The sequence below is a fragment of the Gouania willdenowi genome, chromosome 14 (assembly GCF_900634775.1).
Source record: "Gouania willdenowi chromosome 14, fGouWil2.1, whole genome shotgun sequence".
Classification (NCBI taxonomy): domain Eukaryota; kingdom Metazoa; phylum Chordata; class Actinopteri; order Blenniiformes; family Gobiesocidae; genus Gouania; species Gouania willdenowi.
Window position 1 is genome coordinate 11,418,389 of NC_041057.1, and position 126,157 is coordinate 11,544,545.

Below are 126,157 nucleotides of genomic sequence, written 5' to 3' on the forward strand. Positions count from 1 at the left end.
AATAAAAACATTTAGGTACAGTCCAGACCAGGATAAAGAGGCAAATAAAAAAGTAACAGCTCTATAAATACAGCCAACAAATAAAATATTTCTCATACTGAAAACGGAAAAACAACGATAACTGTTGATTCATGAAATGTGACGTTGGAACAGCTGCATCCTGCTACATCCACAAACTGGTGAGATTTAAAAAAGAAGCTTTATGCTGCGTTCACACCGGACGTGGCACAAGCTTTTGTGACGCGCGCTCCTCGCGAAAGCTTCCGCAGGATCAAAAAACGTTTTCCCCATATTCGCGTCTGAAGCTAATATAAAAGCGCCAGCAACTAGACTCCCTTTCTTTTCACCATCAACTATGAAGGACCCCAATGAAAGTGATGTTCTTTACCTTCTGTGGACGCTGAAGTGCCTTGAAACGCTTGATGCGTTCCTGGATTCACCAGGTTAACCAGCGACGCATCCAACTCGGTGAGTTTCACTGTCTTCTTCAGAAGCTGCGTCAAATCCTTCCTGGTCCGGTCCCGGTAATAAAAAAAAAACAGTCCGTGTCATAGAGCTCCGGGTGTTCACACACTGCCACGAATCTTTTCTCCTCCATGCTGAAATGGGTGAAAAGATCGGCGTCCGCATTGACGGCCTGACATCATCGTCAACAAGGACTCTGATTGGCATTCACACCAGACGCGGCATGAAATGTTTGCAAGACCAGATTACATGCAAAGTCAATGGGATTGATGCGACCCAGAGGCGAAATCTTTCCTGTTGGGTGGCGCGTCTGATCTGCGCGTCACACGAACCATTCGCTGGAGTTCATTATTTTAAACTCAGGCGAATGAATGTCATGGAAAATTGGGAGCGCGCATGCCACGGCCAACGCTTTTGCCGCGCGGATCAGACCGTGTCGCCAAACAGGAGAAGAATTTCCCTCTTAGCGCATCCATCCCATTTACTTTGTACGTAATCTGGTCACACAAACATTTTGTGATGCGTCCAGTGTGAACGCAGAATAGAAAAGGAGGCAGCTATGCCTGTGGTTACATCTACCAGATACAATGACCAACAATGGTTTAGGAAAAGGTTAAATTGGAGGGCTTGGATTGGAGCATCTGGTTTAACTCAATCTCAAAAAGCGTTCTCATGGGGAGCATGAAAGTGTCAAAAAGTGAACAAATCTCCACTGTGTATGTAGTGTGTAGCTATTGATTGTTTCTGCATCCATTAGAATAAACAGAAAAAAAAACACTAAACTGGAAAATGTCAAGTATTTGACATGTTTAAGCATGATGCTTTGATATTTTTGAGTGGATGCTCCCTCTCAACAAAGCCACGACAGGTTGAGAAAAACCGTCATAATTGATAAAGAAAAATTCAAATGTAAACCTGTCTAATCTCTTTATTGCCAAAATTAGATAATTATGCCCAGCTCTGTACATCTCTTATTGCTTTCTGGCTCATACTTCTATTTGTAGGTGTACTTTATAAACACTGTTGACAATTGTAGCATAGATGTTGAAAGCAAAAAAATTATATTAAAAAAAAAAAATTATAAAAAAAAACAACCGTCTCAAGTCCAACTTTGATCTAACAAGCTTTCAACCTCATTTCCTGTTGGAGCTGGTTTGATACGTGGACACGTGTGTTTGCATCAGAAGCCAAAGACCTTTGAAGAAATCCTCCTGTACGACTGTGAATCCACCTGCTGAGTCTGTCTTCACACAGGGAGGGACATCGTACATAACTCAGACATCAAAGTGTTTGAGACAATATCATAAAAAAACACATTCTTCGTATTCCTAGCTGGAACCCTTACATTTAAAAAGTACCATGGTCAGGGGAGTATTTCAAGAATCCCTGCAGTGAGCGGTCTGGTCTCACTCTGATTTAGCTACACACACACAGAGGAGTGAGACGGTAGCTGGTGGTGGAGGTTGATGGTTGGTTAATGCATTAAAGGGGCTGGTTGTTGTGTATAGTTACAAGTCTCCAGTTAGAACTGATCCAGTAGGACTGGTTTAATCCTCAGGTGAATTGGAACTCTTCTGAGAGCAGAGCGTCCTCGGGATCGCAATGATAACTTTCGGCTTGGTTCTCTGTGTCGTTGGCTCCGCCCTGCTGGTCGTCTGTGGGCGTGTACTGATAATCAGCCATCAGATGGTCTTCGCTAGCAACGAATTGTTCTGCTGAGTGCTGCTGCGTCTCCGTGGTCACGTTCAGGCCGGTTTTCTTCACTCTGAAAACACATTAGGCAGAGATGAAGTCAATTATAATCGTAATTAATCTTAATAAAGCCATAATTACAATTGAAATCGTAATTGAAATTTTTTTTTGTTTCAGTAATTGAATTGTATCTGTAGTTCAGATAATTTACTTTGTAATTGTTGTGAATATTTTATAAAAAACTGTCATTTACAATTTATTTAAATGCAAAACTGGGGAAGTGTGTTTTGGTTCTATGGCTTACACATAGGCCTACTTAGTAAACAATTATCAAAATGAAATCGTAATTGAAATTGTAATTGTACTTAGAAAAGATGCTGGTCAAAGTAATCATAATTAAGTTGTAATGGAACATGGATAATTGTATACATATTTGTAATTTCAAAATGTAATTGACCCCAACCCTGCCACATAATACCTTGTTAAACTACCTCACTCCTTAATGCATTTTACCTTAGAAGTTGATCACACTTTATTTTCATAAAATGTTTTGAAAAATGGAATTTGACAGTGTTATAAACATAACACTTATTTTTTTATATTGGTACTTGAATTAAAGTTAGTTACCGTAGTTACCATTTACTTGTTTTCCCAAGTTTAAAAAAAAATGAAATAAATTGTATTTTTTACCATTTTGTACTTGTAAAATTGAAATTTATAATATATTGTGATGTATATCGTATTGTTTAGTATCAGGATGTATTGTATCGTGTAAAAACTTTCAAAAAAAAGGAGATTATTTTGAAACAAATCTTGATTTTTATTAGATTTGACATAGCTGAACTAATATCTAATATCTCTGTAAGGTGAGTGCACTCACTGGTTCTTATGCTTGGCACCGCTGATATGCGACTGGTACTGTGCCACGGAGTTTAACTCAATATTACAGACGGTGCATGGATATCCACTTGTTGTAGAAGCTGCAAACACAGGAAATAAAATGAGCTAATCAGATATTTTATGTTAACACTGCAAACACACTCCGGGCTCGAGAGTCGGACCTGATGCTTTGGACGGCCCGTACGTCTCCATCAGTTTAAGCTTCGTCATCTGTTTTCGGTGCTTCTTGCCCACGTAGTGCTGCTGAGCCATTAGCGGGTTATTGAAAGAAGCTTGGCAGATGGAGCACAAACGATCAGGATCGTTGTTGTTGTTGTTGCCACTCGGCACTGCAGGAGAGCAAGAATCTTCTGCTGAATTCTTCTTTGGCTGGACCGTTGCTGCTCGTTGCATCACTGGTACAAAAGAGAGCGCAACGAGTTGTTAAAATGCAGCAATTGCCGGAATGAAAAGTTCACTTATTCAACCTGTTAAACATAAAAAGAAGGAAAAATATTGAGTAATACCTCGAGTTTCATTAGCGGCTAGTTTTAACCTCAGATTCTTGGCGTGACATTTGCCCTGATAGTGAGTCTCGGCCATGACTGGAGAGGTGAAAGTCATGTTACAAAGATGGCAAGCCTTTGTGGGATCTGTAGCTCCGTTGTTACAGTCCTGCCAACACAAGCACACAAACATAAATCATTCACTGTTAATTAAAGGCAATTTTGCCAAAATAAAATACGATCACACTCGTTAAAAAAATGTTTTTAAATTGTAAATCTTATTTTTTCTTAGTGGACAACCCGGTGGTTCCAGGTGACTTAAGAATGAACAAATTATTGCTAAAGAAAAAAAAAAGCTGAAAGGATTTAGGCTTATTGAGCTTACTCACACTGTCAGTAGCAAAAGGTTTGGCCTTTTTTAACTCTGGCTCTTGGTCGCTTTGCATGGAAAGATAGCGCCGTAGTTTGTTGGCATGTTTCTTGCTCTGAGGAAACGTAAACAAAACAATCAAACCCAATGGAAAAAACACTCTCCCTGCTTTACATACTGGAACACGGAAACACATTCTCACACCTGCTGCAGTAATTTAGCAAAATATAACATTTGTAATTCAAAACATAATAAATAATAATAATAATAATAATAATCGTTCTCAATTCCAAACAAAAGACAGCACGAGTAGCCTGACTGGTTATTACTGATTACAATTTTTATGTGCTTTCAATTTAATATGCCATAGTTTAAGTTGGTTGCTAATAATTCTGTGTGATACATGAAACTAATTGTGATAATTGTCTGCCTAGTTAATTATATTAGATAATATTTTTTCTTTATACTCCCTAAATCCTAAAAAATATTGATACAATACATGATAGAAATTATTATAATAATGATGATAAAGGATCCAAATCAGTGCAACTGACTCTTGAAATATTGAGCAGTTTTTAACACTCTAGCTCAGGGGTGTCAAACTCATTTTAGTTCAGGGGCCAAATACGAAGCAGTTTGATCTTAAGACGGCCACAAATTTAATGTGGGAAAACAAGTCATTTCAACCTTATTGTGCCCTAGTTTGTACTTCTATGTATACATAAAAGACAAAATAAGCAAGAAAATGATCATATCCCAGCAATAAGTGACAAATATCAGTCTCAATGTGGTCTTAACTCTAAATTTCCGTGATTTTGTGTCCAATTTCTATAAAATTAAGGAAAATGGTATGTAACAATTTGATGAAAATTGAAGGATATTTTTAGAACAGTTTAAATTCAAAAAATGACTGCCATCATGCTATATGAGCACTGGGAGAACTGTGAGCCTCTGCAAATTTTGTTGAGTTTCATTTGCACAATGATTTACATTTTTTTTCTGTCATTTTTGCTTTCTCATGCGGGCCGAATTGGATGATCCAAAGGGCCGGATTTGGCCCCTGGGCCTTGAGTTTGACACATGCTATAGATTGTTCATACGTATATAATAAATATTTCAGTCAGCTGCTTCTTTTTGAACTTGTTCACATTTCTGCCTCTTATTTGTCACAAAGAGAAATGCACAGACAATAAAACACAAGCTGATGTCAGTGTTATGTTACCGCTAGTAACCTGTAAGAAACCCAAGTCATTGTGTAAATCTAAAGAGAAACACATCCCTTCTTTAAATGAGAATTACACGGTGCAATAATGTCAATGCAATCCAACATACTAAGACCTACTACTACTACTACTACTACTAAGTGTCGCTGGTTTACTAAAAATGTAATGATATAGTCAAAATAATCACAAGATTTCTAATTCGACATCTCTGCCACATGATGCAGCTGTCAATTTACAATGTGGGACAATACAAGTAAATGTCATTGTGATTACAAATTATTTATAATGCTACATTGCATCTCGTCTATCAGCAAACTGTGTCCGAAGCTAAAGTGGCTGCGGAAGACTTACCAGATAATGAGTTAACTTCTGAGACTCAGAATTTAGGACAGCACTGCAGACTTTACATTGGGAGTCCGTAAACATGTCCCCATGCTCCTTGATCATCTTATTGACTGTAAAGGGAAGAAAAATAACAGAGAAAATGATGAGACTTCAAACCAGGTTACTTATTCTGAAAAAAATATATAACAGTAATAATAACTAACACAGCCACTTCCGCTCGAAATGCTTCATTTATTCGGGATGTGATTGCTCTGCAATAACTCAACACATGTCAAACAGAATGTGAATATTTAACACATAAACAGCATGTCTTGCTGTTCAATTGATTATAATAGTGGACACAGATTGAGCGATTTACACTAGTAATAATAAGTTATTGAGGTTTCATTTTAATACCAAAGCTGCCAAAACCAACAGAGTAATGATCACTTATCAAATGAATGGGATTCCAGTAATGCAGCACTGTAGTGGTGAAGCCTACATTACATACACGATGACATTAAAGGTCATCACAAATGAATTAAAACAGGCTTCGAACATTAAATAAGTCTGAATCTACATCTCTAAGAAGATCAACCACAATAACCCAAAACCAAGACGAGATGCAGACGTGCCTACATCGACCTTGGGATATTAGCAACGGCCAGGGCTAGGACAGGTTAGCTTAGCTTAGCATGCTACGCTAATAAGGCTAACAACGTGACTAGCGGTTCCAAAACAACACTTCGCATCGACTTTCACAGGACATCCTGACACAGTGGTATTAAACAAGTGTTTAATGAACGTAAATTGAGCCATACTTTCCGCTGGAGCAGTAGGAAAATAATTATCCTCCGACTGCATCGTGACGGTCAGTTTTAATAAAACACATTCACAGCAAGAGGCTTGTGCGCAGGCGCAACAGATGGCTGGCGAACACAAAAACCCCAGTGTATTTAGTTGAGCTATAAATACAAATAAAGTAAGAAAGTTTACCATTAAAACAAAGTCACAATGAATTAAACCTGAAGTGCTTTGAAATAACAGATTGTATACATACATAATCCTTCTTCTACAAGTGTTTTTCTCACTTTTTTTGCACCTTACAGGACTAGATAGAGAAAATACTTTGATTTAAATATAATATTTACTGCCCTCTAGTGTTAGAAGTGTGACATGGCGGAAATGTATAAAGCCTTGTGTTTGTCTACGCAGTGACCCCAATGAAAGACCACAATCCCTTTTTGGGTCACTGATGCAGGGCTAGAGCAGAGCTTTCGTGTAAAAAAAACCACATAGTATCTCAGAATGTATCAGATTTTAAAGTTTTAAATGATAACAGTACATTTTTACAGCGGATTTGTTGTGTTCGTTGTGGCCCACTACAAAAAAAAAAAAAAAAGATCATTGTTTACAATGAAACTAACCTTTGCTTTTGTAAAATACTCTATCACAATCTGCTGACCTTTTGCGTTCTATTCTTACACCAAAAAAACAAACAAACAAAAAAAAAAAAAAACACTATCTGACTCAACCCTCTCTAAATAAACAAAACTCATGAAATGAACCTTTCCCTGGATGATGTGCCCTAGAAAACGAATGGATAAAGAAAATACAACTGGTCCTAACATCGACCCCTGATGCACACCATACTTAAGATTAAACCTGTTTTTGTAAAAAATAAATAAATAAAAAAGTTGAATGTTACCATTAATCACATTATTTTCTGTGTTTGGTGGATGAATGACACTAATGCCAGTTCATAGGCTTGCCCTTGTTGGTTGCAAGCTTTATTGTATTATTGTGTTGCCATTTTTGTAACTCCCATCATATTGACATTGAGGGATTTCATAATTACTCTGCCAACATTTATTAGCGACATCGACAGACTTCTTTAGCAGAAATCAAAATTTTAAAAATATTGAGATAAAAAGAGTAAATCTGGACAGGTTTACACATTATGCCTCACAGCAAGTCTGAAGGGAGAAAACCACTACTCATGCACAGCAGCAAAACACCTTAAAAGCTAAGCGCACAAGTAAAACAATGAATTGAATTTAAGCACAATGTAAGAATTTAGAAATTAAATACTGTATTTTATTATTAATATTATTATTATTATTATTGTTATTATTATTATTATTATTATTATTATTATTATTATTATTATTATTATTATTATTATTATTATGTCACCTTGAGGAACATTAATTTGTGTGACACAATGGGTAAAATCCATTTAAAAATGTAAAAATAAAAAATTCCAACCTGCTAACCACTAAGAAAGCTTTGTGCACTAGGTTAAACATCACATCACATGACTTCCTGACACCTTCTGTGCAAACAGAGCATTTGTTTCATTGTTTGACGTGTGCACACGCATGTATTCATGTTGACAGCTTTTATCCCATCTTTTGTTTCCTCTGAAATGCTTTATCAGCTGCAGAAGGATGTCTTGCAAACATCCTTTGTGTATAACTGTGTGGGAGTCATTGCTTCCCCCAGTAATGCCTGGAAAGAATATTTGGTTTGATGAATTTTTAATACAGATTACATGATTATGTAAAAGCTCATTTGAATCAACGCAAATTAATTTTGAATTATAGCTTTATTCTTTTAATAGCTATATAATGAGGAATATGAATGGCCTTCCAGACATCATGTCTCATCTTTTTGTAGTATTATGTCATTAAGCAGGAATAATTAAACGAGAATAAAACTGATCTGAGTGTAATTATTAATTTCTCAAATATTAAATTGGTGTAATTAGGTGCAGTGATATTTTTTTTTTTCCTGTGATCAGAAATCATTCAGGATTGTAAACACTGAAATATTTCGTGTTATCATTTTATGTCCACTTGGTGGCAACAAACCTCCAAACTTAAGCCAACTTGTCTTTTAAACTACAATCTCCATAATATTCAAACTACAGCTGCAGTCTTCCTTAACGATGATTAGTCATAGCAAATATTTGTCCAGGTGGAGAGAGACAGTGTCATCACTCATTGTGTCCAAACTCCTAATGTTGCCAAGTGCCCATGAAGGGATTGGCTTGGCTGTGAATGATGATTTTCTCCTTTTTATGCTAAAGGGGATTTTTTTTTGTTTTTTTATTTTTTTATTTTTTATACCACATTAAAGTAAATGGCCCATGAGAATGTGTCTCGGCATGACGGGGATGTGCAGTCTGCTCTGTAAGCAAATCCATCATTAGTCACACCATGCAGACACACTCTGCCTTTAACCTTGGCCTATTCAATTAACAGGAGAGACGAGAAAGGCCTTATAATGAATGGAATCCATATTGTAATCTGTACAGTGTGTGTGTGTGTGTGTGTGTGTGTGTGTGTGTGTGTGTGTGTGTGTGTGTGTGTGTGTGTGTGTGTGGGGTTGTCTTTGTGTGTGAGGCCCACTGCACTGGGGACCAATTCTGGGTGTATCCAATATTTCAAACCAAGCCGGGATAGGCTCCAGAGTTTAGTGAGGTGAGTAACGTGTGTTCAAGTTAGTTGCTGTATTTAAAAAAACAACAAGGCAATAGTTGAATTTGAATTGCTTCTCTTTATTACAGAGGAAAGTGCACTTATAATAACGAAATGGCAGCCCCAGGAATAAGATGGATACGCAGTGAATTAGCTTACACCCTTGTCAGACGTTAGCCCTTATTGCTTTATCGGAATTAGCGCTATTGCTTCCTCAACCATAGACATTACTTGTCAGATAACATAAGAGACACTCAACAATGTCATTAAATTTACGTCATATAAATCTATGACAGAATGTCTGGATCTTGTAAAAATTTTCATTTTTTTAAACTTAAATACAAGATTTAAGTAGGTTGTAACTGCAAGCATCATGAATAAATATGACGTGTTTTACATAATGTAAATTTTGTACAACAATGATTCTACTGATGTTATATCATTTTCAGATTTGTCTTCAATAATATTGAAGACTAACAGAAAATCTGATATTTTATCGAGCAGCTTAAGCATTTTTCGGTAGCATTTCACTTGAAGTTTAATATAAGGCTGACATTACGATATCATGATCTTGTCATTAGCATGAATTAGTGTAGTACACACACACACACACACACACACACACACACACACACACACACACACACACACACACACACACACACACACACACACACACACACACACACTCCGCTCCAGTGGCCGTTGGGCATCCATGAAATAATTCATCAACAGTACTATTGCAGTCCAAACAAATCTGACGTTGCACACCTTTGAACCAAGCAGCAGCCATGTTGAAAGTCTCAGGTCAATCTGAGCCTGATCTGCAGAGATATTTGAGCCACACACACATACGCACAGACAGACAGAGATTCATTGCTTAATAGATATATGAGGTTTCATGAAGGCTGTCATTAAGTGTCGTTCGTTACCCGAACTCCTCGTTACCCTATAACCCTAACCTTAACCTCACCTAACCCTAACCTCACTAGATCCCCCACCTTACCCTAACCCTACCTAACCCTAACCCAAACCCTATCTAACCCCACTAGATCCCCCACCTTACCCTAACCCTAACCTCACCTAGATCCCCCACCTTACCCTAACCCTAACCCAAACCCTATCTAACCCCACTAGATCCCCCACGTAACCCTAACCCTAACGCAAACCCTAACTAACTCCACTAGATCCCTCCACCTAACCAAAAAAAATAATAAAAAAATGCCAACATAGCTCTAATGGTATCATAATTTAGCAAACGACTCTTAATGACAGCCTTCATGACATTGACCTTATTCATGCTAATGACATAATTATAGTGCAATGACAGCCTTTTAAAACTTTACGTAAAGTGTTACCAATTTTTTTGTAACAGGAATTCATTTTTTTAAGGATCTCCGTTTTTTTTTTCTTTATTTGTGTTGTTCTTTGTTTGCATGGTTGGAGACCATACAAATATGTTAGGGGGTATTGTATTGATCGCTGTGTTTTGTATATTTATGTAATTATTAATTCCAAACCCCTGTCTGGCAGCTGATGCCTCTCCACACTGTAGTACAGCAGCTCTAATTCACTCTGTGGAGGTCAGTGGAGCGCGCAGCAGAGCAGAGGTTCTCTCCTGTGCGGGGCTTTTTGTGCGTGTGCGTGTGTGTTTTGACGTTGTCCTCTTGAAATCCTGCGTGGGATATTTTTTGTTCATTGCACTTGTGTAAAAGTCACGCCTTGCTGCGTGTCAGTAGGTGGTGCGTACTGCGTCCTCCTCTGCTCCGGACAGTCACTGATGCTGAAGCTGTTGCTCCGACGTCTCCGCGCGTCTCTGCGTCGCGATGGTCCCATGTCCACCCAGGCTGCTCCGCTCAGGCTCAGAGGTAGGTAACCATGCAGTGTCTGGGGTGGATGCAGATCAGACACTTTCTATTCAGTGCATGTTCCTACATTTGGAGCAGATAAGGGTGCAGAGCACAACGTCCTCTGCGGGAAGCCCAGCTCTGGTCTGCACTGCACTGTCTGCTGTAGTTGCTGAATATTTCATTTAAGCCAAGAGGGATTCATATGGACTACTGTGACCTTTCCATGTTGTTTGGAAATGACATTCATTTTATCAGTTTGCCCTGTTGGCTTGAATTGTGCCAGTATAGCTTAAACACATCAGAGACTATAGAGCCTACTATGTAGAATAACCTTTAAATAAATAACCGTTGGTATGTTTTTCTATTGATTTTGACGCGAAATTAGCCTGATTTTAAATAGGATTGATGGTGTGACACCAGCATCTCACCAATCACCAAAATTCCTTTCTCATTTTTAGATACTTGACTGTTAGAGGTGGGACGATATACAAAGTTCAGAGAAGAGACAATACGATAAACGATACTGTGCTCATGATAATAGATGCAGTTTGACACATATTCATGCTTTTATTTGACTAACTCCATACATACTGTACATTATTATTATTTTATTATTATTATTGTATTTTTATTTTATTTTGTTATTATTATTATTATTATTATTATTATTATTATTATTACTACTATTATTATTATCTTGTTATTTTTATGTAGTTTGCACATATTAGTCTAACTACTCTTATATTTATGTTTATACTTCTTTTTTTATTTATTTTTCTTTATTCTAGTTGATTGTTATTATTTAATGTTACACTATCTGAGAGAGCACAGGTCACCAAAACAAATTCCTCGTGTGTATTCATACACTCTTGGTCAATAAAGTTGATTCTGATTCTGATTCTGATTCTGATTCTGATTCATACATACTAGGGGTGTCCCAATCCAATTAGCCAGAAAAAAATCTAAAAACTCCTATGTAAGCGTTCTGATATTTTATTTATTTGTAGAATGCTGTAGATGTTGAGGATTAAAATGTATGTAACCGATTAGTTAATAATAAATGGGTCAGTTTTTCTCATACCTACTGTTGCTGACTATCATTCTCTGTCTGAGTAACATCACTTGATCAAGCCTTTTCTAACATTCCACACTATAAAATAAGTAATAAAAGTATGTATGAGTCGTGCTGATATCGTACCGGAACGATATCGACCAATACCCAAGGCTGCAATATCGGCATCGTATCGGAAGTGAAAAAGTTGGATCGGGACATCCCTAATACATACTCTCATTATAACCTTTTCAGTTCAAGAGAATATAGAATATAAAGTAAACAACAACATCAATAAGACCATTTTCTCCCATTTAAAGGTAAAAAAGCATCACTCGCTAAAGAGAGTTCATGCAGGTCTGGAAATAAAAACCAACTCATGACATTCTTCTCTCTGTGCATGTATCGCGATACCACTTGTACCATCGACAATATATCACGTGACATTTTAATTTTGCGATATCTTGTCTCACGATATATCGTCCATCCTTCATTACCAAGTTCTCATTGTCAACTCAGCCTCTAGACATGAAATAACTTCCCTTTGTCTGTTATGAAATGTCTGAATGATTATTATTTTTTCTCCCAACCCCAAGATATTTTTCTGTAGAACAGTTTGTCTCGTTGTGGCTTTGTGAAGATAATTAAATCTCTGCTTTTTAAAGGACATCAGATCATAACAATATCCCATAGTGTTTCTAAATGGGCCAACAGATCACCACCATTTATTGGGTCAATGACGTATTAGCATTTAACCGCATGATGTTTCATAAAATAGGCATCATCATCGGGCAAGGTTTGCGTGAATATTATGATGGAAATTAAAATACAAATACTTTGAAATCTTATGCAGGACTAGAATTTGACTAAAATGGGGTCAGAAAATAAATTTGAATATATTTAGAGTAATTTTAAAGATTTTTTTCTAAAAACAGCAGTCATTCGCCAGACAGTCATATCACATGATATTTTTGACATTTTGAATAACAGAATAAAGTAAAGAAGTAATTTAGGAGGTAAAATAAAAAAATAAAAAATGAAAGTTAGCACATATATACACAGTTACTACATATTTGGTATATTTGTATGCATTTAAACCTTGTTTTAACTAAAAGAAATGCAGTTGGACAGAATATTTAGGTGTCACGTCATTGACACTATTACATTAGCGATCATGTCAATAAGGCTTATGTTGGGTTTATGAAGAGTGAATTATTGGCAACATAAGAATTAAAGGAAGGGAAAGAGGAGAGAAAGATAGCAATAGATCTAGATTTCTAGAACCAAACCTCTAGTACTAAGGTTTCTTTGGCTTAATCACACTGAGGTTTTCCACACTTTATTGAGGAGATCAAATTCACCCTATGTCCCCTCTAAGCTAATGGTGTCATATTTTCCTACGTCTCCCCACAGGTTAGACTCTCCCTCAGCAGAGAGTCACAGCCACAAGCGCATCACCCTCCCTCCTCCATGTCACAAAGTGTCGCCCATCTGCCCGCATTCGTCTAAGGAGATAAACGGGACACATATAGCTCTATAGTGTATTTATATGTGTCAGCGCTTCAGTGCCTTTCGTGTTCCCTGAGGCTGATTTTTGAGCGTGTGCACGACCATGCGTGGTGTCACAGTGGAGAGTTAAGAAGAAAAAGTCTGGATAAAGTAGAGTGTGTTTCGGAGCATCTTGTTGAGCGGGCTATGAGTACGTCTCAGAGGGAGAACTGCTGGATGCTGTTTTGACTTGAGCAGAAGATCAAAATCTGCACAGGGAGCAGGAATGGGGCTTGGACAGTCCAGCAAGGCTCCAGTCACCGACGACACTGATGAAGGTGAGTTTTATTTCAACATTTGCTTTCTTCTTTTTCTTCTTTTGCCCAGGATTCGGTGTTCTTTCATGTATTCCCTTGAAAGCCTAATAATAGTTAAATATGTTAAAAAAATGATGATACTGATACTGAGTAAATACTTGTTGTGTTGTTGTTTCTGTCTTTATAATTTATATATTATTATATATATGTTTGTAAATGTTTCGGGCAGGTAGAACAGTAATTACAGTTCTCTACATGTCTTGTACATATAGTGGAATCGACAATAAAGCTGGCTTTAACTTGATGAGGGTAATTACACTTAGTTTTCAGGCCAGTGTCTTTATGAATTTGCTTGTGATTTTTCTTTTTCTGATCATTAACATGCTTTAAAATCTTATAATCTTAGTACTCTCATCATATTTTGCATTAACTTAATAATATTTTCTCACTATACTGTTTTCATAATAAAGTACTTCTAACTGGTGGCATTCAAGGTTAGCATTAAAAAGATTTCGACTTTTGACAGATTTTTTTTTTTTAATAACATTGTGTATTTTGTTGCTAATCCAGGGTGAATTTATTGATCTGAGCTACGGTCTAAACATACTATCTGTTTAGCTGAAGGCTTACGCTACGTCAACAAGTCTTTCTTTGTAAAGAGAGACTTTATGACCCCAAGCATTTGTTTGTAATTGTGTATTTCTGTTTGACGCGTTAATGAAATCTCACAAAGTGGAATATACATTACTTTATCGCACTTAAGTTACTTGATAAATACAGGTTTATATTTTTCTTTTTTAATAAAGACAGTTCTCAGTGTTTATAGTTGAGGGTTAACCTTGGTGCTCAGTCATACGGTATATTGTGCTGTTGTGAAAATGTCAGTCATGGTAGTGCTTCCTTGAAGGAATTGTACTCTGCCTTCTGAGACCACAAACAGCGTGTGTGATTTCATCAAGGACACAGGATACATTGTATTAGATTATAAAGAAGAAAATTGAGGTTGGCTAACTGGAGACAAACTAATTCCCTCGCTGATGAAAGTCACGTCCGAGGCCGAAAGGGTTCTGTATTTGGGGCTATCGCCATTAATGGGTTTTCCTTAGACTTGTTGTTGTCATTTGATATCGTAGCATGGCTATTATATTCCGTTAATACTCCCAAAATGACTGGGAAACAGGGGACAAGCCTAGGAGAAAAGGATGGAATGAGAAGATATGTGGCAAATTGACAAAGCATGAGAAGATAGTCAGAAAAATATTACAAATGACAGAATAATGTCGTCTCAAGACGTACCGAATAATGGTGTGCTTGATAGTATCTCAAATACTAAAACAGTGAAAAAGACACAAATGTATGTGAGGTTTTATCTTCGCTTGTAGTTTGTGTTAGGCATTGCTTTTGATATTTCTTTTAGTCTCCAGTAAAAATAGCAGCTAATATGATGTGGTGCTGAGCTGAAAAGAAACTGTAGAGGCTCAATTTTTCCTTTAAAAATGTACCCAATTTTCAGAGTTTACCCTTTTCAGCATCAGTCTCTAATCAGAGGTCCTTTCAGGCTTTTTTTTGTTTTGTTTTTTTTTGAAAATAAAGAGAAAAAATATATATACAGTATATATAAATAATGGATTTTCCAAAATTGAGCCAAACATGCTTATTACGGTTAAATTAGTTAACTATTGTTAGTACTTTTTAAATTTCTTTTCTGTATTTGCACTGAAATCACGCAAGATTTTCTGCAAGGTTTGACGCCGCTCTGTTTGCTAAAGTTGCCCTACTTTAAATCACCTGTTTTATGGTGGAAAATTGTGTGTGACTGCATGATATTGTCCCACAGTATGTCGGTGGCATATCTATTTCCATCTCAGGAGATAAACTCCGTCAAATTACATCATATTTTGCATGAGGAATGACATATCCGTCTCTTTGCTCACATGTTTAGGTGAAAAATTGCATGTAAATGTCCCAAAACATGCATGTGATGAGACATTCTCTGTTATATTGAGATTTCCGCTTACTAAACTAAAAATAATAAAAAAAATATATATATTAAAATCAATATTTCCATTCCCTTTCCAGGAAAGAGAAATCAGTTTTTTTCCATTCGTTTTCCATGATCACGGAACATCTGAGCCCATACAATTGTGATGAGCTCACTGTTCATTTTATTGCGAACTAATTTTCAGAATAGTTTTTGTTCTCAACACTCGACAAAAACTAGACAAATACTAAATTCTAAAGATGGCAGGATTACTAAAACTGTGACAAAAACGATAAACATCATTAAATAACTTGCACTCCAAATGAATACTCCCTGGCACAGTGCTAGTTGGATATCAGCGCAAGTGGCAAAAAGGCATTTGTGGTTTAAACCTGCCAAAAGGTGGTTTCATAAAAGAATCAACATAATAAGCTGACATAGGAGGGCGTGAGGTCTATATGCATTCTCCAAAACATTAACTTTTTTTTCACAATCACATCATTTATCTGGTTCTAGTTTCAATGAACAAAATAATAAATCTAAAACCTTAAAGGGAAAACAGCTCCCAGTAACTTGCTGTCATACTCAGATACATTCATTCATCATTTATTGACCTAAAATGAATCCATGAAATAAAAATATACATCAATATTTAGTATACTACTAAAAATAAGTTTAGAAAACCGTTCCTTACTGTATTATAGTGCAGAAACAATCCCTTTCTGTTGGCTGAACTCCACCCACTGTATGTGATTTACACATCCAGAGTTGTGTGTATGAAGGTGAACCCTGTCAAGACATGTTTATTTCCCCGGAGAGTGACGTGTTCCTCTCGTGTGGCTGTATATGCTCACTACTTACTTAGTGTAACCAGGAGAGTCGGCTTAATGGACAGGTCCTGTTTACGGCTCGTCATGGTTTATTCACGTTACAGGGTCACAGGGACTCACGGGCGCGGTCACTGTTGTCAGAGCGACGGCAGATGTGTTTTTATTCTTCAAAGATTGCAGCCTTTGAGGCGATATCAAAGTAATACTTAGACAAGTTCATTTTTTTCTTTAAGTCGAGTGTTCTATGTTTATCATGTTCATTTATTATAAGATTTGGGTTTTTTTTGCAATTATAGATAAAGAAATATAAAATGCTTAAGGTCGTACACAAAGTGAAAAGGCCTTTGAAAGCATAATTAAATTGACTACGGGATAGGGTCCTTAGACAATTTTTTACACCATTTAAAGGCATAACAAGATTGTCAAAGTGTCACTTCTGCTCCAGTGAAGACCCAAATCATTACACGGTCTATCAGTCACACTTTTATTGATTATTAAATCATATTGAAGCGCGGAGCTCGGAGTTAAATGTGGGTCTCAACCTTCCACCCTCAGAGACAGTCACGTGTCTGTCTCTCACTTCCAACCAACACAATTTATCCATTAGGACAAACACTTCCTACAACAGTGTTTTAGAAGTGTTCTCTGCTTTTGTTCATGTGTGCGAGTCTTTTGTAAACAGAGCGTAATCAGGTCCTCTTTATGGATCCAATCAAAGTGGGTTGTGCAAACATGTCAACATGAAACATAAGAAGAGAGGAAGTGCCTAACTGAGCAGAACATTACCTGTCACATGCAATAGATCAAGTGACTACTGGTTGAAGGATGAGTTTTATTTGACTGTTTGTTTTTTTTTTTTTTGCAAAAATAATTTCATAAAGTTCAAGCAGTAAATTTGTGATTTCTTTTTTTTTTTGAATTACGATTTGGGGGTTGATGTACAAATGCAGCTTATATATGTGTGTGTGTAGGGCTGCTCTATTATAGAAAAAATAATAATCATGATTTTTTTTTTTTTAGTCATAATTGAAATCACGATTATTTGTCAACCAAAAAGTTATTTATTTTTGGTACAAAAAAAAAACATAAAATATATATATGCTTAGAGGGGCGGGGCGGAGGGGAGGAGCTTGCATTATTTATAGATCTCTGAAATAGTGGGTTTGTTTTATTTAGCGAATAAAACATGTAAAAAAAACCCCAAACGAAAATGTTTTTTTTTTTTTTTTTTTTTTTAAATAATAATTTTTTCTTGATTATGTTCTTTTTGTGATCGTTGGGTGTAATAATCAAAATCGTAACTGAATTTTGATTAACTGAGCAGCCCTATGTGTGTGTGTTTTGTTAGTTAAATGCAAAGGGTGGGCAGCAGCTGTTCCATCCTCAAGGAAGCAGCAGTGAAGGAAAAACCTTTTTTCCCAGTTGTCATGACAGCAACAAACCGCGCCATCAGGATTCAGTCGCCGATAAATGTTCCTGACTAAGATGGGGAGGGTCAGACTGTGGGTTAGCAGGTATGTCTGAGTGAGATACACAGATACCGTGCGATGGATGGCGATGGGAAGAAGATGATATTAGATACCCAAAGGAAAATGTTCCTGCCTGTTTAGAAACAAAATGCAGCACTTATTGAAGGCGTCTTTGTGGTTGAGGTTTTCATTTCCCATCATTCATTCTCAGTGGTTTGTTCTTTAAAAGACCACCGACTGCTTTTGAGCCGAGTTGTCTACATGAGCTGACTGTAAAACACAGTGAAGCTAACACTGACACTTGTTGCATATAAATGCACAAGTGACCCAATTGATTTTGTTGAACGTCCTCGCTTATACCTCATTTTTTTTAGAGCTAAATCTATTGAAAATCCATGATCTTGTGTTGACCCTAACACATTAGTAATGGTGTACAAGGCACATAATAATCTTACTTTTTGAACACAGGAAAAGTCAGTATAACGTCAGAGGAACTGGCATTTTTTAAAAAAAGTAAAAGCGAGAACAAATTAAAAAAAGTCGGTGTTAATCTGTGGAACGACTTGAAAGATCAATTAAAACAATCCGGAACAGTCAAAGCTGTATAAATATACTATAATTCAAAAATATTTAAGCTCAGGATGAATAAAGTAAGCAACTAATGAAAAGACATAATAGACATTAATAGATCCATAAAGACTGAAATGAATTAAATGATGAAATTATTCAGTTTAAAAATAAAATAGCATAAAACAAAATGTATATATATATATATATATATATATATATATATATATATTTATGGAATATTGAAATTTATGTTAAAATAATAATTCTAAATATTTGTCTATTTCTCTACTGTTGGACACTTGAAATTGTTTATTATAAATTTTTGTGTTTTTGTCTCGTGGAAGTCTGTAAAAAGGGTTCCTCATAATAAGTATTAACTTCAGCCTAAACCCTTTCGTGATGTACACAAAATAATGGAAATGTTTGTTTAATGGATTGAAATGACAGACTATACTACTACTACTACTACTTATACCTCAGCAAAGGAGGAAATACTTTTTAATTAGCAGGATTACGTCAAAAGTACGTAATGGGTTTTGACCACATTTTAACCAAAGATAGACCTTATGACTTGGAAGATTCCTTTAAATTTTGGCGGGGATCCAGATCAATATATAATCATTCCATGTCATTTCAACAAATGGCCCACGCACTTTGGTCTAAAAAATTCCAAAATTTTTACCAATTGTTCCGTGATTATTCAATAGGCACACTGTAAAATTTTCGTGGTTCCTTATTTTTCTTACATTTTCAGCCTCCAATAGGGGTGTGTATTGTCTGGCATCTGGCGATACGATTCGTATCGAATTTTTTGTCTTTTGTCTCCACAGTAAATTTCGACCATTTCCAAATCCTACGGGCCATTGGAAAAGGCAGCTTTGGAAAGGTGAGTTTTGTTTTTACCCTGTTTTGTTTTTTTAATGAAACCGTTTCAGAGACTGTTTAAAAAACAAACAAAAAAACCATCAATTAGGGATGTCCCGATACAACTTTTTCATTTCCGATATGATACAGATATTGCAGCCTTGCGTATTGGCCGATACCGATATCTCTTTTTTTAAAAAAAAAAAAAAAAATACTTATTTTGTAGTGTGGAATGTTAGAAAAGGTTTGATCAAGTGATGTTACTCAAACAGAGAACAATAGTCAGCAACAGTATGTATGAGAAAAACTGACTCATTTATTATTAACCAATTGATAACATAATTTTTAACCTTCAACATGATATCTACAGTATTCTACAATTGAATAAAATAAATAAAAAATGAATTAAAAAAAAAAAAAAAAGCCTTTTTTCAGACTAATATCGGACTGATATCCGATATCGATATCGGATCGGGACACCTCTAACATCAATAGTATTTTGTCTGAATCAATAGAAACACATGATGATCATAAACACAAACTTTTATATAAAAGGCAGTATCAGTAAATTTTAGTGTAATATGTGGTCTTTAATAAATAAATTGACAGCTCCTAAACCTCTATATGATGATTATTATTGCTCGATTATTTGCTTAAAGCACAACCTGTTGTTATATAAATCAATGGAATGCTGTAACGATGACTTCTTATGGATATGCGATGGCAACAATGTTCCTATTTGTTGCTAAAGAATATCAATCAAAACAGTTCTTCCATATGAACATGAGCACATATGGTCACAGTGGTGTAGGCGCGTGCAGCATCAATAAGCAGCCTAAACACTGTGGATGGCAAGCTGTTCAATGGGAGGAGTGATGTGATCAGGGTTTGGCTGATTAACTGAGCCAGCTGCTCCACAGATCACTTTATTAGATAGCAGTAATCACTGGCATATTGACTGGCTGCGAGATTACAGAAATATATGTGACCGTACACCTCTGCACACTTAGATAAACAACAAAAAAATCAACCAAAGACATTCCATCGAATTTGGTAAAATAGTCACACATACGATACAATTGTACTAGTTTGGCGCCTTAGATAATGACTAAAATCTTTATATTTTTAATTATATACTGTTTCCGCACAAATTACCTTCCGCACCACTTTGACGATGCACAACTGATGTCATAAAAGGTTTCTTATCTCTGAAATGAACTAATACTCTGGTATGAAACATTCAATATCTTAGGTTGTATCTTTACACTCACATCCCCTGCTTTTAAAATGTTCCTTCTCACCGCGTTAATAGACAACATTTGTGATTATTTTTTTATTATGTTTGTGAGATTTGATCATTAACGTGCATGAAAAATGCCACATTGTACATTGCAATAGAGACGCATTGGCTGTGTTCGAAATCGCATACGAAAGTTTGACGTCAATGAGTATCCAGTGCATTGACAATAGATAGTATGGAAAGACTGAGTACGTTTAAAATACCTAGATGTATACGACATTGGGACATTTTTGAAGTATGTACAGTGGGAACACTGGCGGGTCTCCGAAAATCTCTGAAATGTCGGCATGAAATGTATTTCCTCGAGTTTCCGATCAAATGACCACATGTAGATAATCTATTTGGTCACTTTCTCGCTTAAAAAGCTTTCAGAACTTTCAAAGGTGGCAAATCAACAGAGATATTTAACCTCAGTGTGCTTACGTAATGTAGGTTCTAAATGCATTTTCGGAAACTTAGAAGTATACTTCAGTGGGAACGGTCACCATCCTAACTAGGGATGGGAATTGAAAACCAGCTATTTCTGAGAACCGGTTGCCAGCAATCCAATTCCTAGGAATCGTTTGTTTGCTTGCCTGTCAATTCCGCTTATCGGTTCCTCTAACGTTGCAAATACGTAACGATAAACTCCTCCAGGTCCTTTATATTGAGTTTATGCTAGCGCCAAGTGAAACTCCTTCTACCATAGTTGTTTGCTGTCCACCTCCTCCACCCACAGCTGTGCTGCCCCCCGTGCAGTGTTTGTAGCTTCTCTGTTGCTACGCGACTCACTTCCGGGTTCCGTTCACTCGCGCTATAGTTGCTCCTTTCTTTCGAAAACAACAAACTTCTGCAAGAACACGCACTTGACACGGGAGACGGACTGGTACGGATTGTTGTATTTAGTTTGCTCTTTCACACTGGTTCACACACGGCTGATGACGTCACATGTAACAACCAGGGGACGGCGTCTCTGAAGGTCCATTTATAGAAATGTAAACAAAGGCTAAACTAAAGCTTTACCATTTAAATGCATAACAATAAGTGCAGCTGCACTTTTGGTTAATATGTTCTTTTTTACAGAAGATGCAAGGATTTTTAAATGTTGTCCGTGCTCATGTGAACATATATGTATCCAGGTCCCCCCATTATGGCCTTTTATAACTATGTAAATATAAAAACACATGTACAGTATGTACAGTATAAGCAAGCTCAGGAAGCCACCATTTTAACATTAATAAAGGAAAGCCAATAAATGAATAAATACAGGTAATAAAAAGAACACATTTAATAAATTCAAAAGCGTTTTAAAATTGGTTATCAATGTTTTAAGCAGAAACAAAAACAGTAGCAAAGATTACGTTGTGAATATCAAAAATCTGAATAATATTTCACTTGAATGCTAGGAGAAGTGTCTGTATCTTGCTTTTTGCCAACATTTACGCTCTTCTGTGACTTCCTTAGGTATGCATTGTGCAAAAGAAAGACACCAAAAAGATGTACGCCATGAAGTACATGAACAAGCTGAAATGCGTGGAGCGAAACGAAGTGAGGAATGTCCTGAAGGAGCTGCAGATCATGCAGAACCTCGAGCATCCTTTCCTCGTCAACTTCTGGTGAGTTATTCAACATGCGTCACACATGTATTAATTTCTTTTTTTTTTATCTTTAAAAATATAAGAACTCTGAGTGTTTTTTTTTTTTTTTTTTTGTTAAAGTTCAGGTTTTGTGATAACATGGGCTTTTTTTTTCCGGCTCTGAGTGGCTTTGACAGAACATAGTCTTTGATCTATTAAATATGTATGTAAAACCAAAAATACTCAACGAATGCTCTCTATTGTAGCTACTTTTAGCCTAAACTAAAGTCTAATGATTTATTCTCCCCATCCACCTTCTTTCCACACTTTAATTTTAAATGAGTTTCTCATTTTAAAACAAGGAAAGCAAACAGAGTCTTGGATTGTTTGCGCACATTCATGCAGAAAAAGCATTGACCACTGAATATCACTCTAAAGCCTCCATCCACACATCTTCTCACCCTTGTGAAGCTGCTAAAAGGAAAGTGGAGTCTACTTTCCACTGATCCTGGTTCGTCTGTCATAGCGTGGCTGCTTCTTTTCTTTGTGGGTTGTTGGTAAAAAACCTTCACCTCAAACTCTTTATGGGCTCCTTCAAACAGGGAAAGCTAATCTGTGATGACTCATCAGGTACTTTTAAGCATCTCATTCATCATAATTAGAAAAGCAGTGTATGGAGAGGACCAGGAGTCATACTTGTGAGATGCAGGGTGAGTCTGGCTTGTTAAGTTCCTGTTTCAAAGGCATCATTAATTCTTGAAAAGCGCTCCCACTCTGCGGCGTTTGAAAGGAAAGTCACCATGTAGTGAAGAAGACGAGAATGAGAACCGTGTTCCCGGAGTCAAAGGCAAAATAACTTTTTTTCATTCATTGAATTTGAATGTACATGTGTTTGAGTTTACATCTTTTTGATTAAAGCAAGGCAAGGCCAACTTATTTGCATAATGTTCTTTTACTTGATTAAAAGTGAAACGTTCAGACAAATGTTATAAAATAATAAAGAGCAAAATGAAAAATACGAAGACATTGTGGAAGGAATCGGGAACTACGTTTGAAAATAACATCAGTAGATTAAGCTCTATCTAAAGCAAACAGGACAAAGAATGTATTAGAAAATTCTGCATTAAACCATGGAGAACCATGTACAGACCTGTGTCAAACTCAAGGCCCGGGGGCCAAATCCCGCCCTTTAGAGTATCCAAATTGGCCCACAGCAAAAAGCAAAGCAAACAAGTCAGAGAAACCATGAATCATTGTGTAAATTATGAACGAATTCTCCAAAATAATGCACAAATTGATTTAAACGCCACAATATTAACACATCAACACATGATGGCGGCCATTTTTAATCTCAAATTGTGAAATGAACTCTCAATTTTCCGCAAATCCTGCAATTTTTTTCAAAAATTATTCCACAAAATTTGCCCAAATTACATAAAAATGGGTCACAAAATCAAACAAATGAATAGCAAAGATCCTGCAGAGACTGATATCTGCCATCTATTGCTTTGATATTATCAGTGCCGTACATAGTTTATAATTTTTCTATGCGTTAGCACAATTATGATTAAATTACTAATTTTCCCACCCAAAATCTGAGGGCCCACATAAAGCTGCAGTTTGTAGATTCCTCTCTCCGCTCCGTTTTGAAAACCAAAACTCAACCTCCCTTACCGGTATATTGTGTGAACACTCTTAGCAACTTTTTTCTCAATATAGACTAGTGACAAATGTATGGGCGTTATCTTGTGTTAGTGGAGATTTTTCTGATGTTTTAGAGACTCTGACATGAATGCACATATTACTCTGTAGTTACTGCCTCCAGAGAACACACAGAAGGGGGCTGGGATCTCAGCCGCTCTCAGACTGTAAAATGAATTTTGATGTGGTTGGTTTGCCATGTAACTGTCGTGCCTAACGCTGTTATGGAGACCTCTGCTGGGATGTCCACAAATGCACGTTTAGTACCAATGGTCTTTGAACATGCCTGACTTCAGTCGAGCAGCCAATAGAAATGCTCAAAACAGCTCATGGAGCATACGTGTTTGTAGAAAGATCTCTGATTGGCTGACATCCAGATTCCTGGATTTCTAAACTTAATTTACAGGGCCACTCTGTAAATTCACTGTCCACTCAGAACACTTTAGATTACAATATGACTATGGAATTTTGACCAAATGATGGCAAAAAAAGTTACAAACTGCAGCTTTAAGATATACTGCTATATTTGACCCATATTTCAACAAAAACTAGTTTGACAGCCCTGCTTTAGATGGTTAAGAAGTTTGTTCTACAAGTGTGGACAGAAGTACAAGAACTGAACAAATGCTTGGTTGTGTTTGGTTCTGATTCTGGGAGCAGCTCTTCAGTATTCAGTCATCTTTCATATTTATTTGTCAGTTAGTATTTGTCAGTCTGTCCACAACAGAAACGCACATTATTACTGTTTCTACTGACAACCTAAGAGTAAAAGCTTTGACCTGCACTTTCTAGTTCAAGGTTATATATTTGAGCGCTGTCTTTATAGATGCTGTGGTATTTCTAGCAAGTTCATTGTGTCTTCTTTTTTGCTCATAAGGACATACAGTATATAAAAGCCATCAGTAGATGCTTTGGCGTTTTCCTTATGAAAGAACTCGTAGGCATACATCAAAGCAATCACCTCTGAGGAAGAGCGTTGGCAGTCGAAACATGTCAGGAGGTCAAATTTCCTGACAGAAAGTCGCCTGAATAAATAAAACCTTAACATATTATGCTGTGGTATACCTGGAGTTTGTTTTTCCACCATCTATCTACCTTATGCCTGTCTACAAACTATTTTCTGATTTATTAATTTTTTTCATTTTGGCATTTCTCCAGGGCGACTTCTTCTTCCCTGATGAAGCTTTAATTTTCACTGGGTCGATAACATTCACAACTTTGGAACTGAACTTATTTACAAGGTCATCAGCATGACTTGAAGTCAGGGTTGGTGATGATACATAAGCCTGGGTGAATAATGTGCAAAGCATTGTTGGTAATTTAAGGCTTTCTGGTGAAGGGGGATTAAATGAGGGTTAAGGGTGTTGGGGAGGGGTTACTGGATCAGTGAAGCATCTCAGCAGATGAAAAACCTCCCTGCTTGCATTCTGGCTTGATCGCGTGCTGTGTTGGACAGAAAATAGTTGAAGGTGTTATCTGTGTGAACCCCCATGGGGGGGAGCGATTTCCTCCAGTGCGGTGCTTGGGTCAGCGCTGTGCCCACTCACCCCCCCACAGTGTTGAGCTGGCATAAGTTGTGCTTGTCCTGAGGTAAGCGCTCAAGGTTAAAGACAGGGAGCGATTACCTCTGAGCATATGAAGTGCACTGAGACAGCTTTGTATGCAGTAAACTGTCTGCCCACTCTGTCCCAGCTCTACTTCCCTCCCTATCCTTTTTCCCTTTACCTTCTGTTTGTCTGCGTTCACCTTCCTCCTATTATCGTCCCAACAGCACCTTCACTTGTCCTCCTGCTGTCACAGATTTTTACTGCAGGGCATGACCTCATTTGTCTGGTTTCAGTGGGTATCAAGGAACCCCCCCCACCCAAAACAAAAAAAAAAAGTGTCAGGATTGACAAACAGGATTAGTAAAGGGAACTTATTTTGTTGGTGATATTGACCAGATATATTTTAAGTTTTGTCACGGGAATCTTCAAAGAACTGCGCCGCTCGCCTCACTTCAAAAGGCATTTTAAATGCTTCAAATATACATTTTATATGGCAAAGAGAGCCCTTTCTGACAATGCACTGCTTTGATACGAACATGAAAGATGGGTTTTCACTGTTTAGTGTAGAAGACAGTCAGAGAACAATAACTTTTCTACCATTGAAGCTGATTTGGTAGATCCGTATAAAGCCTCAGGTTTTTCGTTATTGCGGAAAATGACAAAAACAAAAAATCAAAATTCATGTTCTAAAATGGAAAAATCCATCAGACACTGAAAAGCAATCTGACCTGTTTCCTGTGTTTTTTCCTCTCTTTCTTTATTTAAAATCAGGAATGCGTAACATTCCAATTTTGTAAATCACCAGAAGCATATATAGTAAAAGGTGAAATTAATAACAGTAGTTGACTCTGTTAACCTTATTTAACATGTCTGGTATAATTTCAGGAAGGTTAATATGACCTGCACCAGTCCCTCCGGGAACTTGACTGTGTGGACTCTTTTAAGATTTATTTGAAGACTGCGCTCTTCCGAAAAGCCTTTGGTTAAATTGATTTTAATTGGATTTTTAACTTTTATTATAATTGTATCCTTTTATGATGCTGTTGTTGTAAATTCACCTTTGTTTTACTTTCCTTTTGTGATGTTGCTCCTGTTGTTTTAATTTCTCCTCGGTTGTATACAGCACTTTGTGATTTTTATCTAAGAAAAGTGCTTTATAAATAAAAATGACTTACTTACTTACAGTAAGGTAATCTAAACGGGAAAAGAAGAGATGATGAAAGAGAAAAGTGTAACTTGACATGGAAATACGAACCCTGGAGTGGAGATTGGGACATTTTTGAACATAAAATTGGAGGCCTTACATATATGACAAATGCACACTTAAGAAAGTTCAGCACAGGAAGGAGATCAGGGACTCAAACCCTGGTTTGCCATTTGAATGCTACCATTGCACCACAGAGGAGACATAATACTATGTTATGACACACACCACATTTGGGCCACATTAAAATAAAATAAAAAAATATGGACACTGTGTGATTAAAGTTGTAGTATTTTGAGAAAAAAGCTGTAATTTCATGAGAATAAAGTTGTATCTTATTAAAGTCGTGATGTTAAGAGATTGATAAGTCATAATATTTCAAGATTAAAGTCGCAATATTTTGTTAATAAAGTTGTAATTTTAGGAAAACAAATGAAATACAAACAGGATCTTGTCTGTGTTGCAAGTCACTCGTGCGTTATGGAGAATGTGGAGCATTTAGTGAGAGTATACTTCTCTTTAGGTTTCACACATGGTGAAATACTGAGACTTTTGGCCCATCATCACCACACTGTTATCAGTTTAAGTAGGGTTGGCCAAAAAATTGATTTAATCGAATTTGTAGATAAAAATAATTTTTATTTTGCAAATTTGAGTTTAAAAAAGAAAAAAACTATACATATATATATATATATTTTTTTTTTCCACCATTGTTTTTTCGGACTTTTTTGCGTTCCGATGTGAGCCAGCCTCCTCTTTGTTTACATGTGTTTACCCTTTGAGTAGGCTATATGTGTGCCACAAGCATGTTTAATGTTTTATTCACACTATGCTGAGATGCTAAGGGAGGAGTTTATTATTTTTTTTAAATTGTGATGTTATATGTTATAAAATATGTAGTTATCTGATTTCTTAATCAAAAAATTGAAGCTACTGTGAAGTTGCTGTTGCACTTTTGCTTAAACTTGGGTTAAAGCTTGAAATTGTTGAATGACTTTTTATTTTGGGATTGTTCTATGAATTTTACCTCTTGAGGACAATCACAGCAATAACGTTGCACTTTTGACAATATATCTGATGTCTGCAGTCATCTTTTAAGTGCATTGAAAAAAAAATGGAAAATCAAATCGAAACTCGAATTTTTCTTTAAAAAAATCTGAGATTTTTTTTTTTTTTGGCAATATCGCCCAGCTCTACTTTGCAGACGTTGACGGAAGAACCAGACTCATCTGGACCAAATAGTCTCTTTTGTGGAGGAGGAACTGACTGGAAGTAGTCGTTTTAAGGGCTATCGGTGTTAGTTGTGTTCACTTCAACAGGGAATTCTGACTGAGCGCTATACCATTACGTGTTTTTTAACATACGGCTTTATTTTCAGAAAATTACAACTCTATTCTCAAAAAAATGACATAAGAGCTCGGACAGCTTCAGGACACATTAACAACATGGATTGTTAAAGGCACAATAAGTCCATTGAGTGCTTTTTCTATTCCTGATCTAAACTCTAAGATGTTTCTACTTTGATTCCCTTATAGAAACACAATTACGTAAAGAAGAAGAAGAAGAAGAAGAAGTAGTACATTAACAAAAGCCTCAATCATTTTGCTCTTAAAAGCTTTCCTTGCTGGAGGGGAGCCCCTTTCTTTCCCAGACCTTATATAATCCAGATATTGTAGAGCTTTTCAATGCAGACACATTTCAGTGGCAAGAATAAATCCTCAAGGTTTTTTCAAAGCTTTTCATGAAGATACTTAATATCAAAGGTCTGCTTGCTTTATTTCCAGTGGAAAGAGTAAACTTAAAAGCTTCATTGCTAGACTAGAGTCTCCCAATTAGCTCCAAGCAAAAAAAAATGCCCAAGTCACATAACTGCTTAAACTACTTCTCACTTTTTAACTTTTAACTTAACAAGCGTTTGAAAAAGCATCAAAGCTGATGTCAGCATGTCAAGTATTTAGCCTGAGGTCAATGTGACCTGGTGAAAAATGCATCCAGCAGAGTATATAAATAGAAAGTGTATAGATATATCATAAAATAAGAATACAACATTTCTAGAAGAATCTGAAGAGACACATATGTTGGATTTAAAGATCAATTGTGACAAATTCCCGAGATGATGCAACTGTGAGTCAGAGCACATTTGTTCTTCTAACAGACGTAGGTGCATAATTCATCCGAGAACACCCTTTTCCAGTGATGAATAGATGTGATGTTCAGCGCATATCAGACACAGACCGAAGGGAGCTGTCAATCTAAAGAAGGGATTGGAGGACAGGGCGGGAGGAAGGTTAGAAAGCTGTCGACATCGATCCAACATGTCACACAGCTTTTCTTATAGATGGGGAAGCATCATCTTTTTCTATCCCAGATTTTTATATCATCTCACAGAAATAAAGCTGTTACCCCCAATGATTTATTTACCAGATCAATGGATCAAACATCATTTGCTCCAAAAAGAAAGGAAAAAGGGTTGACATTGGCGCTCAGTAGTTTGTTTTCATCTCCACTGTAAACACTTTGTTTGTTGAAATTTTCATGCATTGCATTGTGGGATGTGGAGTCGCGGTGATGGGTGTTTCTACTTCATTCTGATATCAAGGGGAATACTGCACACAAACAAGAAGAAAAAACGTGAAGAAATACTGTTTTTAATGATGTAAAAACACTTCTATGCATCTGTTGACAGGACTCCATATCCCACAATGCAATGCGTGAAAAAGAAAACAAACTTTTGAGCAGCAATGTTGACCTTTTTCCTTTTTTTTTTGTGCAGCCAACAATGTACGATTTATTGATTTACAAAGTATAAACTATGGTTTTATCTAATAAAACTATTAGCTTTACCTCAAGCCAATAGTCACAATACACTGTAATTATATATATGTGCTGTTTTATTGTGAAATGTGCGCAATGTGTGTAAATATCATTTTATTTATTATACGGTTTTATTTTTTTATTTATCTGCTGGTGAAATTGTGTAAATTTCCCTTTTGTGGGAGTAATAAAGGATATCTTCATTTTTATCTTTAATTGCAAGAATTGACTAAAAATGTGAGGCTTATGCTGCACAATAATAAAAAGCACACCAGCATATGTACTGTAAGATTAGTTTAAAATCTGAAAGCCTGTATGAAAATCCTTGGTTTTGTGTTAATAATAATAATAATATGATATAATAATAATATCTTCAAAATCATGTCTCTGCAAAAACAAATCTATGACGAAACACCTGCTGCTATACAGAATATGATGCAATTATGCTATTATCTTCCTTCCCTGTGTGGCCTTTATTTATGATCATTTCTGACTAACTTTGACAGAGGGAGATTGAGTGGTTTTTTTTGTAAACACAGGTGGCCATTAGTTCCTGAGCCCATGTGGTTTCTGGAGACTTCCATTACTGGAAGTGACCTGGGGTGCCTCTGCCTCTAAAAGCTCTGTGCTCTGCTCTCCCATCAGGCCGACTGCCTGGAGGCCAACAAGAGGTCACATTGAAATGCCATCAGCCAGAGATAGACAGTTATAAGAAAAACGAGGCAAAAGAAACAAGAGACACGGGTAACAATGAAAAGAAAGGCTGAGAAAAATAATTACACTCTAGAAAAGTCAGGCTAGATGCCAGGAGGGCTAATGAAAATTGTACACCATTTCTACATAAGACTGGAGTGCTAATCTGCAGCTGGCTGCGTTCTTTTTTTTTTTTTTCTCTGCCTAAAATGTTAGTCGTGCATCAGGCAACAGCTGCAGGATGTTCCAGCCTGTGTTTTTGGCCCATTACTGCCTGCTGCAGAACATAAACACGGCACCACATGTTTGTGGAATGAGGGATTTATCCATTATTTTCCAACAGTTGCTAACCTCAGACTTGTAGTATGGCAGTTTCACTTCTAAATCGCATCTTTTATACAAACTGCAAAAATAATTCCAGTTTTGAACCCCCCTAGTTTATTGTATACACTATTATTAATAAAGTTACTACACACAAACATAGTACAGGCCACATAATTTGCGCGAAAAAAAAAAGATTTAAAAAGGTGTAAATTGCTGCTTGAACGTTTGTTGACATTTTTCGCATTGCATTGTGGGATGTGGAGATGCGGACGGGGAACAAACAAGAACAAAAATGGCGCCAAGTAAATACCTGTCCACCTTGTCGAGCAAAGAAACACAGCAAATCCTGGAAAGATTGAAGTGAAAATCCTTCTATTCATCTGTCGAGGAGAGGATTCCACATCCCACAATGCAATGCGGGAAAATGTCAACCAACTGATTGTTTATGGTCTGGATTAAAAAAGCAGCAATTTCAATCTTTTACATCTGTTTTTTATCTTTGATTAATTAATCCCAAACCTATACTATGGATTTATCTGATTAAAAAATGTTTGTGTCCAGCAGCTTTAAATAATAAAGTCAGGTGTGCAGCATCTTTTCCATCCATGAACATTAATTAATATGTGCAGAGTTTTACAATAATATTAAAAGTGAGACCTAAAGTGCTTTACTGTAAACAAGGAATTAGGCTCCTTGAGATGACATTAGACGAGTCTTGTGGAAAACAACTCTGGTAATTTTCACTACCTAACTCTCACCTGTGGCACAGTCTCATCAGGGCTATTTCTAATTCATTTCGACAGCCGTGGCATCAGGTCATTTCAGACCTTATTATTATTCAGCTGCCTTCCCAGCACCATCTCTCCATAGCAAGTGAGCAAGAGGTTTAGAATAAATCACGCTGTTACTGTCATTGAGGGCAAATACACAATGTTAAGTAGGCTGTTGCAATCGCTGACACAGCAGAAAAGGAAAAGCTTATTAATTAGCGCCTCGGTTAGCAAAGATAGCATGCTAACTGCTACTAAAAATGATAGCTGTTGACTTAACATGATTTAGAAATTTCTCTTGACGGTGGAACAGTAAATGGTATAGGTTAAAAAAACGTCATTAATTTGACCAAGTGGCCTTCTTTGATTGGTTTATGGTGTTTTAGTTGTAGTCGTTTGACTTAAATGTTACTTAGTTTTATTCAAAATTTAGTCACCAGGACTATTTTTCTCTAGTTTTAGTCACTTAAATGACATTAAGATTTTACTCGACTAAATCTGTTACAGATGTAGTCCACTAAATTATTCAGAATGAGGGTTTATGCATGTTTTTTGAAGATTTAATTGCCATTGATCAACCTGATATGAGATAGGATTAGTTTTGATTGGATACTTTCCAAAAAAGAAACTTAGCCTCAGATGTTTATATTCTACTTGGTCACTGTCTCGCTTGAAATGCTTTCAGAATTTTTAAAGGTGGCAAATAAACGGAGATATTTAGGTTTTTATCATTGTGGGTTCAAAATGCGTCTTGGGGAAATTTGGAAGTATACTTCAGTGGGAATGCTCATCATCCTTATCATTTAGTCAACAAAATTTAGTCTACTTCCAATTAGATTTGTTTTTATGATATATACCAATATGTTTATGATTGGGTCCCTTTGCAATGGACAAGCATTAGCTTTGGTTACAGTCACTGCTCTGCTTCTGTGCCCCTCCATCAACCTCCACAACACAATGTGATGCACCCTGAATTATGACATTTCACTTCTACAGTGAATGGACCACATGGCCCAGCCTTCAGTCTCTGCAACAATAAGCCTTGGTCGCACAGCACAGCACAGCACAGCACAGCACAGCACAGCACAGCACAGCACAGCACAGCACAGCACAGCACAGCACAGCACAGCTTTTGGTAGATCCTTAACACTGCAATCCAGCAAAGACCCGACACATATTCCAATGTTACTAAAGCTCTTGTCACACTTGCTCAAATTCACAAAAGTGCTCATTTTATTTATTGTGAAATGTCTTTTCTTGAAAATAACCCATCCTCCAACTGGGGCCATAAAAACAGAGGTAATGTCATTCACTCTCCCTGCCAGTGATCGTAATGTTATGGTAGATTAAAATATATGTGAGCGAACAGTGTCCTCCCGAGTATGCTGCATAAAGCTATCTAAGGAACAGATTGGTTTTATTCAGAATATCCTCTTGAACAGAGTGAGTCAATTCTAGTTACTTTTACAGATGTAGTTTCTAAGTGATAAAAACTCTTCCAAAATCCATTTTCATCATTTCCATTGCAAACATACATGTGGAAAACTGAAGAAGTTGCTGTCTTTTTTGGAAGAGGTGAAAGAAGAGTGAAAGAGTAATTACTGTTCAGCCTGTGTCCCCTAAATGCTTGTGACAGCAGCCTCTGGATTCTTTAAGAGCTTAAACAAGTCTGTTGGGTCAGAGGTACTTACACTGTGTGTGTGTGTGTGTGTGTGTGTGTGTGTGTGTGTGTGTGTGTGTGTGTGTGTGTGTGTGTGTGTGTGTGTGTGTGTGTGTGTGTGTGTGTGTGTGTGTGTGTGTGTGTGTGTGTGCGTGTGTGTGTGTGTGTGAGACAGAGAGAGAGAGAGAGAAACAGAGAGAGAAAGGGAGACAATGAGGAAAGACTGCTTCACATTCATTTATCCATCCGTCCATCCAACCATTCATCTATCCATCCAACCATCATCTGTTTATCCATCCATCCATTCATCTATCCATCTGTCCATCCATCAACCATCATCTATTTATACATCCATCTATCCGTCCGTCTACCCATCGTCTGTCTGTCAATCCATCCATCCATCCATCCATCCATCCATCATCCATCCAGCTATCTGTCTATCTTCCCATTGTCTATCTGTCAGTCAATCCATCCATCCATCCATCCATCCATCGTCTGTCTCTTTGTCTGTCAGTCAATCCATCCATCCATCCATCCATCCATCCATCGATCGTCTGTCTGTTTGTCTGTCAGTCAATCCATCCATCCATCCATCGTCTGTCTGTCTGTCTGTCTGTCTGTCTGTCTGTCTGTCTGTCTGTCTGTCAGTCAATCCATCTATCTATCCATCCATCATCGATTTATCTATCCATCAATCCGTCATTAAGCCATCATTGTTCACCCGTCCATCATCCATCCAATCCGTCATTAAGCCATCATTGTTCACCCGTCCATCATCCATCCAATCCGTCTGTCCATATATCCATTTTTTGGCTGTCCATACATTTGTCCAAAATCTATCAATCTATTCATCCATTGTCTATGCATCCATTCATTTGACAATCTGTCCAGTTTTACCTTAATTCATCGTCCATCCCATCCATCCATCTACCATTTGTCCATTTGTTTATCCATCAAGCATCATCCATCCATTCACCTGTCTGTCTTTTCCATTGTCTGTTTGTCCATTCGTCCATTGGGTGCATAAGATGCATAAGATAAGTCATTTGCAGTAATCCTTATGTGTATGCGTGAAATCTTATCAATTTGATTTTAACTGGATTCAGTGTCACAGAGTGCTGTAAAGCAAAGATCTCTCTGTGACATGAGAACGTTTCAGTGGTCAAGTTCACTTTTTATCACTTATTTTCAACATGTGCTCATGCCGACGTCCTTTCACAGCATAGGCTTGCAAAATGGATACCTTAAAGACAAATGAAAGCATATGCTATTTCACATTTCTCAACAGTCATTTAGCACATTAGTTAAGCTCTGCAGTGTTTTGTTTAAGAAAAAAGAAAAAGTTGATTTATTATGAAAACTGTTTTGTACACTATAGTTCCTAGCTGATCAGATTCCTAACTGTAATCTGTCTCAAGTATAAATTTGGTCACGCAGCTCAGTGAGACTTTGTCAACCATCTGTTTGTGGGGAAACTTATAGTCTTTCCTCACTCCAAGACATCAAGCAATCAGATGTTAAGTTGTCTCAGCATTATCTTAGCCTTAGCAGACAGTTCGGAGTCAGCTCGATCAATTCCAGTCCATCTCATGGGGAAAAATACTGCCTTCAGGTTATCGGCATGTGGATGTCAAGAAACAACTCTTCAACTGATAAGTCAGGCCATACATGCTTTTCCTTATCATGCAGTAAAAGTTAATTCATAATTAATGAATGAAGACAGTTTGGAACATCTTTGTTAAATCTGGCAAGACCGTTCTTTGTCTTGTCTTATATCTTCTGTATATTTTGATCTAATAATCTCTGATTTTCCCACCTTGTTATGCTCAAAGGACAATATACCTTTAGTTATAACACTTTACGTACCATTTCCTGTGATCTCTAAAAAATAAATATGTCTGATAGGCAATAACTTCGACCAATGGAAAAAACAAACCGTTTTTTTTTTTTTAACCAATCACGTCTCTCTGTCTCCCTGCTCGTTCTTGATCCCTCGCATGCACGAGCTCACACTGAAAGTGCGTCACCGCTGACAGAGTTAAAACAGAGTTTTTGGTCACGTATTTTAACATACGTATATAATGGTAAAATTTATTGTTTACTTACTGCTGAATGAGACATGAGACAACGTAGTTTCTACACAATACAAGCAGCTGTGCGCATGCGAGTGAGACAGAGCATCGAGGGGCGGGGCGAGAGGGGTAAAGGCGGAGCCATCAGGGAGGCTACATTAAAAATCATGCTAGCTTTTGAAAATTTCCTACCCTACATTTAATGAAAAAACACCAGACAAGAATGATATCTTTTTACATATTTTGACTACATTATCAATAGTTTTCTTCATTTATTTATGTATGTTGCGTATATTTGGCAATTCAATGATTTCCTTGCATTTTTAAATAAGGAGTAATTAAATTTATTTTTTAGTTTTCCTCATGCATCATGGTGCCCTCGAGAAAAGAACTGTAATAGAGAACCTTATCCTCTCAGAGTGTGCACAGTTTGCACATACTGTAAGACAAGAATACTATATTCACTGGAGTCTTAAAATGGATTATATGAGTGAATGTGAATGTGTGTCCAGTGTGTACTGTCTGAATATAATGAACACAAGAGGGTGGTTGATGGATGGTAGATTGGAGAAAATACCATTATTGTTGTTTCTTCAATAAAACTCCTTTTGTCTTTGTTTTATGCTATAAATCTAATGCAATGAATTTTCTCGTGTCTCTAAAAAGTGTGTCTTGGTTTCTTTCCTAGACTAATTTGTATACACTATCTTTTTTATTATTATTATTATCTTGTTATCAAAGATTTCCTTCTGATTAATGTTCAATAATGTCAGTAGTTCTCAAATCCCGTTTAAAGAAAATGAAAAATGTTCTGCTAACAAAAGCACTTAGAGAGCTCAAACATCCCAAAAATATCCTTTTTAGTATATATTGGCAGTTATCTGATGAGTGACTCAGATCATAGTACCATGATCGTTTACACTCTAAAGGCTTGTAAAAAATGTAATAATTACACAGTAGGTCCAAATATATCGAAACCTCAATTTTTTTGGATCATGATAAAACTTGGTGGGGTCATTGAGGAACCAACCCAACATAACTGAGTCATATTTGTCAATTATGAACCAAGATATGAATCAGCACTGCTGACAAATAGGGATATTATTGAAACTGATCCTGTTTACTGATCTGGACACTCTCCAAAATGTAATGGAACCCCCACCAACCATTATGACAGGGTGTGCCTCACAGTTTGAGAACCACTGATTTATGTGGAGACGTGGGACTGTCATTCATAGCCGTACTGTGACCGTATATGACAATCTTTCAGCGTTTTCTCAGCATCTCAGTCACCCGTGGGATTATGTCTCCTGCAGGTACTCCTTCCAAGATGAAGAGGACATGTTTATGGTGGTGGACCTGCTTCTGGGAGGAGACCTGAGGTACCACCTTCAGCAGAACGTCCACTACTCTGAGAGTACCGTCAAGCTCTACGTCTGTGAGTTAGCCCTCGCTCTGGGATACCTCCGCTCCAAGCGCATCATTCACAGGTAATTTAGTTACTATTTAGGACTATTTAGCACTAAAAGTGAAATGATCCACCTCTTCTTGTCCATCCAATTCCATATACAGTAAACGTGTGCTATGACTTTGCCATAGTTGGTCCTAAAGGTAAAGTTATCCTGGCATGAAGGTCACACCTGACACAACAGTTTACCCCATGCTGCATTAAGAAATGTATCCCTTCTGTCTATGTTGCTGAAGTAATGCCGTATCCAATTTAAAAAATGAAAGTTAAGTGTTTTTTATGCAGGAATATATTCACACAGTGCCAAGAGAGGGACGGGTATTGCCAAATGTTATATTTTAAGCGAGTGGAGAGCTTTAAGGTGCTTGATGGAAACAAAATTGCTGCCAAGATAAAGAGAGTAAATAGAGTGAGTGAAATGAAAACGACATTTTTACAAAACATGGTTTTCAAAGACAAAAGGATTGTTTTCACGTATCTCATTCTGATCAAACAAGAGACATTAAAACATATTGGTGCCTTTTGGTGACTTTAATGTTTTAAGAATTAGAGTTAAATCCTTTAAAGAGAGTTTTATGAGAGTCAAACATTTAGATGATAGATAAGCAGGAATAAATTCACTGTTACTAATTATTTTGGCCGGTCACAAAAAATTGGCCCTGTGCGTAATGGCCTTTGGAGATGGGCGTAAAAAAAAATAAAAATAAAAAAAAGACAAATAGGACACATCACAGCAGTAAAGTAGTCTAATTCATCAACATGCGCAGATAATAAATGATACCATTTAACAATGAACAGGCCACTTTCTCTTCCACGCACTTTTCAAACCTCCCCCGTAAATAGAAGAAGATGGATTTCCTTGACTTTATTATTTAAATGATGTTTTCTGTTTGCGCCCTTGGGGAAATTGTCTTACAGCTTGATGTGCAGGTGTCAGGGGAGCATTTGTTTAGATGGAATCAACAGTGTTTCAATCTGCATTCATTAACTTCAAACAGGAGAAGTGATTCTCAGCTCATCTGTATGGAAATTAAAAGAGAGATTCTTTTCTCAAATGTGGAAGTTCTGACTCTTTTACTTCCAAAGTCTTCCGACTACTTTAGCGAGAAATTGCACCCATGACATGGTTCATTCTGATGATGAATTCTGAGGACATTAAGGAAAGTAAGAGTAAACATTGTGACTCGCGGTTTCAATCATAAGTCCTGAAAATTCAAGCTAGCATATGCTAGTGATGCTTGATTAAGAATATGCTAATCAGTAAGTTATAACTAATCAGGGCAGGTTTTTAATGGGAGGACACATTCGTTTTTGTCACAGTTTATTTTAATCCTCATTATTGTTGATGAGTGATGATGAAAAGTGATCATGGTAATACCAAGGCAACAAATGAACTGTCACCTCTTGATTTTTGTGCTTAATATCCTTCCATCTCAGTTCAACTATTAAGTTTGCCAATTTGCCTAAGGCCAGAATAAAAACATTTTTAATTACAAAAAAAACTTTCTAATTATAAATACATATATATCTTTTTTTAAAGTTTTAATGAAAATGAGGAGTGCAATTTGTCATGGCCCATCCCGTTGCCTTTTATGTGAAGTTAAAATGAATAATTCCCACTTATCTAATATTAATGAAATAGCTCATTAGATGCAATTTGTTTCCAAACTAGTGCATGTTTTATTCTTAAAAGATTACTACTGCAACAACACATCATTGTTATGGGTAAATTGAATTCTGCTTCATAATGGTTGGAGGAGTCGTCATCGAAGGATCAATATTTATTTATTTTTTTGATTTTTTTTAATCTAATCTTTATTTAAACAGGATGTTCTGTTGACTTTAACAATCTCTTTTGCTCAGGAGATCTGGCCAAGAAAGGCAGCTGCAAGCACACAAACAATCTGTTAACACAGTTAAAAATGCATGGTTAAACACAACACATTAATACATAAATCAAAATGTGGGATGTTTTATAAAAAAACAAGTAAAAGACATGGAATTATCTTCAATTCATTTCAGTTTTAGTTTAATGAAATCAGCCCAGTCAGTTTCTATTTTACTTAAATCTGATGACTTTAAACAATCTGAGTACATTTTAGCATTTTTTCTTCTCAGGTTCATGTTAATTTCTTTTTATATTTCATGCCTAAAAATTCAAACATGTTTTTCAAAAAAAATGATTCACCCAAAAGATGTTCCGTTTCCTTCTTCATCACAGCGCAGCTGTATAATGTGTTTTAAAAGCAACCTCTGAGGGGACTTTGAATTATTAACAGTAGACTGCCTCATTTAAATAACATCCTCTGAGACTTGAGGAGTCGCTCCAAACAAATGGAAAGATAAATGTTCAGTAACTAAGGTGTTTGTGAGGTGTTTGTGAGCGTGCACGCACATTGGTGTCTGTGCAACGTGGTTTGCCAAGTTAACCTCACGCAACCTTTCTGAAATTAACAATTATCTTTGGGCTTACATCCTCAGGTGCATTTTCATGCTTTTTGAAAAGTTGGTAATGGAATAACATGTTGTTCATAAAAGCTTGTGATGAGTCAGTGCTCGGCTGCCTTTTATGAATGAACGGTTGCTAATAATTGGTTTAATGGCTCTGATTGCCTTATTTTTTTAGAATCAGAATCAGAAATGTTTTATTTGCCAGGTAAAGTTTTAAAACAGCACGAGGGACTTGACTTGGTAGTTGTTAGCAAATGAAAGTATGTCTTAAAATGCATTAGCTTTAAGTTATGCAAAATTTAATCCAGTGATTCACATCTGTTAAATCCTATAATGTTCTATCTATAAACTGCATTGTGTTGTACACATTTGCTCATTTTGCTACTGTATTTATTTGTAGATTTCTTTTAACTGTTTTCATTTTCATTTTTTTTTTTTCATTTTTCTACTATTTTAATTGCAGCACACTTGATGAAAAAGATCAATAAAGTTATTTTTTGGTTTTTTTTTTATCAGTGAGGTTTATGAGTTAAAGCAGCACTAAGTAACTTGCACTTAACACTCCCCCTATAAAGGTCCCTTTTGGTTATGTCACTGTCGTAAAAACTCTACCCCCCCCCGTCGGCTGCCCCACCCCACAGCTACATGTGCACCTTTGCTCTCCCAAGACGCACGCAACCAATCACTGAAAAACCCTAATACAACAGTGACACTAAGGGTGCTTTCACACATATAGTCCAATGTGATCATCAATAAAATAAATGAATGATGAGGGAGTAATACGGGAGGGAGTGTGGAAATGTGTGTGATGTGTTTGTGTGCTGAGAAAGCAGCTGTGAAAATGGATGGATGGATGGATGGATAGATAGATAGATGGATGGATATTTGTGTGTGTGCTGCCTGATGGAACGCTGGGTTGTGAGTGCGTGTGAGTGCCTGTTGCTGTGACGACAGTGTGTGGGGCTGTTTTGAGCAACTTGAACTAACACACAAACACTATGAATATAAATGTAATAGTCAGGTAACATTTTATTCTCTCTTTGTTTTTGTCAGAGTGGCTGCAGAAATCTTAAATAAAAACGTAAAAATAAAGTATAACAAGTAAAGATGGGCAATATTATCAGCCGCTATTTGAAATTGTAATAATGGTTGACAATGATATTGGTTTTTCCACTGATATTAATTTTTCAATTGCTAAAGTTGAATTGGTAGTCTTATTTTGCACAAATAATGTTTATTTGTGGAATATATCCAGTGGGGCATCACGTAAAAATAGGTTTAAGCTGTAATTACGATGGAGTTATATATAATGTGACCTAAAATTAGGTGGAGGGGGTCTATGTATGTATGAGTAGTGTTAGATAACAAGTCATTTCATCACAGTAATTTTAATGCGTGAAAGCAGAGGCTGAAAAACAAATGAAAACAACAACCATGTTGACTGGACACACATTTACAAAAGTGAATCATTTATCATCTTCTGTGTCAGCTAATGTCAGTTAATATCAGGCTATTGCATTTTTTGTATTGAAACATTTCTTTGATCCTAAAAACACAAGTTAGCTTGAATGTGATTGAATAAAAGCTTTATTACTATGAATTATGAAACACATTTACGTGACCCATGTCTCAAACTTTATCAAACATTATACAATTGTATTGCTGTGCAAGGCAATATAGTCCTGAGTTTATCAAAGAGAGGTTTAAGAAGTCTTAAACTCCAAAAGTATTGTTTTAAATTCATTTTTTAGGTTCTAATCTTTTATTAAAGTGACTGGAATGTGACATCCAGCTGTTGCAGCCTATTTCAGCCAACGCTGAGCTCTGATCTGCTCATCCTCTCTCTCTCTCTCTCTCTCTCTCTCTCTCTCTCTCTCTCTCTCTCTCCCACACACACACCCCACCATGCCCTCATAATCTCTCTCATTATCACCAACCCATTTCCCCCTTGTGCTATTTTTGTTACTTAACTCTACTTTTATTCAATCACCAGCCTCTACTCTCTTCCATCCACATTTCCGAGTCTTGTACAATGTCTGCCTCTCTCTTGGAGGGAGTGGTACAAGCATAGCTCTGCCTCAAATAATTTATTTGCTCTTTCATCATTCTTACTCTCCAGAGACCTTTTGTTCAGCAGCCTACGGGGGATATGGTCCCATTTCACCTTTTTTGTTCAAGTGAAGCTGAAAGGGAATGACTCTCATCGATGGGTTTTCAAAGACGAAGATGATGCACTCGACTTGAGGTTGAACGTATACAGTCGAAGTCGTTACTCATATTCTCCGTCAGCTTTTTATTTTAAACAGAGAGCATTTGTCATGACTTCAAGTGAAGTATGCTTTATTCATAGGACGTGTTAATGTTTTATTTCCCAGCAAAGTTAAGAAAAAAAGAAGAGCCGGAATGGGTGGGTTTGAGAAGGGAGGGATAAATTAGATGTTCATATTTCATAAATGCAGATTAAAGTGCCAGCTGGTGCAAGCTCTCTGATTTTTATTCAACACAAACTGAATGGAGAATTTTTATTGTGGGAAAACCTCCCTGAGCTCAGCCAGGAGCTCCCTGAATGAGACAATGGGAGGAGGTTGAAGAACAATAGGCTGTTTACCGATGAATGCACAAAAGATGATTGCAGATTGCCTGCTCGTGTGTTGCTGCGTATCTAATTCTCATTTCAGGTAATGGAAAAAAGGTCCAGATTTTGATGAAGATAGAGACGATAAGATTGTCGACTGAAGACAGTAATGAAGACGCCGGGCAGGGAGGGGAGCTGACTCTTTTTGTCACGCACTCTGTTTCTGACTTTCTAAATTATTCATACCCAATTATTGTGTTGTGAATTTAAACTCTGCTTTTAGGCTTTGCCACACTGTCTCCCAAAACTCACGTGCAAACCATCAAACAGAGTGTAAGGCTAGCTTATCTTTGAGGCTACTTTCACACCAAACTTGAGCTGAATGGGTGGAGATTTGGCTTGGTCTGCGTTTAAAGCACACATTTGGATCCACTTCAAACAGCCTCTGATGCAGTTGCAGAGACTAGAGACTTCTCAGGGCAGAGAAACACAAAGGAGAAAAAGAGGGTCTGATCTACTGGTCAAAGAGTGTGCAGGTGTTTTAATGGCTCAAGGATTCAAGTTTTTGATCCTGAGATGAGAGCGTCTTATTCGGGTTTCTGTTTTGATTTTCAGAGAAGTCTCTACTCCAGTAACGGTGCCCTCAAGCTGTTAGCTCATGCATCTGCAGAGGAAATGTTTGGAGCGGATCAGAAGTTGCGCTCTGAACGCAAACCGAGCCTGCTATTCTCCGCCCTTTTCGGAGGGCTTCGCTGGGCTAAATCACAGCTTACACTTAATTGCCTGGTAAGGCGTAAGCGCTTGGAAGTGGAATGCACTGTGCATTTGTGTGTGGTTTTGTGTGTTTCTTGACTGAGAGGAAAATACAGCAACGAACACGACAGGGCCGTGAAGGAGTTTGTTTAAAGTACTCACAGTCCAACAGTCCAAGAACACCATTTTCCTTGCAATAACAGAAAATAATTTAAGACATATTTATATATTAAAGCAAGAACAAAACCAAAACATGATGTGTGGCACAAGTAAAGGTTGTCCCAGATTGTAATACAAAGACTAATGATAAGAAATAAAAAATGAAACAACTAATGGATGGTTAATATGAAATATCCTTATGCTTAAATAAAGTAAACAGCTGTCTATGCTCTTCATTCAGTCCACCTAAGAGTAAAGTTTCTGCAATATTTACTTGAATACCTTCAAAATGTATTTGATTCATGCAGAAAAAGTAACTTGCCAAGGTTAGTTTGCATCAATAATTGATGTAAAATAATTAGGGATGTCCCAATACAAGTTTTTCATTTACAATATGATTGCAGCCTTGCGTATCGGCCGATACCGATATTGATCCGATATCAGCATGAATCATACATAATTTAATTACTTTTTTTTTAAATACATTTTTAAATTTTTTGTCTTTAATGAAAAAAATACAATTACTTATTTTGTAGTGTGGATTGTTAGAAAAGGTTTGATCAAGTGATGTTATTCAAACAGAGAACAACAGTAGGTATGAGAAAAACTGACCCATTCATTATTAAACAATTGGTTACATGAATTATAACCTTCAAGATAATATATACACTATTCTACAATTGAATTAAAAAAAAAAAAAAAATGAATAAATAAAAAATCGGAAATTCGGAAATTTGAATCCAATATCCAATATTTGTTTTCAGGCAGATATCGGACCGATATCTGATATCGGATTGGGACACCCCTAAAAATAATTTATTATTATGTTCAAATCTTGAACGTAGGTCAAAGCGTTAAAAACAGCTTAACAAAACAACATGGTTTTACAATGAGTTGTAGCATCCATTCTAGTGTTACCAAATATTTTGGATGGAAACACAAGATATTGGAGTTAGCGCACATACACATTTCCATACGATGTAACGATGAATGACCCATGTGTGAGCGAGTATAGGTCTCCGTTCTCAGGAGTGTTGGCCCGCTCCGGTAGCATAGCGGTATCAAATGACCAGGTAGGGCTCCGTTACCCCTCTGCCTCTGATAGCAAGCTGTAATGAGGCCATTAGATCCTGCTAATAGCTTGTAGAGTCACTCATCCTAGAGAAAAGCCAAGGGGATCGGATTGCAATGAGCCACCCAGGCTAATCTATGTACTCTCCTCACAGGAGAACTGGAATTTATTTTGGCTTCATTATTCAACTCAGCTAATGTTAAAATTATTTATTTGAATTCTACATCCTCTGTATATCCTCCCCTCCCCTACATCTCTTCACTTATCTCTTACTGCCTTGCCATTTCATTTCCTTAAGTCGTCCTGTGAGAATAGCTCCATGGCTTCCTCGGTGCTGTTTAACTCACTTTTGTTTTTACCTTTCCTCACTTAATGCATTAGCTATTTGTTTCTCAGTGAATGAATAGCTATCTGAATCAATAGCTCCTGCTTGGATTCCAAGGCTTTAACATTTATTTTATGCTACAAAGGCACAGTCGTCCAAACACACTTGTATTAAATATATTAAGCTTACAATTGTTGCTCAGGAAGATGCCAGAAGAAGAAAAAAATGAACAGAGAATAAACATCCTGAGAAGAACAGCTGGTGGAAATAATGTTCATACTGAAAGACATTATTATCATTAACCAGCAGATTCAAACATAACAAGCGCTGCTAAGAACCAGCACAGCAACAGCAGATTCTTTTTATTCTCATAATGGATTTGAGTTTATTTTGGTGTCCAACTTAGAAATGAACATGTGAAGTGAAAATTCACTATAATTACGGTGACCGAATGATTTTAAAAAAGAGGACTCCAGCATACTGAAGTTACTCTGTTTTTTTTTTTTTTTTTGAATTTATTGTGTAACGGCAAAATATAATTTAGCAGATAAATAAGCTGTTTTTTCCATAAGGCTTAAAAATTAATTCATCTTTGTAATAAAGACTGACGTCAATCACCTTTATTATGCATTATAACAATCAGTCCTTGAAAAATGTCATGTATAATTTCTTAAAGGTCCCATGTCATGCTATTTTTCATCCATCTCCATTTGTTCTAAGAACCCCAAAAACATAGTATTTGAGGTTTATTTTCCCAAACTCGCCTGTTTTCCAGAGTTTTAGCCTCTTAAAAGTCACTTTCTGAGCAACTCTACACAAACAGGCTGATTTGCGGCCTACTTATGCATATTCATGAATGGGCGTGTCTATAAACAGGACACTGACTTCCTCCTCCCTGCACGGTGACGTAGGGCCAGAGGACGGCCCGACCTCCTCCCACCCACTCCGTAGCCGAGCTCATGCTGCTTTATAAACAGGAGACAGAGCGTGGGGGCGGGGCGTTCACCTGAACATACATAGACTGTAGAAAATACATACATAGCACTGAGCGAAGGACACTGAAATGCTCACCTTCGTGGGTGTACCTGTTTACATGTCAATCACGGCAGAGAGCTTCCTGGAGGCGCGTCAAATTCATCATCAAAGTGGGAACGCGTCATCAAATTGGAGCGAGGTGTTTGGGCTCACCCTGCAGTAAGAAAGGAGCAAATCACCCTCTAACTAACGATTGAGGGAATCAATGAAAAAAACACTTTGGGCATGTGTATGAAGCCCATTTAGCACTTTTATCATGTTTAGTGTAACATCTCTCAATCCTTGAAACAATGAGAAACATCTCCCAGAAAGAAAAAAAAAAAAAAAAAGTTTCTCCTTTATTTTCAAATCCCTCTCTGATTCCTCTCTGCTGATATGTTTTAATTAAATCCACCAGTATTTGGTCTCTTTCAATCCATCTTGGACTTCAGTCTCTCTTCTCTATTCCTCGTGTGACGATTTTGTCAAAACAAAGCTGCATCTTTAAGGATTCCGTCACGTGTGAATAAAACTACCCGATGACATGATACTGGCTTTAAAGAGCAACTCATTAGCTTTCATAAAATGCTGGAATTTCTCGCATTTAAATTGATTTGTTCCCTAGATGTGTTCAGGGTCCCTAAGAAACCCGGACAATTTGTTGTGTTTGTAAAATCTGGACGGACGGTCCATACAAGACGTGAAATCTGGACGTATGGTCACCCTAACTATAATTGATGTACTACTCCATTGACAATGAACAACAACAATTAAGGGCAATCAGTTATGCTAAGACAGATAGCACGCATACGTCTCGCCTATGTCTGCCTCAGATTGTGCGTCGTCATTCTACTCCGTCCTAATGCGTCATTTTGTCTGTTTTTTCCCCCAAATCAGTGATACCACTTATAAACTTGTAAAACTGTAAAATGTCACTTCCATGAAGCTGTTTTTGTGCTGGGGCTCTTTTGGTGATGCTGCTGAAAACACATTTATGATCATGAACTGTGTCTGTCTTTATTTTGTCCACACATAATAAGCTATTTAGTGGTAGTATGTTGTTTTTTGTTGTTGTTGCCATGTTCCTATCAGATTTAAGTAAATACTCGACCGTGGATATGGAGATATTTATATTAATTGAATGATCCATTCTGACATCTGCCCAATGAGCAAACGCTCTGCATATTACGTCTCACCGATGCAACTTCATTCATCGTGAGATGTACGTGTGCTATCAGGGAGGCAATCCCCTTTACCCGAATAACACGCCTCCTAGTGGTCCATGATGGAATGACAGAGTGTACAGTGAATCGAATGATGGACGGATTGAAAAAAAAAAAGCAAAGTCAGGCTAAAGATGTGTTGTTTGTAACTCCTGATCTGAGGAACACATTTATCAGTAGGATGAACTTTAAGCTTCATTTGAGAAAAAAAAAAAAAGAGGACATACTGTACGTTATTGTATGTAATTATTTATTCATATAAACACAGTAATAGGCTTATACAAAGCCCAGTGGGTCCATCAGACATCACCTTCAGCACTCACTACCACCCACCACCTCCTCCTAATGACACACGCTGCCTTTCTTTATGCCCTCTCAGCCAGCTGTCAGAGCCCCAGCTGCTCCTGTGGCTTCACAATGACATCCATGGCCTTTAGCCTTCAAAACGTCCTCTTCGCTCCCTCTTGAAGCTCACTTTTAAAGCACTAAAATATGCCCCTCCTCTCATCCCAAGATTCAGTCTTTGAGGCAAATGTCAGCTAATTAAAGGGTTACATGGATGACCTTTAGCATTAGCACCCCCACCTGCACCACTCCACCTGCCAAAGCATCCGAGAGCAAAGCTTCATGCTAATGCTACGTGAAACACACATTCACAGAAATACACATTCACGCACGCACACACACGCGGAAGAGAACAGGTCAGTGTGGCCTTTGATATGCTAAATACTGCTGTGTTCCTAGTGATTCCTTAATATTATTTAATGAAAGTGTTTATTGGTACGGTTACCGAAGTACAAGTACGTAGTGTCTTAGGGTTACGGTTAGGTTTATTGTTTATGGTACTCGATGAAACCCCCCGAACAGTCCTCGGACCATTCAGTTTGGAATAGGGAATCAAAGGCAAGGAACGGGCCGGCGCATGTCATCTCGCACCCGACCAAACCGTGCACATTCATCAGAAGAGTTTGTGGAAGTGGATTAGTAGAGTGTGTGTTGAGTGCGGTTCATATGGGGCCAGTAGTTTTAGGGTTAGGTTATAACCCAATATTGCAAGAATTTTTAGGATTAGGACTAAGTTTAGTCTTACTAAACTGGCCAAATAGGGGCGCTGCGTACGTATAGAATGTCGGTATATTGATACGGCAATCGTCCGGATAGCCACTGCCTTATTTAAAGGGGACATATCATGCTAAATCCACATTTTTAGCCCTTAAATGCATTTTGATGTATATTTAGATTGTTTAGAAGCACAGAAAAGTTCAAATCAATCTCTTCAGGTGCTCCGTTGATATCTTTATATTCTGTTTTGGTCATATTTTTCAATCTGTTTCGATTTTTCGATTATCTATTAGGTTTTTTGAACTATAACGTCAGGGGAACTGCCAAATTAGGACATCGACTAATTCAGACCCAAGCAGTGCAGTTCCGCTTTATATAGACCACAACTGTATGATTTATATCTAAAAAGGAAGGATTTAAAACAATGATATGTCCCCTTTAATGCACTAACTCAAATTATTTATGCTAAATTTGGACACCTTCCTATTATCATAAACCTGTCAGTAAATTAAGCAAATACTATTCGCAATTTTCAAATGACAAATTATGTAAAACTAGTAAATTACTCTTTTTTAAATCATATTCTATATTTTTAAGGCGTTATTGTATAAATCAAAAGATGAATTCTTCATCATTAATATTTTAGTCGCCTCAATGTCGACATGATTGTGGCTTTTTTTGTTGTTTTGTTTCAATGGCAATCTTGTAGAAGAGCTCTGAGTGCTAAATAGTTTCTCTCCAGTTCAAAGCTTTTCTAATGCGTCAGGGGTCTGTTCCACAGACCACAGAAAAGAAAGAGAGTAGCTGAGGACAAACGACGCACTTTCATTTTCTTTCTAAAGTTTAATCTGCAGCTGCAAAAAATGGTCTGAACGAGACCAGTGTGCACAGTGTGCACTGCGCACACAGAAAAGAGTGATTATTGTTATTATTATTAATAAATGGTGGTCATAATCCTTTCTTTTACTATTACTAAGATGTGCCATAGTACTAATTACTTACACAATCAATACACTGTAAAAAAATATATATATATATTTTGAGGTGCGGTAAAAATTACTTTGGCTAATACATTGTTATCACTATGTAAAATGACTAAATTAGGTGAATTGTATACTTTCTACTTAAGTTTTGTAGTTGTTTTATCTATATTTTTTTTTTTGGACATTTGGAATACAATTTTCCCAGCATGCGTTGCAGTATTGTGGTTTGAAACTGAATTACAATCACTTTGTGTTTACATTTAGCATATATATATATATATATTTTGTATATATCCTACAGTTTTATGTTTTTCCATGAGTAACAATAGTGACATTTATCAAAGAAACTTTCTCGCACTCATCGCAGTGATACAACATTTTTCCACATGTTTCAACTGTTAACTATTGTATATTTTAACACTCTATTCCAAAATATAGCAGAGAAAATTTCAATTGACTGATCTTAACTTATTAAACCCAAAAGTGTGGCTTAAATTTGGGTTACATGTAATTAAAATACATTTGAACATACTTTCTGTAGTAAGGCATAGCTATGAATGTGAGTAGTTTGAACTACAGATCGAGTACAAACTATTACCAGATTCTATTTTCAATTAAAAAAAAAAATAAAAAATTTACAGTGGGGATCATTATTGTGCTTCCTACTGCCATCTGTTGACACAGAGATGTATTTAAATAACTGCATAATAATGTTTGCAAGTGTAAAAAATGTAAAAAAAAAAAATAAATAAATAAAAAAAAATCTATGTTAAATAATAAATAGACCATCTTTAAAGCTCACAAAGTTCCTCATAAAATCAAATGCTGTTTCTGTCGACATAAGTATTTTTCACTAAAAGACCAACAAAGGACAGGACTGACAAAGTTACAGTGTCTGAAAAGTAAACACGCTGTTAATCGTCACTGTCAACACACTGTTGGGAAATCATTACATTGAACGAAATGGAAAATGACTCCCTGGGCACTGGGTATATTTATCTGTTGCTGAAGCAGATTATTAATGACTTGAGCTGCTTCAGTAGAAGGAAGGTGATTTTCTGTGATAATTATCATCATTAACATCTGTTTCTCCTCCCTGTCTGGTTTGTTATCCTGCTGTTAATTCCTGTCCCTCTAACTTTACAGGTTTTTATTAAAATGCCCATGTTTTTTTTTTTTTTTTTTTTGTGACACACTCACATCAGAATTATGCTACATCTTTAGCTTCATCAATGAAAATAAATAAAAGTATTTTAAAATAAAAATAAAAAGTTAAATGCAAAAAAATTTCTATTTTTTTTTTTTTTAAATAATCCACAAAAAACTGTAACTGAAGCATCATTAACTTTTAGACATTAACCTGGATTTTATTTATTTAAAATGTCCATTTGAATCTGTTATCTCGAACCAACAGTACTCTTAGTTCAAAGTCAGCTTTCATTCCATGCGTTCTTGGTCAAAATGGTAAATCCGGTGTCACGGACTGAGTTTACCTCCGTACTGAGAGCGGTTATGGGCATGTGCACTATACCGGAAAATTAATTTTTGCTAGTTCTGCTGTGATTTTTTCTACTTCCGCCGTGCTGAGTGAGTGACAAACTCAGTCAATAACTTGAGTAAAGTAATAGTGTCTCATGCAGCAATCTCAATACGAATAGGAATAGTTTATTCTCCAAAAAAAACCCATGATTATAATATACATTGCAATCAATAGCATTTAACCTAATGTAACTTTACAATAATAAGCCGTTGTATTCATATACATTAGTAATCTGATCATGACAATCATATTTTTTCTTTTTATCATTGGTCGATTTTTTATTGACGGTCAACTGATTTTTAAATCAGTACAGCAAACTCTGTATGACATTGTGCATGGCAATTCCAGCGAGTACATCTCAGTACGGAGCACCAGTTTAAACTTTGTGATTAGTGGTTGTGGGTGTTAGAAAGTGATTAAAAAAAAAAAAAAAAAACACAAAAGAGTTAATTTTTTGATGTATAATACGTAGAAAGGTCATATGTCCAGTTGTATATTATTTCGGTGCTGAATTCAACAAAAGACTGGAAAAGAAAAAGAAAAAAATTAGATGCATTTCAAGCCACTTTAAACATTACTGACATTTGAATATAATTATTTATGAAATCAGTGAATAAATAATTTGAATTTCCAAGATCTGATGACAGAAGTTAGATTTTTAAACAACCTGTCAGATTAATATTTCACATATTTGTCTTTGATCAGAATTGAGTGTTTGAAGAACCATTTGTTTTCTGCACTGCTGTGCAGCTTAATAGAACTGTTGTTTTTATCCTTACAGGGACATCAAGCCTGACAACATTCTACTGGATGAACACGGTAAGATCCCTTTGATCTTAATCCATCATAAAAGAAAGAAAGGGTTCAAAGTGATTTAGCCTGCCTCACCAACCCAAAATACTGCCTCAAAGTAATCATTTCACTAAACGTCCCAACCTCTGGCATCACATGTCCATAGATCAAAGGCGCTGCAGTGCTCTCTGAAAGTTGAACACTCACTGCTTTGATAGGCCTCGCAGCACAAAGAAGACTTTCTGATTTTATTATTTATTTAGGAGAAATATCAACAAGAGATGTTCTGTAAGGCTTTTTGACACTTGGATGGACTTCAGTGAAATCAGCTGATGTAATAGATGTAAGATGTTCTTCATCATCTCTGCTCTTTGTAGAAAATATTATCTGGGACGAGAGTGTATTTATTAGCTCAGCATTGGCTTTATTGTCAGTTTCAGCTTTAGAGCTGCAAACAAACACTCCTGCACACCCTGATTCAAATACACACGCACACACACACACATATATATATACACCCATTCTCCCATATGTGTACGTGTACCCCTCAGAATACTTAAAGGCACTTTTAGCATTAAGGGAACTATATCTGTTGAATTTCAGATACATTTTTCGATAAATACTCCAAAAAAAAAAGTTAATAGTAATGGCAATAATTCACATTAATGATAATACTAAACCGATTTATAAGTTAGTACATGTTACACACTTAAAAATACCTTTTTTTTTTTTTTTTTAAATCACATGAAAACTGTAACTGCGTCTCAAATATTTACGGTTATGCCGACTTCGAACGTGTCGCTCAGTTTTCAATCATTTCTTTGTCGTTCAATTGTTGTGTTTTGACACATTTAAACACACCTCAGCACCACCAGCGTGAGGTAATCCAACACACGTACATAACTTAAAAATGTTTGCTTCCAACAAATAGCTCTGTCACACTTGCAGGCACACATCTACCCCCTCTGTTTACTCATATTTAAAGTGTCCGATGTTATTTTATCCACGAAAAACAAAACCAAAACATGCAAATATTTTGATAGCACTTTGAGATGACTATTGTTGTAATTTGCGCTATAGAAATAAAGTTGAATTGAACAGGAATCACAAAAAGATGGCACTACATGTAGTGTTAAATTATGGCAAGAGGAAAACGATGGTAGAATTGTTATAAAAATCAAAGCGATTAATGTTATTGTCATTAGTGGCATGGCTTTCTCTGACAATCTGCCAGCAAAGAGGAATTAAAAATAGAAAATAGGCAACAGCGACATAACCCAAGCCTCAGACCTCAGTGGTTGTGGAGATAATCTCCGTCAAACACATTAGATTAGATAAACTGCTGATCCATTATTTATTGGTGACATTATTAAGCAGGGCAAGTCGAAAAATAGAAAATGGTACTTTCAAACAAACTTTCAAAAGGTATTTGTGACAAAAAAAATCCAATCTGTCCCCTGGCAGCATTTCCAATAGTGGAAAATGTAACTAAAAATAGTTTAGTTTGATAAGTTTGTGACTGAATGTTTTATTTTTGTGGGATTATCATGGGTCTGCAAGTTATAAAATATATCTATAAATGATCTTTTACTTAAGTGCTTGGATTTTTGTGGTCCAGCCGGGGTCTGCAACCTGCGGCTCTGGAGCCTCATGTGGCTCCTTGACTCTTATGCAATGGCTCCCTATATTGTTTGACACACACACACACAAAAATCATGATAGAAAATAAATCCCATTGTGCAGTAACTCTGCCACCTTCCTATTTCACCTCCTATTAACTTTCCTTGCACCTGTGGCTAACCTTACGTTTCAAATCCCTTGTAGGAAAACTAAACAAAAACAACAGACTATTCTGGAAAAAAAAATAGAAATTTAAATTTTGTGGGGAAAGATTAATTTAAGTGCCAACGTGCCAGCTTATGTTTCATGCTTGATATTTGGCAAGAAATGAGCATTTAGCAGGGGTTGACAGAGATTATTATGCATTACCAAATTTATTTTTGTAGCCCTATGAGTACATTAACTAAAAAATATATATCTTATTTAGATATTATTCAAAATAACCTAACCTGAGATGAGTAAAGGTTGCAGATCGCTGCCCTATAGTGATCCAAATGATTCAAATTAACCCAAAAATGAGTTTGACATCCCTTTTCTGAAGGAATTACCTTTGGTTTAGTGTAGATATTTACTATAAAAATCAAGGTTGTTTATTACATTGTCTTGGTGTCTAAAATCAATGTATCGATGATTTTATACCGCAATACTTCACCATCAAATCTAGCAAAACGTTTACAGCATGTGTGTTTGCAAATTGGTACTTTTACATAATACTTATGTGTTTGGAGCCAAATGTTTTGATGACAGTCTTGGACACACTTGCTTGTTTTCTAAAACGTGTAACCTCAAACTGTAATCAGCAGGGTAAAGTAAATAAAAAAAACAACAACAACAACAACATATGAGCGTGAAAAACGGATGGAATGAGAGAAAAATCGAAAAATGAATAAATAAATAAAAATTGTCAGTCGAAGTTGTCACAGTTATCAGACATCCATGACAATATTTCAGGGAACCATGTCTCTGCTCTGTAGAGCTCTCAGCATTTACCACTACATTTTTATTTTACAGAGGCCACGAAGCAGAAAAAAACAGGGGAAAAAAAATAAAATCCAAATAATAAAATTTCATAAGACAATTTTAAAGCTAAAGAATATAATCAGAATTCCTTTATTAATCCCAGGGGGAAATTGCTTACATTACAGCCACTTAAAAAAAAAAATCACAAATAAAAGAATAAAACGTTTAACAAAGACAAAAGAAATAATAAACATGAAATAAATTTATAATTAAGTAAAAGACTGTTTAAAATATGGATCAGATACAAACACATTACAGTAGTAAAAAAGTAAGATTATTATTATTATAATAATAATAATAATAATAATAATAATAATAATAATAATAATAATATACAAATATGATAGATATTTACAAAAAATAATACAATAATAGAATAGGATGGAATGGACAATAATCCCTAGTGGAAATTATTTAAAAAAGTGGAAAATATGTTTTTTTTTATTATTATTATTTATTTTTATCATTATTTACATTATGCAAAAATCAACATATTCTCATATATTCTAATGAAGTGCATTTAAAAAACAATTTCATTATTTATTATTTTTTCTCATTCATTTTTTTCCTTTGTGCTACAAACTAATTGGAGCATCACAAATCAATGCTGGTGATTATGGCATTAAGGACAACTATAGAAATAATTATTACGTGCTGGCTTTTGTTCATAAACACAAACGTGTGAAAAATGGCATTTTATGACACTTTGATGCTAAAAGCTTGTTTTTGTTTTTCAGGACATGTTCATTTAACAGACTTCAACATTGCAGCAATTGTTAAAGAAGACCTCAAAGCAACATCCATCGCAGGGACAAAACCATACATGGGTAAGAAAAGAAAAGCACATTTTGGATAAAAAGGAACTCTAGAATTTAGGGCTGTATTTAAGATCAATCACTGCCTCTCGTCTTGGAAAAACCAGGGGGTTTGAATCCATGCGAGGCTAAGCCTTTGTGGGCAGACTTTGTGTTTGAAGGTTGGTTGTTTTTATTCAGTATTTTACCATTAATGGTCTCCAAACTGTCTGTGTCTTTGTGATTTGTTTCAATGTGGATGGACGAGAGGATGGATGAGTAAAACCTTTTAACGATATTTTACAGAAGAATAAAAGTTGGAGTTTAATTAATAAAAAATCTGTCTGTATCAGTATTTATTTTCACTAATCTTATCCAAGGCAAAGCCACTGTTTGCCCACAGCTGATAAAGTCCCACTACATAAACACTTAGAAGTAATAGTCCCTGGTTTATTATGGTTTATTATGGTTTAGAGCAGCGTTGTCGATCTCAAGTGGGTAGCGAGTTATTTCCACATTATTGTGCCCTAGTTTGCCTTTCTACATAGACATAAAATACAAAATATGTAAGAAATCGACCTTATTTAAGCAAAAAGTGATAGATATCAGTCCCAACAGGATCTTCACTTCAAATTTCCTAGATTTTGTGACCAATTTCTTTTGAATTAAGGAAAATATTCTGTGAAAAATTAGAGATTTTGTAAAAAATGTGAGTTTTTTTCAGCTGTTTAACATTAAAAATGACTGAAATCATGCGATAAAGGCAACAGAAGTTTTGAGTTTCATTTTCACAATGATTCATGTTTTCTCTGTCATTTTTACTTTCTCCTGCGGGCCAAATTGGATGCTCCAAAGGGCCGGATTTGGCCCCCGGGGCCGTGAGTTTAACACATGTGGGTTAGAGGTTTTTACTTTATAGTGGAATATTTATATTCTTATGCATGATTTCCCAAACTATTACTGAGTTTTTCTGTCCCTCTCTCTGAATTCACTGGTGACATGATGCACACTGCTGTGGAATAATGGAATAATGACGCAGCACATGTTTGAGTGTGTGTGTGTGAGTGTGTGTTGTGTAACCCTCAGTTTGTGTGTATGTGTGAGTGGATGACTGACTTTTAGCCTGGATGTATAATTCATGGGTAGTCTGATCTATAAAGGTGAGCTGAAAGGAATTGTATTGATTACCTTTGGTTAATAAATCATTTGAAATGCTGAATTATCATATACACATTATACACATATTCATAAAAATATGACCAATGTTAATGCCAAAATACCTCAAAGAAATATATTTTTTAACTTTAACTTTTTTAAAAATATAAACGTAAATAAATACATAAATACAAGTATTAAAAAAGATAATGTAAAAATATAAAATATACATATGTGTATATATATCAAAAAGTATTGAAAAACACAATATCAAAAATAATTTTAAAATTTTAATTCATAATTTTTTTAAATAATCCACAAAAAACTGTAACTGAAGGATCTTCATTATTTAGACATTGACCTGGATTTCATTTCTCTAAAATGGCAGTTTGAATCTTTACTTTGCTTGAAATTAATGCTTTATTTTATTTTATTTTATTTTATTTTAACCCTCCTATTATCCTCAAGAACAGCTTTGGGTCAAATTGACCCCACAGAAGAAGACAAATGCATGCAATATGTGTTCAGCACGTTGAAAAAATATCATGATAATTTTATTCTTAATCAATTGTACCCATTGAATTAGGAAAAGTCATGAATTATGTCAAAATAACGTCAACTATTAACTAATTCAAACATTGAATGGGGTGAAATTGACCCAGAGAACAATAGGATGGTTAAACAACATGTCTTCTTCTTAAACATCTCGGACTCAACAAGATTTAACTGTGAATAGATGCTGCACTTGATAGCTGGCAACATGACTTTACATTTTTAATGAATTTAAAGCAATTTACAAGTTTAATTCTCGATCATTTAGAATAGTTTGTTCCATCTTAGCCTATAATGGATTGTCGTGTTGGGAATTCTGAGACATTATCAGACTAAGGATCTCTAAATTGTTATTACTGCTGTGGTAGTAAATGATCTATGATATGCAAGATCCAAGTACTTGCATGAAATGATGGGATTCTGTGCAGAAATTTCCAAAAACGAAAAGGTTTTTTTTATTTATTTTTTGTCTGCTTAGCGTAATTATGTGGTGCATCCTGGGGCTTTATTTATCTTAGTATTCAAACGAAATCAGTACATTTATAAAATGACACTGTAAAAAGCTTCAAATAATGTTTTATGCAATTCTTTGTGCGATATCTTTCTTTCTTGCAGCTCCTGAGCTTTTTCAGAGCTTTGAGGGCTCTCATCCTGGCTACTCCTTCTCTGTGGACTGGTGGTCACTGGGAATTACAGCCTATGAGTTACTAAGAGGACAGGTAATAACGCAACCACCGCTTCAGACGATGAAGTCGTTAAAATAAGCCGTAGTGCGTTTGAAACTCTGTTATTAGAAATCCAGCTCCTCCTCAGTCCGTGCTGGGAATGTGCATCGTTATTGCTCTCCTGCTTTGAATTCATTATGATGATCATATCTGTAGTCATTCCCTTACATCTGCTAATGCACAAACAACGATGTGTCAGCGCTGGTTCAACAGAAGTTAAACAGATAGAAAAGAAAAAGCCACAGTTGACCTTTAGGGTGGAAATGTTCAACATGAATTTCAGACAAATGGCTTCAGTAGAGACTATAAGGTGTGCAATACAAAGTTGTTTTATTGATTATCTATATTATATATGTATACTACATTGCAGTCCACTCTATACGACTATATTATAGGTTCATTATGATCTATTTATTGCATATGTTAGTGCAATAATCCCATAAAATGTAATTTAACTTTAAAACACCTTAAATTGTTTAAAAAAAAACACAGAACTACCAAAAACACATACAAATACAGACAATAATATTAAAAATATACAATATGAACTAGAAAAAAAATAGCAGCCAAGCATCTCTTTTACTTAAATGTTGAAAAAAAGGGTTTTTATTGCACAACTCGTTCCTGGAATAGGTGGTAAAAGTAAGAAAGTGTTAAACATACAATAATGACAACCAGCACAAACACTTACCAACTATGACAACCTATCAGCGTTTTTATTTAGAGCTTTTTATTACACTTAAAACTTCATTTTCTTGTCTGTTCTCCCCTATATAAATCAATGTTCAGCAGGTGTAAGGATCAATGACTTTCCTATGGCTATTGGGAGGTACAGTGGGTACGGAAAGTATTCAGACCCCTTTACATTTTTCACTCTGTTTCATTGCAGCCATTTGCTAAAATAAAAAAAAGCTCATTTTATTTCTCATTAATGCACAAAAAAAACAGAAATGTAGAACTTTTTGCAAATTTAATAGAAAAGAAAAACTGAAATATCACATGGTCACTTCTTTGATTTTTAAAGGGGTCCGAATACTTTCCGTACCCACTGTATATTTATTACATGGTGGAAAGTTTGATTACAAACTCACTCTACACTATGTTTTCCATTATTCAAATAAGCTCCAAGTAAATTAGTTTTTTTTTGTTCTGCTTAAGGCATACCACTGCTTGCTTTATTCACATACTAATTATTTCTAAATTGTAACGTGTGGAAATTTCCATATCCCCTTACACTTCACGTTTGAAAAATGTATCAATTTTGTTCTTTTGCATCTGCTACTGACAAAGTATCCTCCAGTGTCAAAATAGAGGGTTTTATTTTGGTCAAACAAATGATCTTCTTTCTGAGAAATGCTACATTTGGGTCCAACAGAATGTTGGCACTTGGATGGAAACCCAATCTGTAAAAAATGAATTCCTCAAGCCAGTTCTCTTGCGTTTTCTCCTCCTTTTCCTCCTGTCAGAGGCCGTATGTGATGAGATCCAGCACAGCAGCTAATGAGATCCTTCAGATCTTCCACAAAGTCCATCCCAGCTACCCAGCAGCCTGGTCTTTGGAGATGAAGTCCCTTCTCAGAAAGGTAAATAAATTGTGCTTTTAAATAATATATGGCAATATGGCGTGTTTTAAAATGTGGATCTCAATGTTTCCTACTTTTTACATGAACCTTTAATTCTTCTGCTAAGAATAAATCCTGTGTTTGAGTAAAAAGTAGCTAAATTAAATAGTACTCAAAGTAAAAGTTATTGGTCATTTTCACCTCCCACGTTTAATTTTTATAATAAATCTTGCCACGGTTTCCTTGCGTATACAGTAAACGTCTCATGTATAAACTTAAAAAGGAACAGACCAAATCTTGCACATTTGCAACTTCATTTATGTCATCTGTATAAAATAAAAGGTTTGTCAAAATGTACAATAACACCAATTAATTAAACTCAAAATAAAAAAAAAATGTGTTAAGTAGTGCTATATTTATGATTTATTTACACTATAATTTACATTTAATCTGATTGGTCGGCTATGATGTAATGCATTTGATTGTTGTCTGGTCATTTCATTTATTATAGTTTTACACAGTTTGTCGATCATTTTAAAACAACAAGTAATAATTTAGTCAGTAACGGCGGGGTGTAGAAATGTAAGGAATTACTTTACTTCTTTTAAAGCATTATTTTAAAAGTAATTTAGAAATTAACTCAGAAAAGTACAAGTACCCATCAAAGCAACTCATTTACAGTAATGTGATCTGTTACTTTCACCTCTGGCTAAAAACATGGAAGAAATTCCTTCCTCGCAATAATAGCGCACACAGCTTGGCTATGGACAAAAAATAATAAAAAAACACATATATATATATATATATATATATATATATATTTATTTTAAATCCAAAATAATGAAAAGATGAAATATAATAGTGTTTGATGGCATTGTGTTATTTTTAATCTCCCATCACTGTGATAAAGCTGAAACTGTTGTTGCAATGCGTGGCTTTTATTCCTAACGTGGATCCACTGCAGTCAAACTGTTGCATTGGTTCGTGCTCAGACTCCTCCAGCCTCATTGGCACTCAAACCACATGTGTGTGCGTGTGTGTGTGTGCGTGAGGAGGGCAAAATGGTAACGTGTGTGTGTGTGAGAGAGAGATTTACTGAGGAAGAGAAAGAGAGATAAAAGAAAGGAAAAAAAAGACAACGCCATGCTCAATATATTTGTCCTTCATCTTTCATGCTTCACAAACTGTAGAATTTTCCTCACTGCTGTCAGCAATCTCTTCCACCCATTCTGTCTCCACCCTCTATCAGTCGTCATCTCTCGCTCACTCCATCCTCATCCTCAGACACATCCTAGTGCCTCACTTGGGACTCCAGCCCTTTGCTTTTCAGCCATTGTTTTCTATTCCTCTAAACCTTTTGTCTCCTTCAGCTGCTGTGCATAGATGTCCAGAAGCGCGTTTCCTGTCTAGCAGATCTACAAGATCTGAGCTACATGTCAGACGTCAACTGGGACGCCGTGCTCAGCAAACAGCTTCCTCCAGGCTTTATTCCCAATGTAAGCTTCAGAAATACAATGAATGTTGCTTTTGCTTTACAGGATCAAATGTTCATCCACATGGATGGGAATACTTTGCTCATTTTTGCGTGCAAAACAGCTGTTCAGGGCTTTGATGTATGGCAGGGATGGGCATCTCTATCACAGTGAGGGCCACTAAGGGCCACATTATCAACATTCATGTCAGCATTCAGAATAATGACCAATCTGAGCATTAATACAGGGGTAAAAATGGTTTTGTCTTTGCCTGTGGTTTTGTTGTTTTGTCAGTTTTTACTGATGTTTACTATGTGTGTTTTTTGTTATTTTTTTGTGCTCTTGTTGTAATTTTGCACATTTTTCTGTTATTTTCTGCATTTTTGTTGTCAATTTGTGTGTTTGTGGGGTCACCTTCTGTGCTTTTGTTGTTGTTTTCTGTATTTTCCTGTCGTTTTTGTGTTTCTTTGGAGCTATTCTGTAATGTGTTGCTATTTTCTGGGTGTTTTTGTAGTAATTTTGTTTGTTTAAGGGGTTGCTGTCAATTTGTGGGTTTTGGGAGTTATTTTGTGTGTTATATTGGGCTTTATATTCCTTCCAACTTCTTGAATTACAATTTTTGGAGATTTGCTTTGGGGACGGCAAAAAATTACACTGGGCCACATGTGGCCCTCGGGCCGCCACTTGCTCAAGTCTGATTTATATAGCAAGCTAATAAGTCGTCTTTGGACAGCCTAATTCAAATTACCTCTCCGCTTTGTCAGAGTGAAGTAAGATAATCATATTCTCTGACACTTTGGAATAAAATCCTCATCCATCGCTGAAATCCATTTTTATATTTTTGCTGCTGGCGTCTATTTATTTCATTCCTGTGTTTTCCCCCAAAGACGTGGGGAGAGAAAGATGTGGCCACAGCTTCCCATTCTTCATCCAATATTTTCCAGTCTGCCTGTAAACACCTCCCCCTGCTGGGTCAAGTCGAATCACCCGTTGAAAAAAAAAAAAAAAAAAAAAAATCCTCACAGTAACACAAATACAATACATAAGCCTCTTAATACACAAGGCCACACACAGGTCATCAGGTGAGCTATAGGTCTCTGCCACATGCTGGAATTGGACAGTCATGCCATGTTGTTGTAATGTCATAAAACTCAATATCACAATGATGGGCTATTGCAGTGCAGTTATCAAACCAGAACAAATTCAATTCAATTAGAAACAAAGTAACGCGTAATGTCAATACGCTCATCCAAAGCAGGTTAGACGCTGAGTGCAGAGCAGCGGGTAGAACCTCCATGGTCACACTGGAGCTGCAGGAAAGCACAGACGATCGATGGGGAATTGACAATGTCTCTTCGTCTAATTATAGACCTCCTCTCTGTCCACAGCCCCTGCCAGTGTATTATGGTTTGGACGTAGATAATGAGCTCAGATGTTGTATTTTGTGCAGGCTGTGATTTTGTAACAACCATTTCAAATCTCAAAAAAGAAAGGTGTTATATTGCACATAAACGTTGAAACCATGCTTTTAATATTAAAGTAAAACAAAAATACATATACATACAAATACATGATATAACTATTCAAAATAAATAAATACATTTTTACAATAATAATAATAACAATATCTGGACAAAGGCATTTCCAACAGAAAATTCAAGTGGGGATGGATAAGCTGCAAACCTTAGAGTCAGTATAACCCCTCGGAATCAGTATAACCTCTTGAGTCAGAATTGCCCTTGGGCAAGGCACTTCACCCACATTGCCTTATATGAATGTAGTGTGTGAGTGAGTGTTGGTGGTGGTCGGAGGGACAGATGGTGCACTATGTCAGTCTGCCTCAGGCCAGCTGTGGCTACAATAGTAGCTTACCACCACTGTGTGTGAAGTGAAAGAATAATGCACATCAGTGTAGAACACTGAGTATCTATGAAAAAGAGCGAAATAAAACCAATGCTTTATTATTATTATTATTATAACTCCTTGGACTGTATAACCCTGGAGTCAGAATTCCCCCTCTGAATCAGTATAACCCCTTCCAGTTAGTATAACCATCAGTATGTCCCTCGGAATCAGTATACTTCACTGTTCCTATTTTTTTTTTTAAATTGTTTTACCAATTAATCAATAATTGTTAATTTTATGAAAACTCAAGACCATCTGTACACTGGGTACCCTGGTTGGTACAATTTGACTTAGTGTTAAAAAATCTACAGAATAATAATGATAAAGTCCACAGAAAAACACTAATAATGTGACATGATTTGTTATTCAATGCAAAAAGATGTATCATTCCATACCAGGATTGCAGCAAACTGAAGTAACATGTGCCTTTCAATTCAATGCAATCTTCTACAAGGATTTCTTTAATTTCTTCAGAAGCGAAGACTCAACTGTGACCCCACGTTTGAGCTGGAAGAAATGATCCTGGAGTCTAAACCACTTCACAAGAAAAAGAAGAGACTTGCTCGAAAGACCAAGGACCAGGCGTCCGAAGAATCACCTCAGGTAAGATCCCACACGTTTCCCTCTGGAAATAGTATCTAAAAAAAAGACAGAAATGTCCTTCTAGGGATTTAAAGTCTTAGTTTGAATGAAAACCATAAAAACAGTCTTTACTGTTCTTATCAAGCCTGTGAGATCCACTAAGGACCAACTGCAGCAGCTGTTTTAAGCCTTTCCTGCTCTCAGTGCTCATCATTGATCTATTAAATTAAGATGCCTATTTGTTATAGTTGGCCCAGTTACAGGTGATAAAGTGCTCTTTAGTTTGTCTTTGAACAGCGTCTGGGCTCAGAATGGAGCGCCCTTAGGAAGGTTAAGAATACATTTTTAGAGGCCTGTTCTGCTGCTGCTGTTAGAATAGAAAGTAATTGACTTTATTGTGTAAGGACAAATTGGGGTTACTCAAAAAGAGTAAAGTAATGGTTTTACAGTCACGACTATTAAGTTTTAATTACACCATAATAAACTCATAATAATACCAGTAATAAAATGTATCAAAAAAATGTAAACATTGTTTTATGACGCAGAATAAGTTCCCCGTTCCTTGCTTTACACACTAAATCAGAGAAAAATTTACTAAATGACACCAAAACAAGCACAAAACAACAAAAACACACAAACTGGGAAATATCTACAAAACGACACCAAAAGGGCACAAAACAACAAAAACACACAAAATGAGAAAAATCTACAAAACGACACCAAAAGGGCACAAAACAACAAAAACACACAAAATGAGAAAAATCTACAAAACGACACCAAAAGGGCACAAAACAACAAAAAAACACAAAATGACAGAAAGAACCAAGAACACAAATGACAAAAGAACAAACGAAATGACTTCAAAAACAGACAAAATATCAGAAAAAAAAAACACACACAAGAGGCCCTAAAACAATATCCAAAAATAACAAAACATTTCACAAAATAACAACAAAAACAAGCTAATGGCAAGAAGAACACAGGAATTACACTAAATGACACCAAAAAGCACAAGACATCAAAAACACAATGAGACATACAGTATACTTAATGATACCAAGAACACACAAACAACAAAAGAACAAACAAAATGACAAAAACACTCAAAATGAAAAAAAAAAAAAAAAAAAAAAACATTAAATGACAGTAAAAACTCACAAAATGAGACAAATTTACTAAATGACACCACTAAAGGTTAGAGCTGAGCACCTGATATTTTGCAGTGTGTGCGCGGCCGTATCTCTTGCGGTCATGGTGAATCGTGTGTAATAGCAGTTTGTGCTTGTGCAGTGTTTTACCATATCCATTTACTCGTGGCCTCTGGGGCTACTTGTGATGGATGCTTTACAGGAGAGACAAAAAAAAATAAGAGTGCAAGATATGTGTGTGACAGAGAGGAATGTCTGTATAGCGTTGTTGGAGAATGGCAGATCAATATTGAATGAAAAAGGCTGCCCTCAGGCCTGTCCCAGCCCGTTCTATCGTCATTGCCCTTGGGTTGCTCTGTATTCTTGTTGCATATTCTCACTCTCCTCTTTAACCTTCCAATACTTATTGTTCTTCTCCTTCTCACTCTGTCCTTAAATGCATCAAGCTTGTCGCTTTTTTTCTTCTTTTCTAAGCTACTTTTTCACCTTTAAAACTTCTCTCATTGTAGCAACTTTGATAAATCACTGATTGTGGCAGAAATTAGACATGTTATATTATATTAGGGGTGGGACTGATGCGAGACAATATTTTTGGAAAAATAACAAAGCTTTAATGTAATTGGGTATGACTTATCCAACTCAATGGGAATATAAAAACAATAAAACTCTCGACGATACATATTGTGATATTTTAAAATCGTGATATCTTGTTGCACGATATATTGTCCCATCTTTATTAGCTATTCATTGACTGATAAACATCAGGTTAACTATAATGCTAAGCTATTGGTCTCAGGTCATTTTTTTGAAAGAAAATGTTGACTTTTTTCCACTATTTAAACAAATAATATTATAGTTCTCTATTTATTTTTACACTAATATATTGCATAAATACCCCCCCCCCCCCCCCCCCCCTTCACTCATATGCAACCAATCACATAACTGCACTTCAGATGTTAGTTTGAATAATACATTTTGTCACTAATTTGTGTCCAATGACTTTGCAGACATTTATTTCAACTTTTAACCTCAAACACACTTAATATTAATTTTTTTTTATAGTTGCATTGCCATTTTGGACAGTTCAGCCAATCAGCATTATGATGATCATTATTAGCAAATTGAACTAATTCATAATTTACTCTAACTGGCTGTTTTTTTAATGACCAGAGGCTAAAGCTGGTATTTCAAATTTGTAAATATTTAAAGGTACACCGTGGACTTTTTGACCTAAAGAGAAAGAGTTGACCCATATGAGTTACTTTAAATGATTCATCAGCCCAATATGCAGCGCTTGACACTACCAATGCTCCGAAATACCACCCATGTAAGTTTGGAGAGACGGACCGTCTTTGGCCAGGTCATGTGACCTGGAGAACGTATCGCTTTACGACAGTCGCGTGACCACAGGCTCTCATATACTCATAGGGCTAAAGGCTTTTCCTACTATTTTTCCACCTGTTCGACTCCTGGTCATGGCCGAGGCCAGCAAAAAGAGGCGAAAAAGACGCCGACTCGCCTTCCCGCCTTCCCGCCCGGTGCCTGACACCGCCCCGCGCACGCCAGGTTGCCCGTCCTTCCTGTCCAACCCGACCACCGCGCCAACCCCTGGCGAAGGGGGCCGACGACAGCGGCGAGGCCATTGAGTGGGAGGGGAGCGCCGCAGACGCGGCGAGGAGGGCGGCGGCTGCTCCTCCAGCTGCGGCGCGAGCCCAGCCCCGCTTCGCACCCTGGCCCGACGGACCCAGCCCTTAGAGCCAATCCTTATCCCGAAGTTACAGGTCAATTACTGTCTGCATACACAATCAAAAGACAAGGGAGGCTGGCCCGACTGACTGTTTGTTGTTTTTTGCGACAGTGCTGCGGTGCTTATGGCCACTAGTGGCGCTTGACGTGAACGTTATAGGTCTAGCGCCCCTAGTGGCTAAAAATTACACAGTGTGCCTTTAATAAGATGCACAAACTACTTATTAAAATCTAGATTTAAAGTGAAGGGTCATCATCATGTGACCAGATGTGGAGGACATAGAGAGTGCTAATTATATCTAATGTTGAGATATATTTTTATTGTTGAAATTGTTCCCATGTTATTGGCTATTATGTGTATTATGACAACTTTCGCTGCTGCGTAATTGGACAGTAGCTGCCAAAACAGTGCAGTTTAAATGGTAATATTTAAACTTTCAAACTCAGAATGAGAAAAATGTAAAATAAACTATTTTTTAATCACCTGATGTTTACAGGTTGATTATACAGTTAAACTAGACCGTATTCACAGTGAACTTTAGAAACAGCGACGTCGAATGTCTCTGTTGGGCTCTCGTCCAACACAAAACTCCCAGCTGGTTTGTCTCAATAAATGGAAAGTCTATGTGTCATTCAGAGTAATTAGCTCCTGAACTGTCCTTTTAAAAGCATTAAAGAAAGACAGTGAGGATGTGACAAAGTGGGAAATAAATATCAATCTGTCAACAGTTGAAATAGGGTTTTTATGGCTTTTTTTTGGCAGCCTTCTGTCAGATTTTAGGTTCCATTTGTTTAGATAATGCAAATATCCATCCATTTATCATACTAGTACAGTGGTATGTATTCATATAGTGTGACCTTAAGTAGAGCTGTCAATTATGGCCAAATGAGTATGTGTTTGAAGGTTGAATGTACAAAGAGGTGAATATACTCTGTAGCCTTAAAGGAGTATATTTGCGGGTGCAAAGTAAAATAGCGTATGCAATTTCCCTGGTTTCATTCTACAGGACATGCGCATGATGATGTTGATGACATCATCAATTGGAACATTCTCATTGGCACTCTGATGACATCACTGATGATGACATCATTAGTGTTCCACAGCATGGATTGGTCATTCCAAATACCAAACGACACCAAAATAACGAGTGCACACGCACTGTGTATTTGGAAGCCGTTGACAAAGTTTCAGGTCGAACAGATAACGCGTCAGGAAGATATTCGCTCCACAAACACCTTCCTTGACCTGTTCTCTAGCGCCACCATCAGGCCAAACTTTTCAATTAGAATTGATTTATCTTGAATATCTTTTATCCAAATCATCTCAAATTTACTGACATTAATGACCAACAGAGTTTGAACCCTATTGGTTGTGGTGATGATATGAGCTTTCCTGCAGCGCCACCATCAGGTCAAACTTTCAGTTTTGGAGTTTTTAGTGTATCTTAAAAATCTTTCAACCAAATGTTTTCTAATTTTGGGGGTGCACACATGGGTCACACACTGACAGACAAGTTTTACACAGCTAAGAAAGCTTTGGGTCAAGTTGACACCAGAGGGACACCAACGCGTGCAATATGTGTGTTCAGCACATTGAGAACATGTCATCATGATCAAATTATGAAAAGTCAATATGAAGCAAAAAAAAAAATACAAAGGTAACTATTATTTTATGATTGATTAACATTGAATGGGGTCAAATTGACCCCAATGATAATGGGAGGGGCAGGGACTGAGCAACAGCATGTGCTGTGCATGCAGCTGATGTTCATGATGTCAAAGTTCTTTTTTAACAAAACCTTCAAATCTAAGCACTTCATCAATGTGACAGCATCAAAATTCCACACATCATTCTCTCGGCCTCATCTGTCGTCTCTCACGCTTCACAGCCACAACTCCTACATGACAAATGATGTACAGAGCATAACTCCATGTTAGTGGGTTAGTTTCTGTCCTTTCTAGCGCTCAAAGACGAGCTCAGTTTACCCTCAGAGCTGTCCGTCTTTGGGGGTTTTTTTACCCCAGGCGATCACATCATTCTATTGAAGGGAAAAACTGTAGTAATGGTGTCCTAATGACAAACTCACAATGGTCATCTTTATCTCAACCCAATGAGTATCTTAGGTCTCCTGCTGTTCTAACACCTGTTCGCTGTGTGAGAAGCTGCTGTTCAGTCACTTTTATAGTGTGACCATCCTACCGTGGAAGCCGCTCCTCTGGGTCTATTTTCATTTCCTTCACCTGCAGGTAATCAGGGCGTGGCCTGATTGCTGATTGGCAGCACCTGTGTCATTGCTGTTGACGTTTTAGGCTACGTTCAGTCAGCAATTTTTATTGTGTGCTCGTTCAAATTATACATTAAGAGCACAGAGCATAAACTAAAACACATGTAAATCTGTATTATTTTTTTTTCAAAATCACCCGTGATTTGTCCTCTCCTCCACTAAATATTATATATGTATATTTAAAATAAGTATTCAACTATTTATTGAAACTGAATCATACATTTTTAGTAAGGTGACTATAAAGTCATATGAATGTTTAATGCTGTTTTAGAATGTGACATGTTTTATTGTACAAATGTGGATACATTTTGTTTTCAGGGTGACTTTTAAATAGCCATTAGGCTAACTCTGGTACATTTATTGTAATGTTGATGAACGTATAATGTCCCTGTCAAGTAAACAAAAATAAAAAATAAAATAAATAAAGTATAAACATGGAATGCAGATTAGTGACGTTTATCGCATTTCAATGATGTAAAGGTCAGATAAATGCGACCTGGACGTTCAGACGACAGTTGCATTGCAAAATATCAGATACATATCACATTTAGGAGCACATTTAGTTGAAATTTATGTTTACACCACACACCATTTACCAAACATCCCTTTTTACACTGCTGATAATAATGACCAACACAAATAATACTTGCATACTTTGATTTGGTGATTTGATTGTTTAATCTGGATTTATAACTTGGATATGATGAACAAATACTTTCTTTTTACTCACAAAGCCTAATGTCTGTTCCTTCTCTTGTCATGGCCTGAGAGCTCGGATGTGACAGTTGGGGGCTTGTCCACCGCAGATCTTGTTTGGTTTGCATTGCAGCACACAGGTTTGATTTAATAGCTTTGTCACGTTTGGTAACTTTCCCAAAATGTGTGTCTGCAGTCAGTCAATTGTCAGTTGGAATGTCCATTTTCTGTTTTGTGGGCGTTTTGAGAGCTGCGGTTTATTTGTTTATTTGATGGAACAAAGTTTTGGGCTATGTTTGAGGTTTGGTTGTGTTTTGTTTTCTGTCTTTTGAAGAGAATATTTTGGTTTGTCCACATTTAGTTTGCGTTGGCATCAACTGTGCCAATGGCTGCTGAGCCACCTTGTGTTTGTTGCGATTCTTCTAAGCCAGTGGTTCTCAAACTTTTCAGGCCACAACTCCTAAAATAAAGGACTTTTCCACAGTAGCTGAAGGTGGTTGAACACAGACATGAACATTTAAGAACAGTCATGTGGAGACAGGGCCATCTATAAGGGGGAATAATGGGGAGAGCTTTTTGGGGCACATCCATAAAGTCAGCAAAATGAAGGTCCGTTGTTCTATGAATCTCTGATAACCACATTTATTTATTTAATTTAATAGGATCCACTGTTATCCAGGAAGTTTATTATTATTTGTGTCATAATATATAGTCATCTTAAAGATGTAAATGCTTGTTTTAATTTAAAAAAAAAAAAAAAAAAAAATGGGTTAAAAGTGACAAAAAAAAAATGGTGGAAAATGTGGTTAAATGGGATTTTAAAAACCACAGAAATTGGTTAAAAGTTGCAAATTAGAGTGACCAAAAACAGTCAGAAAAAGTGGTAAAATGGGTTCAACGTGTCAATATTGGTTTAAAAGTGGCAACAATGAGGAGAGGGGAGTATAGGGTAATGATATTTAAAAAGTAGGAACAATTAGTTTAACTCTAAACTGGCAAATAATGGGGATGACAAATCTTTAATGTAGTTAAATAAGCATGAAATATGTTGAAAAAAGGTTAAAAGTAATCGTAATGGGTCAACATATGCGACATTAGGTGGGAAAAGTGGTGGAAAAGTGCTTAAAATGTCTTGAAAGCGGAACAAATGTGCAGAAAGGGCTTTGAAATGTGATGGCTAAGTGGTAAAAATGGGAGTAAAGTAGCCAAAATACATTAAAGGTCCAGTCCGCGACTCTCAGATCCCTCTCTCATCGTCCCTCCCTGCTGCTCTCTTGCCCTGCCTCCAAACTTTCCAAAGTCCCTCCCTCAGAGGAGCTAACAAGCTAACGTTAGCCCGACAGCAACATCACAGTATATAACATGCAACGCTTCTCTCTCTTTATGTACACCTCAGCAGCAGCAACAACACAGTGTCATTTACAGCAGCTCACATGGAGGCTGCTGCGTGCACATGAACAACATATGCACTACAGAGTTCTAGTGTAACAATTACAAATCAAATATAATGTAAATCAAGCAGCAGTAATTACCTCTCAATCAGAAAAGTTGCTAATTCCACGTTCTACTCCTCCAGACCATACACTGTAAGAAAGACGGCGCTACAGCCCTGGGTAAGGGGCGGGGCCTGTGAGCAACAGCTGTCAGACAGTCCATCAAACACAATCCTGGCTCTGATTGGTTGTTTTGGCTCAGTCGCGGTGCATTCTGGCAATCTGCCAAAGGCTGCAGGAGCAGCAGGGGAGCCTGTTTTTTTCACACAAACTACTAGTTTGATGTAAAGCTGTCCTTACATAGTGACAGCTTTAGTAAATATGACAAAAAATCACTTTTATGAGAGTTGCAGACTGCACCTTTAAAAGAAGCCAAAATATGGCAAGAAAAAGTGATGAAAATAGGTTAAATAATGGCAAGGTTTGTATAGTTGCAGAAAAAGGGTAAAAATAACCAAAAATGGCCTCAAGTTGTTTAAACAATATTCTTGGTGTCTTGAAGGCATCTGGAGACCCCCTGTCAGTGTCTCACAACCCCAAATGGAGTCCCGACCCCAAAGTTCAGAACTTTGACCTTTGAGTTCCTTGAGCATGCTATGTGTATTTGAGCAGTGCTATCTAGAGATGTCTCTAGCCTGCTCGTTGCTCTCCTAATGCAGTGGTATTAAGTGCATAGACCCTACCACCAGTTAAGAAGAAAGGCTCCAACAACATAAACACCGACACATGCACAAAGACACACATTTTTAAAAGCATATTTATAATGGGAAATCCAATTCTGTTTACGCATCTAGAACAACGCTACAAGGCAGTATTGGCACCCTTTCAGGAGTTATATTGCATTTTGAAATACGTCCAGGCCATAGTTTAAAAAAAATGCTTCCTCATTCTCCTCTGTTATGTTTGCTGGGCTGGTTCCGTCCCACCCACTCTCTCTCTCTCTCTCTGACACACAGCACACAGTGTCAGGATGATGAATCTCTATGGGCCCTCGCTCTCATCCACTGCTGAGAGAGAGAAAGCTCCAGGCTTACTTGGCTTGGCACAAAGGAGTTTGACGTCCTCATGATTAACACGACCAAATATTCACTGTACGTCCACTTGTCGTAGTCAGTTAGTTCGGTGATCGGGATGCATGCTGGTGGTGCTGAAAACCCTGGGGCAAGCTCTTAGATCATATCGTGCATATTTTTAACCTCTCTCTTCAAACGCGTGCTTGGAACTTACCCAGACTTTTTGTTATTTCTGGGAAAATGACCAATGATTGGATAGTTTTAAGTGAAACCAAAGTTGATGCGTGTTACTAGTTTGCACAACCAAGCATATTGTGGACATGAAGGTTTCAACAATTTAGCATACACCAACTATTAAGGCATTGAGAAGTTAGACTCTTCTTTCAATTTGCTTTTGCATCCTGTAATAACATATCATAGTTTACAAGACAATTAAACAATCATGTTTTTTTGTATATATACACACTTTACTCTCTCTCTAGAGATGTTTGATAGTTTTTTTTATTTATTTTTTTATCATTATCTGATATGCCGATATTTCCAATATTACGCATACTGTTATATACAGACCTAATTTTCTGTCACATTATATATACGGTATATCCATGGAAATAACAGAAACACTACTATTTTAATGTGATGCCTCACTGGCTTTAAATAAACATCATCTGTGCAAAAAAAACCTCAACTTCAGTCATGGAAAAAGTGCCATATTAGTTTTTAACATGTCTCGGCCTCAGTAGTCACCCAGACTATTTATCCAAGCAGTTAAACAGATGTAAGAACCCCATAACAAACAATGATATCTTTGATGTTGTGAGACTGTAATAATACAGAATAAGATAATCTTTCAACATTGTGTGTCAAACATTACACCTAGAAATTTGTACATGAGGTGCAGGTTGAATAGGGTAGCGGGCGAGTTAGCATTAGCTTAGCGGTTAACTCGTGATTTAGGTAATTATGTATGAAACAGGGAAAAATGACCTATATTACCGTTCAAAATGACTGAAACACATCATGAACACTGTCTACAAACTGAAAACAATTACAGACATTGCTTTAGCACACAGAGTGGAGGTATGTTACGGTATTTAGGGCTTTGAGAGGTAAGGTTGGAAAACCCAAACAATGATCATTCTGTATTGGAAATGTCAATTCAGGCGCACAAAGCTTGAGACACCATACCATACCATGGAAAAACCGATTCCGATGTCAATGGTGTTATGTTTTATGGCAAATATCGGACGATAATATCGCCCATCTCTAATCTCTGTCTCTCTGTGTCTCTCAGAATGGTCAGTTACAGCAGCGATTGGACAACGTCCAAAGAGACTTCATTGTCTTCAACAGAGAAAAGTAAGAAACGTTCACGTCACCCTAGCTGCCCTACTTGATTCTCACAATAACTGTTTTTTTTTTAAAAGGGGACATATCATGGCTTTAAATCCTTTCTTTTTACATATAAATCATACAGTTGTGGTCTATATAAAGCAGAACTGCACTGCTTGGGTCTGAATTCCTCATTATTATAGCTCCACAGGCCCCTTTTCAACCCCTTTTCTGATGTGCTTCTGAGAGCAACTCGTTTTGGTGCGGTCTCTTTAAATGCAAATGAGACACTTCATACCCCGCCCCCTCTTCAGGTGACACTCGGTTCAACTCCTCCCTGCTCGGCCATTTTTGTAGTTTGATAGAAGAGATACGGCTATGTAGCGGCGCAGAAACTTTTTATTCAGAGGTTATTTACAAAATGTCAACAACAGAAGACTTGTCCATCCAGCCTTACATGTTTGAGCCAGAGTCGGACCCGGCGGAGCGAGATGAAAATGAAGATGATGAACCTGCAGAACCCTAACAAGTGAGCTAACACAAGCACCGAGCTAACGCTAGCGCCAAGCTAACGTCACGAAATGCATTTTAATACAGTCTTTTCAAAGACAAAAACGGCAAAATGAAATGACTAATGAAAACTTTAGACTTAAATTAAATCACGTAGGCCATATCATCAAGGATCTAAAACGAGCACACAGCGCTAACATATGAAGTCTGAAGACGGTGCAACTGCTAATGCTAACAAAACAATGACAGGGACGTCTTATCATCACACTTTTTAGCGTTATTTACAGCTTACCGAAGTGCTCTGTTCATCGTCTCCAAAGATAGAAGGAATTGAACCCTCAATCAGACAAAGTCTTTTGGCAAATCCTTCTTTATACTGGCGGAGGTTGCAGAAGCAGTCATCCTTGAAGTGCTTCGCGCACACAAAAATGACCTTACCCACAGATGTGGGTACATTTCCGTGAAAAATAAAAGTCAACCAGGCACTTCGAAAAGGTTCTGATGCTGGGAGACGGTGTAATGAAGCGTGTGGGTTTCTACATCCAACAACCAAACATTTTGACTTATCCTCTCGTAACTTCGGCATCCTTGAGCTTGGACTACAAAATAAAAGCGAGAAATAAAAATGGCGGATTGCTCGAAGTGTTGGGCCTGGAGTTGATGTACTAATTTGGCAGTTCCGCTGCAAATACTGTGATGTAATAGTTCAAAAAACGTAATAGAGAATAGAAAAATCGAAACAGATTGAAAAATATGAGCAAAACAGAATATAAAGATATCTACGGAGCACCTGAAGAGACTAATTAGATTTTTTCTGTACTTCTAAGCACTCTAAATATACAACAAAATGCATTTAAGGGCTAAAAAAGTGGATTTAGCATGATATGTCCCCTTTAAAGCTGCTATAGTAAGGCTATAACTTTATCAGCAGAGTACGTCTACACTTAACAATACACTCATGGATTCCAAACCAAATCCTAATGAGCCCTACTTGTTTAATATGTCTAACATCATCCAGCACTGTAGAGGGACTTGTAACCACTCTGTTGTATTGATATGCAAGACTGCAGATCTCCAGAAAGTGAAGCTGGAGAACTAAATTATACCAAGAACACAACGGGGTTATTCCAGGCCAAAAAATAGAACATTTCTGCCATTTTCTGGTATTCTTGACATATTTGCAGGGTTGAGAACTGGTCGCTTGCTTTGCATATGTCTGAGTTTTACTGTTCTTCTTCTCCACACACATAAATGATCAGCCTAAGTAAAAGATGTTTTTCGTCTGTATGGTTTGGGCTATACATTGACGGGCAGAGACGGAGCTTTGTCCTCGGGCTCAGCTTCCTCTTCATCACAGCAGTCCACTGCATTACTGCAGCAGCAGACTGCCAGTCTCCAGCTCCCTTTGTTAATTATTAAAAGTTTATTCTACTTTTAAATTATTCGTCCGGCCTCGGTGTGCCTTGACTTTTGCTCATTGTTGGCTTGGATTGTTTTTTGTTTTTTGTTTTTTTTTAACGAAGTTGATTAAGTGCAAAGACCAAGGAGTTTAGAAGGATAATGTAAATATTAAGATTTAAAGTAACAACTTGTTTTTTATGTGTTGTATCTGCACATAAGCAACAGCATTCACATGTATTCCATATAATGTTTAATACTGTTCAATGTCATAGTTCATTTTAATCGCATAATTGATAATAATTACAATTATGGCTTAATTAGAATTGTAATTTTTTAAAAAATCTGTTACTGTCGTGGTTGTAATTTAGTTTAGATAATTGACTTTATAATTGTAATTGCCATGAAAATTGTATTATTTTTTATTTTTTTTAAATTTGTATTTTATTTATTTATTTTTTCTATGGAAATTCTATAAAAATTGTCAATTATAATTTAACGGAAAACTGGGGCACCATGTTACAGTTCTATGTACAGTTCTACACATATGTAGTTAACAATTATATGTTTCATATCAAGCTTTCCCACATTTTGCCATTAAAAAAAATTGAAATTGAGGGGTACACTGACACAGAAAAGGCTCAAATATTAAAACCTATATTTTTATTGATTAGGAAGCCTAACAAGGTAACCAATAGATGGGAAATAAATTAGATCATAGATATAGTAGATACAAGAGATGCTGACACAAGCTTTTATTGGGTCATTTATTTCAGGCTCAGTAATTGTAATTAAAATTTTGTAATTTCGAACATAATTGTAATTGACTTTCTGAGGATGAAAATAATTCTAATTCAATTCTAATAGGAAAAAAGGTGGTTACTGTAATCCTAATTGAATTGTAATTGAACATGCAATTGTAACTGATAAATGTAATTGACCCCAACCCTGGATCAAACGCCCACCCTGCACTTAGAGCAATACTTTGTTAAAGACTGATGTTGTTGTACTGGTGTTTTTTTAACTCACTACTAATGAGAAATTTTCCCCTAACAGGTCAAAAAAAGCAGTGACAGACTCTGAGGCTTCCGAGCTTTCCGCGAGTGAAAAGAATAAGGCAATAGAAGACGGACAAAACAACAACGTGGAGCATGCGGCGTATTTATCTGGATAGATCCCGGTATCCAAGTTCTCTTAGTCCACTCTCATTTATCGCAACTGCGCTTTTTTCTATCTGCAAAAATTTCCCCCGGGACACTTATGGTTCTGACAGCATCATCAGAACGGCACTACATGGTAACGCAGCACAACATCAGGTGAACCTCCAAACGCAGCAGCTGTTGAGAAAACATGGAAGAAATGTAAACATTGGACTGAGGGGAAGCGCGTGGACTCTGGTTCCTGTAGCTGTAGAAGAAAGAGGCTCAGCAGTGTCACTTGTTCACATCACTCTGGTGCTTTTGTGTCTGCTCAGCATTCATTTTTCGTCACTGTGATTAGGTGATTAAGTCACTTTCCTGCCAAAACAACAAATGGTGAAACGACTGTGAAGGATACTTTTGGAGAAACAAAAATAATCTTAGAAAGCCATATTTACATTGACTTAAACAGTAACTAAACCCCTGCTTTCTCCTGATCTCCCACTAGGAGGGAAATTCAAAAAATGCTTTGATTATGGGCGGGGCTCCTGGAGCAGTTAAGACACACCCAGTCTATACTATAAAATGTCCATTAAACAATCTATGTTATGTTAACTAATTACTCAGTATACCTCTCTATTCACTCTTCTCTCAATCCAACCTACTCACCACAGATTATTGAGCCCACAGGTGCTAGTTTTTATGAAAGGGGCGGGGCTAACAGTGCTCGTTTGTGACGCAAGATGGTCCCAAAACGTCACATGATCTTGTTCTCAACCCATAGAGGACAGTCACTCTAGCTGCGTTTCCATTACCCTTGAAAATGCGCAAAATCTAAATAGCGCAATAAAAACTGATAATGGAAACACCTGCATTTCGATAAAACATTCAAAAATCGCTCAAAATTGTTTACGCTTTCACAAGGAGGTATTTCAGGCATCCGAGATATGGAAACACTTTTTCCGCTAATACACGTCACAGAACGTAACTTACCTGGTCACTAGGGGTGGGAACCTCTGGGCACCTCATGTTACGATACGCAATACAAAGCTCACGGTAACGATCTGACAATACTGCGATTATCGATATATTGGTCAGAAATCAATAATCTATGACATAACAAGAAAAAAAAAAAGATTAAGTGAAAAAAAATTATTTTAAATCTCTGAAAGACAATACATTGGAAAAAAGTGTCCTATGAACAGTGACACTATTTTAGTGCAACATTTCTGTAAATAAGTCTCAACATACCAATGTAAACAAATAAATATCTCCAATAGTGTTTTCTGTAAACAACAAAATAGGGTCTTTCTTACCAGTGACACCATTATAGTGCAATATTCCAGTAAACAATATATTGGTTCCTTCAACAAACAGTGACAGCATTTCTGTGATGACGTACCTGCACATTTTAGTGAAAAAGCAGAAAAGGTTTAAAAAAAAAAAAATCGATAGCGCGAGCATATTGATAATCGATTGTGCAAAAAAATATTGCGATATATCGCCATAATTGAAATATCTTCACACTCCTACTGGTCACATGACCACTCCTATCCGAGAAAACGTGGCGCGGTACATGTGGACAGAAGAGGAAATATTTCTTAGCATTATACTTTAAAATTATTACTGCTGCATTAGACGTGAAACAACAAAACAATACAGAGTGTTATAAGGAGGTTTGGAGCGTCCGTCTTTCTGCAGCAAAGTCTCGCGGGATGAGATTTCACGGGAGTTATGAAGCATTCAATGGAAACACGTTCAAAGCGCAATTATACATTGTCGACATTTAGAAATATCGCTTTTATTTTGGAAACCCTGCTTTTGACATTTTACAACAAAATATGCCAAATTTAAATACTTGGACTAAAATGTTGAGATCAAGATCAATCAGTGGCACTACTTTATACCCAAATACATTTGTATTCAGCAGGTAAAAAGTGGTTTTGGGGTTTAGTTACTCTTTAAAGTCGGAGCAAAGGAATACAAAAGTTCCATCGACCGAAAACAACATGGTGGATTTTTCTACTCCCCACACTATTTATGTGAGGAACGAGCATTACACAAAACTTCTCAAACTGTCAGCGTCACACAAGATAACAATGATGGAATCCTCTCCGATACGATCTCAGAGCTAAACTGTAGTCTTCAGCATGACTGGCTCTCATTATCTTAGCAGCAAATCCCATTGTAGTAGTCACGCTTAGCTTTGATAGTGAAGCTAATAACGATAGCGAGTAGCATTCGGTGCAACTTCTGTGTTCAGTCTGTAGCAAATGTAGGCAAATAAATAATATGGCTCGAGAGTCATGATGATAATGAAGTTTAGGTGGAATTTAAGTCAAATGATGTTCATAAGTGATTTTTTTCTTTAAAAAAAAACAACAACAAAAACACATGCTTTAAAAAATATTTGAATTTCAGACAAACTTTAGTGTGAAAATCACCCACTAAAAGTCATCAAGAAAAGGTTTAAAGCAGCACAGAGAAATGTACTTGGTAGATGTTACTATATGTTCTGCACTATTACCTTTCTTTGCACATGCTTAGTCATAAGGTGTAGAATTTACACACACACACACACGAAGAAGAATTTAAAGCTGTTTCTAGATGAGATTTTTGGTTTTATCTTCGATCTCCTCTCCGTTTTCTTCCTTCAGGAAAACCAATTTAGCTCATGCCACCAGACAGTTCGTCAATTTGTCTTTGCAAATAATTGCTCAGTTGAAATCTCTGTCTGCGACAAAATTCTTGTGCGTTTACACTAGTTTAAAAAAAAACAAAAAAAAAAAACACTGTGAAGCTAATTCATGACATGAGATTATTAACCATAGCTTGCAAAACGCTCACCTCTGAGGTTTAAAGAGGAAATGCCTTACACAGACATGGCACATTGTCACTTCCCTCTTATACAACTATATAATTCAATAGCTTTCAAAAAGTTAGTTCGTGACTTTTCGTCTAATTCCAAACCTGTGAACTCTTAGTTTGAAAAGCCGTTCACTCGGAATTCTCTCCTGTTTGCACTTTTCTAAAAGAGATTAATACAATATTAAGTTTGTTGTTATTGGTGTTGTTGTCTTAATTATTGTACATTTTACAGATCATTTGTTTTCTTGTATAAGCTTTAAATGATTATTGTGGGTCAAGGTAGTGAAATGGATGGACTCTCATCGAGGTACGTTTGCATAAATGTTAATATTTGTCAATGGTTTTGTTTACATTGAGTAAACGTCACTTGGACACAGTTTAAATAATACCATAAAACAAATAGTATTTGACTCAGATTTTTTGCCATCTTTCAATGAATTAGTAGCATTAAAATGAAAATGTAGTGGATGTGTTCTATGATTCCCATTCTTCTTCACATTGAGTTTTCTTCGAGTTGTCACTGTGTTCGTTGTAACCACCTGTGATGGAGTTGCAAATGATTAAGGTGTGCCTTAAATAATAAATTTCTTTCTTCAACCAATGCAGTTTCACCTTCAGTCTTTTTGTTGTGCTTATTATGCTTAGAAAAATTGCACTGTTGCCATCTAGTGGGTATAATAAGCATTGCAGTTTGACAGCCAGTGTTTTACAGGCGATCAACTGTGATTATTTTATGAAAACAAGCACATTATGTATGGAAAGGTATTGTATGAAGTGTATTGCATTCACGAGAGAAAAAAAAATGAATACATTCTGAATATTTTTTATTTTTTAAGTTTGTTTCTGAGGCTTTTTTTTCATGTTTTTTGGAAAATTTGGATTTTTTTTTTCTTCTGTTTTTCAGACTAATTTTTTGTTTTGTTTTTCGAACAATTTTTTCCCCTGTTCTTTGGACTATTTTTTGCATCTGTTTTTTTTTATTAAGAGCCAAACATTGTTAAATTTGATTTTTTTAAAAAATGTACTTGGTTCAAGACAGTGGGAGATAGTTCTATCTACTGTATATGTTGATGGCATTACTATTAGTCTATTGACTTCACGCAGCAGGCACCTGAGGACTTTGCGGGATGGAAAAATAATTTAAAAAAATGTTTGAAAAAAAGAGAAAAATTCCTCTGAAATACGGAAGAAAAAAAAGTCAGAAAAAAAAACAGTCCAAAAAATGATAAAATAATAGTTATTCAGAAAAAACAGATTTTTTTTCTTCTCCAAGTGAATGCAATAAGCTTCCATATAATATCAACACCACCACAATTATTTTCTCAGTCTTTACCTTCACATATATTCCATAATTGTTGGATTTTTCATGTCTAATTTAGCAGTTTTACGATGTAACCTCATTTAGCTTTATTGTTTCCTCATCCTGAACCACTATCACCGCCATCACCAGGTCATTTGGAGGTCAAAGTGCTTTCTCTCTCCTCGGTGCTGAGCCGAGTCAGCACTTTCCCACTTTAACGACTCATCTGGGAGGAGATTTAAGGCTGATGGATGCAGGGCAGAACATCTCAGCCAGTGAGTAGAAGAAATAGTAAGTTTTGTTTTGTCTTCTCGCCAAAACAAATTCAAGTTTGAGGGAAAGAAGTCAAGAAATTATACAAATACAGACTCATCCTTTTTTTTGTTCTTGGCAAGTGTGTAAACAACCTCGTCCTTGTCAGAATAGACATTGGGTCAGTGGAACAGATGAAACTGATCATTCGCTCGATGATCAATTTAGAGACGATACATTAAACATTCATGATTAGAGGGAAGAGCACACTATTAAAAGCCTGTGCACGCTCGAGAAGACAAAGCAAATTGCTGAAGATGGCCTACACAATAGGAACAAAACCCACTACTAGCATGACTAATCTGATGTCAGTATACTGTCAAAAAAGAAATAAATAAAAAATCTGGAGTGCCAAACATGTAACATTAATTATTAAAGTAAAATTAGGGGTGTTTATTATTAGCTTTTTGCTGAAATATATTTTATTAACAGACACCGATACATACACAGATTCCCCTCCACCTCATTTTAGGTCACATAATGTACATCACCATGGAAACAACAGGCTAAGCCGGCTACTTTTAATGTGATTCCCACCAGATGTATTCCACAAATAAACATCATCCATGCAAGCTTTAGTCATGGAAAAAGTGACATATTTGTTTTTAATGTTTTCTTAAAAAAAATATTACAATTTTTCAATGTGTATAAAAAAAAAAACCGAATACCAATTTAGACCAATATTACATTTCATGGCTAATAATGGCAGATAGCATCAAATAGAAACACCTAACATTGAATAAGCTCTAAATTAGTTTTATTATTAGTTTATATGTGATTTTGTGTTTATTTGTATTATTTCCATGGATCCCGAGTCTAAAACAAAGCTATCTATCTATGTATCAATCTATTAGCATATCAATCTGTCTATTAAGATCTCCATTATGTGCAGCAGAGCTAATTAACAGAATGTGCAAATTCAGAAACGTACATAACCTATATTTTGACTTTTATTCTGTGATGTGTGAATTAGGACAAGCAAGTCAATCAGTTGCAGCACATGTTTATTCAGGAAACAAATCATACCTCACACCTCAATTTAGACCTGCCACGTCAATGGTTTGATACAACAGTAAAAAAACTCAAAATGACACAAAGAGAGAAACAAAAGGTTGTCAAACTAAGATAAATAACAAACCAACATGTTTGCCACATAATAATGTCTTTCTCTCGCTCCCACCCACTGAATGGGACAAAAGCAAAACCACACAGCGACTCTCACTCCAAGAGCAGATTTTTTGCATTTAAATTATTTCAATTCATTGTTTTTACTATTTCAGTTGCAGAAGCTTTTAAGTCAGCCATTAGAAAATACAATGGATGTTGCGTTTTTTTTTTTTTTTTTTTCAGTATTATTACATTTTTTGTGATTTGCAAAAAACAAACAAACAAAAGAACATGTACATGTGGTAGTATTTTTAAAAGTGCGGTAAATGATGAATTAATGCAATCCTTTGGGATATTTTTCTATTTTTATCTTGTCTTCACAACATGTTTGGATGATGTGCTCGTCTTTCTTTTGCAACATCAAAAACTACAACTGTTTATCACCGGGATGATATTTAGAGGTAAGGCAGAGGGATCCTCTTCTTTACATGTGTTATTGACCTTCTGTCCAAAACAAGCTGCATAAACATCTATTCTAGCATATGTACACCACCCCCTACTGCTAACAAACAGCACTGCACACACATGGACTAAAGGCGTTTCTAGTGGTGGATTTGCAGTCTACTAAAAAAAAAAAAAGCTGAGGTTAAAAGGATTCTTTAGTCGGTGTTAATCTACGCAGGATAATCTGATCACTGATCTAAAAGCATTCTTGCAACCGAAACCAAACTGAAAAACAAAGCGACGTATCAAATACATCTTTCTGAAACAAGCAGTATCCATTTTCTTTGAGATAACAGTTGGTTTGAGTTCTTGGTGTGATTGTGACCAGGTGACATTTTACCAGCACATTTTTTTTTGATTTTTATTTTTTTAAGTTTAAAGCACCAAGTAGAAACAGATTCATCCCTGTACAGTAGCTTGTCTTTCTGATTATTATTAGACACCTTCTCAGGAAAATAGATACTTCCATCATCTCAGCATAGTTGAATTGTGACAGGTAAGGCATGAGGATTTAGTGTTTTGCTTCTTTTACCATTAATCTAATCAACCCCCCCCCCCCCCCCCCCCCCCCCCGTGCCCCCCCACCTGGCCCGTGTCCCAGCTTCCCACCCGACAGTAAAGGCTCCACTGATCTCTACTGGGGTTTAACTCAGAGATGTGATGTTGGAGCGACCGCCGGGGGGCACGACGATGCGACGTCCAGGAGGCCTGGCGGGAAGGTCGTCTGGGGTGGGGGGACCTGGATGGAGACGGATGAAAGGAGTGTATGTAAGACACATTACCATACCAGCATACACTTACCAAGACATATTCATTATGGAAAAAACACATTATTCATTCATATGCATTGTTTTTGCTATTGTTGTTTTAATGTGCAATTGTATTATTATTGTCATTATTCTCATTATTATTATGAATAACTAATTTTAGTTCTGGGGCCAAATACGGAGAAGTTTGAGCTTAAGTGGGCCACAAAATCTTCCCTTAAATTTCCCTGTTTTAAGGAAATTTCATGGAATCATTTAAAGAAAATGTGCTTTCAAGAATTTGATGTAAAAAATGACTGCTGACGTGCAATATAACAACAGGAAAACTGAGCTCTGCAAATATTGTGGATTTTTTTTTTGTATTTAGAGGCGCTGAGATATATATACCTGAAATAGTTGGTAATTTACAAAAGGTTTTGAGTTTTTTTTTATTAACTCGAGCAGGCCTAATTTGATGCTCGAATGGGCAGGGTTTGGCCCCCGGGCCTTGAGTTTGACACATGTTCTAAATAAATGAATTCATAAGGCAAATTTTTATACACGAGTCAATTCAATGTGCTTTACGTGATTAAACAGTGCAACTGAAAACATAAAAAAAAAAAACAGGGTTCATAAACATTTCACTCTTATCCAGTTAAAGTCAAAATATATTGAAAAATAAAAAAGTAATAAACACATTATTACTTCTTTTTTTTTTTGCATGATTTGTCGCAAATTGATCGACATGAGGTGTCTGTGGACATTATACAGACAATACTGGGACTTGAATCCCTGTCTGTTGCTTTTCCAATCACTCTTAGTTAATACTGATTAGTTTGTGTTAAATAAATAAATAGAGGTCATTAACAAACCCCTAAAACTATCATTTATCACACTCATTTTAACATGAATTGTTGACGCTAATACAACGTTTTTGAAGGACATTTCAGTTCATCTGCTGCAACTAATTACCAGTGTGTAGATAGTGGGTGATGTCAGTCAGTCTCTAAACAAACAATCCAAAATAAAAAAAATAAAATAAAAAAGTGAATAGCCTCGTGTGGAGAGTATGCCGTCACACACCTACAAGCTTGGACTGAGACGTGTAACTATTCCAGAGCCTGAGGAGACACGGTTAGACTGACTGACTTCACCGTAGCTTCATGTTCTCTGATGTAGAAATTCCTTCCAGGGGAGATCACTAAATGAGCAATGCTTGTAAAGACATATCTACCACTGGAATTATGCTTTTAAAATGACTCTTTTGCTCTGAAATAAACCATTTATAAGTTTAGTTTTGTGAGGCTGAGATAACTCATCTCTGACTTACAGTACATTTCTGCACAGTCAGCACATCTCCACAGAGACGCAGATGTCCAACAGGGCTGCTCTGATCTATTACATGACAAATACGTATTTTATTTTTTTATTACAGACTGTATCTAAATGCCAAACAGTATAACAGAAAGCTACAACTCTCATCCAACAAGACTCATGTTATGTTTACTTTGCTTTACTGCTTTATTGTTAAATCCATAAAAACACTCTCTGGCTTGAAAATAGATTTATTTCAGGGATCATATTTTGAATGTGTTTTAAAGCAGGACAATTTCACGCCGTTTAACATTTCATCTTAGCAGTTTATTTTTATATTGAACTATCAGCAAATAATATGTACAAATATAAAAGCATTATAGGAGCAGAATATTAGTTAAAAAAATAAATAAATAAATACACCAGCAAAATCATATACTGTATGCTCATATACTATCTTTTTATTCTGAGGGCGAGTAAGGTCTTACCTCATATAATATAAAATTACTTTTAATATATTAATTTACTGTAAATGGTTAATTAAAATAGCTTTAAAGAAAAAGAGAAAGAAAAGTTCTAAGATAAAAATACTGATTGTACATCCTAATTTAAAGCTGTTGGAAACTGTAATTTCTTTTAAACAGATAAAGACATAGTGTAGTGTCAAACTCAAGGCCCCGGGGCCAAATCCGGCCCTTTAGATCATCCAATTTGGCCCGCAGGAGAAAGTAACAATGATAGTGAAAACATGAATTATTGTGTAAATTATCAAATAATCCAGTTGTAGTTATCTCAAATTCACCAATGTAATGAAACTTGACAACAATCTTTGGCGCTTGCATTTTTCCTTTGTTTGGATCACATGAATGCAGTCATTTTTAATTGTAAATCGTGGAAAGAACTTTCAATATTTCCACAAATCTTGCAATTTCTCACAAACAATTGCACAATTTCCTCTAAATTACACAAAAATTGGTTACACAATTAATATTTTTTGGAGTGATATGAACTGATATTGACAAATAGGGCGCAAAGATGTAAACATGTTCTTTTTTCTTCAGATCAAACTGGTCCGTATTTGGCCCCTGAACTAAAATGCATTTGACACCCCTGTCATAGATCATTAAATTGACAATCACTTGCTTGCAAAAAGATGCAAAAGGTTAAACATTTGCACCTGAAAGTTTGTTTAAGTAAACACTGTAAACACTCTCTTACTGACATTGTTGCAAATGTTTTGCACATTGCATTGTGGGATGTGGAGTCCGCCAAACAGATGCTCGGAAGTGTTTTTATACTTCATTCTGACTGTGATTTCTTGTATTTGCCACTAAAATCTCTGCTAAAGTGACTTTCCAACACGGACTGAATGTTGCACAAAACAATAGCGGAAATGTACTTTGGGGCTTACACAGAAAGACCAGAATCTGGTTGTAATTAATTGTGATATCCCGGGAAATACCAGGAACAAACTAGAACAAAAATGGTGTCAACAAATCACTGTCCTTGTCTGTCGCAGAAAGTTAACACAAGAAATCGCATTAAAAAAAATGATGGAAAAACACAAAAGCACTTCACATCCCTTAATGCAAAGCTCAAAACTTTTCCCGACAACGTCAATAAGAAAGTGTTTACAGTGGAGATTGAAAAAAAAACTTTATTTCGAGTAAATGATCTTAGATACATTGATCTTCTGAGGCCTACACTGTCTTTATCTGATAGAAAGTGACCATCCCAAGCAGCTTTAAGAATGGGTACATTTGTTCTGAAAAAATCCAAACTTAACAACCCTTGAAAATATAGTAAAAAAAAAAAAAAATTAAATTAAATAAACAGAGATAATGCTCTAAAAACATTACAATAATCACTCTTTAAACAAGCCCAGAAAAACAAAATGAGCTGCCTCTTAGCTTACTGTGCAGACTTGTGGAAACTAACCACTGGGGAAAAGAAAACAAAAGCCTAAATCAAAAGTTTGTGACGTGATTCACAGAAAGAAGAAGAAGAAGGAGTTCAGTGAAGACGAAAAACATGACGGAGAACGCAACGAATGTACATTTGTTCATATGGTATAAATTACTGCACTATGGGGATGTGTGGAAAACGTGCTTATCGGAGGGCAACAGGATTACCTGACAGAGTGAATCCAGACTGGTGGAGGTTTCTGACAGGCTGTTTGGTTGGAGAGGAGCGCGCTGAGGCTGACGGGGTTCCACCACGGGACATGGAGAACTCAGACACTGGACCGTCATACATTCCCCTGGGCACTGCCCGGAGAACTGCCAGCTGAGGGGGCACAACAGAAGACAGGAGAATAAACCCTGTAGTACTGAACAGACACAGTGTAAGAATAGATGAATAACCTCTAACCCTAACCTGGAATAAAAACTGATTTTAAAGGGAAAGAAAAACCTTTCTAAAGTCTTCCAGTAACATTATGTTGTTAGGGGACAGGCAGTTGTCTGAAGCAAGATGTGAGAGAATGTTGGAAGCTTTGGCTGAAGTTAAAAAGAGACATCTGTGAATGGAGAGAGCATAGCTACCAAGATAAACAGTTACACTCTGTTACACTCTTACAGCTTCTCTACAGCAACATGAGAGGAAAGATGTGGTCATTTAGGGTTTAGGGAACAAAAGAATACCGTGAATACAGTTTTATGTATAAGGCTGACACTCAGCTGTTTAAAAGATAAAAAGAAAAACAAACTGCTTGAGAAAAGTGACGGGAATAACATTAAAATCACACTTGATCTTTTTATTTTTCACCTATTTATGAAAGATCACGCCGTAAGGCAGTGGTTGAAAACGTGTGGACACCTATTATACCAACTGATATGTAATTACAGAACTGTCTCCTGGGCAGAAACCATCGTACACTGATAGCATTCACCAAGGCCTCTGCCTGAGGAGGCGCCCGCTATGTTGTTAATTAAAATTAATTCATTAAAAATTATTGGCAAGGATGTTGCAGTATCACGATACTTGGGTCACAATACCATAACATCACGACGTCACAATATTCTACCCAGTTAATATCAAAATTAAACGTAGAGATGAAAAATCAAGTTGCTGTATATGTTCATCAGAAGATATTGATCACTCAGAGGACAAACTGAGTCAAAACTGTTTACTTCAAAACATCCTATTTATTATTTATTATTAGTGTTTCTGCACATTTTCACTGAAAAAAAATAATGCATTGTTACACTGAAACTACTGTGTAGACGTCTCAAAGTAACCATGACAACACAATGACGGCATTGTAACAACTGTAAGTGAGAACATTAAGGATAAATCACCCTGAGTTACTGATAATGCACAAAAAGAAGAAAAAATAATTTCTCTGATTGTGTCAGTTTAAACACTGATCTGAACAGATCATATGAAAATAAAATGCCTGTGCAGCAGAAAATATGTCCACGAAAATGTGAAAAATACAATAAGAAAAATAATGATTAACTATCAAAAAAAAAAAAGTTATTATTCTAAATCGAAAAATCAATTTAAAATTGTCACCCAAAAAATCTATATATATTGTGAAATCGATTTTTTTTCACACCCCTGGTTATGACTCGAGGTGTCCCGATCTGATATTGATATCGGACATCAGGCCGATATTAGCCTGAAAACGAATACCGGATTAAAATTTCCGGATTTACCAATATATCTTTTTTTATTTATTTTATTCAATTGTAGAATACTGTAAATATTATGTTGAAGGTTAAAATGTATGTAACCAAATGGTTATTAATAAATGGGTCAGTTTTTCTCATACCTACTGTTGCTGACTATTGTTCTCTGTTTGAATAACATCACTTGATCACTTTTCTAACATTCCACACTACAAAATAAGTAAATATTATTTTTTCATGAAAAAAACAATTTTTTTAAAATGTAAACGTATGATTCATGCTGATATCGGATTAATATCGGTCTCGGACGATACGCAAGGATGCAATATTGGTATCATATCGGATATAAAAAGTTGTATCGGGACATCCCGAGTTATGACTACCGCTATCAGCAACATGCATAAACCTGAGAGCACTAAACAACAGCAGATTAACTGAGGCACACACACTGACCGGTCTGTTCCCCAAAACCCTTTGACAAAATACATTCTGTCCGCATCTGACCAGCAACCCTAAAGCTTGACTCCGTCTCATTCATCCAAAACCGCCACATCAGTTGGCGGCTCGTCTGAAGATCTAAATACGTCAGATAATGAGGTAAGGGCAGAAGTTTCCTTCTTCACATTTCAGATGGAAATCAGTGCCTTGCTTATTAAATAATTGACTCGATAAAGAACTCATTAAAAATCTTAGTTGATTGGTGGTAAAATTGTGCATCAATCTTATTTTAAACAAAAAAACCCCAACAAAACCCACTAAAGCTTGTTCTTGAGCCAATTTTGCATCACAACAACCCACATGTTTAGAGCAGCGTCCATTAAAGGTAAAGTCAGACAAGTTGGCCATAATAAAAAAGACTTTTCTTTTTGGCTTAATTCCTCCTCAGCAATGATACTTGTTTATCTGTTCATCCTTTTATTCAGTTAATATGATTTTTTTTTGTTTTTGTAACATTTGGATTTGTTTGGTTTCTTCTTCTCCCATTAAAACCAATTATCATGTTTTGATTTTTTTTCTTGCTCCAACTTGTTAGACTTGTATAACTAAATGGTTGTTTTACTTCTCATTTTAGGTATAATGTGTCTAATTAGGTTGTGGAATGAAGCCTGTGGCTGTTAAATTCTTCTTCCTGTAAAAAAATAAGAACCCTTAAGTACTTTTCAATGCTATGCTGTGATGGGAATTAATTATAGTTTACAAAAAAAAAACATTTACAGCTACAGTCAGCACTCACCTGCTTCCTGGCTTTGATGCGCTTGTAGGCGAAGTCGGGGAAGGAGGAACAGGGAATGAAGCGTCCGACTCCAGAGGTGACGTGCAGCTTTCCATCCTCCAGAACAATCTTACCCTGGCATATCACCACCGTAGGAGCTCCTCGCAGCTCCATGCCCTCAAACACATTGTATTCAGCAGCCTGAAACACAAAATCAGACTTCAAGCAGATCTACAAGGGTGAATGTGAAGAGATTCCATTATACAGTTACACATGAATCATCATTTTTAAAAGATAAGATCAGTAAAAACTTTTTTTCTGTTGAAAACTACTGAAGTATTAGAGCTTCTTTCTAATATCTGTCTTGCTTTGATCAACGTAGATAAGTTCAACCTAATGGTATTAGTTCAATCTCTTGCCATCGTTGTTTTTAGAAAGTGTCTATTTGTACGGTTGGCGTACGGTATTGGTACGGTAACCGAAGTACACGTACGTGGGTAACTTAGGGGTAGGGTTAGGCTATAACCCAATATCGCAACAATTTTTAGGGTTACGGTTAGGTTTAGAGTAAGGTTTAGTCTTAGTCACATGACCTAAACTGGCCAAATAGGGGCGCCGCGTACAGATAGAATATCGGTATATTGATACAGTAACCATACGGATAGCCACTGCCTTCTTTTTTACATGAATACAAGAGTGTCAAACTCATTTTCACTCAGGGTTCAAATACAGACCAGTTTGATCTCAAATGGCTGCAGATTTTAGGTTTAGAAAATTAAGAATTTCAACATTATTGTGCCCTAGTTTGCCCTTTACATGTGAAGTATGTAAGACACTGACAATATCCAAGCGTTTAGTGAGATACAGTATCAGTCCCTGCATGATCTTTACTTTAAATTTCCTTGATTTGGTGATCAAAATTTGAGTTCTTTTAACAATTTGAAATAAAAAAATGAATTCCATCACGTAATATAAGCATGATGAAAACTGTAAGCCATGCAAATATTGTGGAGTTTCATTGAATTTGTGCATTTGGAGGGACTTTTTTTTCTCTGTTCCTAGCGGGCCAAATTGGAAGGTCTAAAGCTGGGATGTCAAACTAATTTTAGTTCAGGGGCCAAATATGGACCAGTTTGATCTCAATTGGGCCGCAGATTTTAGGTGGGGAAAAAAGAACATTTTTAACATCATTGTCCCGTAGTTTTTAATATCAGTCCCTGCTGGATCTTTACTTAGAAAATTCTAAATTTAGAACCAATTTTTGTGTAATTTATAGAGGAAATGTGTGGAATTGTTTGTGAGAAATTGCAAGTTTTATGGAAAAATTGAGAGTTCTTTCCACTATTTTCAATTAAAAATGACTGCATTCATGTGATATAAACAAAGAAAAACTGCAAGCCCCTAAAAATATTGTAGAGTTTCATTACATTGGTGAATTTGAGATATCTACAACTGGGTTATTTGGTAATTAAAACAATAATTCATGTTTTCTCTGTCATTTTAATGTTCTCCTGCGGGCCGAATTGGTTGATCTAAAGGGCCGTATTTGACACAAATACATTAACTCACTCAGTGCCATTGACGAGAAAACTCGTGAATTGCGTTTTTTCACGGAAGTTGCTAGGATACACTACAGATACAAAATACAGTAGCAAAACATTCAATTGTGAGCCAGATAGCAAAATAATAATAATTTTGTCATCAAAAGCCTTGTCTGTGTCTTTTTTTTTTTTTTTTTTTGAAGGAAACCAATGTTCAATACATTTTTAGAAAAAGTTTGCTTTTTGCTCTGAAACTGGCATTTGTGTAAAACTTGCTCTACTCAACTGCTGATTACAGAAGAACGAAACAAGCTACAAAATAATTTTTGTTTTCTGATGCAAATGAGACTTTAATCTTTCAGAATCTGGTGTTAGGTTTCAGATTGTCATAGTAGAAAATGTTCTGTGGGTCTTCAAACATCAGTCAAAATTCTCCAAATTGGCTGGTACTGAGGGGGGTAGAAAGTCTGAAAATGGCTGGCACTAAATGAGTTAATAAAACTTGCACAGAGAAGCAAATATAAAGTTGTTCTCCCTGTATGGCTAAGAGTCTTTTTGTGTGTGTGTGTGTGTGTGTGTGTGCGTGTGTGTGTGTGTGTGTGTGTGTGCGTGTCTTCCTTCTGATTTGAATCTCATCCGTCCACTTTATTTACACTGCTTTTTCCAGTTGTTTACTTTCGGTGTTGTCCCCTCAGTCATTACTGCATTCCTGCTTGATTTGTGTATTCTGTTGCACTCTTTAAACTTTACATCCTATTCACTCGTTCACTTTCCATCACGCCAATCGATTTGTGCCACGTTGTGATCTGTGCTGGTCTCCTCCCCTCATTCCATTGTTCCTAATTTCCTCTGCACACGGAGCCTGTTCTCAGCTGCCGTCCAAACCCAGGCCAGAACAGGACATAACTGAGGCCGAACTGTATGCCAAACATGATTTCATGGCTGAGCTCAATGTTTCTCAGTGTAACTCAAAAGCCTTGTCTGCATCGATGCATTTGGATGTTAATAAAACAAAAAAAAGCCAGACCAGATGTGGGTTTACTAATAAAACAGACAAAGTTGAAGAATGTGAAAAAAAGGTGGTAAACACGATCCCTCAGGATGTGAATAAAGCTGATTTATTGGATTAAAAAGGGCCAAGTTTCATCACCATCAAGTGATCCTAGTTTAGAAATTAGACAATCTTTTCCTTCATCTCTGTCTGCTGTAATGTCATTCCGTTCTTGGAATTTCAACCCGTCTTGTGTGTTGGGGTCGACTTCAAACTAATGCAGCAGTGGCATTTTGGTATGTAATAATGATATTAGCACGTAATCTGGTAATGGCTTGGAAAAATGGAGAGAAATGACCTTTTTTCACATAAAAAGTGAGGTCATGTAGGCAAAAATGTGCAATTTCTAATTTTTATTACAATTCTCTCTCACTTCTAGGATCATAAGTTGCTTTCTTTCTGACACTTTTACACCCTGAGCAGGATTTCAAACCAACATTTCCTGGAGCTGTTTGATTAAGATAACGATGCCGATGTATAAACATTAAAACACAAAATACGTGAATTAAAAAAATGTGTGGGAGACTTCAAGAATCACATCCACAGCTGGGCACAGCTGCACCGTGGGAACATGTATAATCCTATAACTCTGTTTTAAAGTTATTGGGGTTTTTTTAATAATATTACTAAATTTAGGGTAAAAACCTGTGTTTTTGTAATGTTTACCTTCAACTGTCCCAAATTTGCATCTATGATTGTTTAAATCTCCTCCTGGGCTCAAGCTCTGTGTGTGTGTTTGCCCAGTGATGCATGAACAGGGTGTTCATTGTGTTGCTATGTCAACAGATGTGTTGAAGTGCATGATTATTAGAATCAGGTGGAGACGATTGTTGAAAGGTGAGGCAGAAAAAGCTTTTTCCCATTAATAATAATGCATGTGCAATAAACAGTATGTTAACCCTAAACGAGCAGATTCCACAGCCTTACTTTCTTAATATAATATAATGCTCTACAGCAGAGGTTCCCAACCTTTTTTTGGTCATGACCCCATTTCGACATCACAAATGTCCGACGACCCCAGAAACATTTTGACTTATTTTTTTCTAGAATTAGTTTGTGATCATGTTTATTATTTATTTATTAGTGCACAAAGTGACAAGTGCGCCACCTCAGATATTCTTATACTGCATTTTATCTAAACTAAGTATAGGATGCACTTATTTGATATTGTGATGTGTATTTGAAAAATAATAATTCAAAAAATTTCAAAATACAATTTTTATTTAAATCTGGAAGCAGTGGTGTAAGTGCCTTTTAAAATTTGACTGTTTTTTACGTGTTTGTTCGTTTATTGTCTATCTATCTATCTATCTATCTATCTATCTATCTATCTATCTATCTATTTTTACACAAGTCTTTTTAATTCCAGGTGTCCCCAAATGGGGTCCCGACCCCAAGGTTGAAAAAAACTGCACTACAGCTAAGGTATATACGAGCTTTTCTCTGACATTCAAATTAATCAAATCAGTGAATTAATTTGAAAGCCTCTTAACGTTTCCCAATCGCATTTCAATTAAACCATCAGCGATTTATTACGATCCCTTTTTAATTCTAAGTGGAAGCACATTGAGTACAGCACTGCAGGATCACATTTAGAAACTTCATTAATTAGAAAAATACCCATTAAACGTAATGTGCTCTAGCCAAAGATACCTTCTACTTTTGTGTTCTTTTTGATACCCCAGACCAAAACCAATGTAGGTTTTTCATGTGAATGCATGTAACTATGAGTTCTTTACCCTCACTTTTACAGCTCTGAGACTCTTCCGATGTAATGAGGTATAACCTTACAACGTGAGCTGAGTTAAATGATTGTTGAACATCCACAGAGGATTCATTTCCGCTCGGAGGAGCTGAGAGCTATCTGGAAACCGCACAAAAATGCACTGACCTTCCCTCGCCCTGCGCTTTAAGTGCTTCCTCTGCTTTTCTTACACACTCACACATCCACAGGAACGCTTTTCACACAACTTCAAACACGTTTCTTGTATTTGTTATCTTTTCTGCCTATAAATCAAAGTTGACGTATCAAAAAATGTAAATGTCAATGAAAATCTGTTCCAGATGTTTTTCATTCCAAAGTGAGATGTGAAACGTGGAGTGAATCTGTTCTGACCCAATAATATCACCGCGATAGGCCTACACACGTTTGTGCACGTCATCATAAATAACCCTATTTGTCAACACATTATTCTGACCCCCATGAGTTGATTAAAACAGATTACCTATAAGCAGCAAGGGAACATGATTTATTTAAAGTCGTTTCTATGAGGCCTGAATATGTTTTAATAAGCAGAGACTTGGGTAAGTTTGCACCTCTGTGTCCCATTAACTAACGTGTTGAAGTCAGTTTGTAACAAAAGTAGTTGAATCTTGGGAAAGCATTGGGAGACAGAGAAGGTGGACCCTTCTGGTTTTTGTAAAAAGACGGGAGTGTCGCTAACCTAGGAGTGCTACCTAAACCTAGGGGTGAAAAAGAAAACACACAAACCGAGTTGTGTGTCTTGGCAGTGATGGTAGAAACGGAGTCTGTGTCCCAGATGACCAGATCAGCATCGGAGCCCACGGCGATCCGCCCCTTCCGTGGATACAGGTTCAGGATCTTGGCTGCATTTGTGCTGGTGACGGCCACAAACATGTTCTCATCCATCTTACCCGTAGTCTACAAGTAAATACACAAACACATAATGACTTGTTATCGCACCTTAAAGGCTAGGAAGACATTTCCATCCCCATTAATAACAATACAGATTTTTAGAAAAATCGCGATAAAATGAGCAATCCAGATTCGATCCAGATGAAACTCTGTGGGATAATTAAAAATCCAACCTGACATAACTGAGCAAAATCTCAGAATGATCGGTCAACTACAAACCGAGATATTATTTTTTTAAATTTCGCAAATTATGAAAGATAGGTATTATTTGATCCAGAATCAGTACATTGATCTGGATCGCCTCCAAAATGTAATGGAATGTTCTTTGTCATAAGGTCTATCTTTAGTTAAAATCTTGTCAAAATCTGTTTAGTGCTTTTGAAATAATCCTGCAAAGAGACAAACAAATACATAAATTCTGGTGAAAAATATTATCTCCTTGACAAAGGTGAACATTGGTCACTTAAAGCATGACAATGCTACAGTTTCTAATGATTAATAATTAAAATAATTGTGTTGGCAGAAGGAGAGGAGACTAAAGCTGGAAACTTTTTTTTTTTTTAGTTTGAGATAAAAAAAAAAAAAGAAAAGAAAAAAAGCAAGAAAAGGATTATTTTTCTCCTCTTTTTGAATAATATGCTAAGGTTTCATTTATAAAGACAACTTTGACCAAAGTGGATTTCCTAAGGAGCAGTTGTCTGTATAAATTAAACTTTAACGTATTAAATATTATTCATTTTTTAAAAATAGCTGGTCTAAACCAGTCCTCACCACAGCTTTATCCCAAATGAGGGTCATTCTTTCCTCCACCCCGTTGACGCCCTCTGGGATCTGAGTGAAGTCATCTTTACCGATGGCTTTCTGGGCCACGCTGAAGGTGCAGTGAGCGCTGCCAGTTACACTCAGGTCTCCACTGGAATGGGAAGACACAAGGAAATTGGCACGATACTATAACTCATCAGTAGATCAGTATACAATGGAAAAGCTGTGCAAACACAAGGAAACATGTCCATTGACTCGGGCTGGAGAGAGAAAGCAGAAACAATGCAGTCACTGAAAGGAACAGAGATTTAGAAGCATTGCAGAATGATTTCCCTCCAGCACAAGCCATTACCGATGCTTCCTGTTTCCACATGGCATATACTGTAATAACTAACTCACTAACCACAAGGAGTCCAGGGTTTGTGTACCAACTAGTGACATACACATTTTATTGTTTTTATCATTCTCCTTTTCTAAAGCAGACATGAGAATCTGGTGGGCGGGGGGCAACATACGGCCTTCTGTCTCATTTTGTGTGTGTTCCCCCCCACAAAGTAGTGACATCAAACATACACAAGTGACACTAAAAAAAGACAACAAAATGCACAAAATAGCAGCAAAATTACAAAAAAATGACTCCAAAAAAACACAGAATATGAGAGAGAAATATAGAAAATAAAAATAGAAGAAGAAAAAGAAAAAAGAAATAACTTGCAAGATCATCACTACACAGATTCTCAAAGTAACATACAAAATGATGTCAAAAATACAAAAAAATTACTGCAAAATTACAAAAAAAGACATAAAATTACAGAAAAATGCATAAAAATTACTCTAAAACAACAACAAAATGATAGAAATAACTCCAAAAACACAAAATAAAACAAAAACACATAAAATCACTGCAAAAATATGTAGATTTACAGAAAATAACTCACAAAAATACGAGAAACAACAACATACAAAATAAGACATTAACACACCATTGATGATTTTCTTTTTTCCTGCATAAATACTCAGATTGGTCATTATAATAAATGCTGACATAAATTCTGATCATGTGGCCCTCGGATCAGAAACTTATCACTGTTCTAAAGGAAAACATAAGCATGCCTCGTTGCTCAGATCTAACAGACAGTGGTGCTCCGTACCTGGACAGGAGAGTGTTCAGGTAGTCTGGGGTGGTGGGATCAGGGCTGAGAGGAGGGGAAGTGACAAAAGAAGCTGCTTTGGCCCAGTTCTTGCTCCAGTAATGTGTTCCATCAGTGCCCAGGCTTGCTGTGATTGGCTCTCCAAACACAACATTTCCTGAGGGAGGATTTCACAGAAAACAACAAGTTTCACATGTGAAAAGATCAAAAGTGCGAGACGCTAAGTCTATGAATGTGTTAGAAGTTTAATCCTCCTAAAAGCTTTAAATGTCACCCTGCACCAAATGTCGCTTCAGACTATTTTCCCATGAATGAAAATACACAATCTTTCATTAAAACAAATCAATATTTCATTTAATTTCTAGTTTATGGATTAAAATGTAGAATATTTAACGACATTTTAGCGTTCACTTTTCAGAAACTAAGCTGCATTGTATATAAAGCTTATTTAGTGGGTCTCGACTGTGAAATCCGGCAAGTATTTATACAAAATTCACAGGAAACACACACAAAAATTTTTTATTTAATTTCTAATTTCAACTTTAATAATATTTAAAATAAAAACACCTGACTTCAAATGATAATCTCAAATTTAAAGCACTTCCTGTTTATTTCTTGGCGTCCACGTGTTTGCATTTAAACTCATATCTATTTGCCCAGTGCTCAGATACAATAGTGTAAATGTGAAACTGTGTTTACCTTTTTTCCGGGCCTGTGAGATGATGTCAGCAGCACTCTTGCTCATGACCCGAGTTACATAGAGAGGACAGTTGGTTTGGCTGGCGATGGTGACGGCACGAAACACAGCTTCTGCTTCCACCTACAAAGACAGCAGGAGCAATACATGAACCTATGAATCCACCATGATAAGGAGAAAAGGAAATACACTCAAACATCATGTACATACAGTATGTGATCCTATGGGAAATTGTCTATATACAGCATCTAACTGCTGAAACATTTGCCACACCGTGACAAAGTTTAACGCATGCAAATAGTCTAAGATACAGAATTTATTTTCATCTTCTTTCCTCCTACTTAAGTAAATTGCGGCTGCAAAGTATTGACACCAAACAAAGTGAAATAAAAAAAAATACACAAAATGGCAAAATAGCACAAAAACAAAGGCATAAAATAATGGAAAAAATACACTAAAAGACTGTAAAAATATAGAACAGTATACAAAATGACATGAAGATACATTAAATGACTCATGCATCAAATGTCTCCCAAAAACACAAAATATCACAAAAATACACCAAATGACAAAAAAATAAATACACATTAAGTGTTCAATGCATGCAGTCTAAGTTTGTATTAGATTGTGATGTGTATCTATTTCTAACAAGATACAGAATTGATTTTCATCTTCTTTCTCCTTCTAAAGCACAATACAGCCCCAAAGTATTGACACCAAACAAAGTCAAAGAAAAAATACACATAATGGCAACAAAATAGTACAAAAAGGCATAAAATAATGGAAAAAATACACAAAGACTGCAAAAATACACACAAATACAGAACGTAGTATACAAAATGACGTGAAAAATACATAAAATGACTCATGACATGACCAAACAGGAACAAAAATACACAAAATGATTAAAAAACACACAGATCGTAATGATCGTAATGTATAACTATTTCTAACAAGATACAGAATTAATTTTTGTCTTTTTTTTTCCTTCTAAAGCACATTGCAAACATCAAACAAAGTGAAAGAAAAAATACACAAAATGGCAACAAAACAGTCAAAAAATGCACAAAATAATAAAAGAAAATACATAAAAAAGACTGCTTAAACAAAAACAATTACAAAAAATTATACAAAATGACAAGAAAAATACATAAAATGACTCATGATAGACCGAACAACAACAAAATTACATACAATGATTTGAAGAAAAACCCTACATATTCCCAATAAAATGTACAAAATAAAGACAAAGATACAAGAAATGTCAACCAAAAACACAAAATGCTACAGAAATACACCAAAAGACAAAAAAAAAAAAAAAAAAGTTTTTCTTTCCTGTATTAATTGGTTATTACTTTCTGATAATATGTTTCTAGTGTTAGACAAAATCACACATTCATGGGGTAAGCAAATAACACAAGAAGCTTAAAAAGGTCAAATGATGATCTCATAGCTGTCCGTTTTCCAAACAGGAGGAAACATTTCCTTAATACGTTGCGGCTGGTTTTTTAGCTTTTCATTAGGAGCATTGAATGAGTAAATATTTCCACAGGTCCAATGATTCCTAAAGGTTTTCCTCCTTTCCAATGTGACGCTACGTCTGCAGCTGATGACTGCGTCGCCTCCGAACTCAGCCTCAGGGCATTAAAATAAATGACAAACAGGACACAAGGACTTTGAAAAACATCGGATACTTCTCGGACTCGGGTAAAGTGAATCATTGCATTAACTGTTGCATTTTTACGGCTTCCCTTGATTGCATGACCATTTGATAGTGGTGAGACAGCATTGCTGCGGAGCCTTGTGAAAGGAAAATCAACGCTCCAGACAAATGCAGGGAACTTTGCTCAGTTGAAAACACAATTTTGATTTTTCATGTTAACGAAACAAACAAAACACCAGAACCAGAGAAATGTCACTCAATGCCAATAATGCATCTGACACCACAAATAAAAAAATGTTTTTATGTGCAGTGAAAACTTTTTTTTTATAGCCAATAAAGCACTTTTATTTTACTTCTGTTTAGTCTGACATTATTATACATTAACAGTAAAATACATACCTCCTCTGGTCGACTCAGCACATGTCCCTCTGGTCCAGTGATTCCCATCTGCAACATTCGTGCCTGCTCCTGTGAAACAATTTAATAAAACAGCTGCAGTTAGCTATTATTAGCTGCCACATTTGACTATTAAACAAATTACAGCAAATAAATGACTCAATTACTGTATTTTTATAAAGCTGCACTGAAAAACTGCTACTTCATTTTCCTTTTTCTTTTCCTGCTCAAAACTCACTTTCAACACGTTTCAGGAAATTGGTTCCAACAGCTCAAGGAGCTAACTTTGGTTAGCGACAAAAATGACACAAGCTTACTCGACGATAATAATAAATAATTCACTCACTTTTTAGTCTGTAAAACTTTCTAAACACCACTTCAGTGCAAAGGATACACTTTAGTTTAAAGTTCTAAAGTTAACATCGCAAGAATAATAAACGTAGACATAAATTTAGCTACTGCTAGCTTAATTGCTAACTACTAGCTAGCTACTGAATCCGGGAGTTGATACGTTTTAATATGTTGTTACAGTTTAATTTAGGCAGAGCTAAAGACAATAAATAAATACATAATTAAAAAAAAAAAAATGAAAAATAACGCTGTAATTGTGGGATAACAGTGGAGCCCATCAAGGCTAATACTTAAATACTTTAACTTTGCAAAACTCAGCTGAAACAAACCAGTTTTTAAAGACACAGCTGTATAACATTCTACAAATAAACTTCTTTTTTCCTTGAATACAAGTCGTCTACAGGCTAAAGGTCTGATAAACAATGTATACATCTTTACATTCATAAAATATGCCTTCCAGCACCGAAAAACTAGATGATGCTATTTAGAGCTTCTGCGTAGGAAACTGATATTTATATTAACTTATCTTGAATAAACATCATCAGAGAGAGACAGCATACTTATGTTCTGTTTACCAAGTCTCAACATTTATCCATGGTGGTTATGATTAAATAGTAGCAATAGCTTCTACAACAGCACTATTAGTGTTATCTACAGCAGTCTAAACAAAGCGATCCAAACCAACTTAATCTGAAGAGTTTTTTTTTTAATTCTTGGTCTCACACATGAACATAAATCAGGTTTCTATAAAGTTTTGCTTCAGTCTGAAATCTAAAACTGAGCTGTATCAGATTTGACTCAGACAAAATCCAGGCCACAGTCTGGAGGTCTCACGGAAGTCGCGTTATTATGCATAACATTGTTGATTCATGTATTCATAGTCCTGTACAGCCCTGTTTAAAATACCCATGTCACTGTTTCCCAGGACTCTATCACCAGGGAAAGCGTGTTTAGTATGTAGGCAGCAGAGATGACAAAGGTCAAATAAAGTACACCATTAAAAAAAAAAAAAAAAATGCCACGGTGAATAAAAGCAGATGGCAGTGTTGGACATAGAGTGAAATATAGATAGATTAAGATAAAAGAAGCCCCAGCACAGACAGGAACGTGAAACTAGTTTAATGCATGTTTGTTACCTCAGCAATTATCTCTCCGTTCTCAGCATGAACTTGAGCAATGCCTCCCCTCTCTGCCAAGAACGTGAAGATCTCATAAAGCTGGAGAACACAAAGGAAAACAACACAATTATGTTGATGTAGTTATTACAATAAACCCAATTCCCATTGCCCTAAATTCTTTTATTCTCAGAGCTTTAATTATTGTGTGAAAAAACTAACTCTTTGTACGATGTGCAAAGGTGGTTGTTGTTTTTTTTTTTTTTTCTTCCAAAGCTGCATGACATCAGATCTTTCAAGCTGAAGTTTTTCCAAATGTCTCATGTGGTCCTCTGACCAAACAAGTTAGCTACGGCAGCATGCAAACATTATGGGTTCAGACTCACACTGTCTGGAAGTAAATAGAATACAGCCTCAAAAACCAAAGAACTTAGGGGAAAAAAAGTTTTAAAAAAAAAGTATATAAATTGTTTTAGACTGAACTAATATAGTGTATGAACCTTTCTAGTAGAGTTGAGACGATATGCTTTTGTCTAAATATGATACATTGGTGCCGATTCTATTTCATGTCTGATTTATTAAGTATTGCGAATCTCACCCCTTCCTCTCCTTTTAATAAAGTGTTTCTTACCCTTCCTTAGGGAGGGTGGGAGATGGTCACAATTATATAATAAATGTATTTATTTAATTGCAATAATAAAACATGCATAGCGTAATTTTAAATCATCTATTTTCTTCATCTAAAAACAAAAGTTGAATCAAACATTTTATACAAGTTAGTCTGACATTTATTTCAACTGCGGAAACATGTGCAGCACACTACAGCTAGTGTTAATCTATAAAGATATGCACACATGGTAAAAAAATATATAATTTTTTAATCAATTCTGGGGAGCAATATAGACTTTTTTGATATCATAACAAAAATATTGCTATATATCGTGAATCAATATTTTTTCTAAAGCGTGTGCTGGAAAATAAGGCGTCATCATGAACCCTTCTCTATTCAAATTGCAAATGCGATCAGGTGGAACAAGTTAAGCATTAAACAAAACATTTTTGTACAACTCAGTAATAGATTTGATCAGTAAAATATATTAAATAAAGCAGTTTGTGCTTTGTATCCATACAGTTCAGCTGTGTTAGCTTAGTACAGTTTTTGTACCTCACTGTTGTTCATCTGGTAGTAGTCCTTGTAGGCCATGTACACATGGAATGAGTTCACACCTAAAAAAAAAAACATTCAAAATTAATTCATCCAAACTGCACCATTCACTCTTATTAAAACTTTTAATAAAGTGTTCATTCATTTCTGAGATTTTTTTTAATCCATTCTCTTAAATGGTTTCACATACTTGGTTAAATGTATGTAAATGTGTGTAGAAGGTTCACACGTAGCCTACTGTATTGCATTAGGGCAGGCTCTAAGGAGGATATTGTGGCTTGCCTTTCTCTTTAATGAGATTGTCGACCTCCTGCTTAACGCTGTCGTTCCAGTGGGTGATGTCCACGTGAAGGGAGTAGTCGCAGCACGATTTCTCATCAGCCCACTGCCTCCACTGATCAAAGGCCTCCATCAGGCTAGTACCAGGCTCTGGGATCACGTGATCCACTGATGAAGAAGGAAGGTGGAGTAGAAAAGGAACCATGACAGTTAGTGAGGCGGTTTGTAGATAAAATGGAAAAACAAATACAATACAATGAATCAGACAGGGCCGGCCTTCCTGACAGGCAACACAGGCGGCCGCCCAAATTACACCCCCCCCCCTACAATTTTTTTAATTTTTTCATTTATTTTTTAAAATAATAATTTTAAACGTGAAACCCACCCTTTACAATCACTGTACATGTTTTCTCTTACTTGAATATTAATATTAAAAATCTGTAACTATACCTGCTAATCTCCTGGCCATATTTATATTTATTTTATTTGAATTCTTGTTCTATTCTATATAATTCTATTGTGTTGTTTGCACATTGTGTTCTTTGGTTTTAAGATTTGAGAGTTAGTGACTAGTAAAACCAAACAGAAGCAGAACTACTCTATATAAGTAGGGGTGTCCTGATCCGATACGATATCAGCTCTAATCATATACTTTTAGTATTCCATACTACTTTTTGTAGTATGGAATGTTAGAAAAGGATTGATCAAGTGATATTACTCAGAGAACAACAGTAGGGGCATCAAATGAAAACTAGCCTCTTTAGGCTAACTCTGAGTCATTAACAGCATGTCTGTTAATTAATGTGCATTGTCCCTTTTAAATAATCAATACATTTAAATTTAAGTCCCTGAAAAATACCCCACTCCCCAAAAAATAAAATAATAATAATAATTATTATTATTATTATTATTACTATTATTATTATTATTATTATTATTAATAAAAAATAAAGATTACTAATAATAATATTAATAATAAATAAGCTATTTTCTATAGACCATACAGTATACTGTGGATTTAGAACATTGCGTGCTTTATACGGTTTTTATTCACAAATATAAACCATATTGTCAGCATTAGATTTCGTTTCTGGGTGCATGTGAGCTGTATTGCTGAAATAACCTTTAAGCCTCAAACATCCGTCCTCGAGGTAACTGCAGGGTGATTTTAAAGAGAAAAGTCTCTCAACCTTCTGGCTCGGTGAATAATAAACAAGGCCGTCTGCTGGCAAACTATCTAACAGGCTTCTTTAGCTCATTAAAGAAAGCTTGATCTGCTTATGCTAATAGGATAGAGCTGGATAAGGCAGTCACAAAGATCCAATAGAAAACACTGCTTACAAATGGCACTGTGGCTGCCGTCATAGGAAACGTGCTTATTTACAGGCACTCGATTATAACGTCAAACTTATATCATGACGGGAAAAAAATAAATCGGAAAAATCACAGTATGAATTTACTCCTTTTAACCTCCTCCACCCCTTGGAAAATAATCCCTTATGAATGGAGCTCATGAATAGAGTCTGTTACAGTGTGTCAGTGACTGTGGGCTCTTTGAACACAGAGCAGTACTGACAAACACATACAGACACTTAGAAGTTAACAATTTCATTATGTAGCAGATGCTGGCTGGAATTTTGTACCATCTCTACTTTTTGTAAAGAACAAACAAATGATGTAAAAACTGATTTATGCAATGATTAAAATTCCAACCCCCAAAAGTCCCGCCCCTTTGCTTTCAGTCTTTTGTGCAATCTTTATTTGGAGAGTTGCCCAAACATTCTGTTTGTCTCTGTTGTACAACCCAGACAGAGTTTTATGTAAATTACCTTAAATATGTCAAGGTTTCATTTTTTCAGACACATTTTTCAGGAAATTTACTTTGATCTCCTGACACGTTTCGACTGTCAACTGCCAGTCTTCATCAGAGGCGTCTGGTGATTGCTTTGATGCGTCCTTGACTTCCAGCGAGTTCGTTTTTGTTTTATTTTTGAATAATATGTTAAGGTTTTGTATTTTCAGACATATTTTTCAGGAAATTTATTTTGATCTTCTGACATGTTTCGACTGTTTCGACTGCCAGTCTTCTTCAGAGGCGTCTGCTGATTGCTTTGATGTGTCCTAAACTTCCAGCGAGGTAATTTTGTCTTATTTTTGAATAATATGTTAAGGTTTCATTTATTCAGACACATTTTTCAGGAAATGTTCTTTAATCTCTCGGCATGTTTCGACTGTCAACTGCCAGTCTTCTTCAGAGGCATCTGGAGAACGCTTTGATATGTCTTCCAGCGAATTAATTTTGTCGTATTTTTGAATAATATGTTATGGTTTGGTTTATTCAGACACATTTTTCAGGGAAATGTAAATGATCTTTTCCTTTAGCTCTTACCAATCATTGTCGTGCCACCAGCGAGAGCAGCTTTGGACCCCTGAGCAAAGTCGTCCACGGTTGTGGTTCCACGGTAGGGCATCTGGAAGTGGGTGTGGATGTCAATGCCACCGGGAATCACCATCTTCCCATTGGCTTCGATGGTCTTCACACCCCCGGGTACGATCAGGTTGTCACCAATCTGTCTGTCAGTGAAGGAGGATGCTGTCACACCTCAAGGACGACACATAGTTTAAGCTTCATTTCCCTTTGCTGTCAGTTTTTGTCAACCAATTACAGACACTTTTTGAGAATATGTAGAAATGAAACTTCTCTGCACCATGTTCTTTAATGAAAAAAAACCAATAAATGTACTTCTGCAAGTGATTTATTTATTTTTTTACAAAAAGGCACAAACTTGATGCACAGTTTGTCTGCCAGTTACTACTCTGTGGTAGTGGAGGAATCTGGGTGTTTATTATGCAACCAGACATTCTGCCTGGGCCTCTTTCTGGGCTGCTTTACGAAGGGGTAACAGGGACAAAGACCGTAATTGGAAAATCAAGCGAGTAAAGAGCAGGATGGAGAAGGTGGCTCGGGTAGGAAGGGAGGAAGTAACCACCCAAACATCCCAGTTCTGTCTCTGGAAAGAGACAATGCCATTCATAACTGGTCAGAATTATTTCATTAAGCAGTGATAGGGTCACCTGTAACACCGTATATAAATGTCTACAACCAGTATTTGTCCAGCAATTTTGTTTCTATTGTCTTAAGTGAATGTTTGATTTGAAATAATTAGGTTTTGACAATTAATACTTTTGATATGTTGCCCGTCCTCTCTTTCCACCTTCCACATCAACAGCCATGGTGTCAACAAGTTATGGGTTATAGGCTCCAATTTTCCTCAATTCCATTTTAGATTTGACCCATTTCCGTTTGGTTTCCATTTCATCTTCTTTCTCTAATCAAATGTCACTACTGGCTTTTGAACTACCTGAAATAGTTTATTGTATTAAGCATGTTTGGCAACGAGTTAACTATTGTTATTCATTTTTGCACCGAATGCATTCACTGAAATCACGCAAGATTTTGCGTGAGAATTGATCCGTTGGCTAAAGTTGCTACGTATAAGGCCACCAGTTTTACTGTAGAAAATTGTGTGTAAATCCATGACATTGTCTCAAAACATGCAATTGAGGGCATATTCTTGCAATTTCAGCTTGAGTTTGTTACAAAAAATATTTTTTTTTCATAAAATACATGTTTTGCCATTTCCATTTCAGGAAGTGAGTTTCCTTTTTTCTGTCCAATTTCAGCGCTTATGGAAAATCAGAGCCCCTAAATTGGTGATGTGCGCGCTAAAAAAAACCTGTTACTGCAGGGTGAGCCTAATGCAGACATCACCAATGTCAACATCTCACAATATTCCCCATTCTTACCACTTTTTTACACTCTGACCAGAGTCTGATCTCAATCAGATTGATATTAAGTTTTACAAAAGTCCTCCAAAACATTCACGGTATAAGCAGTTGTCTGTTAAGCCAGTCACATGATGCTACACCTGAAACGGATACAAAAACTCATCAACTTTCAATTATTTTATATACAAAATAAATATCTCAGAGATGCTTCTGACAAAGAGGAAACAAAATCAAGGCAGTGGTTAACTTACTTAATGACACCATCCTCCATGTAGATGTCGGCTTGAAAGGACTGGTCATCATTTACGATCCTCCCGCCTTTGATCAGAAGCCGGTCGCTCTGTGCAGACGGAGAAACAGTTGGAAAGACGTTTTTTCTTATCAAGACGGAACAATCGGTTATCATCTTTAATATTTACATTTTTTTTAACATTATTTTTTTCTTTCAGTTTGACCAATTTTACCCCCAAAGTATATGAGTACTTTGACCAGTTCATTTATTTCTTAGTGAGAGGAAACAACCTTGTTTGTCACTGTTGAGCCATGCAAACAGTGATTGGCAATGGGTCACTTGTTCTGACATTTTATTGAAGGGATTGATAGAATTATTTTTGTTTTGTCGCTGGCAACAGAGCGGCAGCTGCTTTTAGAGGCCGATGGAGGGATGACCTTCCCACCCACTCAGAATAAATTACACAATATTTGGAAACTGTGAATCCTGGATTCTAAACCTAATGTTTTTCAATGCACTCGTCGGCAGAAACTAAACTAAAAGTGTCTTTGAGTCAAACTAAACTAAAAACTGTGTTACATCCCATGTGTCCTGCTGTTACATCCCATAATGTGCACCAAATAAGGTGTTGCCATAACAACACCCAACAATGCTGTTGCCTTTGTAACGCTGATAGTCAGGCTAGAAAATCGTCATGGCAACTGGTTGACCGCTGGAAAGAACGCCGAAAGAGAGAAGAAACTAAGCACTCATCCAATTGATAAGTTAGCATACAGTAACTCAGGTGAAACAGTAAACAGAGAAATGTAAATTTTACTAGGGAATAGAATATAAAGGATGTTTTAGCCTCGTTTTGCTTGATTCATGAGCAGGAAATCCAAAACTCCCACATGTTGTATAATGATGGTTGGGTTAGAATGGATCATAGTAACAGTATAGTGTTCAAACAATTGCTAAGTCGTGTTCAAATCCACACACAAATCAATAATGGCAGGACTTAGTAGCCTATCCTGTAAAGAGCGAGGGAAACTTTTTTTTTTATTATTGCAATGATATGAAGAAAATCCCAGCACTTTAAATTGGAGAGTTTTTATGCAGCTCAGATTACTGTAAAATATAAGTTTTCTCATGTCAGAGTGTGTGTGTGTGTGTGTGTTAGTCATGATGAAGTAGTGTGAAACAGAGAACTGCGTGACCCCACCCTAACACATGCATATGACAACACAGTTATTGGCAGCTGGAGTGCTGCCATGGAATGAAACGGCTGCTCAGATCGTTTGGGGGGGGACGCATGCACGTTATTGTTACTATACCCAAGGATACAGTTAAAAACAAGTAAATATTGATACTTTTGGCTAAGCAATGGTTGTAAAAATTCATTTGTGTGCAGGAAATAGCAATCAGTTCCAATGAACTTTAACAATAAAGGAATTCAAATGAATCCTCGGGACTAAAATGAAAGAACATGGTAACAAACATTTGCTGCCAGTGACTGTCTACACATGGTTACTTGCATCCCCTCCCCCAGCTTTTTCACCCTCAGCGGGATTTAAACCATAATTGTTATTGATCAGTGTCTTTTAACGCCCTCAAATGTCAAACCCTGGTTGGTTTTAACAAAGAACAAGATGCAAGACTAATCAAATATCATGTCAAATACACACATCCAAAACCCCTTTATGTCCATTATTTGGATTTTAGATTCATGTCTTTTTCATGGAAATGATGGCCTAAAATCCTCGAGTCAAAAAGTCTAATGTCTGACCACACTGTCATGCCCTGCTAAAGACACATAATCTGAGTTGATCCCTCCTTTGACCAATTTAGCCTCAAACCGTCACATCCAGAGCCCAAGTCATCTGGCCACAGTGAGCTATGGCCTCTTATCCTTGGACATCGTGTTGTTTCCAGCTGTTGCCATGATTACGTAATGGTCCGGAAACTTGTCCAAGATTCTGTTATTCTATTAGTAAATTACAAAGACAAATCCTTTTTATCTCTCCGACTGTATACAGTATCAGAGTCAAGCCAGCTGTGTTAGGTGAAAAGAAGCCATTGCCTGTTATAAAATCTTTTCTTTACCCAATAGCTGCTTAAACATGACACTGGTAACCAACTTTTTTTTAAGTATTACATCAACATAACTGTATCATTCATGTATTGATGTAGTCATAATACTAGGGTGTGCCTTTTTGCTCAAGTCTTGGTTTAAGTTGCTTATGATTAAGTATTCAGATGTCGAAGAATGACTAAAAGATACTATTTTCTCTTAAATTGGAACTCTAGTTTCCTCTCAGAATCCGGAGACATACATTTTAGGTCAATTTGGATCTTGTAACCGATGATTAGAGCTAATATTTGTGGTATAGACTGGCCCCGTGTTCAGTGTGTAGTAAGAAAAAGACTGCACTACCCTACAGTCCTAATCAGGATGGAGTAGATGTAGAAGATGGATGGATGACTTGATTTATATGCTGCTTCTTGGACCAATGGGATGCCCTAAAGTAGGCTGCAATGTGATCCAAGGAAAACAGATGAATCAGCATTTTGTAGAACACTGAGAGGGTATGTAGATCGAATGTTGATCATGATCTACTCTGGCGTTCCAGGGTCGCTGACCATGTCGTCATTTTTAATCAAGCACGGGTGCCAAACTCAAGTCCCGCGGGCCAAATCCGGCCTGCAAGAGAATCCAATCTGGTCCGCAGTATGATTTTGCTCAAAGTGAAATATTAGTTTTAAAAAATATTATTCATGAAATGTCAAACTCATTTTACCTCAGGGGCAACATTCAACCCAGTTTGATATCAAATGGTCCAAACCAAATTCATGCAAGCATTTTTCAAAAGAAAATAGGAATTTTACAACAATTGCGCCCATACGTTGACCTTCATTGATGTAAATGAATACTTATAAATCAAAACGGTGTTGCACAACCATCTGAAAAATTACTATATAAGGTTTTTCCATCAAAATTCCAGTTTATCCAGTCATTTTTTCTTTCAAATTATCAGATTTAAATGCTTTGGTGGGTCAAAAATGCACACATAGCTCAGTTTCAAATCCATAACGGAAATGTATATACAGTTCACATGTAGAAGTGTTAAAGATAGGGCTCAATAATAGAGTATTTTTCTGGTTTGGCCCACTTTGACACCCCTGTTCTATAGTATTAATGTAAAACATGAAAAGTTAGTTAAGCTCTTTTCACAAAACAAGTTATTTTATCTGTTTTTTTTTTCACTTTATGATAAAGCTACAGGACATTGGCTTCAATCCTGTTGTTACTAACAGAGGGTAAATAATTGTTTTAGTCTTAGTTAAACCTAAATCAACGATGAGCTCAAATCTGCAACATTGATAAACAGTTACGTTCGTTATTTTTTGCTGGTGCTGAAAAGCTTCTCTGTTCCATTCCTGCAAACACAGTGGAATTAAAGTTCATATGATTAAAAATATATATATAATCACATAAAGCTCTAAAAATAAACCTCTCTGCACAGGAAACTGTCGTTTTCTGTTACACATGCCTGAAATAACTAAGAATAGATGTTGCAGGATGTTGTTCTTGTGCAACTACACTGATATCCATTGGGACTCGTTTCCAATTTCCTCCCAAACATCGCACAACACGAACACTTCTGAAGCCACATTACATAGCTATGAAGAGATTATGGTGTAAAACTAAAAATAAAACAATACGTTTCATAGTGTGTGAAAACATCAAAAGAGACATCCATGAGCAGAGATGGAGACCCTGGTGTGGGTGGGCGGAGGGAGCCCTGGGGAGGCAGACTGGGACCAGTGGAAGAGTGGAGTCATCTTGAATTTGCACCAGTTCCTCTGAAGCAACAACTCTGTTGCCTAGCAGGCAAAAAAATATTTACTCTTTTACCCCAAACTGCACTGGATCATTTCCACAACCTGGAAAAGTTCAAACAACAAAAATCATCCATCTCCATTAATTCTATTGGTTCCTGCCTCTATGTTCACACAGACATTCGGAGATGGAGATATTGTGATAGGCTGAGAACATGTTACCATGCAACCAATGAGGATGATGATGGTTGAGCAAAGAAGAAATGAGTAATCTGCCTCTGATTGGGCCAGGCAGGGTAAATTAATAACTCTTAGTAAGTAGGGCTGTTTCTAAGTGTGACTAAAGGAGTGTTTCATATCACATCCCCACACACAAAAAAAAGCCTCTTTCTCTATTTTCCTGCCGTCAAAACTTTATGTTTCCATAGTGATGCGCACAGCAATGTCTGGGTGTTCATTGGGTATTTTGTTAGCAGAGTACAAGGTGACAGCAGGGTGTTGCTGTGGTGGAGCTCTGTATTGTGGTGCGTCAGCAAGGGTAGTGGGTTTCACTCGCCTGTGGGCCCTTTAGCCGTTTCTTGTGCCCACAGATGCTCAATCCAGCTGGAAGGACTTACCGATGACATGTCGCAGCCAGGAACAACAGTAAGGCTACTGTGAGTGCAAGGGAATGAGGGAAGGGAAGAACCACACCTTTAATCTGACAAAGCTGCTCTGGCAGAGAACAGACACATGAAAACAGCTGGAGTGGTGTGAGCCTGGGTCGAAGCAGGCAGGAGGAGGACGGACACACGGTGCAGGTTGGACAATGTTAGCACGTCGAAAAAATGGGCAAATAAAGAGGAACCAGGTGGTATGTAATGGGAAAGGGTAGCTTATATGGGCAAAATATGGCAAACAATAATGAAAAATAGCAAAATATGGCCAAAAATTTGTGAAAATCGGCAAAAATGCGGAACAAAAAAAAGGAAACAAGTGGTATTTTTTGGCAAAAATTTGCTGATTTGGATGAAAAGTGGTCAAAAAAAAATTTAAGGACCAAATTGGATAAAAGTGTCAAAAATAATTTGCAAAATTAGACAAAACAAATAGGAAAAAGGGGGTATTTATTGGCAAAATCTGAAAAAAGTGTCAGAATTTTTTGAAAAGGGGCAAAATGGGACAGAATTGTCTACTGATAATGGGCTGAATTTTTGTCCCAGTCCACCTCTGGTCCAAGGTGGAATATTTGTGAAGCCAGAACATTAGGAGAGTGTTTGAGAAGTTTCAGAATGGGGGAAAACCTAAAAACACTGCTTTACTCTTTGTGTTTGGATTTGTGACTATGTCAGATGTATGACAACCATGCACAGACTCTCTGGCCTGAATTATTGACAATACCTGATTCGTTCCTTGGTCTATAACTACTAAAAACTAAAGCTATCAAAGAACCATAAACAATGGTGTCAAGCTGTGTTTCCATTACCATTGGAAATGCACAAAATCTAAACAGCTAAAAAAAAGCTGGTGATAGAAACACAGACATTTCGAAGAAAAAAAAAACACATATTGGTAAATAGTTCTTACGCTTTCATGAGGAGAAATTCCAGACGTTTCAATAGTGAAATGTGTCGCAAAAGCGCGATGGAAACACTTTTTCCGCAAATGGTCACATGGCCACTTCTCTTCGAGAAAACATGGCGCGGTACGTGTAAACAGAAGAGGAGAAGGGACATTTCTTAGCATTATACTTAAAAACTGCCACATTAGACAGCAAACAACAACGGAATACACAGTGTTATAAGGAGGTTCTGAGCGTCCACGATTTCAGGGGAGTTACGAGGCTCCTGCCCACAACAGCGTTCAATGGAAACACGTCCAAAAGCGCAATTATAATTTTCTCAAATTAAAAAAAAAAAAAAAAAAAAAAAAAAAACTTTAGGTGAAACTTTTTAAAAACCAAAAAAAAAAGGAAAATCTTTGTATGGGTTTAGCCTTAGTTGTACAGATGTTTTTTGTGCACCTAGAAGGAAAGGTGCTTCAGGTCATTGACCCAAGAATGACTAAAGAGCTGCTTTGTCTCCGTCAAGAAGCACAACATACTTTCCTAAAAAAAAAAAAAAAACAATTTCTCGAACAAAATTGTATTTTCCTGACATCATGAAGTCATTGCCAGTTTTGAGAAAGGTTCTCTCGAGAAAAGAGGGAAGAGTGAGAGACGATTTATTGGATAATTAACACCAAAATACACAAAGTCTTACAAAGTGTTGCTCACCTAATAATGGCGACGACACTTCTTTACATTTTTTTTCTTGGCTTTTTGCATAAAAATGACCGGCTTGAGTGATGATCTTGGGTTTGGTCCAAAACGTCGACCCTGTTAGGTCCCCCCCCCCCATCACTATGGTAACACAACTAAACACATGGTTAATGTTTTAGAATGACGCTAGCTATGACTGTGACTAAATGACACACAACACTAGTGTTCTTTTAAAAAAACACTGGTCTTCTATTCTATCCATTCCCATGAAACCACTTATACGTCTTTCCTGAAGAACCTCACCTTCATCATCTGTCCTTTGTCTGCAACATAAATTCATGACTTGTGAATAAAACCATGTCTTGTAACACATGCACCCTTGTGCATTTGAGTAATTCTGTCAGGAGACACCCAGCCATATTTAATATAATAAGACGATTCAGATTCACCAGTTCTAGATTTATGTATAGAGAACCAATGAAATGAGACCCACACCCATCCCATAGTGGTTTGTCAAATTGGAATTTTCAGAGTAATTACCAGTATGGAAAAGCCCATTTAATCTGTATGGCTCAATAATAAACGACAGCTTTGATTTACAGATGCAAGGAGACAAGACCCCCCACAGTTACCACAACCTAATTTCCTCAAAGTGGGTACTGTGGTTCAGAATCAGCTGAGGAAGTGACAGTAGGGCTTAGTCTCACAGCCAGTGCTGCAACAATGAAAACTGGAAGGCAGCCATTTGGTATTCTCTGCAGAACATGGGAAAGATGGAGTGCACCAGTTGTAAAACACACCACCAGCACCCATGCACCATGCAGCTGGCTTCCCATGTGACACTGCACTGCCCTGATTCCATGGCACCATTACCACCACCACCACCAACAACCAGCCCCTCCCCACAAATACTCTGACAGCAGCTTAAGTCTTCCTCCTTCTTGATATGCAGACTTGCAAGTGTCCTGTTGTAAGGACATCTTTATTACAAATGGGTGTATCCATCTTTCTCTCTCTCTCTCCTCCCCTCACTTACTGCTGATGCACCAGCAGCCATGTCTGTATCTGGGCACTTTATTTGAAAATATTCTCATAAATAGATATAATTCTGGATGAATGAAGGATTTTAAAATATATTAATTAAGATATCAATTAAATGCAAACACATACATATAATTCTGTGATAAAGTAAGCCTAAATGTACCCAGATTATTATTAAAAGGGTAAAATGCAGTGTCATTATTCATTTTAAAAATAAAAATAAATTAAAATTCCAAAACTAAATATAATATGCCACTTTGTAAAACAGAAATGATTCCTAAACTGATGAATCCAATAGGTTTTTACAGCATAAATATGACAGTGGTTCCAAAGGGCGAGCCTGCTCAGCTCACTGCATTGATTCCCTCAACAAAGAAGATGCAGGACACCTTTAAGAAAACGCCTTTCCTCCCTGTCTGTCACTATGGCAGCCAGTCATGCTGTTTCACTGCAAACCCAAATGCACACATTAGCATTAGTTTCCTTGTTTATTATAAGGCTCTGAATGCGTCGCAGCTGATCTGAGCGCAAAACGCAGAGATTTTTTTTTTTTTTTGCAGGTCATTTACGTCAAAGTTGCTGCTGTCACTGAGGCTTAAATAACGCGTTTTCTACTCACTGTGATCTTCGGGATGTTCTTTTTGCCTTGATAAGACATGTTTATGTCAAACAGTAAAATCCCCTTGTTACGGATGCTGCGGGCCTCGCCTTTGCTTGTGAAGCGTCGCTGCTCAGTCTGTCAGTGAGATGGTGAGAGGATTTGGACCAGCAGCTCAGCCCCTCCCTCAGACCCTCAGACCCTCAGTGCAGGGGCCAATGTGTCCACAGGAGGGCGCAGTAGACGCTCCATAGTGCATCAACCACATGGCATTACATTACAGTAGCCACGAGTTGTATAAAATACAGGAAATATCAACCCTAGTGTACAAGTCATTCTAATTTTAGTTGACTCTATTCACAAATACTTACTCACTACACTACCACAGCACTGACCCCAAAAATGCACGATCGACAAACAAATATGCAGAAAAACACACGCGTACAACAAACACACACAAAACATCCTAATCACAGACAAAGATGTTGGTGCTCTGGTTATTATTCTAAATGTTGACATAAATATTGATCATGTGGCCCTCGGATCTGTTACAAATAAATGTTTGTTGCCCATCCCTGTCCTAAACCGAACCCTGACCCTAAAAATTGTGACGATATTGGGTTATACCCTAACCCTAATACGCTACGCACGTGTACATCGGTAACCATACCGATAGCACTGGGGGTTGTTCATACGGCGACTGTACAAATTAACACTTTCTGTAAAATACTATGAAGACAAATGTAGTAAACTAAATTCATAATGTACAAAAACGTAAAGCTTCTTGGTATCCAGAATCTTAAATGCATCTTTACAGGTAAACGTTGATCCTTCAAACTGATTTTTTAATGTTTCAGTGTTAACTGCACACATTTCTATTACAGTTTATCCTCATGTTGTTGATATTTTGACGTCATGAGACAAAGTTTAAGGACACGCAATAATTTATATTTAAACAACCTATTGAGCTTCGATTTTAAACAAGTGTCAAATCAAATGCTCTACTTTCAAGAAATATCACAAGTGTTAACATTTTTGCATTATAGATCATTTTCTCCAAATTGTAAATGACAACCTGTCACTATTTCAGCTCATATTAATTTAATATATCATTGGTTCCTACTAGGGGTGTCCCGATCCGATATTGATATCGGTCCGATATCAACCAGAAAACAAATATTGGATTTTATCGGACAGCATCTAAAACCTCCGATATAAGCGCTCCGATAAGTTTTTGTTGTTTTTGTCCCGCCCTCAGTTATTCCCACCATACACTGACAGTACAATAATGTATGATTCGTGCCGATATCGTATCAGATTGATATCGGTATCAGCCAATACTCAAGGCTGCAATATCGGTATCTTATCGGAAGTGAAAGAGTTGAATAGGGACATCCCTACTTCCTAGAGTCCACATTTAGTTAGTGAGGTGCTTCTTTATGGACTGCAGGTTTGTGTTGGTTTTGTCACAGTTGGGGCCTATGGGTGCAGGGTTTCTGTTTTTGTGTTTTGTTTGGTGAACCTTCAATCTGTCGAGGGTTTGATGATGAGGTGTCGGACCCGTATGAAAGACTTCTTAAAGCCCATTTTAATGATCAAAACCCAGGAACTAACAATTCTGCAACAATTCTGCCACAATTTAATTCATACTGTGTAACGCTTACATTTCTTTCATTATTTTAATTCATACTGTGCAATAATTATATTTCATATTAGTGCAATAACTATTTACATTGTATACTGTATAAAACATATATATATTTATTTAAAATATTTTTACTGTACAATATTTATATGTCATATTCCTGTAAAAGCTTTACATTTCATACTATGCAAAATGTATAATTCTGCCATCGATTTACTTCATACTGTGCAATAACTATATTTCATATTCCTGCAATAGTTTTTACATTTCAACACTTTATATTACATACTGTGCATATATTTATTTTCTGCAATATAAATCCATAATCTACTACACTGTTACCTGTAAATAACTCCTATCATACTTAGCCATCATACCTTAGAGCTACTATTGATATTCTTCTTGTGTTGATTTTCCTTTTAGCTGCGTACACTTTAAGGTGAAGCCATATAAATCTCATTGTACAATTGTATAATGACAATAAAGGCATTCTGATTATGAACAAATTTTAAAAAAATCAACAATTGTAAGCTAAAACAACCACTACCGACTGACAGACGTCACAAAGACAATGACTCAGCAACACATCTGTAGCCAAACACTCATCTGAATATAAAGGGAGACCAATTAAGGGAATGAAAAACACCTGAGTGAAAATGTGCAAAAGCCTAATCACTAACGACACACACACACACGCACACACACACACACACACGCTGACAAGACGGAGACAGACACGACAAACAGAACAAAACAGATATTAAGAAAACCCACAAACCTGATCCAAACATATGTCCACCAAACAAAAAAACATGACAGGTCTACTCAGCATGGAACATATAAATGGCTGCCATCCTCTCACGGTTACATTAGGAAACACAAATCTTACCATTTTGTTTCAATAGGAAGAATCTCCCACAGCCTGAAATGAGGAATAGCCTACAAACATATTTGTGTCAATTGTTTGGATTAATCAATGTAATGTAGTTGATTTCAAAATAAAAGCTTGGGGATACAAAACAAATCCTAAGGCTTACATTTTGTGTCTAAAGGTTGTCTTTGAAAACAAGAAAAGGGACAAGCTTGTTATAGGGATGGGGAAAAAAATCGATATAATTAATTTATCGAATTTGCAAATTTTTTTTTTTTAAATTTTTTTTTCCACCAGTTTTTTCAGACCTTTTTGCGTTCTGTCCTTGTGGGTTACCGTAGCGCGATGTGAGCCAGCCCCCTCTTTGTTTACATGTGTTTACCCTTTCAGTAGGCTACATGTGTGCCGCAGCCATGTTTAATGTTTCATTCGCATTATGCTGAGATGCTATGGGAAGAGTTTATTATTTTTTTTAATTGTAATGTTATATGTTGTTAAATATGTAGTTATCAGATTTCTTAATCAGAAAATTAAAGCTACTGTGAAGTTGCTTATTTTGGGATTGTTCTATGCATTTGAACTCTTGAGGACAATCACAGCAATAAAGCAATATATCTGATGTCTGCAGTCGAAGATTTTTTTTTTTTTTTTCGGCAAAGTCACCCAGCCCGAGATGCTTGCTACAAAAGTGGACTTAAGGGGGGAAAATGTCATGGTGGACGCCACTTTATCCTCATTATGATGTACAAAACGTAATGTTATGTATGTCTGATGGAACAGCTGTGACAGGGCCTGTCCATTACAATACACCCCCCTACGTCCACTCAGCATGGGATACATTACACACACACACACACACACACACGCACACACACACACAGTGTCTCCACCCATCCCTGTGTCTATTGTTTTGAGCCAAAGGTTTTTTTTTCCTCCACCACGCCCTAAATAATGACCATTAATGCAGCCGTAATGATGTCCATTTAAGAGCAGGCACGTGATTGGTTGTCCTAATCTGTGTCTGGATGCTGGAAAAAAATTCATCATGGTTGTATTTTCTAATAATCTTACATTCCAAACCCTGCGTTTTATTGCATTGTTAGAAGTTTGCCTGTGAATATTGAGGCAAAAACCTATGAAAAAATCTGGTTTGTTCTATAATCTATTACACTATTTACTAGGGGTGTGTATTGCCTGGCATCTGGCGATACGATTCGTATCCCGGTACATAGGCCACGATACAATACGATGCGATGCGATACATCCCGATATTAAAGCATCAGGTGATTATTGCAATTTTTATATATATATATATATATATATATATATATATATATATATATATATATATATATATGACTTAACAAACAACTAATCTGTAAATGTGTACATAATGAAATTTCATACATAATGAAATATATTTCATTATGTATGAAATATATTTTATTGGCATATTTTACACTCAAAACATTGGCTTTAACATGCCATGTGCCAACAACTTAAATAAAAAAAATAACATAAAATCTGCCTGTGGCTTTTAAACTATCTTTGACTTTAGTTCAACATGACTTTAGTGTAACTTAACTGAGGTATATGCCTAGAACAACAAATAAATGCAGAAAGTTAGTACTTTGTTTTTAGATTTTATTGAAATAACACAAGTTGGTCAACATGCCCAGGTTTCAGTGCACTTCCTTGTGCCGTTACAATGTCTCCTGCAGTGGAAAACACTTTCCTGGTTAAATAAAAGTAAAAATAAAATAAAATAAAATAATAATTATTTTTTAAATCGATATGGATGCATTTAGAATCGATCCGAGAATCGTGAGACGTAGTATCGCGGTATATCGCTGAATCAATCACCCCTACTATTTACCATCGTTTTTTTCCTGCTTCGTCAACAACCAGACACTCGACTATCACGCTGACCTGGTCTTTCACTGGTGGGGCTGCGATGCACTACCTCAGCATTCCCAAGGCCACATTAGAACCATCGGCAAACGTTTGCAGGCTCGCCACCTCTGCAGACTGCATTGCCCAGCAGACACTGAGTGACAGGGTGAGGGCAGACAGATCAAGGACGCAGAACAGCCTCAGTCAGGTCAAAACTGAACCAGCACATTTACCACTCACAGCTGGCATACAGGAAACCAACTCATCACTAATAAAGCCATTATAGAAACTCTAGAATACGAGCAATAACATGCACTGAACATGTATTCATGTCAATAATTATTATGCACTCATAAAAGGTTTTTCTTTTATTGTTGCGGGTTGAAAAGGTCAGACTTGACCAAAGCAGTGAGACAGTGAAGGGGGCTGGAAATCAATCCTAAACCACTTCCTTTGGACATCTGGAAAACAACTCCTCATTATTCAATCTATTACCGCAGTTCATTCGTAATAACAACCTTCACGGACAGGAAGAAGCTAATAATATGATCATCTACACATGGTGCGGCTGCTGTTACCACAGCACAAAAGCCACAAATAATATAGGCTGATTATACTTTTCTATTCTCTTGTATATTCATATTATATTTTCACTTGTTTTAATCCCGATTATTCATATTTAATCATGATCAGTCTGATACAATCATTGTTCTCGGTTTCTCAAACTTTCTATATTTACTTATTCATTTTTAATCATGTATGTTTATCACTTCTACTTGGAGCCACTGTAACAAAAGTCATTTCCGCTTGGTTTTATTAAATTATTTCTCATTCTGATGATGCATTCAGATATTTATAAAGCAGCCTCACATTGACTGGTAACCATAAATGTTTTTTTTTTTTTTATTATTATTATTATTTAATGTATTTTGTTTTGAAAGGCTGTATAATAATTATGCATATTCATGTATTGTATACAAACACTTTTCTCCAACAGAGGGTAAAAAAATAGGATCAAAATCTAAAAGATATGCACATATACAATAATAGTAATAGATATACTTTATTCATCAGTGTAGTGATGCATTTTTACCCAGCAGTGGGCTAATAAATAAGGACATAAGTTGCACTTAATAAAAAAACAAAATTGTTTGTTTTCAAGCTTTGCTGCTTCAATCTCCTATAAACATGACTCTGGAAAAACAGCCCTGTCAGTCATCTACCTCGTTGCTGAGTCATGAATCATGACTCGTGATGAATCAAAATAGTGACAGAGATGACGAGTGACATCACAGATTTAACACCACGGCAGAAAAAAGCAGCAGCAGACAGACATGCATCATCTGATTAAACAAGAAGTGATTAGAAATGCAAAGCAAAATCACAAACGCAACCAAAAATGGAACATTAACACTTTACTGGATCTCACGTATAGTAACTTATCAATGTTTATTGTTGTTTTAGTGCCAGAAAATGTCATAAATATCCACAAATAATTGGATGTATTACCGGTAGTCTTTTTTAATACAATAATTATCATATAAAAGCATTTGAAAAAAATTATAATAAGACATATAGGTTTACGCCTGCTGTTTTTTTTTTTTTTTTTTTTTTTTTTTTGCTACATCGCCAAATTCATGATTTATTTTACTGTAAAACTGAATAAATAAAATATTTCTTTCCAAAATTATAAAAGTTTGTTTAACATAAGAATATTCATATAACCTATTTCTGACATTGATCTATGGTTATAAGTCTTAAACTCTTTGAAACTGCTTCTGTTTGATCTAAAAATAATTTACATTATATATATATATATTTATATATATATACATAAGGAGCCAGACATTAAAGACAAAAGATTAAAGATACAAGTCATCATTTTTAGTGCAGCATCCTCTCCATCAGCAAACAATAACAAAACATCTAATCATTGATTAACAACAATAAAATCAATTATAAGTACATCATTTAGATGTTCAGCCATACATTTTTAATTTACAAAATGCTTTATGAAAATATACATCAATATCAAGGGTCAAAAACATTACGCGAATGTTAAAAAGACAAACACTCAACACAAAGCATACTGTATATGTCAAACTCAAGGTTCGGGGGCCAAATCTGGCCCTCTGGAACATCTAATCTGGCCCGCAGGAGAAAGTAAAAATGACAGTTTGCATCTACAATTCAGTTTTAAATATCATAGCAGATACCACACTGCCTTTACTCATATACCGTGATACAACCCCTGTGAGTGTGAATAAGATTACAACAACAACTGTTGCTTGATGTCCATTTAAACGTAATGCAACAGAAAAAAACATTAATAAAAGAAACTCTTGAGCATTGATGAGCTTGTTTGTCACCTGTGTAAGTTGTAACCATCCCCGACTACTTTGAGTTAATTCAATGTGATTCAATTTCCATGTGTTTGTTGATCTTTGTTGTTTTCTCATCTGCAATTGATTTCTTTGGAATAAAACAAGTCAAACAGAAGTAGATAAATGTGACAGGAAATCATATAGTCACCTCTCTTTCCTAAAATAAACACACAATAGTGTGGTCAACCTTTGGTGCAGCTTACAGATTCATCATAAATAAATACAAATGTACCATGTGCCATAACTGTATCAAAATACATCTATGTGTTTGTCGACTAATAGAAACAAAACTATAATTTCGGACGAAATCCAAAGAGAAGTGCATGTGTTCTTACACAATGATCACATAATTTCTGCTGATGTTTGTTCATGTGGATTTGTTGTTGTTGTTGTTGTTGTTGTTTTTTTTTTTTAAGAATGTTATATTTTGTTAGTGCTTTGAGATAACTATTGTTGTAATTTGCACTATATAAATAATGTTGGATTGAATCGAATTAAATACCATCCCATCAGGTTGATTAATGGTAAAATTAGAATAGAATAGAATAGAATAGAATAGAATAGAATAGAATAGATTACACATTTATTGATCCCCAGAGGAAAAATTCATATTTTGCAGAAACAAAAAAATTACACAATAAAAAAGAGCAGACAGTAAAAACTCAAATAAATACTAACATAATATAATAATGCAAAAATAATCTTCAAGAAAATGCATGAACTTTCATGTTTTATATTTTAGTTGACTAAACCTAGACTGATCTTGATGACTAAAATACTACATTTTAGTCAGAATAAAGGCTTTGACTAAAAGTAAAAGAACATTTGCTGTCAGATTAACACTGTTAGGTACTCCTAGCTGTATTTGTTGTTTGGTTTTTCTAATTTAGTAATATATTCTAACTTGTGTTAGTTTTATCAGATGAAAAATGAATATTATCTAAGGTGGAAAAAGTAGGTAAATGGAGTTGGTGATGTGGACTTCTCATATAAAAATAATATAGCTAACCTTTCCATCCTCCAGGCTCTGCAGTACTTCTTCATCCTTTCTGGTTCGGGTCTCCAGCTGCTGAGGTGACGGTGAGACTCTCCTGTCACTCACCGGGCTCCTCGCCTCCTGGCCGGTGTCTCTCCTCGGGCTCCTCGGGGTTCTGGAGCCTTTCTGCCCGACGCTCAGAGCGTCAAAGTCGATGGTTTTTCTCTCAAAGGCGTCGTGTACACTACAGAACATGCCTCCGTATTTCTGCCGCGGTACCTGGTCTGCAGTACCGGGTCGGGCCAGGTAAACAGGGAGGTCCTCCTCGGGTTCGGCACGGGTTTCCCTGCGTTCAGTCATGGCCAAAACGTGCTGAGGTGACCGGGGAGGATGAGCTGAAGCTGGAGCTGATACAGTGCGTGTAGTGGGGAGTGAGTGAGAGACTGGAGGTTAACACACAGTGTTAGTGCACAGGTAGAACAACTTGGGTCTGCTTTTTTTCATTTATAATAAGCTACAATAAAAGATAGATAACTGTAACTGACAGTTATTGTTTGTGCTGCTTTTAATGAGTTTACATAGGTTTTCAACTTGTGGGTCAGTGCCCAAAAGTGTGTGGCAGACCCGTTTTCAACGCACTCTTACCTGTGCAGAAACCTGCTTTTATTTTGAAGGGGATTTTTAATGCAGTGGTGAAAAAATAATTAGTTTTTAATTTACCAAAGTACAACTTTTTTTCACCACACAAAAGGGTTATAATTAAAAAGACAGTTAGTATTTATTCATTTATTTAATTTATTTTTTTGTCAGTATTTGTAATCTTTTTAATTTTCAGCTAGAGTCCATTTTTGTTTATTTATTTATTTTTTCTATTCTATTTTTCATATTCTGCCAGAATAATTTCCATCAAATACTCATTTCATGGAACCAACTTTATGTTCATATTATTTTTTTCTTCTTCTATTCATGGTCAGTTTCAGGAGTCAAGGCACACACAGCAAAAACAGAAAAAATGTGTTACACAACATTAATTTCCTTGATAAACTAGTTTGTTGAAACATTTTTTCTGATAATGATAAGTGTTTTGAACGAAGCCGAAAATCTGTTCAGGTTTATAGCAGTGTACCCAAATAAAATACTGTATATGCTATACCTATTTGTTTTGAAGATATCTTTTTTTTTTTTTTTCCAATTTCAAAAGTCTGGGTAAATGCACTTCCATATTTTACAGTAAAATGTAATGTGTGTTATTTCTCCCCTTTCAAAAAAGTACTATTTGGCAGGGGTGGGATTCAAACCCAGTCCATTGAAATGACTTGAACTTAAAACCAGTGTCATAGACTACTTGGCAATGCTACCTCTACTAAAATATCAAAGCAAGCAAATTAAGATCAGAGGTGGTGTAGCTAAGGTCATTTTTATGTGGTGGGTTCAAATTTTTTGACGCTGTTGGTCATTACATACTTTTCACCAAACTTAACAGATATGGTAATCAATTCAACTTTATTGATGGTACGGCCCCTAAAATGGTTTACTAACTATCTGACAAATTGAGAACAATATGTATATGTCAATGGGTGTTGATCTAAGAAATCCAAAGTTCTGTGTGGTGTCCCTCAGGGATCAAACCTGGGACTTTTATTATTTGATTAGAGCTTGACTTAATACAAGGAGGAAAATATTTAAATAACAAATTTAAAAAATGATAAAAATATGCTGAAAGTAATTTGACCAATGAACAGAAAAACATAAATAACAAGTAAGGTTTATTTGATGGAGCCAGGGAATGATGATGAGGCATTCTGCTTGATGATAATGACATCAGCTTTTTATGTAGGTATGTTGTAGCATGGGGAACTGCAGCCTTCCAGGAAGTCACTGTGACAGTATCAACCAATAGCCTTGTAGAAGTGATAAATGACAATGCAATGAACAACTTTATGGAAAAACAACAACCTAAAAATGATAAATCAGCATTAAAAAATTAATCATAGGGGAAAGACAACTTAATCTGAGTTTTAAGGAAAAAAATCCACTCACTACAATAACTGTGAATGCCAAATAAAACATGAAAAAAAACTCTTTAGCTATGCTTGAGTGTTGTAGTAAAAGTACCAGAGAGATTGTTTTTTAGCTGTTGCATATTTGACAAACACAGTGCATTATTGTAGTTTTGCCATTGTCCCATCCACAGCTTTAGGCGGCAGAAAGCTGATGTTGCTTCTCCTGCAGCGTCCTATCCAACTTTTCAGAGATGCCAGTATGAATAAGACATGTCGGTGTCAGCAGTGGAGGCGACACATCGTCCTCAGGCTGCAGATCTAAAACTGAGAGAGTGCCGATTCCAGAGGACAACACAAGGAAAATGTTGTCAACACTCAAAATGAACAGGAATGCATTCATGTAACACTGTAGCTTTGGGGTTGAGCCAACTTGAGGTCAGTGGCATTCTTATGGACTTTCTTTCTTTCCTATGAGACTTTTGAGCTTTCATTGGATTACATTGAAACCTATAAAAGAAAGCTGTTTTGGGGGGTTTTCGTGATATTCATTTCACAAGTATCAGATGAAAATGTAAAAGAACAGTGGCAGTTCTGTCCTTTCGTCTTTAGTTATGTGTTAAGTTACAACCTTTGGTTTCACAGAGCGGCGCAAAGCGCAATTAAAACTTTCATCGGGTGGATTAGAACTAACAGCTTTCTGTCTGGGAGCTGAAAGTTTGCGTATACGCATGTGTGAGAAAGTGAAGGTCAGCCGCTTTGGAAGACACAAAGACGTCAGAGGCCAAAATTCCTTTGGTCTCGTCAGCATATTTGTGAGATTAAGCAGCCAATGTCGAAGTCCCAAAGTAAACCAAACTATGCCACGTTGAGCATGCTGTCCCATATCATCAGGTATATGTCTATATTCCAACAACACAAATGTTTTCACTTACCATATTTATTTATTTTTTGGTCAGACAGGGGCAGTGACTCCCTTGATGCCATTTTAATTCCAGTTTGTTCCCAGTATTCCCCGTGATGTCATCTCACTCCACGAGACAATCAATTTCGTCTGGATTTGGAGCAGGGTTTTGTTCTGGCAAAACGTTTGGTGCATAAAAACATGGGAAATGTGTTGGGAAGTCACTTTGGAAAAGTTTTTGGGGGCATTTCTATACACCCGTCTACGGGACTCAACATCCCACAATGCAATGCGCTAAACTTTTCCGATAATGCAGTGGTGTCAAACTAATTCAGGGGCCAAATATGAATAAGTTTGATCTCAAGAGGGGAATCAAACAATTCTAGCATTAGTGCTACTTTGCATTTTCATGTATAAATGATATAAAAGTATGTAATATATAAGTCACCAACAATATCCAAGCAGTAGTGACTAAATCTATCTAAATTGGGGAATTTTTGTCAAATAATTTGAGGATTGAGCAGGATTTTGGAAAAAAAAAAAAAAATTGGTTTCCTTTAACAATTTGAAAGTAAAAATGACTTCCATTGTGTTCTACAAGCATGGGCAAACCACCAACTCCAGCAGATTTTGTAGTTTTGTTGAGTTTGTGACAAACTCAATTAATCTCTACTTGAATAATTGTAAAGTTATGTTTTTTTTTAAAGTGTATTATTTTGCATATACTGTATGCCAATATTGATGTTTGGATGATACAGTGATTTAAAATGACTCCCAATTTCAGCTAAATTTCAAAGAATAATTCCCTTGAAAGTGTTTTATTTTTTTAATATTGCCAAAAAAATTTTAACTTAATTTCCCGACGAAATCTGCCAGCTAGATCCTTTTAATAGATGAATCTGAATAAAATGATCCATGAAGCCTACACTAGATTAATCTGATTAAAATGATCTATGAAGCCTGCACTATAGATTAATCTGATTAAAATGATCATCCCCAGAAGCTTTTATGACACTTTGACATGAAATTTTTTTTTTAATTGACTACAGTTTTGAGAGAAGATTCTTATCCCTAAATTAAAATCTATATAACACAGTGTTATACTGGACCTGCTTTAACTGGTGCAGGCATGTGTTCCTGGATTTGGCACAGGAGACCTCCAGGCAACTGGGAACTTTGACAAAGTAGGTAAAGAGGCCACTGGTCCATGGATGCAGCACTCCATTTATCTTCTACACACACACACGCACACGCACACACACGCACACACCGGAAACTTTGTGCAAAAGTTCACTTTTTTTTGGCCTTGGTTTTATCCACAGACTTTTATTTTGAAAGCTCAGCTATCAAGGCAAGAAATTGCCACCCATAACAAAACCCATTGTCTATAATGTCATTCATTTTTTCTTTAATGATAATTTTCTGTATTTAGAATTTGGGTCATTTCATCGAGTTTTCTAAACTTTCAAGTAGAAGTTAAAAAAAAAAAAGAAATAGGAGTGCATTAGGATAAAGGCCCTGAAAGTGATGATGATGATGATGATGATGATGATGATCAGAGCAGAGGGAGCAGCTGTGGGATGTTTTGTCTCCACACCAGCTGCTGCTGAAATTAAGTTAAAAAGCCTAAGAGGATGAATGACTATTTCACAATATGGAGAATATCCAGTATTCCCAGTACTGGGTTCATACTGGGAGATAATGCAACACTGTAAGAAATTGCTTGTTTAATTCAGTAAATATATTGTTTTTTTTTTTATTTCTTAAAACATTGACTGCATAAACATTGTGCTCACAAATCTATTGGTGAACGTGTTGTATTTATCTTGTAATAAATCTAATTATTTATGATTTAATCAAATAAAAAATAAATAATTAGAAATACAGTATAAACTACTTATAGAATAATGATGAAACATATCTCCATTAAGAGTAAAGACTGAACATTAAGTTTGAAAAAAGACAAATTGGAATAAACAAGTAAATCCACGCAAATGTATGTAAAAAAAAAAATTTAAAAAAAAATGTAAAAAAGAGGAGTGTAGTCACACGTTTCAGAGACAAAGAGTTTGTTTTAATTTTTTTTTTTTTTTTTTTCAAAAGCTTCACTTTTGATCCACTTTTAATGAATAATCTAAATCAAATTTGGAGGGGTAATATTCTTGGAAGACAAACAATAAAATGAATAAAAACATCTTTTTTAAAATAAAAACAATATATATATATATATTGTTTTTTATATATAGATTACAAGTATGGTAAATATATCATTGCAACATACAAACAAACAACTTGATAAAAAATAATATTAATTTAAAAAAAAGGAATATACAAGAAGGAAATAAATAGGGAAAGTGCATTTAAGGCAACAGCTTGTTCGCTGAATTTGCACAAATATAGTCATCGGCCATTCCGTTTGAGGGGTTAGGAGGAGATGAGAGGCTGTGGTTACTGCTGACTATGTAACAGGAGCACATGGCTAGTGAATGGAGCTCCAGGAGTCGTGTGATGGCGGATACGAGGGCTCAGGTACACGCCACAGTCTGGTTAATATTTTAAAAGGAGGCCCAATTCACTTTCTCCTGTTTCATGTCAAAGGAGGGGGAAGCCGTAATGCTGCATAGCATCATGGGAAAGGAGACTCTTTGTATCAATTATGCTTTGGTTAGTATAAATACAGTATGGAAGAGGATTCGGTCCACTGAAGAAAAAAAAAACACAAAAAAAAAAACCAAAATAACTTCCAATATTTTATTTATTATTATTAATGTTTTAAGAAAAAAAAAATCTGAATTCTGAGATTAAAGTCAAAATTCTGAGTTTAAAGTCATAATTCTGAGAATAAAGTCAGATTTCTAAGAAAAATGTCAGAATTCTAAGAAAAATGTCAGAATTCTAAGAAAAATGTCAGAAATATAAGAAAAAAAAGTCATAATTCTGAGATAAAAGTAATAATTCTGTGATTAAAGTCATAATTCTGAGATAAAAGTCATAATTCTGAGTTTAAATTCATAATTCTGAGAATAAAGTCATAATTCTGGGAAAAATGTGAGATTTCTAAGAAAAAAAAGTCAAACTACTGAGTATAAATCATAATTCTGAGACAAAAGTCATAATTCTGAGAATAAAGTCATAATTCTAAGATTAAAGTCAGAATTTTGAGGAAAAAAAGGCAAAATTCTGACTTTAATCTCTAAATTCTGACTTTAATCTTAGAATTCTGACTTTAATCTTAGAATTTCTGAAAGAACATTAACAATTTAAAAATATTGTTTTTTTCAGTGGCCCTAATCCTCTTCCGCAATAAAGGGTCTATGGAGAACCTACAAGATTTTGTTGAATCTTTTGAGAAAGAACATTTTATATCAAGTGTGTTT

The 126,157-nt window shown here is 36.3% G+C and overlaps 3 protein-coding genes across 4 annotated transcripts; 1 reads left to right on the forward strand and 2 right to left on the reverse strand.

Annotated features, from left to right (window-relative positions):
• Nucleotides 1-1,375: 1,375 nt before the first annotated feature.
• znf346 (zinc finger protein 346) lies at nucleotides 1,376-6,406 on the reverse strand. Its single transcript, XM_028466067.1, has 7 exons — nucleotides 6,281-6,406; nucleotides 5,487-5,590; nucleotides 3,932-4,027; nucleotides 3,564-3,711; nucleotides 3,219-3,452; nucleotides 3,038-3,137; nucleotides 1,376-2,230 (listed from the first exon to the last, which is right to left on the reverse strand). The coding sequence occupies exons 1-7, from the start codon at nucleotides 6,321-6,323 to the stop codon at nucleotides 2,020-2,022; spliced, it is 936 nt and encodes a 311-aa protein (XP_028321868.1). The 5' UTR covers nucleotides 6,324-6,406; the 3' UTR covers nucleotides 1,376-2,019.
• A 4,123-nt stretch (nucleotides 6,407-10,529) lies between these two features.
• stk32a (serine/threonine kinase 32A) lies at nucleotides 10,530-75,312 on the forward strand. Its single transcript, XM_028466064.1, has 13 exons — nucleotides 10,530-10,809; nucleotides 13,256-13,668; nucleotides 19,328-19,383; nucleotides 22,105-22,256; nucleotides 36,319-36,492; nucleotides 50,409-50,446; nucleotides 53,797-53,886; nucleotides 56,176-56,279; nucleotides 57,752-57,868; nucleotides 59,218-59,343; nucleotides 61,699-61,827; nucleotides 71,482-71,546; nucleotides 74,484-75,312. Exons 2-13 carry the CDS (start codon nucleotides 13,617-13,619, stop codon nucleotides 74,599-74,601), a joined length of 1,221 nt encoding a protein of 406 aa, XP_028321865.1. The 5' UTR covers nucleotides 10,530-10,809; nucleotides 13,256-13,616; the 3' UTR covers nucleotides 74,602-75,312.
• A 5,702-nt stretch (nucleotides 75,313-81,014) lies between these two features.
• Nucleotides 81,015-120,251, reverse strand: dpysl3 (dihydropyrimidinase like 3). Of its 2 annotated transcripts, none has more exons than XM_028466051.1 (14): nucleotides 119,910-120,251; nucleotides 104,430-104,518; nucleotides 102,779-102,963; nucleotides 100,393-100,557; nucleotides 100,111-100,172; nucleotides 98,967-99,047; nucleotides 97,483-97,551; nucleotides 95,423-95,543; nucleotides 94,724-94,880; nucleotides 93,582-93,723; nucleotides 92,646-92,816; nucleotides 87,584-87,763; nucleotides 84,850-85,003; nucleotides 81,015-81,396 (listed from the first exon to the last, which is right to left on the reverse strand). In XM_028466051.1, the coding sequence occupies exons 1-14, from the start codon at nucleotides 120,234-120,236 to the stop codon at nucleotides 81,302-81,304; spliced, it is 1,998 nt and encodes a 665-aa protein (XP_028321852.1). In that variant the 5' UTR covers nucleotides 120,237-120,251; the 3' UTR covers nucleotides 81,015-81,301. The 2 variants fall into 2 exon arrangements, with proteins under 2 accessions (XP_028321852.1, XP_028321851.1); XM_028466050.1 differs by lacking the exon at nucleotides 119,910-120,251 and adding an exon at nucleotides 112,129-112,286.
• Between the last annotated feature and the right edge of the window lie 5,906 nt (nucleotides 120,252-126,157).

Coding starts and splice junctions, on each gene's coding strand:
- znf346 (XM_028466067.1), bottom strand. CDS start 6,323: ATGCAGTCGGAGGATAATTATTTTCCTACTGCTCCAGCGGAAA. Junction 4,028..5,486: donor AGAAGTTAACTCATTATCTG/GTAAGTCTTCCG, acceptor ACGTTTCCTCAG/AGCAAGAAACATGCCAACAA. Junction 3,453..3,563: donor AGCCGCTAATGAAACTCGAG/GTATTACTCAAT, acceptor CTTTTGTACCAG/TGATGCAACGAGCAGCAACG.
- stk32a (XM_028466064.1), top strand. CDS start 13,617: ATGGGGCTTGGACAGTCCAGCAAGGCTCCAGTCACCGACGACACTGAT. Junction 50,447..53,796: donor CATTCTACTGGATGAACACG/GTAAGATCCCTT, acceptor TTTGTTTTTCAG/GACATGTTCATTTAACAGAC. Junction 71,547..74,483: donor ATTGTCTTCAACAGAGAAAA/GTAAGAAACGTT, acceptor TTCCCCTAACAG/GTCAAAAAAAGCAGTGACAG.
- dpysl3 (XM_028466051.1), bottom strand. CDS start 120,236: ATGACTGAACGCAGGGAAACCCGTGCCGAACCCGAGGAGGACCTCCCT. Junction 104,519..119,909: donor AGAGCCTGGAGGATGGAAAG/GTTAGCTATATT, acceptor CCGTCTGCACAG/AGCGACCGGCTTCTGATCAA. Junction 102,964..104,429: donor ATGGAGGATGGTGTCATTAA/GTAAGTTAACCA, acceptor CTTCACTGACAG/ACAGATTGGTGACAACCTGA.